The sequence below is a fragment of the Cupressus sempervirens genome, chromosome 3, assembly GCF_028749045.1.
Source record: "Cupressus sempervirens isolate cs-2001-9-10 chromosome 3, ASM2874904v1, whole genome shotgun sequence".
Taxonomy (NCBI): Eukaryota; Viridiplantae; Streptophyta; class Pinopsida; order Cupressales; family Cupressaceae; genus Cupressus; species Cupressus sempervirens.
In genome coordinates this window covers 976,115,658-976,259,836 of record NC_143120.1, presented here as the reverse complement: position 1 = coordinate 976,259,836, position 144,179 = coordinate 976,115,658, and the positions used below count along the sequence as shown (strand labels likewise).

Genomic DNA, 144,179 nt, shown 5'->3' with positions numbered 1-144,179 from the left:
CTTTGGAATTTGCTGCTAGCAATATTCTTCCTCTGTATAGTATGAGCTCCTCCACAATTTTGATTTCATCATTGGTTATGTTTCCTTCCATGATCTATTTGGTTCTTGGATCTTTAGCATATTCTGCAACAATTTCATTTTTCCAATTATCTATGATATTAGTAATAGTATTCAATTGTCCTTGCCTAGATAAAGCATCAGCTACCACGTTATGGGTTCCTTTGACATACTCAATATCAAAGTTATAAGCTTTGATTTTACTTATCCATTTCTACTGGAAATCATTAAGATCTTTTTGACTCATTAAGAATCTTAGGCTATTGTGGTCTGTTTTAATATTGAAACTTCCACACACTAGGTATTGCCTGAATTTTGCCAATGCATGCATGATAGCTAACATTTCCTTATCATAAATTGAGTAGTGTTTTTGGTCTTAGAAAGTTTCCAGCTTTCAAAAGCAATAGGGTGTTTTTTTTGCATAAGCACAGCCCCAATTCCTTCACTAGAAGCATCACATTGTAATTCAAAAGGTTGTGTAAAATCTGGGATAGCTAAGACTGGGCACGAACTCATTTGTTCTTTTAATTCTTCAAAAACTTCTTGTGCCCCTTCATTCCATCCGAAATTTCCTTTTTTTGTCAGGTCTATCAAAGGAAATGCTAATTTTGAAAAATTCTTCACAAACCGTCTATAGTAGTTGCATAGGCCCAAGAACCCTCTGAATTGAGTTAGAGTTTTGGGTTTTGGCCATTCTCTTATTGCTTTAATCTTTTCCTCATCCACGCTTGCTCCTTTGGCACTAATTTTATGACCGAGATATAGAATTTCTTCTAATCCAAATTCACAATTTGATGCTTATGCAAATAGGGATTCAGATTCCAATATACTCAGGACTTCATCAATGTGTTGGAGATGTTTTGCCCATGATTTTCTATAGATAAGAAGGTCATCAAAGAAAATAAGAAGGAATTTCCTGAGTTGTTTTCAGAATATATAATTTATACATGATTGGAAGGTGGCTGGAGCATTTTTTAGGCCAAAGGGTAGAACTAGAAACTCAAAATGCCCGTAATGACATCTAAATGTCGTCTTGGGAACATCCTCCTGCCTCATTCTAATTTGATGGTATCCTGAATGTAAATCAATTTTAGAGAAATATACTACTCCATGAAGTTCATCTATGAGTTCATCTACCCTAGGAATGAGATAGCAATTTTTTATAGTCTTCTTATTTAGGGCTCAATAATCTATACACATCCTCACTATCCCATCTTTCTTTTTCACAAGTACTACTGGTGATGCAAAGGTACTGGAGCTAGGTTGTATGTGTCCCATTGCCAAGAGTTCTTTTATGGCCTTTTCAATTTCATCCTTATACTTTTGAGGATGCCAATAAGGGTGGTGATCACCAGTTTAACATCCTTTCCTAATTCTATAATATGTTCAAATCCTCTTTTGGGGGGTAATCCTCGAGGAATCTCTTCAAACACTCTTTGATGTTTCTTAATGATAGGATCATGTCAATATAGATGACAGATTCCTATGGAGTTGATTTATTTAATATTAAACATTGTGCAATCCATTCTGCTTGATCATGTCATAGTATTCTTTCTATTCTTTTGCATGAAACCAATTTCGCAAAATCATCAGGTATTCCTTCCAATGTTATTTCTTCCCCATTGTGCTCAAAATAGATTTTTAGGTTTGGAAGGTCAAACCTAAAACATCCCAGAGAAAATATCTATGGACTGCCCAAAATTATATCTAAGTCTAGTGGAACCACATGTAGGTCTTCTTTGATCGTATGCTTTCTTCCTAAAGTGATTTCTTGTTGTGGAATCACTTTCGTGCAACGTACCAATGATCTTGTGGCTTGAACAGCAGTAAAGCCTTTGAACTTCTCAATTTTTAATTTCATTCTATTAACCAGTCTTTCATTAATGTAGTTATGGGATGCTCCACTATCCACTAGTGCAATGAATTTCTGTCCATTAAGGGTGCATCTAATTCTTAAGACCCTATTTTTGGAGGGTTGAGTAATAGTGGCTATTACTCTATATTCTTCTCCCTCTATTTCTTCTTCATTGCCTTTGTCACATTTTTCCTTTTTGCTCACCCTTTCTTCCTCATCATCCTCTTCCATTCTTTGGATGCGGCCTTTCTTCCCACATCTATGTCCGGGCACCCAGTCTATTCCACAATTTCTACAAGTGTTCCTTTTGCAACTATGGCCTAGCTCCCACGGTCCTTGGCATTTAAAGCATAAATTCTTTTTCTTTAATTCTTCTCATTCCTTAGTCGGAATAAACTTTTTGTAGGATTTATCTTTCTTGTGATTTTTAATAGTGGCCTTATTCCATGATTTGTTATTTGTGTTTGAAATTTCCAATCTTAATGCCATTTCAAAAGTGTCATCTAAGGATGAAGGTTTTAAGGCACTTACTAGACCTTTTAATGAATCTTTTAACCCTTCTATGAACAAGTAGGTAAAACGTTCATCATCTACTCATGTGACTTGGACAAAGATCCTTTGGAATTCTTTAATATAATCCTCCATTGTTCCTTGCTGCCTTAATTAAGTTAATTTCTTAAAGTTTTCTTGAGGATGTTTTCTATCAAATCTCTTAATGAGTTTTTGAGAAAATTCTTCATAGGAAGTAATATTTCGGTGTCCTTGGGTGACAAGGCCATGATGCCACCAATCATGTGATGTACCTTCTAAGTGCAGGATCGTGAATTGAAGTGTATCTTCTTCTATCATTGGACTAAGGGTAAAATAGGTATTCAATTTTTGTAGCCATGCGCGTGTCGTAAGTTTTTCTGATCCATCAAAATTTGGAAGTGTCATTTTATTTACTTTACTTCTAAAATCTTGATTCTGATGTCTTTTTTCTTTCCTATGACTTTCTTGCCTATTGGCTTCACAGAACTCCCTAAATGTTAGTAACTCCCTGATTTCCAGTTCAAGATTGGCATAAGCTCTAGCATTTTCAATAGCAGTATTGGTTGCCTGACCTTCTTCTTCCCCCGAAGGGCCTTCCCTTGATAAGAAAGGGGGTTTGGGTACTTGAGATGGTGAAGCCCTATTATTCTCTGAATGGTTTGAGCTTATGTGTCTTCCACTAGAATTATGGTTTTTGAGATTGTTTATGGAATTTCCCATATTTTGCAAGGCTTGAAGAAGTGCTTGATTTGATCTTTCTATTTGCTCTGCTAAGGTTTGGTTTCTATGTTCCATAACATTTCTAATTTCATTAGATAATTGCGCACTCATCTTTTCTCCTCTTGTCATTTACTATATTTTCAGGATGGTAGGATCAGGCTCTGATACCAATTGTAATGACCCCTTTTTTACTCTTTGACCTGGTATTCAAAATGTATTATAAGTTTAGGAAAGTCATTCAAATTAAACATGCCTTGGATCCTTATTATTATTCAAATTGGGGAATTGAGCATTACGCTTTAATTAGTTTAATTTATTGAGAAAGTTCATCCTATAGCACCAAGCAAACTTCTCTCTTCTAATCATGACTATCTGGAGATGGTAGATTGACGGTGCAAAGGGCACGTGAAACAAGCTACAAGTGATTCCCTGGAGGATACCATCAAGTGCTCAAATTTACTTCGCCTCTCCCTCCACCCACTCCCTATCTGAAGATGTCATAGTTCAGATGAGATGCAAGGTTTCCTGGACTATAGTTGAAAATACATTTTAATGTGGTAATTCTTAAAATTGTTGTAATTGTAATGATATCTCAATATTGTTGTATACATTATTACAATTTGAAATATTTAACATTGTGTGCATATACTTATACATATATATACATACATACATACATACATACATACATACATACATACATACATATATATATATATATATATATATATATATATATATATATATATATATATATATATATATATATATATATATATATATATATATATTTATATTTATATTTATATTTGCATTGAACCGATTTCATCTTATGCATTATTTCTATCACACTAAGTTGATAGATGAAAAAACTATTATCATCAATATGTTATCCACTGTCATGTATGTATAGCTTGTTAGAGCTTGTCATATAATGAAATCCATCAACGATGGTAGTAATGCTATCCGAAACTTGTAAATGCATTATTGAGATTGGTTAAGGGTATTTTAACTCACGAAAAGTGATTGCAGTGTTGATTGGTTTGAATGTGGATATTGATTATCTCTCATGTGTTTTGTGTCCCGCTGTTGGAGGAGAGATACTACAGATTGAGTGCAATAATATTCGTAATCTTCCTTCTCTGCTAGGTTTACGATGCCGATTGCAAATCACTTTTCTCTATGCTTTACTCCTTGATATTTATTTTTTTATTTTTTGTATATATCTTTTAACCTAGCCCTAATTAATGGTAGTTATATACCATGCACAGTCACGAATGTAAAGTCATGACTGTTATATATATGATTAATTTTGTTCTCATAATTTTAAAAGCATATTATGTTTTATTTAGTAACATTATTATTGATGTAGCATCATTAAGTATTAGTAATTAGTAATTTTAGGTTTTTCTTTTAAAAGAATGTTTGTAGTAATTAGATTTAGGTTTATTAAGCATTGATAATATTTAGAATAGCAAGATGAATATATTTGGAAGTTGATGGTATTAATATATTTTGAAATAATAATATAATTTAATTGTGACGTTTATTTAGGATTTAAATATTAATAATACTTATGAAAACTTACATGCTATTTGATTAAAATGATTAAAGTAATGCCATCATATAAGTTTATTGAATATATCAACTTAAATATTTGAACTTAATAAGTAATATTTCTTGATAAAAGAAAACATATTAATCCAGGTTCATTACACTTTCTCTAGAGCTAATTGTATGGTGTGAATTTTCACTTGTTGTTCCTAAAGAACATGTTCCTCATGTATCAGAGATGATTATTCAACATCTATGGAAGAATAGATAGCATCAAACTCATCCAAAAGATCATCCTCATCATTGATCTCCTCCATTATAGCTGCAATAACATGCATAGGTTAAGGGGCAACCTCATGCATGTTAGCATGTTCCTCCTCAAGGATAGAGCTATCCTTGGGACTCTCTTCCTCATCCTCCACATCATGGAGGATTGTCTGCTACAAAAAATGGTTCTCTTCTTGCTCATCTTGTAGTAGATCCTCATCTTCTTTCAAAGGCTCAAAAGCCATGAATTGTTCCTCAAAAGAAGGGACAACATTTCTTCTTCTTCATCCTTAACAAAAGAGGGAAGTTCTTCAAATAAGGGGACTAGATCTTCTTCCTTCTTCTCAACTGCTACCTCTTTGTTCTCCTTAGCAGTCTACAACTCCTCCCAGGGCAGTTTTGTGGGCTTGTTTTTACTCTCCCAAAACTCCTTATTTGGACCATCAAATGTCCATACAACCAGTCCACCATTATAGAATGAAATGGTGATAGATTTGGGAGGCTTGTGACCAAGCCAATTTTCTCATATAGGGAGTGGATAAGTTGCAGTAGTGGGCTCTTGTAATGGAGGGAGCTTCTTGAAGCTTGGAATGACATATTTTGGAGAAGGAGTTGCTTCTGCTTCTTTGGTCCGAAAATGAGCTAACTAGAACCTCATTTCCTCCTCTCTTATTGTAGTAACTTGCATAGCAATTCTCTCCTCAAAGTTTCTTTGTCTCTCCCTCTCTTGTTCTTCTTGGAGATAGGCTTGGTATGCCATCTCCTCCTACTATCTCTTGATCTCTTGCTGCCTTGCAATCTCACCAAGTTACTTATCCTAGGCTAGTAACTATTCATTCCTCTCTTGAGGCTTTAAATCCATTCACTTCTTTTGCTCCATTATTTAGACTTGGAGTTCCAACAACTTCTCACCCATCTTAGCCATCATAGCTTTAATGGTCTTCATTTCACCATTTGGAGGTGTTGGGTTTAATGGGGTAGGGGTAGGAGGGGAATAATAATTCTGAGCATACTAGATATAACCAACTTGGGGATGAGGAATAGAATTTTCATGATATGGGGGGGAATAGTAGTTGTTTCTATGAAATGGTTCCATGGTTAGAGCTTCATAAAAAGTAGCAATTTCATAAAAAACTTGAAAATCACAAAAAGATCAAAGATGATCTTTATACATACCAGCACTGTGTCTATATGAAACCAGTAGATTTGCACTTAGAGTCACTATGGTGTTTGATTAAATGCCTCCAAAGGCTGATTTAACTAAGAATGACATCCAAATTCTCAATTAATGGACTTCAAAATGGCTTCCAATAGAATTGTGTAGCTAAAAATGTTTGTCCTACCACGCGTGCTAAAAACTGTTGATACAAAAGTTTGTACCTTTTCTTGAGAAACTACTTCTCATGTGACCTTGTGTAACATGGAAATAGCCTCCAAGTGTGGGACTTACACTTTGAGGTTGAATCTCTGGAGAAGGTCGACTTCCTTACTATTAGGGTGCACCCAAACTACTGCTAGGAAGGAAAAGCGAGAAGGAAACTAAAATAAATTGCAGAAAGGGAAAGAGAGGTGATGCACCAAGATAGAAATAGTGGTTACAACTCTGCCTATGAATGCACTACACATCAATGAAACAACCAGAATACAATAATCTTAAGTCTATTCTACCTTCTAAGAAACCATATGTAGGGTTAGAACTAATATAAGTGTTGAAAGGAAAAGATACTTCACTATGTAGCAACCGCTAACAAATTGGACACAACATGTAGATTTGAGAAAATGGAAAAGACACATTACAAACAAGGCAATAAATATGCACAAATTAAAGAATGGAAAGAATAGGTATGAACAATTTTTTTCATTAATGGAAGGCAAAAAATACAAAGCATAATACTACAAAAAAAATACAAATAGAAAAGAACCCAAAAAAAGTATTTACAACTTGCCTTTACAAATTAGGCATAACTCAGATCTAAACTATGGAGCTCAAAGCCCAACCAAAGTGCAGTCAAATTGCAGAGAGAAGCAATAAATGAATATCAGAGTAAAATATGATCTTGAAATCAACTTGTTGTAGTGAAGTGATAGGAAGGGCAAAAAAAATGTAGCTATAAGAAATCAAATCCCATGAGATTTGATCATTACAATCTTTAATGAGGGACGAAGATGCAAAGGTGTCATACAAAAAAGGCCAAAGAATGACATTCAACATTAAAGATCAATCCTTGTAATGTGTCATGGCTACAACAAATAAATTCACACCATTATCAAAAATGTGATATGGGATAACACGCAATGTTAACCCACCGTGAAAATTACAAAGTTGACCTGCGTGGAATAAATATGATTTGCCCTCAATAAGATGATTCATTAGTGTAGATCTTTTTTTAAATATGGATGACCAAGATACTGCAAAAAAAATCCTCAACAGATGAATAAAACCAAACCGTAGATGCATATCTTCTTTTATAACCAAGGATGGCTGAGATACACTCAAAAATAACCACAAGATGCTTCCAAATCCAACAACCATCATATATTTGCAAGAGCAAAGGGTAGCAATGTGAAAATATGAAAACTGTCTGATTAAAAGTAGCCCAACACAAGAGGATCCACCACGTGGCATGAAACTATTGGTTGGCACAATTCTTGAATGCATGGTTGAAGAGGCAACTACAATTTTTCAGAAGCAAAAAGGCAAGCCTTCCGAAATAGAGAATTTTTCTATTTTGGAAAGAGTAGCAAAGTCATTCTTTAAAATGGTGAAAATGGTTAATGCAAAATGTTAACCCTGGTAGAAAATGAGCGTTAACCCACAACTTGACACATAAAGGAAATTGAGCCAACTCGATCAATGAACAAGTTGAACTAGCTCAACCAATGAAGGAATTGAGTCAACTTGGCTTATGAAGAGATCAAGTTAACACAAGATGTTAACCCAATGAAAAAGCATGTTAATCCACATCAAAGAATCCATCCCATTAAAGATCTCTCGAATTAGATATTGATGATGGGTTGAATGGGGGGCAAAAATGGCCAAAATTTCCCCCTTTCCCAATGCCCCCAGTGCAAGGTATGTTCCACATGGGGCAGGTGAGTATGGATGGTTTTTGATAGGTGTATTGTGGCGGATGGGATTTTCTTTGAATTGTTGCTAGGATGTAATTTATTGGTTGTTGGGTGTTGGAAATATAAGAGGAGTAAGTGAGAGGGGAGGGGTGAATTAGTTACCACTAAATTAAATCCCATATCTCTTAGATTTTGATATAGAACACAAACTTTACTAAAAATATTGATGCTCAAAAAATACACAGGCACTCAGTTTACACTAGTAAATGTTGTAACTCAGCAAGCATTGAATAGCAACTATAACTCAACAAATACTTAACATGTAAATCTTAAGATGTTTTCTGTGATTAACCTTAATTAACTTAGTTGCATACACATAGAACAAATTGCATAAACACAGGTGACACCAAGATTTAACGTAGAAACCCAATTTGGGAAAAACCACCATTTGCAACTAGTTACTGATTTTCTCTCTTCTAAAGTAAGCCCTTTTAGGAGCCAACTTTGTTAAAGGTTACAAAACACACTGTTAGGTGTGACCCTATTAGAGGATTTAATCATCTTATTAAGAGTGGCCTTGTTAGACATCTTTAGACACTTCAATCTAGAAATGTCACCTTGTTAGAGGATTTAAAAATAGTTGTTAAGTCAACTCTGTTAAGAGATTTAGATCACTGCTACAATGGTTAGAGAGTAACAATAGGACAGTCTAATTTCTGATGCAACTAGATTGTTGATTACAGATCTCAATTCTAGCTTGAATACTTGATCTTTTTTAATCGAATGTATCTTTGTAGCTCCACAAGGATATTATGTTTATCCTTCTAATTCGCTTCCTTTAAGCATCTTTTGTTCTTCCATACACTTGCACACATTCAACCCTCAACTTGACCTTATATTTATACCTTGTGCATTGTCAAGATAGCTTGAATATAACTTAGAATAATTGATATTCATCTTCTTATTTGACTAGAACCAATAAAAAAATCTATTAAAATTATTATGCCAAAACAAGAAAATTATTTGTTAGTTGACCCTACTCGATAGATACTAACTCAGAAATGATTTTCCTATGTTAACCAAGTGAACTCAGTTAACACTGCATCTTCACAAATTTCTTTTGGTAAACTATCTTTCGTAACCGAGTGAGCTCAGTTAATAATGGTTCCATCAAACTTTTCCTTTATTAACTGAGTGAGCTCAATTAACACTCAACTTTTGTGAACTTCTCTTTGTCTCTTAAGTGAACTCAGTAGACACTGTCTTCTAAACTTGGTAAACTCTGGAATGCTCGACAAACACAGGAAATTGTCTTCAATTCTCGAGTGAGCTCGGCATCCACTAACTGGTAAAGATATGACATTTTTTGTAATATCAAAGATAATACATAATTAACCAATTGTATTCAATAGTCTCCCTCTTTGGCATTGATGGCAACACACCATGTCATAATTCAATGAAATTTTTAGAGAAAAATAAAGTAAAGAAAATATTCTTAGTTTCATTCTAATTCTCATCCATGAGAAATCCCTCTATCAGTGTGAACTCCCTATGCCTTTAGTTTCTCCCTCTGTCAACAAACTATGTCTTCAACATCTCCTTCTGGTAGCAAACTTTTCCTCTATGTTATCAAACCAAGTTCTTCCTCTTTGACATCTTCAAACAAAATTTTTGTGGTAGGATACACACTCTCCCTCTTTCAAATATTATGCCAAAGAAAATATTTTGTGACTATCAATGTACCTTATTTACTTATTAATATGCCTTCTACCCTCTTCAATACTACATCAAATAACTAATTTCAAACATGTTTTGGTTGATGCATCACTAAACTTTATTTTAGTAAGCTTCGAATAGGGGAATAACCCCTAACTTACCTCTTAGATACAAAAATGCATCCCTAGGTAATGGCTTAGTGAATACGTTTGCAATTTGTTCTTTAGTATTCACATATTCTGATCTTACCTATTTATCTTGCACCAATTCTCTTAGAAAGTGATATTTTATTGCAATGTGCTTGGTCTTGGCATGTATCATAGGATTTTTTGATATATTAATTACACTGGTGTTATCACAAAATATAACCACTGGATCCTTGATCTCTATCTTCATACCTGTCAACAGTTGCTTGAACTAAACAAAATTGGAGCAATTAACTGTTGTTGCCACATACTATGCCTTTGTTGTAGACTGAGAAGTGTAATTTTGCATCTTGCTTGTCTAAGAAAGAATGCTCCATCATTGGTGCTCTTCCTAACATCAACATGTCCTGCCCAATTAGTATATGTTAGGTCATTTAAATCCAAATTGTGTCCTTTCTTGTTCCATAATCCATAGTCTTTAGTACCTTTCAAATACCTCATGATTCCCTTGATTCCCATCATGTAATTTTCTTTAAGATTTGTTGAGAATCTTGCCACCATACCAACTACTAATGCAATATAAAGCCTTACTACATATTGTAGTTTTCCAATCATTGATATGTATATGGTTTGATATACCTCTTTGGAATCATCATTATTGGAAAGCTCATGTCCAGTAGACATAGGTGTTCCAACTAGTCTTGAATCTTCCATTTCAAACTTCTTTAGTGTCTCCTTGATATATTTGGATTGAGTAATGTAGATACCATCTTTCTTCTATTGAATTTGTAATCTAACAAAGAATTTTATCTCTCCAAACATGGACATCTCAAATTCTTTACTCATTTCTTCTAAAAAAGCTTTGCACAAGTCATCATTTCTAGTTAACAATGTGTCATTTAAAAAGATTTCAACCAATACAATATTCTTGTCTGGTCCTTCTTTGATATATAGGTTGTTGTTATCATTTGTTCTTTGAAAACCAATCTTTATCAAGTTGTTATGAAGTCTTTAATACCAAGCTCTAGGAGCTTGCTTGAGTCCATAGAATGCCTTGTGCAGTTTACAAACCATATCCCTTTTTCTAGGATCTACAAAACTCCAAGTTGTTCTATGTAAACTTCCTCTTCAAGAATGTAGATTTCACATCCATTTGATAAACATTAAATCCTCCATGTAGCATAAGCACTTGTAGAGTTCTAACACCTTTTAATCTTTCCACATGAGAAAAAGTTTCACCAAAATTAATACCTTCTTCTTGAGAATAACCTTTGCATATTAATCTTTCTTTGTTTCTTGAAACTTCTCCATCTTCATTCAGCTTATTTCTAAAAACCCACTTTGTGTCGATTACATTCTTGTCCTTAGGTCTAGGAACAAGATTCTAGGTTGTATTCCTCTCTATCTATTATATTTCTTCATTCATAGCTTCAATCCAACTTTCATTATCCAAAGCATCTTTAATTAATCTAGGTTCAAACTCAATAAGCAAACATGTACCTTTTAATTTGTTTCTTGTCGTTGTACTATCTGACTTGTCTCCAATGATCTGATCAAGTTCATGGTGCCTTTTGAATAATCTTGCTAACATAGGTACTTTGGATTTCAAAAAATTTCCACTAGCCTCTTCATGATCTTCTATATCATACTCAGGTCCCACTGTCTATGACTCGAGTCCTTCAGAGTTAGTTTACTCTGGTTGCAACTTGGTAGCCTCTGATTGAGACTCAAGTTCTTTAGACTATGACTCAGGTTGCACTGGTTGCAACTCGGGTGCTTCTAGAGATTTGGGGACTCGAGAGGTGAAGTCTTTTGACTTCCAATTAGATTTGGCAATGTATCAAGTTTATAGTAAATAAACCTTATATAATCCTCAGGTTCTTTGTTGCTCTCTTCTTCACTCTTTTTTGCAAACTTGTCAATTCTCACATGTGCACTTTCTATGATCTTATGAGTGGATAAATTCAAACATTTATATGTTTTACTTCTACTAGAGTATCCTAGGAATATATCTTCATCACCTTTGACATCGAATTTGCCTTTCTTAGTCTCTTTAAAAATATAACATTTTCTACCAAATACTTTCAAGTAACTTATATTAGTTTTGTAGCCATACTAAAGTTCATAAGGAATTTGATTTGAGGCTTTCTTTAGTTGTACTCTGTTCAAGGTATGCATTAAAGTACTGATTGCTTCCTTCTATTATTTGATTGCAATATTATTTTCTATTATCAAAGTTCTTGAACAATCCATGATGAATCAATTCCTTCTTTCATCTATACCATTATGTTGTGGTGTATCAAAGGTTGATACTTGTCTTTCAATTCATCTTTCAGTGCAGAATTCGTTGAACTCATTAGAAATGAATTTTCCACCTTTATCTAACCTCAACATTTTATCTTCTTTCCATTTTCCTTCTCCACTCTTGTTAGATACCATTTAATTTTTTAAAAGTCTTCTGATTCCTCTTTTAGATACATTATAGTCATCATTATAGAATAATCATTAAAAAAAAGAATAAAATACTTATCTCCACTATAGCTCTATATTCCAGTGGGTCCACATAAGTCTGTATGAACTGGCTTCAAGACTTCTTCAAAATGATAGTTCTTTCTTTTAAAACTTGTCTTGCCCATCTTACCAATTTGACAATTTTTGTGTAGGCCCATATTAGGTTTCCTCAAACTAGGAATACCTCTCACTCATTTGTTCTTTCTTATCTTGATTAGATTATCAAAATTCACATGACATAACCTTTTATGCCATAACTAGTTTTCTTTTAATTGAGAAATGAAACATGAACTTTCACTGAGATCTACATAGAATAGATTACCTTTCGTTTGTTTACCAGACCCAACTAGATTTCCTTTACCAACTAGCATCTTGGCCTTCTCATTCATGAATTCTACCTTGATCCAATGTTATTGAATTGTGCCACACTCAATAGATTATGTTTTATCCCTTCAACCCAATAAGCATTATCACATCTAAGTTCATTGGTTAGTGAGATACAAATTTTTCCCTTTATGCAACATGATTCATTGTTTCCAAATCTCACACTTCCACCATCATAATGTTCCATATGTTCAAAATTTTTTTGTCACCAATCACATGATGTGAGCAACCACTATCAGTAATTAATGTATCATTTTTTCTAACATGAGAGATAAGTGTCATTTTATCTCCTTCATCATCATATTCATCTTTTATAGAAATATATACTATTTCATCATCTTCACTACTATTTGAATCTTTAGCCATAAAACAATATTTCTTACCTTTTTCCTTCTACTCCTTGAAGTTCTTGAATCCTTCTTGTCTTTGTACTTGTTGTGCTTCTTTTCATCTTTGTCTTCTTTCTTTGGACATCCTGTAGCAATGTGTCCAACTTCTTCACAAGGGAAATAGATTAAAGGAATTTTACATTTATACTTTCCTTTGCCATTGGGATGCCTTTTTGCAAGCAATGCTTCAATGGTTTCAAGATCATTGTCAGAATTATCTTCCTCTTTACTTTCATATTATTTTCTCTTATACTTTTTAGCTTTATTCTAAAGTGATAACTTGGCTTCAAATGCAGACTCAAGATTTTGATAACTACGAGTATAATTATCATAGTTATCTAGTTCAAATGTAGTCAATCTTCCAACTAGAGCATCCAAAGTTATCTTGTTATTTGGACCACATCTCATCCCTTGAATAGCAGACAATCTGATTCCATAGATAGGAAGAAGGGTTCTGAGTACCTTTCTTACCACTGTCACGTCTTCAATTTTCCTCTAGAGGCTTTGATAGCACTAACGCTAGCTTTGATTCTCTCAACATATTTTGCAATGTTTTCATCCTCTCTCATCATCATCTGATCAAACTAACCTCTCAAGCTTTTTGCCTTGGCACTTTTTGTGTATTATCACCTCCATAGATATCCTTTAGTTTGTTCCACATGTCATGAGCAGTAGCACATCCTTTGATCTCAATAAATTCAACATAGTTAAGGTCAAATGCAATTTCAATCATCATGATGTTATGATTTTTATTTTCAAAAATTTGTTCCATGGTCAATGTTCTATGTAATGGACACCCTTGGATGTCCCAAAAAACTAAACCAAATTGCTGAAAGGAATTATGTCAAACAGTTTGCATTCAACTTCTTAAAACCTCTTATAACTCTGGAAATCAAACGTTTATTTGTTTGTTGTGTTTCGTGCATGGAATTGGTATCATACAACATAAACAAGAAATAAACTACAATAATATGCAAAGTGGAAATGAACTGCTGCTAATAAAATGTTATTTTCAGAATTCATAAAACCAAATACATAGCAGATTTATCAACTCACTAATTACTTCAACAATATTGTCATAATACTCCAGCCCATGCTTACAAACTTGCTGCTACAATACTTTGTCCTCCAATCAGTCCACTACCTTCATAATACCATTCCCTCCAAGTGGCATAAGCGTCAGACAAGTAGTGAAGAAGATATGAGCAAAATATCAAATCTGCCTGTAGCCGGAAATGCAACTAAACTGCCTGATAATGAAGCCAATAAGAAAGAATTCCAAAGGCCAAACCCCAAGGGAATGACGTCTAGAATGTTACAAAAGAGGATAGACGTCCTCAAATGCCAAGAACAAAGCTGCAACTCACACACCAATTTCTTCTCATATTCAACCTGCCTAATGAAGCCACAAATGCTTCCTTTTATTCTATTTCCAAGGGTCCGCTCAACTCATATGGGCAATGTGGGATAAAAGATGTGTAATATATAAAACATATATTAAAACACCCCTTATGTCTCCCTTGGGTACACATCACCATAAAATAAATATTGAAGTAACACTTTAATATTTTACAATTAAATTAGACGTTACTTTAACAAAACTTCAAGCATTAAAATGTATTAGCAATCGAACTCCGAATAATGCGAGTGATAGCTCATCGGAAAGCTCTCACCAAGTATCGAATCCAATCACCAGAATTGACCTGCACTGTGTCCTGCCAACTTACTAAAAATAGTAAGTATGTCTGAAACTGAGTAAATCAACTTCATTTTGGCCCAAATTGGAAATGACTAGGCCAAAACACTCCAGGATCCCATTAAACCCTTCATTAGCCCTCGGGACCATGTAGAACAAGGCTAACGCGCACACACTTGGTCAACTACTAAAAGAACTTGAAGGCCAAAAGATCGGATCATTACATTCTAGTAGGAGCCTTGTAAGCATTTTTCAAATATTTCAAATCTAAATCACTAATGGTTTCTAGGTGCAACTTCATAAGTTCTTGCCATGCCTCGAAGTTATCTTTGTTCAGCTTGGGAGTCTCTCTTTTGTAAGACATCCTGACCTTTAGGTTAGGTCCTTGAAACCTTCTCTACAAGCACCAAGAAGCTCTTATACCAATTGTTGGAAATATAAGAGGATTAACTGAGAGGGAGGGGTGAATCAGTTTCCACTAAAATAAAGCCCAGATCCCTTAGATGTCAACACAAAACACAAACTTCACTAAAAATATTGATGCTCGAAAAACACACAATCACTCAGTTCACACTAGTAAATATTGTAGCTTGGCAAGAACTGAAATAGAAACTATAACTCAACAAATGCTTAACATGCAAATCTTAAGATGTTTTATGTGATTAACCTTAATTAACTCGGTTCATACACATAAAAGAAATAGCATATATGAACACAAGTGACATCAAGATTTAACGTAGAAACCCAATAAGGGCCTCTGAATTAAGGATTTTGAGTAGATGAGGTCTTCCTTCACCCTGCATCACTCTATCATGAGGGCCTCATAGATTAATCATCCTTCATCTACATCATCCTGCATGCATATTCATCTTGTCCTTTACTATAATAGGATCAGATTGCATGGTGTAGGGTAGGGGGTTCAATATTCTATACGTAATATGATGGGTGCCCCTTGAAGATTATTCCCCATTAATGATTATTGGGTGGGCACGTTACATATATAATCTATAGCTATAGAATAGTAAGGCTCACCCTACTGGCATATACCTTAAAGCCACTATTATTGTATGGCATATGGTCCTACTATTCATGTCAGAGCCCTATTAGGAACCAACCCTGTTAAAGTTTACAACGCACACTATAAGGTGTGACCCTATTAGAGTATTTAATCGCCCTACTAGGAGTTTCCTTGTTAGAGGTATTTAGACACTTCAATCTAGAAATGCCACCTTGTTAGAGGATTTAAAAATAGTTATTAAGCCAACTCAGTTAAGAGATTTAGATCACTTCTATAATGGTTAGAGAGTAATAATGAGATGACCTGATCTGATACAACTGAATTGTTGATTATAGATCTCAATTATGGCTTGAATACTTGATCCTTTCTAATTAAATGTATCTTTTCAGCTCCACAAGGATATTCTTCTTATCCTTCTAATTTACCTCCTCTAATCATCTTATATTCTTCATTACACTTGCACACATTCAATCCTCAACTTGACCTTATATTTATATCTTATGCATTGTCAAGTCAGCTTGAATGTAAATTAGAATAATTAATATTCATCTCCTCAGTCGGCTAGAACCAACAAACAAATCTATTAAACTTATTATGACAAAACAAGAACGTCCTTCATTAACCAACCCTTCTCGGTAGATACTAACTCAAAAATGTTTTTTCTGTGTTAACCAAGTAAACTCGGTTAACATTGCATCTTCACAAACTTTCTTTGGTAACTGAGTGAGATCAGTTAACATTGGTACCATCCAACTTTTCCTTTATTAACCAAGTGAGCTCAATTAACACTCAACTTCTATGAACTTCTCTTTGTCTCCCAAGTGAACTTAGTAAACTCTATCTTCTAAACTTGGTATACTCTAGAATGCTTGGTAGACACAGGAAATTATCTTCAATTCTTGAGAAAGATCAGCATACATTGACTTGTAAAGATATGATATTTTGTGCAACATCAAAGACAATACACAATTAACCTTTTCTATTCAATAGTTGGGGTGGTGGTTTGGCATACTATTGGACTTGTTGGGTAAATTATCATTATAGTGGTTGTTGATGGGGTAGAAAGGTGTGGGATTGTTGAGAAGATGGATGATTTGGTATGGATGTTCACACATACTAATACTGTGATGGTTTTTTATGGAGGGGTGGTGGATATTTTGGTTTTATGTTTTGGGTTTTCAAATTTTTCCCAATGTAGGTTGTTTGTGCGTCTGCTTGAGAAGGAAATTGGGTGTTCAGAGGTGCCAAATAATTGATGTAGGGAAGTGTCCCTATGGTTCATTGTTTTTGTGGTATTTCTTGGCTACTCCCTAAGGGTGGCATGGTGAAATAGTTGGTAATGGGTGCTAGTGGATTGATGGGAGGTGGTGATGGGTGTTGCACTTGGAAAGTTGGCATGAATGAGGTACTAATTGGGAGGCTTGTGGCTTGCTCTTTGATTGTCCAAAATTCTAAGGACCAAGTGGCAATGAAGTGGTGGTGTTTTGCATAGATGTAAATTGACTAGGGTTGATGAGAGGTTGGTTGGTAGGCCCTGCTGATGACATCCCTGTAGTGAATTGCAATGCAAATTGGGTGCTTTGCTGGAATATGGGGGGTGAATCAATAGTTTAAGCTTTGACCCATAAAAACATTCACTACACATCCATCTCATAAATTCACTAAGTAAACTAAAATACCATGTAAAGCATGTAAATCTAAATCATGTAAACATATAAATATTCACACACATATGAAACTAGATATGATTACCCAGAAACCCTCCAATGAGAAGGAAAAACTGGGGTGGGATGACACCCACAAATCTTCACTACTATAGTAATTAATAAAGTGTAATATATCCAATGAAGGTTACAATGTTTTGATGATGAAATATGATCTACCCTATGAAAGGTTTTCCCTATAAAGGCTTACAAAGACTATTAGGTCTCACCCTATTAAAGGATTTCAACACCCTATTAGAAGTGTTCCTTGCTAAAGGACTTCAACTCACAATTAAGTAAGCACCTTGTTAGAGGATTTCAATATAATCTATTAGGAGATCTAACTGATTCACCTATTAGAATGTTTCAGCATTAATCCTACAATTAGCACTTGGTTTCTTAATGACAAATCACCTCTAACCTGATGTATTCTCGATCCTTGTTAATCAGATGTCTCTTTGTTGTATGCTCTTCTCTTCCTATTTTCTCCTTTAACTAATTCTACAATGTAATCTCAGATCATAACTCCTTAGTCACCATGAATGCTCTATTTGCACATGCAAACGTCTCTCTTCGCTCTCTCATACACCTTAGAAAGTTTAGGGTTTTTCCTCCTTAAGAAGACATAGGTGACTTGGAGTTAGGTATGAATCAATGGTTGTGATTCATCCAATTTTCTTCTTAAACCTTCCATTTACCTGATTGGATGCATGTAATGCATTGGGAATCCAATTTAAGATTCATCCTTATCTCCAAAATATCGTAATTCAATCTTTAAGTCGGCTCAAAAATGGTTTAAATATTAGTTTGTGCCATTACAAATAACTATGACAAAATTGTCTCACTCAACACTTGAAGTCTTTGATACTCGGCATATACTGATTTCTATATTGTGACTTGACATCTATATCACTCGGCATGTTCTACTTACTCTGCTCCTGAATCACTCAGCATATAGTGTTTGCTTGGCACTTGAGTGACTCAAAACATGAGTGGCTTGGCACTTAGTGTGGATTTAGCATACCCTATCATATACATATTGTGCTCAGCATGTACTACTTGTTCAGCATGAACTAAGTAAATGCAATAAGTGTGGAGACACTCATTAGTCAAAACCAATCTGAGATCAACGTGAAGTGGATGCAAGAGTTTGGGAGGTGGAAGATCCTATGATATTAAATGGAATGGATGTCGGTTGTGAAATGGCAGCAACACCAATGATGAAAGTTATGGTGAGTGTGGGTTGTATGATGGTAGATTTATGAGGTGTTGCATGGACTAATGATTGTGGGATGGTGGATTGGTTATTTTTTGGGATGGAAGTGCTAAGTTGGGTGGAGGGTATATTTGGGTCCATGATTTCTGGTATCACTATTTGATGTCCTCTTCCAGGTATAGAAAATGGATCATTTGGATTAGAGGGACCAATGGGTGGTGGAAGTCTTCCAAATAATGAATGTGCAGGATCTAATATGTCTAAAGGTGGTGGCCTTCCAAAGCCAAAGGCACTAACATTATCTCTCTAAAAATTAGGCATGATGGTTTATTTATTTTTGTCTATGATGGCATTGACAAGGGTCGCACGCCTAGGTTTATTCATAAAGACATCTATGTATGATAGTGAGGGACCCAAATCTTTAGGATTCTTTGGTGGTGGGTCATTTCTAATCACATATATCATTGGGTTTGGTTGTGTGCTAGTTGAACGACCACTAAGACTAGGGTCCATGTCTTTCTTCTTCCTTTTGTTCTTTCCTAAACATGTGGTTGGTGGCATGAAATGATAATGCTTGTAAGGATGATATGCAAGATGGTATGACAATGGTGCAGATAATGCAAAGGGGGTTCTTTCTAAGATTCTTAAGGATGTGACAACTATGATGCAAGGATTTACTAGGATGTATGATAGGTGCAAAGGAGGAGGATGGAGGATCTTATTTCTAATGATATGATATCTAGGAGTCCTAAAGGATTAGTGATGGTGATGCTAAAGCGAAAGAGATATTTTTCCTATGTATAGACTTAAGATATGATGATAATGTCAACTTTAGGATAGATTTAAGACCCTTTGGAAGAAAAGTGATGATCAAATGTGGATCCCAAACTTTAGGTCAAGGTGATGAGGGACACAAATGAAAAAGATAAACTAGCCTATACAATGCTTAGTTAAAGGGATAATCTTGATAGTTTGATGGATGTAAGATGTAGGATAGACAACTCTAGCAAAGTGACCCCAAATGTTTAAGGATGATGAGGATGATGGAGGATTTGGATCTATGATATGATTAGGGTGGGGATGGACTTCTAAATAATGATCTAAGGATGATGGATCTAAGAATTCCTAAGGCAAAAAATGACCTATATGATAACCCTAAGGAAAAAATTTATGATATGGTAAGTGCAAAGTGTGTGTGGAAGAAGAGGGACCTAATCAAATTGAGTATAGATAGTGTAATCGATAAGGTTGTGATTGACTGCACATCTTAAGGTTATGTTTAAAAATTTATGATCTCATTCAGTTTGTAGGGCAACCTTAATACCTACTTTCTCAATTTGATCTAGTTTGGAAAGCCTTGGATTGGATGTGTATTTATTTTTTTCAACTTCAATCTCTCTATAGATTGTTGGTTAGTTAAGTTTGACCTTTTTGAACTTAGGTTTTGGTTGGTCTAACATTAGGTTTCCACTGATTTTGGCCCTAGGTTTAACTCAACTTTGGTTCGAGTAGTAACTACACTAAGTATGCCTTTCACTTGGGTTGAAAAAAGATGAATCTTTGGATAAAAATTTAATTTTAGTGAGAAACAAATAATTTACCAATAGATGATACAAGATATAAAGTGGAGTAAACTAGACTTAGGGTTGTTGTGAACGGACTTGTTAACAATCATTTTGAAACAACAAGGATATGACTCTTTTGAAAAAAGATATGGTGTATTATGAGCAAACAATCTCTCAAAGGACCAAGCAACTTTGAGAGAGACAGACAAGTGATCTCTTTAGAAAAAGGATTGGATAGTAACCAATGTGTATGTTTTACAAATGTTTTTCATGAGGTCATGTCACAAATAAGATAATTCAAACATACACTATCCTTAATAAGAAGCAGCTTAGTAATCAACTTTTTTGCCCACACTAAGTATCACACAAGAACTAACATTTTGGGGTATGAGTGAACCTCAAGTTCAAAAAAACCCCAAGCATATTTGCATTCAGTGAAGTATAGATGGTGAGAAAAAAATCTTCAGTTGATATGAGTAGTCCACTTGGATCGATCACTGCACAAGGACTATGATACTTTCAAAGGTGAATCAAGTAGGATACTAATTTGGTTCATAATTTGATCTATGGAGTCAGCCAATCAGTTGTTACATACATGATTCATTTAAGAATCTATTCCAGACATACTAAAATCGTGGGAAAGTTTTCCCATCTCAGGCTACCCCTAGAAACACACTGCTTAAATGTGCTTGACGGAGAAAATAGTTTACTTTTCTTTTCATTTATATATCGGCCATAGGGTTTTACCAGTTTGAGCTTCTATCCAAAGAGGACACGCTTCCCATAGGATGATGAACTCACTAGAAGCACTCCTAGGCTGTTGTGAATGATCTTGCTAACAACTTTCGGTACATGCATCACGTATTTAAAGGGTTTTTATTTTGTAAATAAAGAAAGATATCTCAAAGATGTGTTGAAAAACACATCTTAAAACACATAAGACATGTGATTAATTCCACTTTGGATCTTTTAGGTTTTTCTATTTATGATTTGAAGAAACATGTGATTAGCATGCAAGGTTCTTTCCAACTTGACGATGATGGTTAACAAAATAAATCGAGTCAACAAAAGTAAATCATACATGAAATATTTGAAAAGGAGAGAATAAGAGAGATTTTCCTTTAGATCACTTGAAATTGGATGAGTTCTTTTTAAGCCCCAAAGTTAAGTGTATCAATTTGCAATGTTCATTGATTTTTAGGAATTCGAGATTGGGTTAAAGTGTTTTATGCCCAAATTGAAGTATGAGTCATAGAAATGATTCTTAAATCCTTGGCATTCAAGATTCTGTTTATTGTTTAATCATGCATTCCAGTGAGAATTTTAGATTTTAGTCCATGGCATTCAAGATTGATTTTAGCAACATTTATTCAATGAAAGATTTGTTTAATTGCTTTAGGCACTCAAGATTGGATTTGATTGTTTTAGCCTTTTTAGTCATTCAAGAGTGGGTTTAATTTTATAAATATTTAAGCACATTCATTCAAATAATATGGTTAATCATTCAAATTCATTCCCAAAAGTAACCTACAAGACACATGTTTAGTTATCTCTAGAATGCTTAAATCTACAATGCTACAAAGAAGTAACTTGATTTGTATCACCAAAATAATAATAAAAAGAAATTACCACCAAGTTTTACTTACCTTTGCAATTAATTCAAATCCTAAGCATCCTCTTTTTCTTCCAAATTAATCAACACCAATATGACAAAGTGAAGAAAAAAAAGTAAAAGGAAAAGTTTTCTTAAATTGTTTTCTGACAATTTTCTATACGTACCCCATAACTTTCATAAAAATGTTATTTTGACAACTAACGGTTGTGAATGTTAGAAATTAGGATCGAACCAACATACTCTAAAATCAGCAAGATCCAACGGTTCAATAAATAGTTATACTCCATGCAACAAGAATAAATTTGATTGTCATAATCTTATTTTATTTTTTTTAAAGTTTTCGAGACCTCTAAACAGTACCCCATAACTTTCGTAAAAAATTATTTTGACAATCTGATAGTTGAGAATGTGTACAATTAGGATCTACCCAACATACTCTAAAATCAATAAGATCCAATGGTTCAATAAATAGTTATGCTTCATGCACTAAGAGTGAATTTGACTGTGATAAACTAATAAATCTGGCACAAAGATTAGTTTACACCTTGCAACACACTCAAACAATAATAAACATTAGATTGTTAGTATGTAAGGAAATTAGATTGAAAAGGATGAATGAATGACCCATTGTGAGGTCCCACCAAGTGTGCCAAAATTTAGAACCCAAATTGTTATTGCCAATGGAATACTAAGATTAGACAAAGCATTCAACAAAACAAATAAAGTTAACACCTATGAAAAAACCTTCAACAAGAAACCAGGATAATAACAAAAGGAATGCATACCTCACTCCTTCAAGAAGCTCCAATTTGAGGAGGATTTGTCCAAGTGATGGAGATGTATGCTCAAGTGTGCCTCAAGCCTTCAATGCATAGTAAAAGGGAGTGCAAGTGTGGATGGGTTTTTCCATTATATGGGTATTTTGGTAGTTTTTAGGCTCTCAAAATAGAATCATAACATTAGTACAGAAGTCGATGTAGATTGTGAGTGGAGAGGGTTTCATTTATAGGCCAAAGATGTGGGGATGGAGGGTCAAGATGCAAATATAAGGGATTTCTAGGATGCAAGGAGAGGGAAGCACATGGATTGTACTTTCTCAAATTCATGGCCTTGTGACAAGTGTCACAAGGAGAGAGGATGTGATAAGGTAGAAAAAATAGAGGGAAAGTGGAGAAATAAAGGAGTTATGAGGGGGATGATTTGTGTAAGAGGAATGTAAGATCATTTAAGGGATGTGTAAGAGGTCATTAAGTCTCTATAAGATCCTTTAATGCATGTGGGTGGGGGGGTTTGACTTTGGTTTGGCTTACGAATTCTTAATCTAGGATTAAAGTTGTGCACATGATTGTTAGAGTAATTAGATATTTCCTAATTAACTCTAGTCTACTTAAGCTAAACTTTAGGCATATAATAATTAATTTTTTATTAATTATTATGATGCAACTTAGGTTAGACCTTTTTAAGGTTTCAATCTCCTTTATAAGGAAAATCTCTCATTGTAAACATTCATTGAGATTAATTCATTTCTTGCTCATCAAGAATGTCTCATGTATGGATCTAGCAATTTTAACCTCTATAGCTTTTTTCTTCTTTCTTCTGTGATAGGTGTTTTCATGTAGGTGATTCTTGTGAGTTGTGGGGTTGATCTCTCTTCAACTGCAACATGGTATTAGAGCTCCAAATCTTCATGCCCCTATTTTGTATTTGAGAGATGTGACATTGGTTTTCAAATCTGAGTTTTTAGCATTTTTTTATTGGAGTTAGGGGTTCATAGATTTTTGAAGCACTTTGAGTGAAAAAAGACATCACCATTGAGCTCAAAGCACTTGAACACCCCCATTTCCATATAAAATATGTCCAGTTTGGACGCTGTTGAAATTTGAGGCAAATTTTTTTTGCACCTAGTCTATATTGACTTAGGCACACAAATCGATGTAGTGATTTGTATATTTTTTTATCAAAAATAATTAAGGAAAAGAAGTGATTTGTTTTTCAAAAGAGTTACATGCTTTTTTATTAAAATATTCAAACATGTGTTCCCTTTTTGGAGAAGAGCAGATTTGAATTGGGGAGGAGCTTTTAATGCTTACAAGTGATGTCAAACCTCTGTCTATAGTGAAGGATAATTCTGAAGGCACACCACTAGTCCATGTAAAATATTTTGGGCCTCATACCTATCTATTGAGCCAATTGAATGGCTTATATTGATGGCCCTCTAACATATATGGTGGCCTTTTTCTCCTCGTAGTCAACCTACACTATGCGCTCTAATATGCACTCAAATGTGATTAAGTCAGGCTCATTTTCCTACCCCTCATACCACCTATGAAAAATCCATCATGGTAGGCATGATTTTGTGTCTTTTTCTGGAGTCTACGCTCAATTCTCTAGCAACTCTCTATTTCCATGCATGTTTGGTGGGCATGAATCGAGATTGGATTGTTCATGGAGTCTTCTCCTCTCTCAACTTCCATGATGTGATTGTACAATATCATTGGCCTCCTTCAATCAACCCTTTAGTGTATCTCTTCCACACCTTGTAAAGATATCCATCAGCTCCACCACATGGCATTTCCCTAGTGATGCTTTTTTGATGGTATACTAATTTTTTGACTTGGCTTTTTAATGGGTAGGCTCCTTCATCACACCTAGTCTGGGCCAGTTTTGTGGCACATCTAGGAAGTGATTTCTAAAATTTTATGGGATACTTTTTTGCCAAATTTTTCTTTCCTTAGTGACCGAGCTTTGATCGACGACTTTCACTTTGGCTACCCATCAAGCAAGGCAATGTTTATAGCTGATTCACTATAAGGGTAATTGCTACAGGTGGAAGGACCTTTTTTTCGTTTGGGTAGATGTTATTTTATTCGGCCCAACCTCGCCTATGTCAACCACCTATTGGCACCCATATTTGGCACTAGGGACCAAGTCCTTCCTGTGGCCACATCAATGCATGTATTTTGATCTTTACTGCGATTTGGAGGTTGAGCAATTTTTTGTTGCTTTGATTTGTAGTTGGGCTCATACTCCTTGGCATGTGCCAAAGAACGCTCTAATTTACTTGTTCAAACTCAAGATCAATCATTTGACAAGGCACATTGTTCATCGTGGGATATTACATTCAGAGAATATGCGTGTGTAATTTGGTCAGGATTTTGGCTTATATATTTGGCTTCCCTACATACCTGGTATTTTGAGGGTATCTTTATTCTCTTTTTTTGTCTCAAATATGGTTTGATTGACTGCTCATATACAAATAAGGAGGGAATTGAATAAAGTTGTGATCATGGGTTTGGATCTTGGGATCAATTTGAGATGAAGGAAAATTGTTGCATGCCATGGAGACCTTTGAAGACCAGTAAATATTCTTTTTGAAGCAAGCCTTCCCTTGTGCCACATCACTATTATTGATACAGACAATGGAGTAACTTATGCCACATCATTAGACAATTTTTGGCTACTGGTTTTTACTCCAACACTGGCTCTTTTACTGACAAAACTATTTTTCACACATTGTCTTGTTTCTGATAGTCATTTGCCCATCAAATTTGGGCTTGTCACTTGTTGATGTCAATGCCATGTCAACATTGCGTCAATATATCCTGTCACTTCCTAAGGCTCTGTTTGGATCTACCTTTGTGGTTCTGCTCATATCTCAGGCATAAGGACTCTATTTCTACAAATGAGATATTGTTGGAAATTTGGTTCCGATCCCATCACAATGTATAGTTAGTTTTTATTTTTGATGTTTTTTTATAGCTTTTTTTGTTGCCAAAGTCAGGATTACAATTTTGCATTCTGGGGGACATAACTTGAGCATTCAATCTTTGATTTGGGAATTATTTATATTGTTAGAAAGTTCTTTCCCAACTCTTTCCACTAATGTTGGTTGTTTCTATAGATCTGCTCTAGGAAAATTTTATTTAGTCTTTTTTATTTTTCATTTTGGTGGATATCTTGGTTGTTTTAGGTCTGAGGATCAATTTTGTTGCTTCAAATGATTTTTCATGACTTGTATTATCTCTTGTACTAGTCTTATGTCCCTTCTAGTCTATTTAGACATTATTTGTATGGGTTCTTGCACACGCACTAAGATAAAGTGTCATATTACATCTATATTTTATTTTTAGTTATTTTTTCCTTGTTTTGCCTTCTAGTTCAAGCAATGTCATTTGACCAAACTCATGCAGATTATTGTATTCTTGGGATTCACCATATCTTGTGTCCTATTATACATGCACTACTCTAATTAAAGTGCCATGGGGGATCGATGCTTTTCTGTTGTTTGTCATCTTCCTTTATTTAGTGAGTGTCCCTTAGGTGACATTAGCCTCATGACGTGTCTAAGATTGATCACCTCAGTACACACATATGTACTCTTTTGCACATCTTGATCATGGTTTCTTGACATGTAGTTCTTTTCGCCCATTTTTCCAATTGCTTGTCACCTCACCCTCATCTGCATTAGGGGGGGTTCTTTTTTTGTTTCTCAAACTTCCTTGGTTCGATTGATCAGCTCTTTAGGCTTTGGTGTTTTATGCCATTTGTATCTTTGAGTTCAGTTGTTTACCTTTCTATGCCTCCTAATTCGACGTAGATTGCAGTCTTCTCTACCTGGTCAGGTTCTATTTCAGTGGAGGTTCTTTATATCAATTATTACTTTTGACAGAGTTTTACGGCTCCTACATGCTTCAGTGGTGTTCTTCATGATCATCTTTTGTTCCTATCTTTTGCGACATTCCCTAGTTTGGAGGCTTCTTCAATCCTTCACTGGTTTTTTTCAACATGTTTTCCATCTCTTTTTGGAGTAGGGTTTTTCCCATGTGGTTTTCTCTATTTCTCCTCTTTGTAGAGATTTGGTTGTGCTTGGGTACCTCGTCAAGCCTTGTTTGTTGGGACCCAATTCTACTTTCAGTAGTAGTTTTTAGGTTTTTAGCTACTCCCTAAGTTTATCTTAAGGGTGGTGTTAGAGTAATTAGATATTTCCTAATTAAATCTAGTCTACTTAAGCTAAACTTTAGGCATATAATAATTAATTCTTTTATTTATTATTATGATGAAACCTAGGTTAGACCTTTTTAAAATTTTGATCTCCTTTATAAGGACGATCTCTCATTGTAAACATTCATTGAGATTAATTCATTTTTTAATACAACAATATCTTTTTTTCTCATCAAGAATGTCTCATCTATGGATCCAACAATTTCAGCCTCCATAGCTTTTTGCTTCTCTCTTTTGTGGTAGGTGTTTGCATGTAGATGATTCTTGGGAGCTATGGGGTTGATCTTTCTTCAACTCCAACAATGATTAGGGTGAGGATTAGGCTTAGATTAGAGGGAAAATTAGGGTGCAAGTGGGTTAGGTACTCAAGTGGGTTTAATTAGTTAGCTAAGTGAGGTTAGCATGGGTGAATGGGTTGAATTAGCTAATGATAGGGATTTAGGAATAGTTAGAGATTAGGGATTGATTTATTAGATGAATTAATTAATAAAAGGGGATGTGGGATTAAATAAAATAGGCATATTGCAATTATTTAATTTAATAGGAGAATAGGGATTTAATTGATAATTTAGACTTTGGATTGTCATTTAAATTTATCGATTAGACTAAAGATAATTAAAACGAATTAATTAAAAAGGGGATGAAAATAAATTAATTAAATATTAAATATTTATTTAATGATGCCTTAGGAGATTACTAAATAGGATTACTTAAATGATGTAATCATATTTAGGTGCCTACACCATGTCCCCTCCTTCTTAGCATCAAAAAAATCTAGGTTTGCACATGGGCTTAAATCTTTTCTTATTAGACCCTTGCCTAGTAATTCCTACACTTATTTAGAAATTTATTCATTTTGCATAGGCGTCATCTTGTAGGCCACTTTATTAGGAAATGTGGCAGCAAGTATGAAATCTATGTTATGAATTATCTCCCTAATTGGTGTTAGTGTCTTAGGTAAATCCTCCATAACTGTCCCTTACATTACTTCCTTAGGACCTACTTCCCTCTTCTTCTTTGGCTTTGTATCTATTGTTTTCTTATCTACTTGTTTGGGAAGAATCACCAAGGCATAACATGGGGTGTTCTTCTCCTTCATGACTTCTAATATTTGTTTCCCTCCTACAAACATGACCTTAGATTTCCTTTGTACCTTTGGGTAATTAGATAGTTGTCTCATGATGCAAGTTATCTCATCCTTTATGATGGTGTAGGTATCATTTTTCACATCATGATGTTCCTTCAAGGCATATATCTATGGTCTCCCTAGAAGTATATGCCATGCATTCATGGGCACAATGTCACATGGGAATGTATCCCTATATTCCACAATCTAAAATTCCACCCAAGATTATTCTTCCACCAAAGTTTGTTTCCCTTTTGTGTTCCAAGAGACCTTATAAGGGAAAGGATGTGGTTTTTAATTTAGTTTTAATTTTTATACCATCTCAAAAGATACAATATTATTAATAGAATCTAAATCTACAATAACTTTACATACCTCCCCTCCTAATCTACAAGTAGTGTTGAAAATGGATTTCCTTTATGGTGGTTTTGGTGTAGTAGGTACCTTGAGCAAGGCTCCCCAATCTAAAATTCTACCCAAGATTATTCTTCCACCAAGGTTTGTTTCCCTTTTTTGTTCCAAGAGACCTTATCAAGGAAAGGATGTGGTTTTTAATTTAGTTTTAGTTTTTATGCGATCTCAAAAGATACAATATTATTAATGGAATCTAAATCTACAATAACTTTATATACCTCCCCTCCTAATCTACAAGTAGTGTTGAAAATGGATTTCCTTTGTGGTGGTTTTGGTGTAGTAGCTACCTTGAGCAAGGCTCTCCTCATTATAAAGGTTTCTTCTCTCTTAGAATCTACAAAAGTGTCAAGTGAATTAACACTTTAATAATCTCCTTCCCAAACCAATTATGTTCTTCATTCTCCTTCATAATTTGATCCAACTTTCTTAGGGCACCTAGAAGTCAAATTTCCCAATTAGTTATAGTCATAACACCTAAATGGTCCAAAATCCCTTCCTCCAAATGTCCTCCATTCTTTGGTCTTCTTCCTCTAAAATCACCCCTTAAACTAGCTTATCCATGATAGTATTCTTTAATTTATTCTCCTTGACGTCTTAGGATTTTCACTCTGACATTGGATCCTCCTCTACCTCTAAATTTTTTCCCTTTACCCCTGTTGTTTTGATCTTGTTTTCTCCTTAACTTCTCTTATACTCTTAGACCCAATTGAAACATTTATGAATGGTATTTATCACTTAAAAAAATTATTCATCTTGAATGTTCATATTTAACCCATTCAATTACCTAGAAACCTTCTCCTTCTCTCTGTCATATTTCTTAGATCTCAAACTAAGTTTGTGGAATTATTCTGTGAAATAACTAACATCCATATCTCTTTGCTTCAAGTTGTGTCTTTTCCTATAATGTCCAGAATGCCTCCTTGATTTTGGGAACCATTCTACTCAAAGAGATCATTCTCCTACCCTCCTTGACTCTTTCTCCTTGGAGATAATTCCTCCATGTAAGTGTTGATCCCTTCAAATTTGATTTTTCTATCTTCACGTTATAATTTTCAAGGGATTATTCACATTTGAAGTGGTTGTCAAAGGCCTCCATCCAATTTATCACTTCATCTTCATTTTATTTTCCATCAAATATGGGGATCTTTTACTTTCCATATAACAATTTTCTACCTATTGACTTAAGGGAAACTATGAGACAATTGTGTTTTGCAGTAACCTCATCATTCTACCCTAGGGCTTCTTCTTCTTCCCCTTCATCTTCTCTCTTATAAGATACCTCATCTTCTTTACCTTTATTCCTTCCTTTCAAATTTGCCTTGTTTTCTTGTTAATTTTTTCCAATTCTTCGAATCTCCTTGCCACTTTTATAGTCATCCCGAGGAAAAGCACAAACTGTGTCACCTTTTATAAAGAAAAATTACCACAAAATGCAGACTACTCAACTTAAATGACATAAAAGTGATTTTTTTGTTTGCAATTTGAACATGATGTAAAGTAATGAAATATGTAAAATTTGATGAATTTTACACCTATAGATTTTTTTCATTTTTTTTTTTTAATAATTTGTCCATTTTTAAAAATTTTGAAGTCATTTTCTTAACTACTAGAAATATAGGGTGTAGTTCTTGTCAAACAAGAATATGCAAATAATCTTTTTTTGCCCTAATTTAAAAATATGTTATAGATGACATGTATAGCTAGTAGAAAAAAAATTATATTGGTTTTTTATGTATATTTCCTTTGTTATAAGTATGTGAGGTCAACCTTATCAAAAATTAACAATTTTTTTCTCTCATTAAAACTTTTGTATCAAATCTAGACCTTTTGAAAAAAAACTACATATTCTTGAAGAGGACTCTTCTCTAGTGCTAAATATAAATTTTAATTTTTTTTTATATGATTTACTATTTTTTCCCATTTTTGGGGCAACATCTTCTTGAATGTTAAAATATCTACTTATAATATTTTAAAATTATAACATATTATAACCAATCAAAACACTATAAAATTTATATGATAATGACATTGAATCCAATATCTATAAAAGGTATTTTTAACTTTTGAGAAAACTTTATTTTTGATAAAATTTGACCAAAATAGGTTTAGAGGTCCTAAAAGGTCACACAGATCAGTGCTTTAAACCCCCATCCCCCTTGAAGGCATGTTACAACCCTCCTCATTACAATCTTCTATTGACATACACCAAGTTTGTTTCTTCCCAAAAAGACCTTGTATCCTTTGATACCAATATGATATAGAGGCACAATGGAACTAGGTTGATTTTCCTTCAATCCATAACAAAGACCCAAACATCGTACTTCTTGATAACCACTTATCCCCAAACTCGAACTACAAAATGTTCAGTTAGTAATTCTCATAGATTTCAAATAATTCACACATAATCTGTGTGACAAGATCATAAAGTAATGCCTATACATATACCCACGTAGGTTAGGGTTTCAAATCATGTTTGAGATGAATAAAAAATGTGGAGAGTAGATTTAAGCAGCTCCTATTGGGTTAACAAATTTTAATTGATCCATTCACAAGTATTTTTGAATCGTTCTGACACATTTTTGTATTCTTGTCCAAAATAGACCTTGATGACAATTACATCGAACTAATATTTATTTTCCATTATCTCTCCAAATATCCAAAGAAAAATAAAAAATAATTGGAGATCTTGATACCCTTTTCGTATACCTTCAGAACTACCAAGTTGTAGTTCCCAACTCCGTCATTTGATAGGAAAACTATCACAACGCTAATTAGGTCTATCTTCCAAAGAAACTCACCTTTGACACTATTGTTGTAAATAAGTATTTACTTATTACACTTCACTTAATTTTACTTAGGTTATTTTAATATTATGCATTATTTTATTATTTCTTGCTTGAGACACTTAGGAGTTTGTGTACTCTTATGAGTTGTCATGTTGAAAACACTGGAGTAAGCAACTCTAATTCAACACATGGTGTCTAAAACACTAGAGTTTGCATAATTAACTGAGTTTTCATGTAGAAAACATAGTTATTAGCATTCTTAATTAAGCACATGGTGTCTACAACATAATTTGGGTGCTACACCTTTGTAGGCTTATCCTCTCATCGTCGCACTTACTCATGTGCTTAATGGAGGATAACCCACTTCTAGTGGACATGTGCTTGCTTGTAAGACTTATCAATATGCTAATTTCTAGGCATTCTAGAGGCCTTTATATACATGCACTCCTAGTGTACTTTCACATTGAATTGAATATCATATTGTTATTCTGATCATACTCTTTTGGTCTACTGTTGTGCTTGTGCTTGAGTTCCTTGGTCTCGGGTAATTTTTCCCTAAGGAAAATTCTTACAGACACTTTAATCCTCTCAATCCAACCTTTTTGGAGTTGCTGGCATACTCCACATACTCCAAATCTACCATTACATGTCACATGTCCAACCTCCTAAGTTACTTATTCACCAATCTTTACTCTGACATTGGTTGGTCATAGGCATGCATGACTAGGGCTTGATTGTTTGAACTCCAATCCAAAAAATTCTTCCTAGATATATTTTGAACATTTAGTATACATCCTCCCCTTTCATTTCTCCAAAGGTTGTTAAACTCCCATGGTGAAATATTAAAGGAAGGAAGAATTAATGTTGACAACCTAGTATAGTGAGGGTTTTACACCCAATCTCAACAAAATAAATGTTTCTCCCTCAAGAATCAACCAAATAGATTCAAAAAAAATTTAGGATGTTCTTAGTTCATGTCCTATATGTTCCAGTAGTCTAATCAATAAGATAAAATACAATTAAATCAACGACACACACAAAAACATTGAATTTGCAAGAAATTTATAACACTTAATTGTTTCAAACCCTCCAATACAACTTATATGATATAATTCAATCCAAATGGCCTTAAATAGACCAAATCTAACTCCACCAACCAAATTTTGAACAACCCAAATTCAAAAATTTGTTATTGTTGTTAAAAATGTTAAGCAACATTTTGACAACTTTTGCAATTTTGTGCAGATGTTGCGTTTTGGGTTCCTAATACCTAGTGCTTAACCCAAATTGATCAAGAATTATCAAAAATACTCCAAGAATCAAAATCTATGATTCCTACCATCTTACTAACCCATTGAACAAGTTTGACCATATTGACTTATTAATGCCTAACATGTCAATGGCCTTACAAATTGGGTCTTATTATATTTAAAATTGGTCTCATGGAGGCTTTATGATCATTATAACCAATTTACATCATTCCTCGTGTAATGCCATTGGTCTTCACATGTTTCCACCTAGATCTTGGGGTGCTCCTACACCAATAATGCAGGTACTACTTGAAACTAGAGTTAATGCATTTACAAGTGCAAAGAAGATTACAAGAAAGTGCATATGATAGCCCATAAATTTCTTTTGTCTTTAAATTGTTGATTGAGGGATCAATAGCTACTTATTTGTATTTTTAATTTGAGTTCATTTGTACTTTGGAGCCACATGCATAAAGAAGTTTTTGTAAATGTATACATTTTAAAATAATAATAGAATTTACTTTATTTGTGTTAATAGAATTATATGTTAACCACATGAGGACTAGTAGTGGTTCATTTTTTTTCAATTTTATCTTTATCAATTGCATATTCATAATTGAACATGTATTAGGAGTCAAACAATTTATTTTGGAATTTATTATTTATTATGCATGCGTATTGACTTGCAAGGTTATTTAGTCTTAGGGGTAACTATAGTGAAAAGTGAATGGTTATTAGAGCTCCATTCGCTATTGGTCCCTTTATTCTACACTTATATCATTTTAACATTATAAATTAAAAATACCTCGTCATTGACATTAACAAAAACCTAAGTTGGGAAGGTTGCAGAAAGACAAGAACTTTAGGTGGTTGGAAGGCCCTTTGTGCTCTTCAAAATAAATGTAGAGAAGTAGAGGTGTGGGAATGGAAAACTACTCAAACCCTTATTGGCCGTTTAGTGTTACCGATTATTCTTTATAGGTGTGAATCTTGGGTGATTATCACATCCATATCCCAATAGAAGTAATTAGAAGGAATTCAAAACTATTTGATCACAAGTAAGTTTAAAATCAAGGGCACAGTCCCATATGATATCATATTAAGAAAAATGAGGGTTGTCACTATTGAAGCAATGGCTATGATTTGTCTCTAAAGTTACCTTCAAAGAGTTGAACAGATGGAGGACAAAAAATAGCCTAAGGTCATCTTAAATGATGTGCTGAAAAAAAGGTAGAAGTCATGGATGCATAAAAACATCAAGTGGATGGGTAAGTCGAATATCCACTTCAACGTGTGTCCCATTAATAGCAAAGAAATAAAGACTTTTATTTTGGATAAGTTTTATAAGAGAAATTGGGGTAAGGGAATAGGCAGAACAAAAAAATATTGTGTGTGGTGTGTTGGGAAAAGGGAATAAGTCATGGATGCAGAAATAGATCAAGCGGATGGGTAAGTGGAATATCCACTTCAATGTGTGTCCCATTAATAGAAAAGAAATAAAGGATTTTATTTTGGATAAGTTTTATAAGAGGAACTAGGGTAAGGGAATAGGTAGAATGATGTGTGTGTGTGTGTGTGTGTGTGTGTGTGGTGTGTTGGGAAAATGGAATAAGTCATGGATGCAGAAATAGATCAAGTGGATGGGTAAGTGGAATATCCACTTCAATGTGTGTCACATTAATAGAAAAGAAATAAAGGATTTTATTTTGGATAAGTTTTATAAGAGGAACTAGGGTAAGGGAATAGGTAGAATGATATATATATATATATATATATATATATATATATATATATATATATATATATATATATATATATATATATATATATATATATATATATATATATATATATATATATATATATATATATATATCATGTAACTAGTTGGGGTGCAAATGAAATTTAAGGCTATTACAAAGCATTTTGATAGGTGCTTATGTGGGGAAGAATTTAATCTAAGTCCCCACAATAAACAAAGGCGCTTGGAATGCCTAATAAAATATAATGTCAACTAATCATCGCACTTAATTTTTGTTAGGTTTTAGAAGAGATTCAAAATTATAATTCTATCAATTGTAGGAGAAATGACCCAATTGTAGACAAGGGGTATGATAACCATTATGCTTATGTTATAGATATCCCCCAATGACTACTTTTAAAAGAGCCCAAATTTTTGAAAATACACGTACTAATATTCGATCACACATGTACTAATAATCGATCACACATGTACTAGTAGTCGATCATTTTTTAGCTTTTTCGGCTGGTGATTGGCCCATTTGTGCACCACTATTGGGATATTTTCATTAAGACTACTAGGACATTTATCCATAAGTACTAGAATTTTTTGAGTGACCAACTATTGGTGCATGAACCTAGTAGGTATCAAGTGAGATTTTTGAAAGGACACGTTTCAATCACTTTGTGCACTGTCATCCCTGCAAAGAGATTTGTGAATACCCAAAAGCTCAAAGCTTAGCTTTATGAACTTCACTCACCTACAAATGTACACTAAAAATTTGACAAAATCAACCTTACAATTAGGATTTCTAGGTGTGTAAAGTTAGCCCAAGCAGCTACAAGGTGTTTTCCCCTAGTTGTTTTATTTTCACCGATAGACCCCATTTCTTCGTGACAATTCATCACATGAATAAGTAAAATCCAAAAATCCATGTACATGATCATGTATACAAATTCATAGATATCATAAAGAAACTTATGAGAAAATTCCAAATGATAACAAAACTCGAACAATGAGCCAATTTGACCATTAAATCTAATTTCCTTTGAAAACATAGCATCAAGGCTACAAAAAAAATTTGAGCCCAAAATTAAGGGAACATGATAGCTAGAAATTATGAACCAAGGAAAAATATCCAAATTAAAATGTGGGGTTCTTGTTAGGATAAACGAGACAGAGATAACAATTACATGCAAGTATATCCAATACCAAAAAATAATAATCACATAGAAGAGAACACAAGACACAAAGATTTAATGTGGTTCACCCAATCCCTTGGCTACATCCACCAAACAACGAGTCCAGTATTTTTATTATCTAATGGTTACAACTTGATTATAATTTGTAATCCCTTACAGCTCAATATTGTCGCAAGAAGCTATAATATCATCATACATAGTGAAATCCCTAACCCTAGGCCATTTTATATAAGATTTTTGTCACTTACAAGTTAGGGATAGAATAACCTAATCAATAGAAAAGTATAACTTCCGATGCCTTTTACAAGAGTAAATTCATTTTTGGCTTCAGGGGCATTGCCCCTCGACCTCGTCATGTATCATGATAAGGAGTGTGCTTGGGGCCACTAACTCCAAGACCCCACAAGGGGAGTTTCCCTTTGACCCCTAGAGTATGGGGGCATTATTCCCAAACCTCCGTAGTAAAATTTGAAGGGAAACCGCACCAAATGAAATGGGAAAAAATTAACCTCTAAGTTTGATTTGGCTCCATATCACAACAATCTCCCACTTGAAGACTGATCATAGCACTACTGAATTTGTAGCTCCCATTAGAATGTAAAACCACCCTGAACTCTATTGTTCTTTTTATTTTGTTCAGTCTAGAAGACCAACCAAAGCTGAAGAGGAGTTCAGCTTTTCCCTTGTCACTACCTTTGTAAACATATATTTTGGATTATCATTTGTATGTATCTACTCTAGATTCAACTTTCCATCATCCAAAACTAACCGAATGAAATGGTACCACAACTGTATGTTCTTTGTTTTGGAATGTAGAGTAGAATTCTTTGCAAGATGAATGACACTCTGGCTATCTGTAAACAAATTGTCCATTTGTGGGTGCCCCAACTCTTCCATGAAGAATTAAAGCCATATCATTTCCTTATATGCCTCTGTAGAAACATGTTCTGCATTTGTATTGGATAAAGCATTCACCTTTTGTAACTAAGAAATTCAACTCACTATTGTTCCGCCAATAGTAAACACATATCTTGTAGTACTTCATTTGGTATCTAGATTCGCTACCAAATATGAGTCAACATAGCCTTGTAAATTAGTAGTAGAGCCCCTAAACTGTAAACATTTATTGTATGTTCCTCTCAAATATATGAGAATCCATTTAACTATATTCCAATGCTCAATTCCAGGACGACTCATAAACCTGCTAACAACTCTCAATGCATTGCAATATTTGGACTAGTACATACCATGACATACATTAAGCACCCTACAATTGAAGTATATGGTAACTTGGACATCTTATCCTCCTCTTTTTGTGTCTTTTGACACATCTCCTTAGTCAATTTTAAATGACCAAGCAAAGGTGTGTTGTGAGCTTTGGCATTCTCTATAGATAAACATTGCAACACCTCCTCAATATAATCAACCTAAGATAATGTCAATTTTTTGTTCTTCCTATCTTTGCAAATTTTCATACCAAGGATTTGTTTTGCTTCCTCAAAATCCTTCATAGAAAATGAATGTGTTAATTGTTGTTTTAAGCCCTTAATGTGATCCATGTTAGACCCAACTACAAGCATATCATCAACAAATAAACATATAATAATATAAATTTCATCATCCAACCCTTTCAAATAAACACAATGATCTAAATGACACCTAGTGTGTCCATGCTCATTCATAAAACTGTCAAATTTAAGATACCATTTTCAAGGTGCTTGCTTCAAGACATATATAAAAAAATCCAATCTGCACACTAAATTCTTCTTACCTTTGACCTCAAATCCCTAAAGTTGTGCCATATATATTTTTTCATCCAAATCACCATAAAGAAAAGTTGTTTTAACATCAAGATTCTCCAAATACAAATTTTCAGTAACTATAATACTTAAAACAATGTGAGTAAAGGCATTTAACAACAAGAGAAATTATCTCATCAAAATCAATGCCCTTATTCTGTGCAAATCTATTTACAACTAACCTAGCTTTAAATCTTCTCTTACCTACATCCTCTTCTTTCAAAATGTAAACCCATTTATTACGTAAAGCCCTTTTACCTATAGGTAGCTTATATAAATTCCAAGTCTAATTTTTCAGCAAGGAGTTCATTTCTTTTGTCAGTGTAAACTCCCACGGAATCTTTGTATCTACCTACAGACTTTCTTCATAACATTCATGCTCACCAACTCTATTAATAAAATAGAATTAAAAAAATTAATCTTTATGGAGGTCTACTTAGCCTTGTTGATTGTCTAACATTCACTGGGATGTGTGGTATTTGTTGTTACGATTGTTGCAGAGCATGAGGCATTGTTGGAACATCATCCTTTTGAATATCATCTAGCACTACATAATCATTTTATTTCTTCTCATGTTGCTACAAATAGATCTTTATACAATACTCTCTCATTGAATATGACATCCCTACTTCTTACAATTTTATGATTTTCAAAATCTCAAAGCCTATAACGAAATTCATCAATGCTATATCCAACAAATACATATTTATTTGAGTTAGCATCCACCTTTGTTCTATTTTCAAAATCTATATGTGCAAATGTTTCACAACCAAAGATTCTGAGAAAATAATAACTCACCTTCTTACCAGTTCATGCTTCCTCTAGAATACCATAGCCCAAAGGAGTACAGGGACCTCTATTTATCAAATATATAGCAGCATTGACAACCTCTGCCCACATGTGCAAGGGCAGCCCAACATGCAACCTTGTGCTTCTTGTAAGCTCCATTATTGTCATGTTCATGCATTCAGCCATTCCATTTTCGTGGGAGTCCTTGGAACAATTTTCTGCCTACGGATACCATTAGTGGAACAATAATCTTCAAATTCATTATTACAATACTCATGACCATTATCAAATTTGGGACATTTATCCTTTTACCAGTCTCATTTTTAAACAAGTTTTTTCATTTATTAAAAGTTACAAATACATTAGATTTTTGTCTAAGGAAATAAACCCATACTTTTCTAGTTGCATCATCAATAAGTGTAACATAATAGTGAGCCACCAAGGGAAGATATCTGAATTGGTCCCCATACATCTGTATGCACAAGCTTTAATTTCTCAATTTTATTTTCCTTCCCACTCTTCACAAAACTAACTCTCTTATATTTTCTATACACACAACTTTCATAGAAATCCATATTGACACATTTCAGACCTGGTAAAACTTTCTTTGAATGAAATAATTTCACACCTTTCTCACCCACATGCCCAAGTCTATTGTGTCATAGTTTTATTTCAAAATCTACAACTAGTTGTTCTCCCTGCTCAACTGCAGCAGTTATTCCTAAACATCCATTTTTCTGTAAAACAATTAAAGTAGAAGGAACAGTATGACTTGTGCAAAGATTTAAGATGTCCACTTTCACACATTTTTTTACTACTAAGGAACCTTCTGAAACCTTCCAATTTTTATCATTAAAAGTAACGGTGCAACCCTCATCACCTAATTGCCTTGTTGATCTTACGCAATCTTGGAACATGTCTTACTTTTCCGTTTTCCAACAATCTAACAAGGTTCATTATCTCCCAAATAAAATAGCCCAAAATCCCCTTGGATATAATGAAGAAAATAACCTCTATGAGGAATAGAATTAAATGAAGCCCCTAAATCTAAAACCCGCAAATCCTCAACATTTTCTAAGGATAGAAGCAAAGCATCCTCTTTAGATTTATTACTTACCACATTTTCCTCCTTGTTCCCTTCTTGTTTGTCTCCTTCATTGTTCTTTCAAGTCCAACAATATTTCTTCTTATGCCCTGGTTTCCAACAGTACTAGCAATCTCTTGGTCCTCCAGATTAAGACCTCTTTCCCTTTGATTTTTCTCTTAATTTCTCACAATTTTCATAATTGTTTGCTCTCTCATTCATTACCACTCTTCTTTGTACATTCAAAACACTTTCAATGTAGATCCACCTAAGATTTTCCTACGAGTTTCCTCACTCAAAATAACACCGATCATATCATCAAATTATAGAGTAGTAGATTCAGAAACAAAATTACTCACAATCATTACCAAGCTAATCCAGCTTTTAGACAAAGAATACAAAATCAAGAGAGCCCTAATTTCTTCATCAAAATTGACATTTGCAGAAGATAATTGACTGGTGATCGTATTAAAATCATTTAAATAATCAACAACATATCCACCTTCTGTCATCTTCATATTAAATAAACACTTGATGTAGAATACCTTGTTTGAAGTGCAAGACTTTTCATACAAATTTGCTAGGGTTTGCATCAACTCTCTAGTAGTCTCTGCTTTCTTAATATTAAATGCCACTGATCATGCTTAACATAATCAAATAGTTTCAAGTGTCTTTCTATCCAAAATATCTCAGTCTACATCTATCATAGAAGCCAATTTATTGGATTTTCTTCATAATGGCTGCCATAAATCCTTCTGATAAAGATAATCTTCCATTTGCATTTTCCATAATTGAAAGTTCTACCCATTAAACTTCTCAACCTTCAATTGCCCTCATCTTCCATTTCTCCCACTCAACCGTAAGTCTCCCTCTCAACTATGAGACCTTCCTAGAGAGGATAACTAAAACAACTAAGCTCTTAAACCACTTGTTAGGATTATTAAGACAAAAATAACAAATACATGCAAATATAACCAATATCAGAAAATGATAAATCGCATAGAAGAAAACACAAGAAACAAAGATTTAATGCGGTTCACCCAATCCATGGGCTACATCCACCAAATAGCAAGTCCAATATTCTTATTATCTAGTGATTACTACCTAATTACAATCTATAATCCCTTACAGCTTACTACTACTACAAGAAGCTACAATCTTATCATACATAATAAAATCCCTAACCCTAAGCCATTTTATACAAGATTTTTTCGCTTACAAGAATAAGTCAACCGATAGAAAAAATATTACTTTTGACGCCTTCTATAATAGTAAATTCAATTTTGGCTTCAGAAGCGTTGTCCCTCGAGCCCACCCTATATCGCAACAAGGAGCATGCTTGGGGTTGTTGAACCCAAGACCGCGCAAGGGGCATTGCCCAAATATTAGATTTGTGTCACTTCAATCTAATGAGGTTCCTTCTGTTCTTCCTCCTTAAGAAGGAAAGAAGTCAATCTTGATAGACCCTAAACCTTCCCAAATATTAAGTTAAACCAAATACAACTATTATTTTTTGTGATCGCCACCATAGACATCTTGCTAGGACATGTGTGCTAGCCTCTCAAATCATTTCCTCCCCTAAGACAACTCATAATGCTTTGATTACTTTTGACCAACCTATGCGTAGCCCAAGGGAGAAAGTTTATCTAAAGAAAGTTAAATTTATCTAAACATGATGATTGTTCTTTTCGTTATACTGAGTTTCATTGTTTTGCACCTCTTGCTCTCTCATCCTGATGATGGATCACGTAGTGTGATTCGAAATGTTGATGGAAAAATCTTCACACAATCTAATCCAAAAACTCAGTATAACTATCATGGATTGTGGAAATCTGTTTGCATTAATAGATACTCTTCATGGGAGGGAAATTTGTTCTTTTTGTATCAAAGCTCCTATTGTTATTAATCTAGATAAAGACGATACTCTTCGTGATGATAACAATTTTATGATGCAAATGATGTTGATCCTAACATTTTTTATGACATGCATGAGGTTATTGAGCTAAATCATGAATCATCTACAAAAAACTTAAAAATATTATCCATGACTCTTTGTGACAAACAAAGTGATTAATCATTAGTGTGTTCCTTATTTGGAACTTGTATTAGTTTCGTCTATCATGCTCAACATTGCACATATTTCATTTTTCCCACCTTCCCTAAGCAATGATGCAAGCAATATGCTTGACTAGCTCCTCTTGTGCAATGGATTCTTGTATGTGTTTTTCAATTCCTACTATGATTCCCTTGTGATGTGCCACTTGTTTTATGTTTTATCTAGATTTCTATAGATGGACCTTGTTGCCCCATTAACACAAGATGATACAAGGATCAAATCTATTATGGTGTTCCTCTAATTGTATCTCAATTCTTATATGTGTCATATATTTTATACCATGCATGTTCTATTGCAATAATTGTGCCTTCGCGTTGTTTATTTGGCGACAATGCAATGTCATAGAAACCTTCATTCTTTTTAGTCTCCACAATGTTGACCCAAAAGACATTTTGTTCACATCTCTTATGTGTTCTTCCATTATGCTTGTAGTCTTATCACCTTTTGGGGATATCAATTCATTTCTCCATAATTCTTAATAATTATGAGTTATCATATGATCATCCTAACCCCAAAGTTGGTAGATTGCTTTTGTGCTCCTTGTTTAGGGGCAAGGCATGTTTGTCTTTCAGGTGTATCATAGCTTACAACTATTTATCTCCTTAAGAAGTACACAATTTCTTTAACATGGAGGCATATGCTCTACTCTTCGTTACACATCATGCACATCATGCACAAACCATAGTGATCAATGTTTTGCAAATTACTTAGTTAATCTTGGCTTTCACTTAGTGATCCTCCTTTGCGACTTCCTTTGAAAAGTATTATATCCTTAGGTGTAATCCTTCTTTGTGGATTCCTTTGGAGACAATGCTTTCCTCTGCCTCAATCCTCCTATGGCTCCTATGGAGGATTTCCTAGGCATGACACTACTTCTAATCTTAGGTCTCTTTATCAATATTTGGCAAAGTAGGGGTGAGTTAAATTGCCCCATATTATCCAAGTTGCCCATGACAGACAAAATTGTTTAAAACTCACGGTAGAAGTCAATGGCTTTCTCCACTTCTTATTAGATCTAACCAAGGATTTGTCATATCAGCATTTCTGTTACCTATATACACAAATTTGTCCTCCTTGCATATTATTTGCTTCATTTCCTCATCCCATATTCAATCGATCAATTCTACTCCTTAGAGAAGGGGGAAAAGCTTACACTCATTCAATGCTCGAGTCTATCTTAAGCCTAGTGTGTAACTTCACCTTCCTAATGTAATGAATGAAAAATTAAATTTGGATGTGATCTTTCATATCCTATTTAATCATCCTAGTGATCCTTTTCCCGAGGTAGAAAATATGAGATCTATAGAACCTACCTACAATTCAAAATTTAAATAGTTACTAATGTAATGAATTATTAAACTTGAGATGTCATCTTTCCTATCCTATTTGATCATCCTAGTGATCATTTTCCTTAGGGAAGGAGGTAGAAAATATGAGATCTATAGAGCCTACCTACAATTCAAATAGTTATCCGCCTTAGCCCAAATCATAACAAAACTCCAGCATTAGCTCATTGTATAAACACAGATTCACAATTCCAAAATGCAATTGGACAATTAAAAATAGGAATGAACGCTACCCTAGAAATGGGTGTCAAATTTTGGTTACAAGTATAGAATCAAATATTCTAACCAGTAATAACATAATTTATGTAATCTGGATTGGAGGTTACCAATTGTCCAGAGTTCCCAAAATTACATAAACTGGAGATTACCATGTAAAGAAAGCCTATGATTCTTGTTAAAATGGGATCGATTTTCAATAATGCCGATTTAAGTCACTGATTCAGCAGCACTGCTTGAGATATTCAAATAATGAGAGATCCGTAAATATACATGTACAACTCAAGGAACTTCTCATTTAGATACTGTCAAGTCAATTTTATAATGTCATCTGTTCCACAAGCCCAGAATGAATTGAATAATGGCTAATCCTATAAGCAACTTTCACTCGTGTAAACATAACCCTAGTATAATGTAACATTTGTGTATCTGCACTCCTGCATATTTCAAAAATTGTAAAATCGTATCATTCTTCTGCAACTGAAGTTCGTAGGATATTGGCTTTAGAATTTTCATCTCTGTCAAATAGACGGTGAAAATATCGCTGCAACTTGAAGGACTGGAAAGAATGATAAGAGAGCGGTCTGAGTGCAAGGAACCTGGGTCAACCAGCATCGTTAATTGTTCTAACTAACTGAAATGTTTCTTACTCCCCATAAAGCTGTTTCCTCGGCCACATAAAAAATATTTGATAGTCGATGTGAACCTTGATCTGTAATGAACAGGGGTAGCATTGGACCTCCAATGCAAGAAAACTCATTCAATCAATTGGGGTCTCAGAACCTGTCTGACCAAATATATCAGGAATCCCTTCCCATTTATTTTGATCTCTGGCCTCCCAGTACCCTCCAATATACTCATATGTGTCCTTTCCTTTCTCTTTTTGGAACCACCGTGGCTGCCATCCTCTTTCTTGGAGTTTCCTCGACTGTATATGTAAAAAAATTATTAGAATACATAATTGTTTTTTAACAGATTGCTTTTTTATTCCTGGAAAAAGTGAACTGAAATAGCCAACCTGACGTTGTGACTGTTCCAGTCTCAACTTTTCTGCATTCGCCAAATCATATTCACCATTTTCTAAATGTCGTTGATCTGGCCTTAGCCTTGAATCAGTTGGTGGAAGTGTTTGCTGAAAAAGAGCATGAAAATATGAAAAAATGCCTCAAAAAACACAATCATGGAACGCATAACTTGACTTTGGTATTTTACCTTAAGATCTGGTGTTAACTCGTTAACCGCTATTGCAAAGGGCGTTAAGTTGTATCTGCTGTTATTACTAGAAGACTTGTTTCGTTTCCACAGTAAGCAAGCTTCAGACATCGGGTCATATCCTTTTGGCTTTGTTGTCACATCACCAAGAACAAAATACATACTGTCGTCCCATTTTCCTATTAATGTAGCTACCTTATTGCCACTTCTATCTTGAACAAATCCTTGCACCTAACAAATAATCACAACAATTTGCCACGAAATATGTCAGAAACAAAGCAGTTATGGAATATAATAATCTCATTCACTAGAGACACGCATTTCTACTTACATGCCACTTAAGGCGTTAAAAGATAAATGTGAAGAAGACAAGTAGGGAATATAACATGACTGATAATGACCTGGTGTGGATTGCGATCAATAATAGATTGTTCCTTGAATTTTAGCTTACAAGAGTATTCACCACTTCCCTGTATGCGCATTGTTCCATAGTGATCACAATACATCTTCCCCAAAATAATATTATAGATGGATGTTGTTACCTGCAATGAGAGATAAAGATTCAATTTATATACTTGTACTCTAAACAGATTTAAAGAACACTGTTTTCTATTTGATATTTTACCTTACTCCACTGAAAAGACTCGCCATCATCGAATTTGAGGGAAAGAACTCCAACAGGATCAAGTTGGATTGAACGGCCCCAAAACTTTCCTTTTAAATTACTATCCCCCCAAAACTTCCACCCTCTACCTTCACAGTGGCATGCCACAATCATGGGATGGTGACTGACCTGCAAGTATGCAACAATTAATCTTAAAATTACAGAGACTTCATTTGACATTTCTGACAGAAGCCACTATAAAATAAACACATTTAAATTGCATATAGCTGCAGTCTTCAAGCTTAGGCTTCTGCAATTTACAATTACCCATTGAAAGAGAGAGTAAGTTCGTGGTTAACAATTTATATTACAGACTTACGAAAAATTATATGCTAACATACAGAATCAAATCCTTACCTTTTCAGAGAAAAATCGAAGCCCTTTATCCGGGTAATCAGCCTCATATGTCTCCCCTAAAAGTGGATTGAATGGCTTGCAATGTCGGCCTTCAGTAGAAGCATATCCAGAAACCGCAAATGCTGCTACATTCAGGATACGCATCAAGCTGTTTCTCTAAAGCATAAAAATAAGGAAAAGTTGGTCAATGGAAAAAATAGAATGATATTCCAGAATAAATGTACCACATTGCATTCAATGATTTCTCCCTCTGTTATAGATATTGTGGCATGTTCTCTCTCAGCATTATATGATAATCTTAAAATCAGAATCAGCTTAAACTTATCTTTCAGTTTTTTAACATCCAAGTAAATTAAAATAAGTTGATTAGCTCTCCTTACAGAAGTAAGGACAAAGCATAGGGACAACCACCAAGCACATATGCTTTTTTCTTTGCAATAATCCAAACTTAAAAAATTTTAAATCTTTAACACTGAAGTCACCTTCTATAAACAAGCAAAAAATAGAAAAAAGAAGACTATTATCTTTAGAAAACATACAATGAAAACTAAAAATTGTTTCAACAAATACTAACTAAGAACTCATAAAGCTTCATGTTATTCAAATTTGGGTTTCAAAATGCATTCTCATTTGTAAAGCATGCACAAGTGATCTGTAATATATTAGTTATAGCCTCCTAGCATTCAAGGACAACGGATGTCACCTTGTTAAGCCTACAAGCAAACTTCTATATCAACATGCAATGGTCTTTATGTTGGTTTCATCTTTCCCAGTCATGTCTCACCTTCTTGATTGACGTGATTCTCCTTGACCCTGCTGGTCCAACCTTAGTTTGACCCAGTTTTCAGATCAAGTCCAACTGTGTAATAGGAATTAAATCAAAAGGAAGATAAAAGATTATTTTAGGCTTTAATAGTGCAAGCATTAAACTATTTAGAAAATGGTTGGTCTGGCATGCTGAAGGAAAACAGATATGACATCCACGACTAATATAGAGAAAAAAATGCTGCAGATAACCTGTCAGCTAACTTTTCACATTTAAGTGATAAAACATGTGACATACTGGTTTATTATTACCTTGTAATCCTGAGTCCATAAGGGAAACCAAAGTTACATGCAAAACACTTTTTAGGGTCTGTTTAAAGGGGCTTTCTCTTTAAACACCTCATCAGCATTTACCACTTTACTGTATACAAAACAAGGGGAGCTTATCCTTTTGAAATGTCCCCTTATAGTTGCAAGAAACTTCTTTCTAATACAAATCTTTACTTAAAAACAAAATGATTACTTTGCAAGAATTAGATTGTTAACACCACTTGTGTTGTGATGATAATCTTAATCAACATGAACTAAACAATATTCAATTGTTATATCAATGCAATGGACACCTCTGATATAAATATTACATACTGATCTGCAAAACATTGTCACTCAAAGATGTGGAGTTGTCTTCTTGTTCCTGATAAAGCAATGTGTATTATGTGAATATTCTTCCACTATCTTATCGGATGGTGGTGAAATGATGATGCTCTGTATAATTGATTCTCGTGATCAACCTGATTGCTTCTCTGATCTTCTTGCGAAATGACGATGAACTCTTAGTTGGCTGATCTTACTTAAAGTCTTAATGTGTGTGATTTGGCTCTATCAATATGCAAAGATACTTTGTATTAGACTAATATGACATTCAATCTGTTTGAAAGCTTGCCTGATATACTTGATTATGTCGGTGATTCTACGAGACCTTCAGATATTGATTGCTTGCTTGATATATCTTATGATTTATAGCAATTCCAAATAGCGCTGTATCTGATTTGTATCACTTGTAAATGTGCATCCAAAGCCAAGAGGCTGCTGCTCAATATGAGCAAATCCACAAAGGATATAGAGAATAGAAATAAAAGATGTCTGATGTAATTGGTGCCCTGCAGGATAAAGATCTTGTAAGCATGATATTCATGAAATCAAATGTTCTCATTAAACAATCCAATCATCCAATACCATCTGCTGCTTAGTAACCAATATCAAGACTGTTTGCTTTAAGTCTTCGCCCCTTGAACATATGAATAGGTGGGTAGCAAATGAGCATATCAAATCACTTGGTCTCAAAACAATCTCAATGCTGCGTCTTATTCTCTGTGTCTTGATTCTAGATAGGAAAATCATGGTCTTATAAGTAAGATGATTTTCCCCAATGGGGTCACTATGTCGATCCTGATGCCACTGGCTTTATTGGAGAGAATATGCAAAATTACCTACTTGAACTTCTAATTGTCATGTACAAGTTGTCTATTTATATTTACTAATGACCATCTCTAATAATCCTTTCCATCCTAACCTTAATGCATCATGCACTCTTCAACTGGTTGCCAAAATTACCTACAATAAAGATGGTATTTGAAAACCATGGCACTTATGTAGAATGTTCCATTAGTGGACAGACTTTAACCAGCATCTCACCACCCTGCTCGGCTCTCTAGGGATCACATCCATATAACAACAAAATGCACCATGTCAAGCTTGTTCCCACCTCTCAAAATTCAACCATTAAGATCCATGTGTATCTTTTCACTCATCTCCTTCCGCAGCTAATGGTGGATACTCTTCTTAATCAAGACTTCTCCTAACTCTGGAATGCATCACATCCTCCTTTGCTTTGGGCCATAGATTACATTCTGTAGAGAGGAGAACATCCACCTGCTTTACATTCCACAATTCTTCTGCATGCAACCAAGTTCTATACCCTGCATCCAACCCACATACCCACACGTGATCATCCCATGCAGCCCATCAATATCTAAACCTTATCTTCATAAGAGGATGCTTTCACTATCAAAACAAATTCCAGTCTGCAGCAGTCCCAATCTTGGGTAATCCAAATTTTCTTATTTCTCACTCAACATTTGGATTACACCAATCTTTAGACTATTGTTTTTGGTATGCATCTGCTAGATTTCATATTTTCACGGTTCTCTTGGTAGCTACATAGTGATTATGATCTGTCCGTAAAAATTGGAGACATTTCTTCTATCAAGAGCCACTCTTGTAGCAATCTTTCTTGTAATCATCTGTATATACGCTTGGAGCAATTCACTGAAGCCTCCTTGATTGTATGCAAGTTAGACTAACTTAGGCGGATTTTGCCTCATCAAACCCACATGCATTTGTACTCTCCAAACATAAAAGACCTACATTAATGAAGGTTATGTAGAAATGTACATTCACTTATTGTATCAATGCCTAGTTCTATCATTCTTTCACGATTCATATTGGTAGCTACATAATGATTATGATCTGTCTGTAAAAATTGGAGACATTTCCTTTATCAAGAACCACTCCCATAGCAATCTTTCTTGTAATCATTTGTATATATGCTTGGAGCAACTCACTGAAGCCTCCTTGATTGTATGTAAGTTAGACTGAGGTGGATTTTGCTTCATCAAACTCGCATGCATTCGTACTCTCCAAATATAGAAGACCTATGTTAATGAAGGTTATGTAGTAGTGTACATTCATTTATTGCATCAATGCCTAGTTCTATCATAACGTTCTACAATCTGTGTACTTTCTGCTGTATTCTTTGTTGTATGCTTCATTAGGTTTATATAATATACATGGTCTATCATATTGAAATAATGTTTAAGCCATTGGAAGCTATACTCTGAGAATTCTAACAAACTATAAGACGCTCATGTGAATTACCATTTGCACCATATCCACCAAATGAAACCACACTGCCTCACCAATAAGTGGGAGTGAAACAGAGAAGGCTAACTTGCATCAAATAATAGATCAATGGGGCCGAAAAATACAAAAGTGACAATAATAAAGGACTAGGGTCTTCCTTGAACAGTCAAATACACCTTGATTTCTCAACTTTTTCATTATAATTTCATTTTATAAATTTAATTAACACTAACATGATTGTTGCCTGTGCACTTCCTTTTCCTTTCATTGAATCATATGTCTTGACCAAGCATTTATATATTGTTTCCATCAAACAGTCGACATGTATATATTCTTCCGAGTATTTTGTCGAACATTTAGGAAGCCTTCAGCATCCTCAAACTCCTTCAATATTATCCTCATTTAATAATCTTTATGTCAATCAGTATTCATGCAACAGAATGATCCCATATTTTTCAAAAAGAAAAAAAATTCACTCTGGATATTTGTTTACCGCATAGATTAATTAACAAAACAGACAATGAATACGAACATGAACAGCAAACAGCAGAACTCTTATTATTATTATTCGCATATGCCAGAACATCACATTATGCTTCGATGGTAAGATATATGATGATTACAATGCTTCCCGAAGGGGTTATAAATACTTTCCAAAGAACTTTACCGAAGGAGTCCGTCGGCCAGATACATTATGCCCACTACAAACTATTTACCCGTCGGCTACATAACAAGAACTTTTCCGAAGGGACCCGTCGACTGATACACAATTTCTTTTCCGAAGGGACCCATCGGCTGATACAGAATTTCCTTTCCGAAGGGACCCATCGGCCGATACACAATTTCTACCGACGACATCATCCCCCCCAAAAAGAAAAGTCGTCTCCTGACGACTATTACAAAATCTCTGAAACAAATCAACAACCAAAATACATTGACTGACTAACTGGTCTTCAACACTGTCACCTTAGCCAATCTGACATCTGACCCTGATAGCCACCTGTGCCGCTTTCTGCCTTCCAATTCCGAGTACACTAAACCAAGTGTCGCTGCACTGCCTCCAACTAGATGATCAGCTCCTTTCGAGCTCTCTACGCATCCACCAAGACAGCCTCACGGCCAACACCTACTCTCAGTGCCTCTGATACATAGACAATGCCTGCCGCAGCTCCAAGTCTTCTCAACTGGTCAGACTCCCACGACTGATATCCGCAACGATTGGGGGTCCAGGGGGCAACGCCCCCGGCGAGGTCGAGGGGCAGCGCCCCCTCGAGGTCCTGGGGCAGCACCTCGGGTGCGCTCCCTGTTGCAGTACAAGGCGAGGTCGAGGGGCAGCGCCCCTCGCCACCAAGACCAAATTAGCACTTCGCAACCCACACAGAAATGCACGGAACACACCATTTCTGTCATTTTCTGCCGATTCTACACTCTTTCTGGCAATCGCTGATGCTTCCCCTTCCCTATGGCATCATCTGATACTCATTCTGAGCAACTTGATTCTGTCTTCGTTTTTTTTTGTTTTTTTGTTTTTTTTTTAATAGAAAACCTCCTGTCACCCTTCTGTGATGAAATTCGTACAGCTTCAATCTTGACACTGTCTGCTGATTGCATGTAGATGCCTCCTTCCTGGAGCTGCCACGCACACAGGTTTTGATGAAACAATTCTGAAGGCGTCTTCACTATTTCAATCTTTTGGAAAAGCCGTACTGCAATATCCCACCAAGTCTTCAAAATCCGTACGATGGAAAATAACAAAATTTTGGCTCCAAATTCCGTACGTTAACCTTCTGAGGCTATCAAAATCCGTACGGTGGTTTCAATGCAACTTTTAAAAACCGTACAGTGCAAGAAAAAACCGTACCACAGCAAAACCGTACACCAACTTTGAAGATGAAAACCGTACATTGTCTTTAAAAACCGTATTGCAAGCATGAAATCCGTACGTTGTCTTTAAAAACCGTACTGCAACATGAAATCCGTATGTTGGCTTTAAAAACTGTACTGCAAACATGAAATCCGTACGTTGGCTTTAAAAACTGTACTGCAAACATGAAATCCGTACGTTGGCTTTAAAAATTGTACTACAAACATGAAATCCGTACGTTGGCTTTAAAAACCGTACTGCAAACATGAAATCCGTACGTTGGCTTTAAAAAACCGTACTGCAAGCATGAAATCCGTACGTTGGCTTTAAAAACCGTACTGCAAACATGAAATCCGTACACCCTCCTTCAGATATGAAAAATCGTACGTTACTTCCTTTTCCCTTCAGATGAAAACCCGTACGGTGTTGTCCCCTGCAATTATGAAACCGTACGGTACACATGGAAGTCGTACGGTGCTCCTTCCTTCACTATGAAATCCGTACGGTGCTCCTTCCTTCACTGTGAAATCCGTACGGCACTTCCCTTCGGCTATGAATCCTTTTAAATATGAAACCATACGATACTTTTTCCTTCTGGTTTTTTTTTTTTTTTTTTTTTTTAAAGTTATAATAAATTTTTTGAACAACTATGTACAATATTTACATATATACAGTACTTACAGTCTTCTCTCAGTTATTCGTCCACAGGGGTGCGTTACTTCTTTCATGGCAGACATTCAACTTCGACCTCTTCACTACATCGAATACTTCCTTTCCGTCTAACATCCACTATTTTATTGCTCCGTTATTGCCTACTTCCCGAATCTGGTACGGCCCGACTCATTTAATTTTGAACTTCCTTGGTTTGATTTTATTCCGATCGTCGTACTTCAACACCCACTGTCCAAGTTGAAACTTGCTACACCTGTTCTGTGTCATCTGCAAATCGCCCAGTTTGTTCCCAAAGCTCACTACCATGGACTCCGTCAACTGCCCCTTCTGTCCGTCAATAACACATTCACTCTGTACTGCTACAACTTTTATTGAACCCTTCCTCTTCCACTGTGTCTTCCTTGTTGCTGGTACCTTTCTGCAATATTTGTGGTTCGACGTAATACTTTCTTCCGGCACAGTCGTACAGTAGAATCTTTCCTTCTTTTGGGTTTGTATTGTATGTTCTGTCCTTCAACTTCAGTCATATCCGCGTTTTCTTCTTCGACTTCTCTATGTTGCTTCGAACATTCATTTCTTCCGTCGGCTTCTCCATGTTCCTTCGGACATTCATTTCCTCCGTCGGCTTCTCTGTGTTCCTTTAGACATTCGTTTCCTCCTTCGGCTTCCCTACGTTCCTTCGGACATTCATTTCCTTCTTCTGTCTTACCTTCGTCGATCCTTAGCATATTACAACTTGGGAAGAGCTCGTAATCCTCTATCTGCCAGTGGTAAAGACCATTTACTGAATCCAGATCGTCATCTCCTTCCAATCGTAGGACTCCCTCCTGATCGGGTTCCATACTCTGCCTCCTCTCATCGTCTTCTCCTTCAGAATCCGACAATAGAGCTTCTGCTCCAACCCTCTGAGTGTGTAGATCGATGACATACTTGCGGCCTTTGCTTTCAAGTCAATGTAGGCGGCCATAATGTCAGCTGTCCCAACTTTTTCCAAGTGTCTTCAGGCAACACATTGCCACCGGACCCTCCGTCCACAATTGTTTCCGTCAATACAATCCCGAGAATGCCCATTTCAACAACCGTCAAATAGCGTCCGGATGAAAGATCTAATAGCATCGAATCTTCTGCACTTGCGCCACTTTCCTTGTCTTTTTTGTCCGCTGCACTTGCTCCACTTTCCTGCTTCCTTCCATGTTCTCCTGGTAGTTGGGCAATGGGAACAATGTTTGTGAGTGCCGATCGGAGCTGAGGCATAGTGAGCAACAGATCACTTATCCTGACGGGTATCTCGGCTTGCAAAATTTTTCATACAATGTTCTGTTCTGCGCAGTTCCATACAGAAGTACTTAGAGTGTCCTTCAGGTGTGTCGTTTCTGCCTGTGTTGCTTCCTAGATCTCTACCCGTGCTTCCTCCAATCTCTTCTTTTCTTCCGCCAAGTCGGGGTACACTTTCGCTTGCTGCCGTGTGATGGCCAAAACCTCTTCTTCGTTCGTCTCGACGGTGATCAAGTTTACTCCCGACTTCGAACACCTAGCATCTTCATGATCACCAGGTCCACACCATCTGCATAACAACTTCGGTGTGTTCGCCGTTGTACACTCTCGGGTGAAGTGACCCCACAGATTGCATGCGCGGCATTGAACAATCGGTCGACCATTCGCATCATACTGAATTCGACTCTTTCCGCCTGTATTGTTGTTGCTGCTATTGTTGTTATTTTGACCGTGCCGGTTGTTTCTGTATCCGCCCGATGTGGCTCCTTCCGTACTGGTGTTCCCGTTCGCTCCTGACAGGGATGCCTCCTGTGTCAATAACACTTGTTGCGGTCTCCTTGTTTTTAAATTGAAAGGGCATTCCTTTACCGAGTGTCCGAGGATCTGGCAGATTTCACAAAATTGATCTTTCGGGCAAGATCCCTTCGTATGGCCTTCTTTCTTACATTCCGTGCACCATAGGTCATTACCCTTAGTCTCCTTGTTCATGTTTTTGAATTCCTTCATCATCTGCATCATGTCCTTCTGGAGGGCACGGACCTTCTTGTTGCTTCCCTCGTCATCATCACTGCTATCTTCTCCTGAAGGGTCATCATCATCTGAATCTGATGAGCTGGTCTTCTTCTTCTTTGTCTTCTGGTCGCTTTCGAGGTTCATTGCCCAATTGTACGCTTCAATGTATGTCGATGGTGGCACGATCTTCATCTTTTTCCGCAGCTTCGAGTGAAGGCCTTCAATGAACCATCTTTTTTGGAGCCCATCTGCCAGCTTATTCTCCATTTTACTGATTAAGTCCTTCAACCTCCTAGCGAAGACCCATACTGTTTCATTCTTCTTTTGCTTGGTATTGAATATCTCCACTACAATTTCATTATCGTCGCACAGGAGTTGAAATTCAGTGATAAACTCCTTTTTAATGTTATCCCAACTATTTAACTTTTGTGGATCGGTATCGGTAAACCAATCAATTGCAACACCCCGGAGGGTTACCGGAAATTGCCTTATCCATTCATTTGTATCCATTATGCCATTAGCTCTCCAAATCGTTTCACAGGTTTTACAATGTCGAATAGGATCAGCTGCTTCATCACCATCAAATTTAGGCAATTTTTCCTTCGGACCTGCCATTATCACTATATGTTAGAGATTTTGTTGTGTACCTACGTTGTTTTGCACTCCCGGGCTGTTTTGAGCACCCGCGCTGTTCTAAGCTCCCGCGCTGTTTTGAACACCCGCGCTGTTCTGAACACCCGCGTTGTTCTGGACACCCACGTTGTTCTGCACACCCACGCTGTTTTCTACACCCGCACTGTCTTCTGCTTCCGCACTGTTTTCAACACCCGCGCTATTTGGTGAAGAAGAGGGTTCGTCAACCGAAGCTGTTCGTCTCGGAAGTATATCTTGGACGAAGAGGTCACTCCATGCTCGTGCTCCTTCGGCACTCCGAGCCGTGCGAGTCGATCTCTTTTCGTTAGGATTCTCTTCCCGTGGCATATGCAAGTTCAGAAACTCCTCCCTCGCTTCTTCCACCAACTCAAGCCGTTGTCGAGTCTCCTTCAACAATCCTTCCACGCTCTTGTTTCCGTCGACAATTTTTTAAAATCTCCTTCGACGCTCTGTCTGCTGAGCCAGAATTAAATTTTCCTGCGCAACACGTATGTCATCTTTTTCTTTCAACTTATTCTTATCTTTGTTCAACTGATTCGGCATTTAATTCATATCCGCCTGCCTGCGTACCAGGTCCATCGGGCAACGGCGCCAAATGTTTACCGCATAAATTAATTAAGAAACAGACAATGAATACGAACATGAACAGCAAACAGCAGAACTCTTATTATTATTATTCGCATATGCCAGAACATTACATTATGCTTCGATGGTAAGATATATGATGATTACAATGCTTCCCAAAGGGGTTATAAATACTTTCCGAAGAACTTTCCCGAAGGAGTCCGTCGGCCAAATACATTATGCCCGCTACAAACTATTTACCCGTCGGCTACATAACAAAAACTTTTCCGAAGGGACCCGTCGGCTGATACACAATTTCTTTTCCGAAGGGACCCATCGGCTGATACACAATTTCCTTTCCTAGGGGACCCACGGCCGATACACAATTTCTACCGACGACAGATATTTTATAAACAATTTAGCCCTCGCTCTTGTTACCTTAGTGTAAAATTTCCAAGACACGCATAAAATGATGGGTGCTGGGTTTGCTTTGGTTTAGTTTCAAAATGTAGACATTACACAATCTTGTTCTGAGTTAGTTACCATCACTGCCTACTGCAGAGAATTGGTATGCAAGTAGCACAACCCTCTAAACCACTAAACAACAGCAGCAGGAGCATAAAACATCCGAATTCTTCACCTTCAATTTGTCTGCCAATCAACAATCATTCTGGACTATTGGTCTCAGAGTCAAACAGTACCAAAACTAAAACCAATCATCTGCTTCCTCTTAATCCAATCTATCTACTAACCATCCTGTCCTCTGATACCGTTCTCAAGGATGCTAGTGCTCATTCCTTTGTTTCACTACTTGACACTACTTTTCCCATTGAATCTTAAACCTAGACTTCATGACTCATGGGCAAATCCAACAAGGCTGCAGAGTGCTGGAAAAACAGTCACCTTATAAGATGCAATTAGAACCCCATAAACAACTTCTCAGCCCAATTCCAGGAAGAAACTGAAAGCAAAAAGGTCATCTTGCAAAATTCTGATGCCTCAACAACGTGAAATACAGAAAAATATAATATATTGAAGCAGTCTTATGTAGAGAACAGAAACAAATCCATTGCATAAAGCATTATATTGTAATCACTTGGAAATGCTGCAGTTGAAAAACTTAGACTTGGCAATAACTCAGCAGGATCAAATAATTTAAGGACTCTGGACAAGGCAAGAACTCAAAGAAAAACTTGCCAGTAACTCAGCAAATTTATCTAATATTTGAAAATACATAAATTCTTAAAATATTCTTCAAAAACACACACATACAACAAATTTGTAGAAAATATTACTGATTTCCATCATATATAAATCAAAGATTGACTTAAATACACATCATAGACTAAAAGTTTAAAACAACAAGTGCAACCTCTTGGCCAAATCCAAACTGGAAGTAAGCATAATGGCAAAGGACTGCTTGGTTTCCAAATGGAGTGTGGGCTTCAACGGCATCGTTCAAAGAACTGAGATTGGTGTTGGGCTGCATATGGGCATCCATCCTTGGCGACTGATTGGAGGTGGGTCGGATGAGTTACAACCCCTGCTGATTTGGTCTTCTGCCAATCCACCAGAAGCCCATTTGCCGGTGGTACAAACTGGTTGGTGGCGGCTTACTGCCTTTGTCCGTTCCTTGGTTCAGGTCTGTGGCCTACGCGTCAAGCCAAGCTTCAGGAAGAGGAAGAAGACCGAGGTTAAATCTGGTGCCCAGTTGGATGATACTGGGCGCCCTCTGGTGCCGCACCAAATTTCTGTCAGATTTGGCCATGGTGGCAGTTCTGTGGGGCTGTGTATTGTGCACGGCGGGATTGATGTCTCTCTGATGGAGTACCGGGAAGTGGTTCGGGCCGAATCTTCTGATCAGCGAAGCAACAGGAAGTCCAGGTTTGGGATGAAGCCATTCCCAACTTCTCCCACAAGGAAGCAGTGAAATGGTTCAAGCAATTGATCGTGTTGGGTCATGTTCGGGCTATGGAAGGCTGTTTTGGCTTTGTCATTTTGTCGAGTTACTACTTTTTGGCTTATATTCAAGTTTGTAGCTTGATCAGGTTTCTGGGTAGATATGCCTTATGGGCTTCTATTATATTCTCTGTTTCTAATCACATTTTGAGGTAACTGTGATTCCAATGTAACGTCTAGGGCAAACTGGCATCTATGTGTTTAGGTGGTGTAGGGGAACAGCTGATGCATAAGATGGCTTTCTGTGGCCATCATCATTTTGTAAACCTTTTCTGATATTAATATAACTATTTCAATTACCAATCAAAAAAAACAAGTGAAAACCTCTGAATATATATATTATTTGCTTTTAAAGTTTGCCATATATAACTGACTTCTATTTTGACTTATATATAATATAAAAAATGTTTGCTGAAATTCACTTTTAAATATTTTATATTTTCTTTTGATATGGAAAGCAAAGTTGCCGGCACAGATACAGATACAACAACCCAGTACATTGGTACAGACCAGGAAAACATTGTCCTTGCGTAAGTGGTTTTGGGTACGTTTGTACATGTGTGTACAAAAAAATTGAAAAAAATACAGAATTGTTAAACTAAATCCATTTGATAGTATGATGCTTCATCATTGATCAATGTCATATGTCAATTGAGGTCAGAAATTCAATACAATGTCCTATCAATATAATATATATCATTTACATTCAAGGTCACAATTCAAATAAAAATCATTACAATAACAAAATTGACAATAAAAAATAATAGTCATCTTCAACCTTCATCAATCATCAAAAGGATCCTAGGTCAAGATTGTCATCATTTGAACCCAATAGTGCCACTCCCACTAGCTGCATCATGTGTAAGATATCTCATCATCACCACCCATAATGACTCTAGCAAGACCATGAATAGTTGCATCCAAGTTGGTACAGTTACAGGTTACATCCCAATGTTTTGTTGACTATGCAACAACTATAATGGACACCCAGGAATGCCCAAAAGCTGAACCAAGGTGGAAATTATATTAATGCTGAGAATGTTGCAATCAATTACAAAAAGATGTATTCCAAAGGCCAAACCCTAAGGGAATGACATCTAGAATGTTACAACAGAGAATGAACGTCCTCTATTGCCCAAAAAAGAGTGTGATTCACACATCCAAGCTCTTATCAAATGCAAGTCATAATCATCCAATGATCAACAATGAGACTTTTAGCCCTATTTATCCTTTTCTTCATCCTTCTGGAAGGAAATAAAACATTAATTAATTGCAAGAGCTAGAAGCTTCCTGCTTCCAATAATTAATGCATTCTCTAGAAATTCCTCCCTGGCAATAATTAATTAAATCACGAGAGGCTTTCGTCCTTCCAATAATTAATACATACCCTAGAAGCTACTCCCTTGTAATCAATAATTTAATTAATTAAATACAAAGTCACCTTTTAATCTTTAATTGAATGACTTTATAAGAAATTAATTTAATTTCTTCTTATCCTCCACTTAGACTTTGGAGAACGTGAAGGCCAAAAGATGGGATCATTACAAATCCGCCCTCCTTGAAATTGTTTGTCCTCAAGCAATTAAGTAACATAATGAACTCCAACCTCCACCTGGATCCCAATATGTGATATCCATATGGAAGTTAAACCAACTGCAAACTCGCTTCATCAGGACCAACCCCTGTAGCCTAGCATTCAAAACTTGTGCTGATGAAATCAGAATGTCACCATAAGGCAACTCCATAGAAGATTTATGAAACGACTTCCCTGTATCCATCCACATAATATAAATTGGACTGGAATGCATATTATCACCATCATGCATTGAAAAAGATGTAGCTGTAGGTGAACCATATGTACTCATGCTAACTGTATCAACAATAGGTGTTACCGCATCAAAATATACGGACATAAGAACAACATTAACTGCTGCAACAAAAAATTGAACCGAATTTGTAGTTGATGAAAATTCATAATCATCAACATGTGTGGCTTCATTAGAAAATACATCAACCACTGCATTTATACCATTAAACTCCTCATTGGACGGTTCAACTAACACAGAAGTGGCTGCTGATATGATAGTATCCTTGCATTCTTCTAATCCCACATCGATGGACTCCATATCACTAGCATCATAGCTAGGTGGCTCTATATGTGTCTCTATCCCACCTGAGGAAACAACTTCTTTTTGCACTGGAGCAACATACAAATTGTCAATGTTGATGCCCCTCTATCTAGCCATAAGGTGCAACATCATATCCATTTGCCTATTCTTCTCCTGTTGCATACGTTGCCCCTTCTCTAATGTACCCAATAACTGTCTGAACATCACATCTTGATTTGGACTAATATACATTTTTTCAAACACTTTCCCTTTATCCGGCTATCTATATGATCTCCACAAGATGGCAGGACTTACAGCTCTGATACCACTATAATGGACACCCAGGAATGCCCAAAAGCTGAACCAAGGTGGAAATTATATTAATGCTGAGAATGTTGTAATCAATTACAAAAAGATGTATTCCAAAGGCCAAACCCTAAGAGAATGACATCTAGAATCTTACAACAAAGAATGAACGTCCTCTATTGCCCAAAAAAGAGTGTGATTCACACATCCAAGCTCTTATCAAATGCAAGTCATAATCATCCGATGATCAACAATGAGACTTTTAGCCCTATTTATCCTTTTCTTCATCCTTCTGGAAGGAACTTTTATAAGAAATTAATTTAATTTCTTCTTATCCTCCACTTAGACTTTGGAGAACGTGAAGGCCAAAAGATGGGATCATTACAACAACAGATGCAAATTGGAGTGAACATAAACCAAGTCTTTTTCGTGTTTCCAGCCAAACAATTACACTTCACTAAATGGTTCAACATCATTTGAACCCAAAACATTGTCACTCCCACTAGGTGCATCATGTGTAAGTATCTCATCATTATCAGCCATTGTGACTAGCAAGATCTTCAATAGTTGTATCCAATTGGCATACTTAGGGGTTACATCCCAATGCTTCATTGACCCATCCTTGTATTGCTATTGCTTATGTGATATAAGTCACAATTTGGGATGAACATCAACCGAGTCTTCTACTTTTGTTTTGCAACCAAATGATTACACTTCACTGACAATATAAAAGAATATGTTCTCCAATTTTATTCTGCGGAAGAGCTTGCAACCTACTGAAATTGGAGAGAAAACCATCAAAATGTAAAATAAACGAGGTCGCAAGGGGATGGGGGTACTTAGGGTACCAGTACATCAACCTTTTTTACTACAATTTAATATTTATAAATAATCTAAAAATCTGAGTCATGAGAATGGTTTTTTAATTTTAAAACAAGAACGGTGATTAAGTTTGCAGGTGTAATGTATTGTTTTCAGTTTTAGATTTGCAATATGTTTGTGATAATAATATATGATAAATGTTTAGATACATAACAGAGAAGGCGGACTTTAAACATCAACAAGAAGATCATGAATCATACAACAATGACATATTGCAACTGATAAACTTCTGCATGAACAATGATAAAGTTTACTGTTGAGCAGTATTTTTTAATTTTAAAACAAGAACAGTGATAAAGTTTGCAGGTGTAATGTATTGTTTTCAGTTTTAGATTTGCAATATGGTTGTGATAATAATATATGATAAATCTTTAGATACATAACAGAGAAGGCAGACTTTAAACATCAACAAGAAGATCATGAATCATACAACAATGACATATTGCAAATGATAAACTTCTGCATGAACAATGATAAAGTTTACTGTTAAGCAGTATTCTATCAAAGTTTCAAACTGATAACACATTGAATTAAGCTTGATAAAAAAAGCTGATACACAAACAAAAAACTGAAACAAAAAACGTAAATCTTAATCAAGGTCTTTAGCTATGATGCTCTACACTGAGTACCTAATACTTGGGGTGTGTGTACCCGGTACTTGGGTGTAATATCCCCGTTTTTGACAGGTCTACGCAGTTGATGGAGTTAGCGCATCATAGCGACCCTCGTGAGCTGACAGGGTGTTTTGGGGATCCCAGCTGTAGATTTACTATTTTAAGTAAGTCTATTTTTGGCAGTTGCTATTTTTGGCAGTGCAGTGGGTGGCTTTTGCAGTTGGCCGTCACTTGTAGTAAATAAAGTTAATAATTGCTCAACTCTTATTTATTCATTAATTATTAAGTTGTATTATTATAATAATGTTTATATTATTATAATAATGACATTAAGTGATATTTCAAAAAAGTGTGTTGGAAAGTTTCTAGTGTTTGAGTTCTTTTGGAAAACTTCCAAAAATTTTGAACTGGAGTTTTTTAGGAAACTTTGGCAAACGAAAGATTATAAATGAGCGCTTATTTCATTGGGAAAAGCACGCTTGAAATTTTATTTTATTTTGTTGCCTTTGTGGCTTTTTCCTGAGTTCTGAATTGTGAGCCCTTGCTTAAGTATAAGGGTCTCTGAGTTCTGATGTTTGCAGTCACTGCTGATTTTTAGTGGTTTCACTAGTCAAATCTCCTATCTGTCATTATCTATGTCCAGGAGATTGGTGTTATAGTTTTTGGATCCATCTCTGAGTATTGTGGCAAATTGTTGCTGTTGTATAGCAATTTGCTTGGTCTCCTACTGTATTTCTGTGACTAAGGAGAGTCAGATTATGAGCATCTGATATTGTGGTGATCTGAATTCTCTGGTAACCTGCGAAATTCTGAAAGAGGGGGACGTTATTAATTTTTTGAGGTCTGCGTTTTAACTAGCGTTTTGAGCTTGGGCATTGTGCTATATTAAGGCCAGCGTTTCATCCTAGGACTGCAGGCAACTGTCACTGTGTCCTGTGTTTATTCTTCTACATCTTGGACGCTGAATTGGCATGTGTGGCAGCATATTCAAAGAGCCGCATGTTAGTAGTGAGAACCCTCACTTGCGGTTGGCCTGTTTTTTCCAAACTTCGAGCTTCTAATTGATGACTAGAAGGAGCACGATTTCATATTGTAGAGCAACCAATATTAGCGGTTGTAGGTTGGCAAAGAAGAGCTAACGTTGATTGATAAAAAGGACAGGAGTGTGGGATGGCCAGTCAAATTCTATCACAATCCAAGCGCTAATTAATAATATGTAAATCTGGTTTATGTTTAAAGCAAATAAAGAGCAATGTGGTTACAGTTTGATTTCCATATATCAGCACTTTAAATTTCTTGAAGTTGCTGAAATTAATTAAAATTGTGAGTGGTTGTGCAACTTCTGATATGGTGACTAAGATTTATAACATTATTAATAGAGTGTTAACAGTTGTCTGCAATCTGTTTGACAAAAAGTCAAAACTTCTGATTAGTTAAGGCAATTGATGTGTCATGGTTTAAGTGTTGAACTATAACCAGCTAGGGGTTTTTACTTGGGTGCATAGGTATGTGTCCTAGGGGTGTGGCTACGCATAGCCATGCAACCTGGAAAATAAATTAAATAATGTCTAAATTCTACAATACAAATATTAAAATTTAAAAAAATACAAAATAAAAAAAAATGCATACTTGAGATTGAATAGTGATAGCAAGAGGGTGGAGAAACAAATAATCTTGATCATGGAGGTACCACCACGTATGACATCTATTTTGGATAGGTCGTTAATAGGACATGAGCTATGATATATTCCTAAGATGAACATGTTGAATTCTCTCCTATAATTTTCCACCACTTCCAGATCTGGGAAGAGATTATGGATTGCCTCCTTGTACCCAATAGCAACTTCAGAATCTTTATATTTATGGAGTTCTCTCTATGGCAATACGATAAATCCTTTATAAGTGTTGTCACATAGATATTTGATATTTCCCTATAATTTTAAAATATACATACATATATATAGTCATCTCTTTAGTTGTCCCCAAAAAATGGCCACAAAAAATTCTATCCTTGTGTCCCCGCATCCAGAAAACTTGATGGAACATAGGTCAATTATGAATGGCATACAACTGATCTCCAAATACTGATATTACATAACAGTGCACTGCTAAAACATAGAGTGGTTAGAAATAAATGTTCCATAATGAATATTCGTTATGGCTCAATACTTGCATAGGGTTTTGCTGATGAGTTAACAAGCTAAGCAGACTGACTGTGGGGGAGCTCCATTTTAATCTGTTCTTGACAAAGAGCAAAAATAGAATGGATAACCTCCAAGAGACATCTTGCCTTCACCTCAACAAGCATCACCTAGATGGAATAGCGCAACTTGGACCAATATATTTAAACTGCCATTCACTATATTAATTCTGAGAGCTGTAATTTATATATGATTGAATGCTGACTGTTCTTTCTTCAATGCCCTGACTTGGTTAACATTTGAATGATTAATATAGACTGACTGGATTGATGTAAATATTGATTGCTAATCTGGTTGCTTGATTCCCGATTGATGTTTGATGGATGACAAATGATTTCCTCTGATTTTATGGTTTTATTAATTAGCGAATGATGATTAAATAAATGGGAACTCATGGAGTGATGAGTGATGAGTGATGAGTACTAACTTAATGTATCGGTAGGTGATAATAGATAAGTCCCTTGAATGCTTGGAATGATTTCTCCTTTATACTTTATTGGTGAAACAGTCATCACCTTACATGAGAATTGAGTCACACTTTTCATTGTTGCATTTGAGTATAATATATTATTCCCAAAATTGATCTCCCTTGGATCCTCCTCAAATGGAACCTTCTCCCCCAAAATATTTTCCGATGTGAGGGAGAAGTCACACCACTTCATTATGTCTGCCCCTTGGCAAGAGCCACAACCTTTTACAATTACCACCCTTTAAAAAGAATCACAACCCTTCATTATTCCACCCTTTTAAGAGAGTTGCAACTTTTAGGGTACAACCCTTTGCAAGAGTCACACCCCTTCTTCATTGCTACCCTTTAAAAGAGTCAGCCTTTCATAATTAAAACCTTTCAAGAGAGTCACGGACTCACAACCCTACATAACTTTTTCCTTTTGAAGGAACCACTTCATTGTTTTCTTCTCTTTATTAATTCTTTCTTGATTCACATCTTCCCTTTCTCTTCCTTCCTCTCCTCCTTTAAAATGAATTTCTCTTCTCCCTTTTATATCTCATGTTTGAGGGAGTCGCAACCTTTCATCTTATGCATTTTGACCATTCATTTATATTTTATACTTACATAATAGTATATTTTTACTAATTATAATTTTATTGTTAAATCCCATTTCAAAAAGGGGACATTACACTATATTATCTCCTAAGTCAATATTGTCCACAATGAAATGGCATCCAATAACCACTATGCCATTAAATCTTTCCTCACCCTATCATACAAACCTTAGCTACATATGAAGCCGTACAGTGATCTTTCTGGGAAACAGATGATCTATTCAGCTAATAGGCATCAAAGATACTTAAATATGTACTGTCAGATTGCAGCTAATTTAAGTAAACCTCATAGCTACTCCAGATCAGCAAAAACGTCTCATGGGATTTGTTTCATATGAAATATCAGACCTGCAACACCACTGCTAGCTTTCATGTTTGCTTCTCATCAAAAGGTAAGATTTACAATTGGAAGATGATTATCATCCTTATGCACAAATTGTGTAGCGCTGTGACTTTTTAGCAACTATTTTATCACTTTTCAATTAGAATGAGACAGGTCATTATTTCAAAGGGAGAACTATACTATCAACTGACTCTGTATTCAGGAATGGGCAACGTGTGCTGAATAGTATCCTTATACGCAGTGTTTGTAGATGGTAGGGACCAGATTCCCTATGATAGTTACATGACTACTTGCAACTTTTTTGTTTAGAAATATCAGTTCTAACATGTTCTATCTGTAGAAGGTGCATAGCCACTCTTCAAATTTAGGTGCAAAAATTATTTAGCCAGAATTTCTCTGATATATATTTCTTGACTGTTATTAGTTCATCAACTCAAGACAGTTTATACTATTCAGACGACCTCTCTCAATTGGTTGTATTTATTAACTCCATTACCAATTAGCATAATGTTGTTACTGACTAAAAATCAAAGAAAAAAACACTTGACAGTAACTTTTCCTTGTTACCATGGCATAGTGTCAAGGTAAATAAGATCAACAATCAAATGAATATATTTACATTCGTTCCAAGATTCAGCACGTGTAATCTAGATTCTATACCATAAGGGACTCATTTTCGTATAGCAAGATAATCTTGCTACCTAGATTGTGCAAATCACAAATGGGAAGGAAATTCACAAAACAAAATCAAGGATTAAAAACATGGCAGCTTGCACTTATGTTTCATGTGAATCCTCATTCAAGAGACGAGGAAATTTTGACCGTTAGAATATTGTGTGCACTAAAAGAAAGCAGGCATTCAAATACTTTAGCTATGATTATTTGAAAAAATGAGTCAAAAGACCTGTCAAGCTTATTCTTTAAAAAGCCAAAAAATATTACCCGTTTTCCCCATTCAGCTGCTCGATCAATCAGGTATGAATATTCCAAATCTTCAAAGCATTTTTGCAAGGAAGAAAGTGGCTCATTAAAGTACACTGGAAGACAAACCCCAGAGAGATCCTTCCCAATATTTTCTTTTATAATTGACCACAGACCAACTGCTTTTTCCTTTTCCTTAGGTTCGGGCAATTTAGTACGTCTTTCTACATGAGGATAATCAAGACCAATCTTTTCCATGTCTGCATCTCTCCCATTTACAGAATAAGAGTGACAGAACTCCTTATCATCCAACGCATCTTCACGCGAATCTGTTGATAGTCTTCCATACCCAGGACTGGTGCTTCTTAGAGATTCTGAGGACAAATAATCCTTTGTATCAAAATATGTATCAATATCTTCATCTGTTTCACCATCTACCCCATCCTGACTTTCATTGTCTTCATCAGACTCTGTCCCTGTACCTTCTGAAACATTGATTCTAGTGTGAGTACATAAGAAAACTAATAATATATTATATAGTATACCTCTATCAAGATTCAAAATACAAATTCCAAAAAAGAAAGCAAAAGCATTTGCAAGGAGAGAGATCTGGCAGGGTTTTTCTACTTAATAAACTGATCCATAAGAGATATTATAAGCATGTTCTTCAAGTTCATTAATTATAACAATAGCATGATAATAGTGCCCGAAGTCTAGTACGAAAAAAACTTAATAAAAACAATCATTATTGCATTTGCAAGGTTTCTTAAACCAGTTACAATGAGTGAAACAATATTCCTGTGCAACCAAACTAAGTAATTAAGATTCATAATTGCTTACCAAGATCTTACAATGACAGCCTCTTATTTATTTGCAATGGCTTACAACCCCTTTCAATGTCATGTAATCTGTTTTTTCTCAACATATATTCCTAAATATCTTCTTACACAAAAATTAAAAATAAATTAAAAAATCATGGTAGTGAGGTAACTGGCAAGTATTTTTTAATGCTGGACATCACATCTTCCATTTAATCCTACCAGTCCTTCATTATTCACAAGTGAATACTCAATCATTATACACAGCAGATCATACTGTACCATGCTACAATAACAATGCAGAAATGAAATGTTACACTAGTCATTGTACACAGCCAATTGCACTGTGAACCATTTCAGAACAAGGATGCAATAAAATCTTTAATTTGCTAATTCTACACAACCAATCATGCAAAACCATACACAATAGGATGTTTGTGTGGCCCATTTTAGATCATTAATTCCTTATCCTATCTTTTTCATTTTCATACTTATTGCATGTGATTTTTTACCGAGTTTTTGGAGTGTTGCCCTCCTTGACAACTTACTGAGCTTTTTGCTAGGTTACTTTTGCCTTTTGGAGTTTCATAGTCTTAAAATGTACTGTGATATCATAAACAATCTCAGTAACTAACTTTAGCCATTCATGTCACGCCTCCCTCTATTCTGTGTCGTATAGCTATATATGCTCACATAGCTGAATCCATTTATCCAAGAACAATCTTTTGGCCTCAAAAAATGTCTAAAATTTCTAAGGTGCTTCTCTTCATACATACATTGACAATTGCATTTGATTTTCATGTAGACAGTAACTAATAATTACATGTCTTTTTGTATAACAATGCAGCCCTGTAAAATCAGTTTGGTATTGAGCTTCCACAACAAATTAGACAAGGGTAAATGGATTAGTCTGTATTACATTGTCATTAGTATTTAGCAGTTTAAGGTTTAGATCAAATTAGTCTAGGCATGTGGACCAGTCTGGATTACACTGCCATCAGTATTAGGTGGAGGTTGATTTTAATTTCTAAAATTGTTATGGTAACACAAGATTGGCTGTTAACAAGATAACCACACACAATTCTAAGCCAAGAAAAAGCTTGAGAAGTCGAATGGTTTGTCAATAAGAATTAAAAAACAGAGAGAGAGAGAGAGAGAGAGAGAGAGTTGTCGAATGGTTTGTCAATCAAGGACACATGACATAAAACATGAGTCTATCATTTTTTATGGATTGGTCTGGATTACATTGTCATTAGTATTTAGAAGTTAAGTTTTAAATCAAATTAGTTTAGGCATGTGGACCAGTCTGGATTACACTGCCATCGGTATTTATGTGGAGGTCGATATTAATTTCTAAAATTGTTATGGTAACACAAGATTGGCTGTTACCAAGATAACCGCGCACAATTCTAAGACAAGATAGAGCTTGAGAAGTTGAATGGTTTGTCAATAAGCAATAAAGAACAGAGAGAGAGAGAGAGTTGTGAATGGTTTGTCAATCAAGGAAACATGAGTGTCTATCATTTTTTTATGGATGAAAGACTGCAAAACTAGACCACTAATCAAATATGATTGCAATGTCCCCTAAAGAGGCAATGTTTTTTAAGGCAGTAGATTTGGAGCAAGTGTAAAAAGCATTTTTCATTGTCAATATCCTCGAACAATCCACTGAGGTGGTACAACCCAAAAACTTTGTCCAAATAATAACAAACAAATTTAAAACTAAAAGTTGTAGAACAGCTGATTTAACTAAGTTGCCGGTTCAGATTTTGGTACGGATGCTAGTTCGAGATTCGGATTCGAAATTCATCCAAATATTTTTTGGGTTGGGTTCAGATTTGTTTTGGGTTCATCTGTACCAAACATATCTTTTTATTAAAGATATATGTGTGTGTGTGTATTCAACAACAAATAAGTCCATACACCACTCCGCTAATAGTAAAGCAACATAGTAAAATACACCACCATATCTATGTTTCAATATAATATGATATTAATTGCATTATTTAACCATACATATAACATCATACACTTGCTTGGTAGCATGCATGGGACATATTTCCATATCAAGGGACTGTTTGAGAATGAAAGGAACCAACAAAAGATAAGTGCAGTTATCTCAATTTTTTTTTTATTGGTAGAGGATTTCTAACCAAGCTAGATCAAAAGCCGAGATTCAGATTTGAAGCCCTGGATTCAAAGAATATATCATAGCTTTTTTAAAGAAATTCCTTTATAATCATCAATTTGGACTTCACCAATTGTCAATTTGGACTTTCTCTATAAGCAAGTTTTCATTTTCACTCACAAATGCATTTTTTGGTCTTTTTAGTGGTCACTTTTAGGGTTGAGAGGATCGAATGAACCAAATTAGGCAAAAAAACACTTTAAAAAAAATTCTTCAAAATTTGCTCCAAATTCTGCCCAGATTCCTCTAACAGAATTGGCAGCAAATCTGTGGCTCTCTAGAAGGATGTGGGCAGAATTTGACAAGGACCAGACTTTGAACAGAATTGAACCAGACTTTGAGGATTGCTGGAGAGGATCTGTTAACTTAGTGATTCAATAGTGATCATGTGGGCATATTTTTTGGACACCATGTGATTTCCACTTGATATGCAAAATATCAGATCACAAATTGAGCGCGTCAAAAAAAAACTACAGAGTCCAGAAGATTCAAATGGTATTGAAAATGTCACAAGCCATTTTCAAAACCTTTTTCAACTTGGAGATGCTGAAGGTAATTTTAATTTTTTGTATATTTTAATTTTTTTTAATTTTTTATGTGCCATATACTTTTAAATATGTTAACTTATTTTATTATTATTCCATGTGTGGTTGTCAAGACTCAAAAGTGCTAGAGGCTTTCAGCACTATGGTGATCAACATGCTTCATAGTATATGGAGGCAATCAAATATGAAGACGGTACAAAATGTCAAAATGATAGATCCTAAATAATGAGTGATGGTCTCTTATGGAATATGTTTTGAGTTTCACTAAACCCATCATCAACGTGATTAAGTATGTTGAGCTTGATACAAATCACCCACGTTTGGGTCAAATTAATGATGGTGTGGACTCCATGGTTAAGAAAATAAGAACCATGATTGAAGCCAAAGGACATGACCACATAAAAGCATTTCTCAAAAAGATACAAAAGATCATTGCTCACCTAAGTCACAAGGTTCGAGTTCGAGTTCGAGTTCGACAACTATGAAATTCGGATGAAGTTCGACAAGTCAAAAAAATCAAAAAAAATTCGACATTAAATTCGCCTTATGTAATGTTCAAAAAAAATATAAGTATATTGCTATTTAATCTTTATTAATAAAATATATGATAATAAAATATAATCTTAACTAAATAAAACAATAATATTGCAGAATTAAAAAAATGATAATAAAATATAGTAATAATATATAAATTAATAATCATAAATAAACATAGAAAGCATTAAAACTAGATATATAAAATATAAATATTTTCCTACACTAAATTTGTTGATAAAAAATAATAAAAATAACATTTAATATTTATTATTATAATCTTATAAAATATTGAAACCTAATAACAATAAAAATAACATTTATTTTGATAATCTTATCAAACCTTTATAATACTGTCGACTGGCATTGGAGACGCGGAAAAAAACACAAGCTAAAAATGGAGATACAGTTGCAGGAAAACATAGGCGCAGTTGCAGGAAAACACAGGTGCAGTTGCAAATGAAAACGGAGATGAGTCAGCTGATGAAAATAGAGCAATAGACGCAAGGCATAACCTTCAGACGCTAGCATCTTCAAACGCCAAACAATGAAAATGGAGCAAACGTGACCTACAAACGATGACAATGGAGCTGACATGACCTTCAAACATTCTGCAAACGTGACCTTGAGACAATCATTTTGCCCTAGCCGAGCTTTAGATGGTTGCATTTTTAGCAGAAAAGGGCTTTAATTTATAGTCTTTTCTTTCCCAGAAAACACTAAAAAAGACTTGAATATTATATGATTTCCTGAAGAAAAAAAACGGAAAACAATTCCGTAGAAATTTTTTGTCGAACTTAAGCGATTTTTTTGCATTTCTTATGGGTTCACTGAATTCCAAACTTGAAGCCAAAAATTTGGTAAACCCTATGACACAGTTGCTGACTATTAGATCATAACCACGTCCTCACATCTCCTAGGATTTGCCTTGTCAATAAAGTTTTATAGCTCAAAGATACTTTCTTTGCCAAGGTTGTCAATAAAGTTTTATAGCTCAAAGATACTTTCTTTGCCAAGGAAGTTGGCAACATATAGAGATGAATAAATAGCTATCCTAGATGTAGATATACATAGTGTTAGCTTTTAAGTGAATTTACCCCTTTCATATCTTGAGTGATTTTCCCACATTACCAAGCCCTTGCATCTCCTTGCACTTGCTTTCTCTATGATAGATTTTAGCTCAAAGATACTTTCTTTTCCAAGACAGGGGCATCATATAGAGATGAAAAAATAGCTACCCTAGATGTAGATATACAGTGTTATCTTGAAGAAATTTCCCAACTTCATAATCTTTAAATAATCATAATGTTTGTACTCTTTGAGACAAATACAAAAAAAATGATCATGAATGTTGTCGGTAAAGTTATAAAATAACCAACGAGTAGATTAGCATATTGTCGGTAAAGATATGAAATAGCCGACGGGTAGATTAGCATCTAAAAGGACGCATGACAGTTGAGTCACCCCTTCGGAGTGGTATATGTAAAACGTCCAGAATGGACTTTGGATCATTGTGGTAATCATCATTGTAAGCAATCATATCAATATGTAGTATCTTCGGCATACATGCCAATAATAAAAGGAATACTTCGGTGTTCCATATTCTTGTCTATTGTCTGCATGCATTAATAAACCATTTACCCCGTACGGTAAACATTTGGCACCGTAGCCAAACGAACCTGGAACAAAGGAATGTTATGAAGATTAATGCCGAATTTGCTTAACAAGGATAAGAACAAGGTAAAAGACAAGGATGAAATACATACAGCACAAGAAATTTTAATTTTAGCACAACAGGTGGAGCGCAAACAAAAACTTCAGCATATACCGACAGACACCAAGGGGGTGAAGGGGCACAGACAGAGGGAGTGCATTCACCTAGCAAACAAAGGAGTGCCCAGGAATTGCTAGAAGAGATTCGACAACAATGAAATTTGGTGGAAGAAACAAGGGAGGAATTCCTTAACTTGTATATGTCGAGGGTAGAGAATCCAAACGGAAGGGAAGTAACTCGCACGGCTTCGAATGTCGAGGGAGCACGAGCATGGAGTTAACTCTTTGTTCGCAATACACCTCTCAGACGGACAACTTCACTTGAGGAAAACTCTTTTTCACCAAGTAACGCGGCTGTTGGAAATAAGACAACTATCCAAAACAGCACAAGTGTGCAGAACAGCGCAGGTATACAGAACAGTGCGGGAACACAACAAATACCTCAAATAGTAATGGTTGGACCAAAGGAAAAATTGCCAACGTTTAATGGTGATGGAACGGCCAACCCAATCAGACACTGTAAGACATGCGAAACAATTTGGACGGCGAATGGTGTAATCGACACAGATGAGTGGGTCTGACAATCCCCAGCAACCCTAAGAGGTGTAGCAATTGATTGGTTTGCCAACACCGATCTCCAAAAATTAACTACATAGGCGGGAGTTAAAAAGATGTTTATCACTAAGTTTCAATTGCTGCGAGATGACAATGAGATAGTAGCAAAAATCTACACCACAAAGTAGAGGAAAAATGAAACAGTCTGTGTCTATGCCAAAAACTAAAAGAATTAGTAAATAAAATGGAAAGTAAGCCAGCAAACAGGCTGCAAAAGAGATGGTTCATTGAAGGACTGCGCTCGGAGTTAAAGGGGAAAATGAAGATTGTGTCGCCATCATTATACACTGAAGCATACAATCGGGCAATGGACTTAGAGAGTGAACAAAAAACGAAAAAGAAGAAAAAAAGTAGCTCATCCGACTTAAATGAATCATCTTCTGAAGAAGATAGTAATGGTGACAAAAAGGATAGTAAGAAGGTCTGAGCTCTCTAGAAGGATATGATCAGAATGATGAAAGAGTTCAAGAATATGCAAAAAAAGAATAGCCAAACTAAGGAAAGCGAGCTATGGTGCACAAAATGCAAGACAGGTCACATGAAGGGATCCTGTCTGAAGATTCGGTTCTATGATATCTGGCAAATTATGGAACATTCCACAAAGGAATGCCCGTTCAATATGAAGACAAGAGGGCATCAATGGGTGCTCCTGACATAGGAAACTTTCACTTTAGGAGGGATCGGAAACACAAACAACGACGGTGCTACCTCGGGTGGGTATAGAAACAACAGAAGGGGACAAAACAACAACACCAATAACAATAATAATGGAGGCCAAAGACGAATACAATACGACGCGAGCGGACGGCCAATGATGCAGTGTCATTCATGCAACCTCTGGGGGCACTTCACCAAAGATTGTACCACAAAGGAGACGCCGCAGCTATTGTGTGGATGGTGTGGTCCGAGAGACCACAAGGATTCAAAATGCCCAAAGAAGGGGGTGAATTTGTTAAGAATTGAAGCATGCAATGAGAAAATACTAGAAATCACACGAGAGCAAGCTAATAAGGCAAGGTACCCAAATGCAGAGGAAGAGTAGAAAAGGTTGCAGCAAGCATGAATAGAATTAGATGGAAAACTGCAAGTAAAAGACACTGCCGCAACCTTGAAAAGGAACCTGGCTGAGCAAAACATAATAAGGCAGGTGATGCAAATGGAAGTCCTGATCAAATTAAGTGACCTTCTCACAATGCCCCTATTACAGACGGCCATTCTGAATATGACACCGTTTCCAAAAGAAACGGAGGAAATAAGAAGGGACAATAGTTGAACGACAGCAACAAACCTAATGCTATTGGCACTTACAATGGGACGACATCCAACAATAATCAAGATGGGCATTCTGGGAACTGTTCTGACAGACACAATTGTGGACGGAGGGTCAGGCATGAATGTGTTACCAGAAGATGTATGGAAAAAGTTAGGACAACCTACACTATGGCCACCAACCTTCCAGTTGCTCATGGTAGACCAGCACAAGATCAAACCGTTGGGAACCTTGATGGCACAACCGATAACTATTGGAACGCAACCATTTTTATTGGATTTCGTAGTCATTCCACTGAAAAGAAAAGGATATGACATTGTTCTTGGACAGAGTTGGTTAGTACAAACAAATGTAAAACATGACTGAAAACGAAATACCCTATCAATAGAGCGTAAAGGCAGAAGATTCATAATTGACCTGCACACACAAATGGTAGGTGAGGAGGCAGCGTTGTCGAATTCCGAAGGCGAAGGTGGGGGGGATGACTAGGGGAAGAAGAGAATGGAACCTGATGAAGAGGGAGTATTGAGACTGGAAGAAGGGTCGAATGAGGACAACCTAGACTCGTTGAACTGCCTTTTCCACTAGCTGATGGAGGATTACGAGCTCTTTCTGAGCTGTAATATGTTAAGGGTCGACGGAAAGGGAGAGGAAAATGAATGTCCAAAAGAATACAGAGAAGTGGAAGAAGGAAAGGCGATTACGACTGAAGCTAAAGACAACAAAAGGAAAGATTCCACCCTACGGTACACGGTGAACGAACCACGTAGAAAGAAAAGGTTACACCACACCACGAAATTAGTAGAAAGGTGCCGACAACAAGGAAAACACATCGTACGATTTGCATAGGAAACAAACAGGAAGGGCTTAATAAAAACTTCAATAGTACGGAGTGAAGGTTCTAAAATCAAAAATACAGTTATTGACGGCAAGGAGTGGTAGCCAACGGAATTCATGGTACCGAGTTTTGAGAACAAACTGGGCGATATGGAAAATCTGAGAGAGAGACCGTGTAACTTAAATAAACTTGATGAGCGACGATTGTAGGCACAATGGGCCACGAAGGTGACACAGAACAAGCGCAAAGCATGGCATGATAAACACCTAAAATTAAATAAGTTTCAACTGAGCCAATTAGTGTTGAAGTATAACAGGCAGAATGAAATCAAACCTAGAAAGTTCAAAGTTAAATGGGTAGGACCATACAAAATATGAGAAGTTGGTGATAACGGGGCGATTAAGTTATGGACACTCGACGGGAAGGAAGTACCGGACGCGGTGAATGGGTCAAAGTTAAGAATCTATCATGAAAGGAATACTCCCCTGTCGACGAACAATTGATTTTTTTTAAAAAGAGAGAAAAAAGAAATTTAAAAAGAGTTATAAAGACTCCGTATGGCCCATACAGCTCAATCAAACACCGTACAGAAAGCAAGGAAGAAAGAAATACACGCAGGCACCGTACGGAAAACAAAGAAGGGGAAACAAACCGTACGTTGTACGGATTTAGAAAAGGATTATATGGTTGGGCACTGTACGGCACAATCCACACAGGCACCATACGACCCGTACGGAATTCAAAAGGATTAAGCTTAAACCATCTCAACAAGTGACCACCGTACGAACTTCAAAAGAGTTACCGTATGGACAAAGGAAAGCTACCGTACGACTGAATTGCATAGTCCGTACAGATGTGAAGCAGGTTGAACATAGCGTACAATCGTGTTGCAAACAGGATATTTCTAAAGAAGTTTAGGACAGCAAAGTGGGAATCATTGCCGCCAAAGAACCTTTGCTGCAGAAGACAAAAAGAGAAAAGGAGAAAGATGTAGTCATACAGCACAACGAAATAGAGGAAGGAGCAAAAAAAAAAATGACAACAAATCAAAAATGTTCAGAATGAATAAGCATGATGCCCAAGGGAAGGGAAAGACATAAACAGGTAGTAAAAACATAAGCAAATGTCAGAAAGAGTGTGGGATCGGAAGAAAATCACAAAAATGGTGTATCCCATAGAATTTTGTGTGGCTTTGAGAGTGCTAAATTGGTCTTGGCGGTGGGGGCACTGCCCCTCGACCCCGCTAGGGGCGTCGCCCCCTAGACCCCCAGTTGCTCCAGTCATCAGTCGTGGGAAGTATGACTAGTTGATGAGACCTGGAGCTTTTGCAGGTGTTAGTAAACAATTTTGTCCTTCCAAAATAAAATACAAAGAATGACTCAAGACACCCAAATAGAAGAACAATTGCCACTAACAATTGGAAATACTATCATGAGATTGATAGCTTTCCTCTGAATTGAGAGGTACAACTCCCTCTTAGAAAGATATTTAGAGAATTTAAATAACTGGTTAACATAAAGGTTTTCTAGCATTTACCCATCACTATGGGATAAATACGATTATAAGATTTAAAAGCTGTACAATGAAGAAAGAAAATGAACAAATAGCCACAGGACTACCTATCTAGTTTCTCATATCACAGGGAAAGTACAAAGAAACGTTATCTTATTTTGCTGAATATGAATGATAATGCAAAACTGCACCTAAAACATGAAAGAAATGACTGCAAAATCATTTTCAATCCAAGAAAACCATATTCAGACTTAAGAATCTGATGTATGACACTCTCTTTTATTTCAGATGCATAACGAAACAATAACAATATTATTTTATCTCTGTCATTACAATCAACTTGCAGAAAAATAGAAATAACACTGCTATTCCCCTCCCTGTTACAATCACTGCACATAAAATATATTCTCCATTTCCTGTAGCTGTAGAACTCCTGATAAACATCTGAATCTTGCAATAAATAACATTTTGGGTTGTCTTTTGGTTTCCATAACCGTTTCTTGAAAAATCAATTTAATCATTCTCATGACTCCTCTTCTTCTTTACCCTTTGGAATTTTAATAGCTGGGCCACTTTAAAGTTTCATAAATTATAACAAATCTTTTTACCAAATTTAAAATGAATCCCTTGTGCATTCTTCGACAGATGGCATGTGCTGGTTACAGATTGCAATCATAATCCTGTAACTGTCATTAATATACTGCTGCACTTAAATAGTCATAACTTTTGATCCGTCAAGAATCTTGCAAAACGGCTTGGAGAGGATTTAGATAACTAGGTTTCCTCAAACATATCCGGAATTCAGCTCAATCCAACGGTCGGATTAAAAGTTGTGGGCCCCGCAACATGACTGTTTTTCTGACTGTGGCATATCTGTATTTGCTGGTGTGTTGACAAACCTGCATTCAGTCCCTCATAACTTTTGACTTTGGCCAAATTTTGAAGATCACCTTGGTGGACCTTTAGAAAACTTGATTTTGAACAACATATCCAAAATTCGATCAGATCCAACGATGGAGTTAAAAGTTATGCCACCCGCATTGTTACTGTTATTTTAATGCTGTCAGAAATTTTGAAGATCACCTTGGTGGACCTTTAGAAAACTTGATTTTGAACAACATATCCAAAATTCGATCAGATCCAACGATGGAGTTAAAAGTTATGCCACCCGCATTGTTACTGTTATTTTAATGCTGTCAGAAATTTTGACTCTGCAAACTCAAACACGAAGTTGAAGTAGAAACCTTTGGTTCAAGTTCAAGTTCAACTCCATAGATATGCTGCACCTTGGAATGTATTAACAATTCAGCCTTTTGCAAACCCAATCTTAAAATGAAGCAAAAAATTGAAGTTCTGAATTTGATGGTTCCACCTCAACATATCTTCATAACTCTATCTTCTTCACAGGTTAGAGTTCATAATCTATCATCAGCAATTAAAAACCAACCCAAATCGACTTTGCAGAGTTAGCTTGGGAGTTTAGAATGTGGGTGCTAAAAGCATGGTAACAGCAGGCATGATGTGTTTGTGTACCAGAGGTGGAGAGAACAATAGAGCAAGCCTTTTGAAAGGGGTGATACGCTTTGAGGCACTTGGAATAGGTGTTGGACATGAAGTTGTCTTGGTCGATGCATAGAGAACTCGGGAGGAGCTGATCATCCAATTGAAGGCTGTACAGCAACACTTGGCTCAGTGTACCCAGGAGTTGGAAGCAGAGAAAGCAGCACGAGTGGATATTTTGTAATTGTCGTCCAAAGATGACTTTTCTTTTTGGGGGGGACGATGTTGTCGGTAAAGTTATAAAATAGCCGACGGGTAGATTAGCATCCAAAAGGACACGTGACGGTTGAGTCACCCCTTAGGAATGGTATATGTACCCCGGTCGGAATGGATTTTGGATCATTGTGGTAATCATCATTGTAAGCAATCATATCAATAAGTAGTATCTTCGGCATACATGCGAATAATAAAAGGAATACTTCGGTGTTACATATTCTTGTCTATTGTCTGCATGCATTAATAAACCGTTTACACCACACAATAAACAATGAAAAAGTACATACACCGCCAAGGATCTCTTTACTTGCAACCTCTTGCAATAAAAATTCTCTCAAGTACGCATGTTTTTATTTTTCAAACTCCTCAAAAAATAGAATTGCTCTTATATGTTACAATCTATGTTTTGAAATTGTAATTATTGCATGCAAATTCTTCTTCCCCCAAGTGGAATTGAAGTACATGCTCATACATAAGCACAAATGAATAGGTGCAAAAAAAACTAAGAATTTGGTCTTTGTGCACTCCAACTTGCATCTCGTCATAAAACTTTAAAAGATAATGGCAGGGTGATTAGGAATTGAGATCTAACTCAAAAACAATTCTCTCATATGTTACAATCTATGTTTTGTAATATTAAAATTTGTATACATGTTCTTCCACTGAGTCGATTTGAGATACATACTAGTAGTTAAGCACAACTGATTGGGGACCAAAAAAATTGAAAAATTAGGTCTTTGAGCTCTCCAGCTTGCATATCTTATCATTCAAGAAACCTTACTATGATGAGGTGGTGTGATTAGAAAATGAGATCTAGCTTGTAAGTATGTAGAGTAAGTGTACTCACTTAGACAATACAATTGCACAAGTTGCCAAAATCTCTATCGAAGAAGTAGCTTACGCATGCGACATGACTAGTGGGAGATGCACTATAGCTGATTGTGGTTGAAAAAAAACTGAACTAAATGTTGATATTGATGCTCTCAAGGAAGCACAAGTATTGAGATTTGACAAATCACTAAATCTTTGTATTGTGAATTTATGAGTATTTAATTTTTGCAGATTATAAGGTATATAAATATTTTGTTTATTGGCAATCATGAGTATTATGGTTTTTGTAATTTTTAATTTTTTAATATATACACAAACCTGCACCCATACCGACAGAAAAATATGCCATAGGGGCACCTAACCCTTAAACTGTCTCCATATCGGGAACCTGCAACATAGCTTAGAAGTGTATTTTACAATTTTGAAACACCATACAGAATATGTCTAGAAGATCTATTTCTACCACAGCCAACAGGGATACTTTAGAATCAAACAGCATTAATCAAATTTCTATTTGAATTTTTCAACAACAATAATCTTGTCATTTACAAAATTAAAGACAATAAAAAAATCTGAAAAGTTTTTGTTCAGAAATCTTGTACACATCAGAAACTTCTAATTGATCTTGTCAAATATAACAATCTTTTAGATTTTCACTGAAGGAAAATCATGTAGAAATAGGGAGGAGTTTTAAGCAATATGTAAGCCACTTACCACTATACCTTCCATTACCGGAACCACCAGATACATCTTTTACATTACACTGGCTTTCATCCACAACAGTTGCTTCAAGCTCTACTTTTTCTGCCTGCATAATAAGAAATTGGCAAAAAACTGTTACCGTCATACACATATATGTGGTATAGCACTTGGTCAAAGCGTGTCTGTTATAGTAGCTCTTCATGAATTTTAAGAGTCAAACTACAAAAGAATCACAAGGAACTGTGACACATTCATGTGAATACTAAGTATCAACAGAAGTCCAAATACCACTCACAATGGTCATTGCATCTACCACAATTTTGATCCTTTCTGACTTGAATATTTGTTAATAAATGACCATGCTATTTACGATCTTTCTCTACTTTAAGCGTGCAAAATACCAGAATGATAGAAGAGCATGGTAATTAGACATATAAATATTATATGTCCTATACCTGAAGGGAATGTGATTGTTATGTTTACTTATTATTTTACAGCATAAGAATGCATCCCCTGGAGAGGTGTCCGCCCATTGTATGCCAAGACAAAAAAGGAAAGATAAATAACTGGAAGAAGTCCACTAACTTCAAACATAAAAAGGTGATTTTTTTAAATGCATTTTTCATTGAAAAATTCACGAAAACTCATGAACCAAATCTTGGATTCGCAAAAAAATACTTTTAAATTTTGCAAAAGGCAAACCCATGATTTTTTATTAAAAATCAATTCAAAACAATTTCTGGAAATAAATTTCAGGTAAATGCCCATGAATTTAAAAATAATCATCAAAAAACTCTAACCCACTTTGAACCATGAAATGATAATGATAGTTCTGTAAGTTTCCTACAAATTTTGATCAACCAAAACTCATATAATGCTTTTACTCTTGCTATGATGTATAGTTCTGATATGTCTTTAAATATACCAGACCGTATATTAGGTATTCTTGCTATGATGTATAGTTCTGCAAATAAAATATTTATCTCTAACATAAATCGTATAAGGCAGTAAATGCTAAAGGAGCGGACTTGTATTTGATGTGTGTCCTTTATCCACATTCACACCCATATATGTATAAAAACCAAGGGGCATGTCCTTAGAAAGGACATGTCCCTCTCTAAGTCGGCCCTAAATCAATTGTTTTCATGAAATCGGCATCTCTTGTGGATGATCATTAGTTAGTAATTAAACTAAGCAAGTTTATTCAATTAGACTTTAACAAAAGTGCCCCAAGGAGATGCCGATCACAATGAAGACAATAGACAATTACATAAGCCTGTTCAATCAAGGATTTCATGCATATATATTGGATCTGTTCAATCTGCAGAGTCGCGATCAGTATGATATCAGAGTTATATAGAATTAACACTCCCTCTTAACTTGATAATCATACTGAGTGATAACATATCTAGCTCCATCAATTAAGAAGAATAAGCATAGATTGATAGTTTATATCTCTCTGAATCTTCTAAGCATGTGATATCATTGAACACATGATACTATGTCATATTACTATACCTGTGATATGACTTATACTTGTGATAACACTATTGCATGGAATGCAATATACAGAATAAAATCCAGAGAATGATTAAATTCTTCCTTTATCCAAGTTGTCACTCATAGGTACTCATAGGCCTATATCACAATATGACCCTGAGTTAAGATCTACCATTACATAGGATAAAATCCAGATAATGATTAAATTCTTCCTTTATCCAAGTTGTGACTCCTAGGCATGAAAATGTCTACATTACAATGTTATCTTGAACTCATCCAAATCTAACAGTAGTTCTCTACTATTCAGTACATTATCTCAGATATCGGCATCTCTCATAATGTCTTTTATACAAGTGCTCATTATCTCAGAGATTGTCACCTCTTAGATAATGAATATTTAGAATTTGATGTTTGGTTATGGGTACATTATAACAATTGTGCACTAGAATTTTAGATTATTTAAATGCATAATTATTTAGTTGATTTGGCTTTGGTGATTAAGCATAGGATTTAGAAGTTTTGGTTGTTAGTGGATGGTTATGTATTAGAGTTAAATAGTGTTAGGAGAATGAAAATGAATTTGTGGTTTTAAGTTGTATAATGTTAAATTATTAATTGTTGACTTGATATTTTAATGATTTTAGTGAAGCCCATAACAATCAATAACCTGAAAATAATACTTTTAACACAAAATTATTTCACTAATAATTAAATAATACATATGTATTATAATTCAACCATACCAAGTCCTTTTCTGAAGTGATCTATCTTCACTCAAGAGAGGAATTTGGTAAGAATATCTATTGTCTGATCTGCAATGCAAATGTATTCTAACTTGACAGTTTTCCTGTCTACCATATCTCTTACATAATGGTAAGGAATTTCAATATGCTTGAACCTATCATGAAAAACTGGATTCACAAAAAGCTTGATGGAACTCTAATTATCATAGTGAATAATAGTGGGATTCATAGGTTGACCAAATAATCCCACAAGTAACTTTCTAAGCCAAACTACTTCCCAAGAGGCCATTGCTGTTGCAATGTATTCAGCTTCTATGGAACTTTGTGCTGTTGATGCCTGCTTTTTGCATATCCATGATATCATCGCTGAGCCTAAACTGAAATAGCATCCTGAAGTGCTTTTCCTATTAGTAACACTTCCAACCCAATCTGAGTCTGTGAATCCATGTAAGTCCAAGTCAACTTTCTCATACTTGAGCCCAAGGTTAAGAGTGCCTTGTAAGTATCTCATAATGTGTTTGACTGCAACTAGGTGAATCTCCTTTGGCCCGCACATAAACTGACTTATTACATTAACAGCATAGAAAATATCAGGTTTTATATTTACCAAGTACATAAGAGACCCAATCATCTGTCTATAAAGAGTAGAATCTACGGAAGGTGATTCTGTTGCTGCTTCCTTAAGTTTGTGTAGATTAGTCTCCATTGGAGAAGACATAGGTCTGCAATTCCACATTCCAAATCTCTTCAAGATGTCTAATGTATACTTTCCTCGATAAAGTATGATGTTGTCAAAGTTTTGCCATACTTCAAGTCTTAGGAAGTAATGAAGGAGTCCTAAATCTTTCACATTAAATTCTTTGATTAGATCTTTCTTGCATTGCTCTATAAGATGATCATCACCTGTTATTAGTAAATCATCAACATATAGTACCAAAATTATCATATCATCTTTATTCCTTTTATAATAGAGATTTGGATCAGCTTCATTCTTTCATACCATGCCCTGGGAGCCTGTTTAAGCCCCTAGAGAGCTTTCTTGAGTTTGCAAACAAAGATTTTAAGATTCTGAGTTTCAAATCCTTCAGGTTGTTCCAAATATACCTCTTTTTAATCTTTCCATTCAAAAATGTTATTTTCACATCCATTTGATGTACTTACCATCCCTTCGATGCTGTAATAGCTAGGACTGCTCTTGTAGAGATGTATCAAGCAACTGGAACAAAGTTTTCTTCATAATCAATTCCCTCCAAGGTTGCACAGGTACGTGGGTACGAGAATGGGAATGGGTACGAGTACGCATATTTTTCAAAATAGGGGATGGGGGTACGTGTGTATGCCTAATTTTTCTATATAATTAATATTTTATAAAAATATTAAAATCAAAATATGCCATGAGTCATGACATTGAGCATTCAAAACAAGAAATTTGAAAATATGAGCCATAAGTCGAATATATATATATATATATATATATATATATATATATATATATATATATATATATATATATGCTATTGTTGAATGCTTAATGTTTAAAGTATTTTTCATAATAGGGGATGAAGGTACTTGGGTATGTCAAACTTATTTAAAAATTATACTTTTATATTTATAAAAAATCTGAAATTATGAGTCATGATAATGGTTTTTCAAAACAATAACAATGATAAAGTTTGCAAATGTAATGTATTGTTTTCAGTTTCAGATTTGCTATATGTTTGAAATAATAATACATGATAAATGCTTAGATGCATAACAAAGAACACAGACTTTAAACATGAACAAGAAGATCCTAAATCATATGATAGTGACATATTGCAAATGATAAACTTATGACTTGAACAGTGATAAAGTTTATTGTTAATGAGTATCAAAGTTTCAAACTGATTTGGTATTGAATTAAGTTTGATAAACAAGAAGCTAATACAAAAATAAAAACCCAAAAAAAAAAACCAAAATCTTAATCAAGGTCCTTCGATATGATGCTCTCCACCGAGTACCCGGTACGTGGGATACGTGTACCTGGTACTTGGGTACGTGGGTACGAGTACTAGGGGTGTGGGTACGAGTACCCATGCAACCTTGATTCCCTCCTTTTGAGAGACCCTCTAGCTATGAAACTGGCTTTATATTTTTCAATGCTACCGTCAACGACATGCTTGATTTTAAATATCCACTTAGAAGAAACAACAGATTTTCCCTCGGGCCTTGAAACAATTTCCCAAACATCATTCTTAATAATGGATTAGTATTCTTCCGTCATAGCATACTTCCAAGTTGTATTTTTAATAGCATCTGAAACATTGGTTGGTTCTGACTTAGATTAATCACTCATGTTTGCTGCATAGCTAGAAAAAATTTTGGGTTTTTTGCTTTCTCTGAAAGTTTCAGATGGTACAGCAAAGTCTTGTGCTTCCTCTACAATCTTAACAGCCCAAAGTGGTCTTTTGTTAGGATTTTGAGTTTCTTCAAGATTAAGATTTTGAATTTCACCTTCACTTTCTTCAATGTTCTCCCTCTGAAGCTCAAATTCATGATTTTCTTCAAAACTAGATATATGTGTAGGATCTTCAGAGCTTAGGGCTCTTTTGAATGCTAAATCTTCCTCAAATATTACATTTCTACTAAATTCAATGTTTTTTCTAACCAAGTATGTAAACTCTATATGCTTTAGATGTTTCACTATACACGACAAAAATATCTTTCCTCTCGGAGGGTTCTAACTTAGTTCTCTTTTCTTTTGTATGTATAATGGGAACCCAAGTATCCTAAGAATACTTATATTTGGTTTAACCTTAGAAAAGACTTCTTCAAGAGTTTTATCTCTAAGGTGAGAATGAGGAATTCTGTTTGAATATAGACAGTAGTACATGAGGCTTCTGCCCAAAGATAATATTCTAAATTTTGATCAAATATCATAGCTCTTGTTGCTTCTATAATTGTTCTATTCTTCCTTTCTACTACCCTGTTTTGTTGTGGGTTATAAGGAACAATATACTCCCTCTTAATTCCTGCTTCTTTACAAAAATCTTTAAACAAATCTAAAGTAAATTCCCCTCCATTAGCAGTTCTAAGAGTTTTAATTTTGTGTCTTAATAGACTTTCAATTAAGGATTTGAATTGTTTAAATCTCTTAAGGATTTCTTTTGATTCTTTACATTTTAAGAAGTAAATCCATGTTTTCCTAGAGAAATCAACTATAAAAAATATGAAGTACCAGAATCCTCCAAGAGAAGGAACAGACATAGATCCACATAAATTTGAGTGGACTAATTCTAAAACATTGTTAATTTTTCTAGTGCTATCTTGAAATGGACTTTTGGCGTTCTTAGAGCGCATCCTTTGTATATGCTCGAATGATCTTTATTCAACTTAGGTAAACCAATAACCATCTTTTCCATAGTCGTTAAGGCTTTGAAATTTGGATGTCCTAACCTTCTATGCCACATTTCGTTTATATCAACAGCTTCATAAATTACGGCTTGAATAGGTTCCATATTTAATTCATACAAGTATCTCTTTCTTTGACCAATCAACTTTGATTTCTTAAATGAAGAGTTCTTAGACCAGGTCATTACTTTACTGTCCATAAATGCAACCTTATGTCCATCATCTTCAAGTGTTGTAAGAGAAATTAGATTCCTCTTGATTCCTGGTACATAGAGTGCTCTTTTGAGATGAAGAGAAATACCCGACTTCACTTTCAAGGTGCAGTTCCCAATTCCTTTGACAGAAGGAGTGGAATTATCACCTATGGTAACTTTGTCATTAACTTCTTTTGATATTGAGTCTAGTACTTCTTTGTATCCTGTAATGTATCAAAATGATCCACTATCAATCACCCATGCTTTGCTTGATACTTCATTTAATAGCGCTGAATACAATACATGTTTCTCAAGATCATAGTTTTGCCCTTTCCTAGTAATGTTTGTACAGTTTACTTGTTTCTTTGTATTCTCAGGGCAATTAGATTTATAGTATCCTAATTTATCACATTGAAGCACTTTATTTTGAATAAATCTCTCTTAGGTTTGTCATTTCTTTGATTACCCTTCTTCTTCTTGAAGTGCTTCCTCTTACCTTTATAGGAATTTGTGTTGAGGACATGAAATTCTTCATCTTCAGTTTTTAATTTCCCTCCTTACTTGAGTTGCCTGGATTCTTCTTTAAGGAAATCTCCTTTAAGTCTACTGAAGCCTAGAAGTTTGTCTCAAGCACTTACTCCTTGTGAGAATGTTTCCCATGAATCCGGTAACCCATCTATAGCCATAAGTGATAGCTCTTTGTCTCTATACTTGCAAGTTCATCTCTTACACTAGCCACCCTTAAGAAGTATGAATTCATACATTCTCTCTTCCTTATCTTTATATGATTAGTTGCCTTTTTAGTGCAAGGGTTCTAGTTGCATTGTTAACCTCATATGCATTTAATAATGCACTCATCATATTAAATATTGTCTGATGTTTCATTAGCATAGGTACTATTTCATTTTTAACTCCATCTAATATGATTTGCGTGTTTCATGTTTCCTTTAATCCAGATAGTTTTATGAGGATTAACATCAAATTGCTTGGATTCCTTATCAACAAACTATATCACATCATTGTCTTCAAGAGTCTTCATAATTTTGAATTTCCAAGCAACGAAGTGTTCTTTTCCATCAAACCTCTCTTCAGATCTAATTGTGCTAACCATTGAAAGTAGAAGGATGTTGCTAGATATTTTAAATCTGATTGTCAATTTGCAGAGCCTAGGTTCAACTACCAGAGCTCTGATACCATGTAAGTTTTCTGCAAATTCTGATCAACCAAAACTGACATAATGCTTTTACTCTTCCTAAAGATAATGTTTAAATATATCAGAACATATATTAAGTGTCCTTGCTATGATGTATAGTTCTGCAAATAAAATATTTATCTCTGATATAAATCGTATAAGGCGGTAAATGCTAAAGGAGCAGACTTGCATTTGATGTGTGTCCTTTATCCACATTCCCACCCCATATATGTATAACAACCAGGGATCATGGCCTTAGAAAGAACATGTCCCTCTCTAGGTCGGCACTAAATCAATTGTTTTCATGAAATCGGCGTCTCTTGTGGATGATCATTAGTTTGTAATTAAACTAACCAAGTTTATTCAATTAGACTTTAACAAAAGTGCCCCAAGGAGATGCTAATCACAATGAAAACAATAGACAATTACATAGGCCAGTTCGATCAGGGATTTCATGCATATATATTGGATCTGTTCGATCTGCAGACTCAGATCAGTATGATATCAGAGTTATATAGAATTAACAAGTTCAATATTAACAAGGAGAAAAAAGCTTTCCTAAAAATAGAGAATACAACACAATATTTCCATTACATAAACTTCCTTAACTAACTAAAGACGAAAGACATGAAAGGAAGTTTCTAAATACCAAGATGACCATTATAACAATAATAAAACCTTATTTTAGTATTTTCATGATAAATCTTTTCCCTTTAATTTATTTTTTACTTGTTCCTAAGCTGAGAGATGCTTTTAAGTGTTAATTTTTAGACTGAGAAATAATGAGAAACAAAAAAGGCCAATATAAATGCGAGAAAATCTCACAAGACTATACAATTATCCTGGGAAAGTCCCACCTCAGCGAGGGAAACAATCCAACCCACCAAAAAACGCTCTTTTATTGAGATCTTGAAATCATTCACAAATTCAGTCCTTGATAATGAATCTTCAATACTTGATGATCATATATGATCAGAAATTATGTTATATATGCTCACAATATATTAAGTTTCAAAAACTGATACTGAAATATATATACCGCAATAGACTTTGTACCACTATTCAAAACTATAAGACTCCCAATATATATCTGTCACAAACTATTGAGGAATATCCAATAACTCTGCCGCTAATACAAATCTACATACCATTATATATAATAAGGAGAATTATTGTCGATAGTAATTCTGAAACTCGCCAAAAACAAAGGAATGCAAACACTATTCACCGTAACATAAAAATATATGATCTGAACTCATAGATAACACACTAAAACTTAACTGAATGCTTGAATGTTGATCAAAATTTTGTTTCACGTTTCAGGCCAGTCTTTTCCCATCAGAGCATATACAGAATTCTGCAAAATGGTGACAAGTATCCCAAACAATCTAGTGTACTCCGATACATATGTGAGTGATCAGTCGCTCTCAATCAGCATCACAGTACATGGAGTTATCTGAAACGAGAGCAATATCTCAGAAATACATAAGGCTGAGATAGTTGCTCACTGTCACATCCCTATTTTTTCTTAATTATAGTATATTCCTTATAGCTGTTGAGACCTCATGCAAAGTGGAGCTAATTGGTTAAGTTAGTTAATTGTTATGGTTTCATGTGAAATGGAAGTATTGGGTATTCGTTATAATTTCATGGGAACTTGGAATAATGGTCTTGTTATGATGTTATACGAAGGGCAAGTGGTTTAGCTAATATGATTATTTGATTTTGATTAAATAACTTGGACATACGTGATTACCTTGATTAACTTCTTTTGCTTGAACGCGACTGACAAAGGAGGGGAAGCATTGCTAGGGAGGCAATTAGGTAAGAGGCACCAATCCACCTGTGAGCCAATAGGCATGACTTTTGTTAAGTATATATTTTGCAACCAACAGGTTTGAGTAAAACCCAGTCGCAAAATAGGTAGACCAGTCACAGCATATGAGACAAAGTCTCTCCTACTTTAAAGGGAAGGCTCCCCCTTCTCACTATTCCTTGGATCAACTCAAGGTAAGCAAAAACTTGAGAGATTTACAAGGGGTGCTACCAATATTATTTCCTCTTAGCTTTTAGGAGGAAGCGAGTAATGGTCAACATGAAATCTCTAACTAGACTTCTATCTAATAGCTAGAAACAGTGATACCGATAAACTCATACCAACTCAAAGGCTGATTAAAAGCGTACCAATTTGGGTCTAAGTCTTATTTTAACCTATTCTATAAGAATAACCTCTACTGTTGGGGTGCAAAGACTTCCAGAAGTAGGGAGTTCTAACTATTTTTCGTGAATTTGAGATGGTAATACAAGTTATACTCAAAGCTCCTAGTCAATGTATCACCACAATCGCTCCCAATCAAAGCTTCAGCTTCGATTGCTTCTTAACTCACTATGCTCTATTATTGAACACAATATAACATGAATCAAAGACAATAGGCACAAACTACAATCAAAGCTTCTAATTTTCTCTATCACAATTGCTTCTAGTCAAAGCTTCGAATCCAATTGCTTCTTTTATTCATTTTTCTCCCAAATTCATACTACAAAATCAAAGTTATGCTTGCACAAGTGTGGCAGAGCTTTCTTGCATACAACAAAATATGATTTTTACAATGAGGGGGGCACTCCTTATATAGGAAAAGGAGTTGAGAAAAAGATGGACGAAAAAATGGGAGCAACTCAACCAAGTTTGACCCGATCTAACTAACAAGATAAATTATTGGATTACATGTTATAAGGACATGTAAATCATATTACATGTAATTACACATATGTAATACATCCTCACCAACTACAAACATGAAAGAAGAAGAAGAAGAAGAAGAAAGTTAAAATTGTTGATTCTAAGTGAATCAACCTTGTAGATTGTCGTGTAAATCGTATTACATGTAATTACACATTTTCATGTAATACATCCTCTCCTACTACAAACATGGAAGAAGAAGAAGAAGAAAGAAGTTAAAATTGTTGATTCTAAGTGAATCAACCCTGTAGATTGTCGGCAAAGGCCTTGTACTTGATGATGCAATCCTAGATGATCACAGGATCTGGAGTTCTTGTATTTTGTGCCATTGCATTCAACTTGATAATCATGGTGTTGCATCTTTTGATAGCATCTGACTCTCTTTGATGAATTGTCCATTGTCATTTGAAAACTTAACGTGATCAAGCTTTTTCTCGTTTGAGTTGTCGTGAATTCTATTTTGTAAATTGACACATTTTGGAGTCTGCCGCTTTAAAAACCTTCTCGGGCACACATTCTAAGCCTAAGGTTGAGGTTACAAGTTATGATGGAAGATTGGACACTGATGCTTTGTTGAATTCGACCTTTCAAATAGAGAAATTCTTTAAATTTGAGAGCACCCCTAGTAATAGAAAGGTAAAGATAGCAGTCAACAAATTGAAGGTTCACGCTTCACTTTGGTGGAAACATTTGCAAATGGATAGACAAAGGAAAAGAAATGAGAAAATCAGGACAAAAGATGGTGAATAAATTGAAAAAGAAGTTCCTCCCTACTAAATATCAAGTCAATTTGTTGAGGAAGATGCAAAATGATATTAGTGTGAAAGTGTATACTAAGGAATTCTACAAATTGGACATTAGATATGGACATGTTAATGATGAGGTAGAAAAAGTGGCTAGATATTCGAACGGTTTGAGAATTGCAATTCAAGATGAAATCAGTTTTGTGAAACTGGATAGTGTGGAAGAAGCATATCAATATGCCTTGAAAGCTGAGGAGACCTTGACAAAAAAGCATGAACAAAGACAAAGAGGTAGAGGAAAGTTTCAAAGAGGCAGAGGTAGATCTTATGGAGAAAACACTAGAGAAGACAATATTGTTCAACATAAGGGCAAATCAAAATAGAAGAATGATGCAGGAGCATCTTGGGTTGCCTTGTTATCCTGCTCATTTTTGTTCATTTTGCACGTTGATGCCAAGTTACTATAGCCCCAGTGTATGCTATGTGACTCTTCATTCGCCAAGTTACCCAGTGTATGCCAAGTGACTCTTCATTTGCCGAGTTACCCAATGTATGTCAAATGACTCTTCATTTGCCGAGTTACCCAATGTATGCCAAGTGACTCTTCATTTGCCGAGTTACCCAATGTATGTCAGGTGACTCTTCATTTGCCGAGTTACCCAATGTATGCCAAGTGACTCTTCATGTGCCGAGTTACCCAGTGTATGTCAAGCGACTCTTCATGTGCCAAGTTACCCAGTGTATGCCAAGTGACTCTTCATACGCCGAGTTACCCAATGTATGCCAAGTGACTCTTCATTTGCCGAGTTACCCAGTGTATGTCGACTGTCAACATTTGGACGTGATTTTTGCGAGCCAACTTGCGGAATTTATTTTGATCACGATATTTATGTTAAGATCTTTTCTTGAGATGCATCCAGACCATTGTTGGGTCGGCCTTCCTCTTATGTAATGTTCTAGAGTAATCTGTAAGCCATTTTGGCAAGTATATATAAAGTGTTTAAGTTTGGAGTTAGGTAAGTTTTTGGAAGAAGGAAAGTTTTTGGGAAGAAGATTAGAGAGCAAAACTGAAAGTGCGAATTTGCAGCTAGATCTTTAAATGTGAATGTATTTGTAATTGGCCATAACCCAAAAGGCTTTACAGCTAGGCATGTATGGAGATATTTTGATGAATCAATAAAAGCATTTCACTCTTCTTCTTCCTTTGGCTATTGTTCTTTGTGTTTGTTTCCGTTGTGTTAACTCTTCCAGGGTGGTTTGGATAGCCGCGTGAGCTTTTGGCCCTAGTTATTCAGCCTGTGCTTGTGTCAATTGGTATCAGGGCTTCAAGTTCATCCTTGTGGAGATTGGATCGTGTAGAACCCTGATTTGGATTTGGTTGTAAGGTGGCAGATCTGCAGATTTGACCTATAACTTGCAGAGGGTTACGATCATGCAGGAACCTAATTTGTAAAGATGGTTTATGGTAGAGGAAATAATGTTGATAATGCTATATTGGATCAGTTGAGACAAAGTGCAGCTAGATTAAATGTTGTGGAGATAGCCCAGAGGAGAGGAGCACATCTTGAGGATATAAGTGATGATGAAGTAGCAACACCAAACCATAATCCAAAATCGGAAGAAGATCAAGATGAGGAAAAATTGTTGCAAATATTGTCTAGGGCAAATTCAAAGCCTGCTGTAGAAGTTGTTCCTTATGATGGAAAATTGGATACCAATGCTATGTTGGACTGGATCTCTGATATGGAGAAATTCTTTGAGTATGAATGCACTCCTGATAATAGAAAGTTGAAGATTGTCGTCACTAGGTTGAAAGGTCATGCATCACTATGGTGGGAGCACTTGCAAACTGATAGACAAAGGAGAGGAAAGAAAAAGATCAGAACTTGGCCAAAGATGGTGAACAAGGTAAAGAACAAATTCTTTCCTGCTAATTACCAAGTTAGCTGCTTGAGAAAGATGCAAAATTCGAAACAAAAGGATATGACTATGAAAGAATATATCGAGGAATTCTATAGATTGGACATCAGATTTGGACATGTGGATGATGATATTGAGAAAATTGCAAGGTACATTAATGGATTGAGATCTGGAATTCAAGATGAAATAAGTTTTGTGAAGTTGGAAAGTGTAGAAGAAGCATATCAATATGCCTTGAAAGCTAAGGAGATCTTGACAAATAAAGCATGAACAAAGACAAAGAGGTAAAGGTGGTAGATTCCAAAAAGGCAGAGGTAGATCTTATGGAGAAAGTGGCAAATCTGACAATTTTATGCAGGATAAAGGCAAATCTGAATGGAAGAATGATGACAAAGGCAAGACCGAATAGAAAAGTGGTAATTCTTACCGAGGACGCACTAATTCTTACCGAGGAAAAGGTAATTCATATTTTAGAGGTGGATTTCATGATAATTGTTTTAGATGTGGTAAAGAGGGACATAGATCTTTTAAATGTAGATCCTCTGAAAGTAAGCAAGGTATCAAAAATGTTGTGATTCAAGAAGATGATGAGGGTTCACCAAGTGGACCTGAGGCTGGAGAAAATCTGATGGTGAGAAGAACCTTATGTAATAAGGAAAGTGATGAGAAACCTGTTTTAAGAAGTCTTTTCAAGACCAAATGTAAGATGGCTGGAAAATGTTGCAAAGTGATATTGACAGTAGAAGTTCTACAAATTTGGCATCAGAAGAGTTGGTTACCAAGTTGTAGTTGCAAAGGCTGAAACATCCCAAACCTTATCATGTTTCACGAATCAAAGATGAGCATAAGATATTGGTAAGTGAACAATGCCTTGTGAAGTTCAAAATTGGACATTACTTTGATGAAGTTTTGTGTGATATTATGCCCATGGATTGTTATCATATTTTGTTGGGTAGACCTTGGCAATATGATAGATATGTTGTACATGATGGAAGATTGAATCAATATACTCTTTGGGTAAATGGAAACAAACAAACATTGTTGCCTTTGATTTGAAAGTCCAGAGAAGGTTAATTGTACTGCTGTAAAAATTTGCATGGTTAATGGGAAACAATTTGAAAAGGAAATGAAAAAAAATCAAGTTTGTTTTGCCATAGTTCCTAGAGGACCGAGTGTTGGTAGTAATGACCGAACAGCAGAAGCTAGTAATAACCGAGTGACAACATATAGTGATAGTCAAGTACTAATAGAAATTACAGAATTGCTAAATGAGTATGAAGAAATTATTGCTGATGATATTCCTGATGGTTTACCTCCAGTAAGAAGTATAAATCATTGTATAAATTTGATTCCTGGAGCTAGTTTGCCAAACAAAACACCATATAGACTGACACCTACAGAGAATGAAGAGCCTAACAAACAAGTGCATGAGTTGTTGCAGAAAGGTTTGATCAAAGAAAGCTTGAGTCCATGTGCTATACCTATTGTATTAGCACCTAAAAAGAATGGATTGTTTGAGTGGAGCAAAGTATTTTACCAAGATTGATTTGAAGAGTGGCTATTATCAGATCAGAATCAGAGAAAGTGATGAATGGAAGACTGCTTTCGAGACAAAAGATGGTTTGTATGAATGGTTGATTATGCCTTTTGGTTTGACTAATGCACCTAGTACTTTCATGAGGTTGATGAATGAAGTTCTAAAAAACAAATTGGGTAAGTTTGTGATTGTTTATTTGGATGATATTTTCATATTCAATAAGATTAAGGAAGAACATCTTGAGCATATTAGACAAGTATTGCAGAGGTTGAAAGACAAAAAGTTGTTGATTAATCTGAAAAAGTGTTCTTTTATGCAAGAAGAGATTGTGTATTTGGGATTTGTGATTTCAGCTGATGGATTGAAGATGGATCCTGAGAAGGTTAAAGCAATTTTGTAATGGCCTACACCTGAGAATGTGGGTGAGGTAAGAGCATTTCATGTTTTGGCTAGTTTTTACAGAAAGTTTATAAAGAATTTCAGTGTTGTTTGTAATGCTATGACTGAAACAATGAGGGGAGATAAAAAGGAATTCAAGTGGACACATGGAGCTGATAAGAGTTTTGAGACTTTGAAACAAAATGTTACTGAATTACCTATATTGGCTTTGCCTGATTTCAACAAAGTATTTCAAGTTGAATGTGATGCAAGTGGTAATACAATAGGAACTGTATTAAGTCAAGAAGGTAAACCTGTTGCTTTTTTTAGTGAAAATTTGAATGATGCTAAAAGGAAATATTTTGTGTATGATCAAGAGTTTAATGTTATTGTTCAAGCGTTGAAGAAGTGGAGACATTATTTGATTCCCAAAGAGTTTGAGCTGTATACTGATCATAAAGCTTTATGATACTTGGGAAGTCAACATAAATTGAATCAGAGACATATAAAATGGGTTGAGTACTTGCAGAGTTTTACATTTGTGATCAAGCATAAGAGTGGAGTTATTAACAGAGTTGCTGATGCATTGACTAGAAAACGTTCTTTGTTGACTAAAACGAAGGTTGAAGTTCTTGGTTTTGATGAAATGAAAAAGTTGTATGATGTTGAGCCTGATTTTTCTAAGGCGTGGAGAGAGTGCAAAGCACCAAATCTGACAGACCACATAAGTATGATGAATATTCCATTCAAGAAGGTATGTTGTTCAAAGGTATTCAGTTGTGTATTTCTAGAAGTCCTATGGGGTTGAATATGATTAAGGAAAAGCATAGTGGTGGATTAACTGGACATTTTGGAATTGATAAGACATTAAGTTTGCTAAAAGAGAAGCATTATTGGCCAAAAATGTATAAAGATGTTCAAAAATTTGTAAAGAGTTGTGGAGTTTGTCAAGTTGCAAAAGGGGTGAGTTAAAATACTGGTTTGTATACACCTATTACTGTTCCTAAGAAACCTTGGACTGACATCAGTATGGATTTTGTTCTTTGATTGCCTAAGACAGTGAAAGGGTATGATTCTATATTTGTTGTAGTGGACATATTTTCTAAGAGGGCTCATTTCATACCATGTAAGAAGACATCAAATGCTGAGCATGTTGCTGAACTTTTCTTTAAAGAGATTGTGAGATTGCATGGATTACCAAGATATATTATTTCAAACAGAGACAGTAAGTTTGTTGGTTATTTTTGAAAGACTTTGTGGAAGAAGATGGGTACTGAACTGAAGTTTAGCTCTACATTCCATCCACAGACGGATGGACAAACAGAGATTGTGAATATAAGCTTGGGCAATTTGCTAAGATGTTTAATTGGGAATAAACCAAGTAATTGAGAGATGGTATTGGCACAAGCTGAATTTGCATATAATAATTCTGTGAATAGGAGTACAAGGAAGACACCTTTTGAGATTGTTACTGGAATGCATCCTAGAGGTATATCAGATTTGAGAGATGTTGCTAGTGAAAAAAAAAGCGTTGCAGGAGAAGAATTTGCTGATTTTATGGAGTCTTTGCATAAGGAAGTGAAGTTGAGGTTGGCACTAAGTAATCAGAAATAATAAGGAGAATGTTGATGAGTCTAGAAGACACCATGATTCTCAAGTTGGATGGTTCATCTAAAGAAAGGAAGATTCCCAGTTGGAACATACAATAAGTTAAAGATGAAGAAATTTGGACCTTGTAAGATCTTGAAGAAGTTTGACAGTGGTAATGCTTATGAAGTTGAGTTACCTAACGACATGGATATATCTCCTATATTCAATATTGCTGATTTGTATAAGTATCATGAGTCAGATGATGAAGTTGTTGTATTAGAAGATTATCCTAAAAAGTAGATTGAGGAAGTTGAACAGATATTGAATCAAAGAGTTGGCAGGAGCATAAGAGAAAAAGATTACTATGAATATTTGGTGAAGTGGAAGAATAGGCCTATTGAAGATGCTTCATGGATTTCTCAATCTGAGTTGGATTCCACTCAAATTGTGACATCTCAATGATTCAAGAGAATCATTTCTTTCAACCCTAGTCGTCTAATGCAAGAGCATCTTGGGTTGCCTTGTTATCCTGCTCATTTTTGTTCATTCTGCATGTTGATGCCAAGTTACTGTAGACCTAGTGTATGCCAAGTGACTCTTCATTCGCCAAGTTACCCAGTGTATGACAAGTGACTCTTCATTTTCCGAGTTACCCAGTGTATGCCAAGTGACTCTTCATTTGCTGAGTTACCCAATGTATGCCAAGTGACTCTTCATTTGCTGAATTACCCAGTGTATGCCAAGCGACTCTTCATGTGCCGAGTTACCCAGTGTATGCCAAACGACTCTTCATGCGCCGAGTTACCCAGTGTATGCCAAGCGACTCTCCATGCGTCGAGTTACCCGGTGTATGTCAAGTGACTTCATTTGTCGAGTTCCCCAGTATGTGTCGAGTGTCAACATTTGGACATGATTTCTACGAGCCGACTTGCGGGATTTATTTTGATCGCAACATTTATGTTAAGATATTTTCTTAGGATGCGTCCAAACCGTTGTTGGGTCGGCCTTCCTCTTATGTAATGTTCTAGAATAATCTGTAAGCCATTTTGGCAAATATATATATAAAGTGTTTAGGCTTAGAGTTAAGTAAGTTTTAGGGAGAAGAAAAGTTTTTTGGGAAGAGGATTAGAGAGCAGAACTGAAAGTGCGAATTTGCAATTGGATCTTTGAATGTGAATGTATTTGTAATTGGCCGTAACCCAAAAGGCCTTACAGCTGGGCATGTATGGAGATATTAAAAGTACTTCTCTTCTTTCTCCTTTGGCTGTTGTTCGTTGTGTTTGCTTCCGTTGTGTTAACTCTTGCAAGTGGTTTGGATAGCTAGGTAAGCCCTTGGCCCTAGTTATTCGGCCTGTACCTACGTCAAAGATTGATGAGAAAGGCGAAACCAAGTGGAAAGGTGGTAGTTCTTACCGAGAAAGAGGTGGTTATGGAAGAGGAGGATTTCATGATACATGTTTCAAATGTGGAAGACAAAGAGCCTTTGAGTGTAACAATTCTACAAAGAAGAATGAAGGTACTGGCAGAAATGTTGTAATTCAAGGAGAATCTGCAAGTCCACCGATTGGACCTGAGGCTAGAGAAAATTTGATGATGACGAGAACTTTGTGTAATGAGAGAACTAATGAGGAACCTATCCTGAGGAGTCTTTTTAAGACCAATTGCAAGATGGCGGGAAAATATTGCAAGGTGATCATTGACAGTGGCAGTTCAGCGAATTAGGCATCTGAAGAGATGGTTATAAAGTTGCAGTTGCAAAGGTTGAGACACCCTAAACCTTATCATGTTTCATGGATCAAAAATGAGCATAAGTTATTGGTAAGTGAGCAATGTAATGTGAAATTCAAGATTGGGAACTATTTTGATGAAGTCTCATGTGATATTTGCCTATGGATTGTTGGCATATTCTATTGGGTAGACCTTGGCAGTATGATAGACATGTTGTAAATGATGGTAGATTGAAAAAATATACGCTTTGGGTGAACGGAAGGAGAAAAGTATTGTTACCTTTGATTAAGAGTCCAAATGAGGTTAATTGTAGTACAATATGGGTTTGTATGGCTAATGGCGATCAATTTGTGTAAGATCTGAAGAAAGAGAAAGTTTGTTTTGTTGTGATTCCTAGTAAACTGAGTAATGCTTGTATTGACTGAGTTCCAACTGAAGTGGAAAAGTTGCTTACCGAGTACCAAGAGATTGTTTCTGAGAATGTACCTGATGGTTTACCACCAATAAGAAGCATGAGTCATTGTATGGACCCGATCCCTCAAGCTAGTTTGCCCAATAAAGCACCCTACAAATTGACACCTACTGAGAGTGAAGAACTTATCAAGTAAGTGCAAGAATTGTTGCAGAAAGGCTTGATCAAAAAAAGTTTGATTCCATGTGTTGTACCAGTTGTATTGGCACCTAAGAAGAATGGTGAGTGGAGAATGTAATGTCCCCTTTTTAGCATTCATAGCATGATGTTGTCATTAGCCTATTTCCCCACGGTCCCGTAGGCTAACCAAGACATTAAAGGGGCTTAGAGGCCATTTGGCCTAGATAGTTTCAGTTGCAGGTCTTTCTGAGGGGCTTTGAGGCAACTTTGAGCGTACTTACTATTTATAGTAAGTCATCTTGGACATGGGCGAACATCCAATGGCAACTGTATGTCGATGGTAATTGTTTAAAATCGACAAGAAGACTTATTTATCATTGATAAGATTTGTTATGCATTGATAAAACTATTTTATAAAGTTAAATTTAAATATTTAACTTTATTAATGCATAGAGTATAGTTTGTGGAAAATATTTAAATTAAAAGAGTCCCCTCTATTTTATAACACATTGGAGACATAAGTTACATAAAGAGAGTTATGTTTTATCCCACATTGAGAAAACGAAGGATGGAGCTCTTGTGAGAACACTATAAAAGAAATGGAAGAGCTTCTTTTATGCATGCTTGGAAATATCAAAGAAATTGGAGAATTTTCTGGAGGTTGTCTCAATAGTTTGAAGGACGAAATCCCTTCAAGCTGGAAATCTTGACGCCATTGAAAGATATGGTCTTGAGATTCAACATAGTAGCAATCCGAAAAAGCAGTCCGAAAAAGCGGAACCGAAAAAGTAGGCTGAAATAGGGTACGAAAAAGCAGTCCGAAAAAGCAGAACTGAAAAAGCAGGCCGAAAAAGCAAAGCAGAAAGGAGCAGTATTGAAGGAAATTATTACAGCCATCTACAACCAGGTTCTTTTGTTAGTATTGCTTTTTAGGATGTTATAAGCTTTCAGCTGTAAAAGTGCATTATACCAGCATTATCATTTTGTAATCCATGCAAATGCCAAAGTCTTGGCCATATTTCATGAGCATTGTATTTTTCATTGCAATTAAGAAGATAATAGTTGTTGGTGTCATTTAAACAATTTAATATCATTATTTATCAGCTAGTTAGTTTGCATACCAACTGTTTGTAAAAATGTCAGTTGGCTGTAAGTGTTCATTTCTCATGCTTAGATCATATATATGCACTGAATATTGTCAAAATTAGTAGCACACTCATGTTAGGTCATTGTATAGTCCATTATAGTCTTCTAGCACAAGATTCTCATTGATGCAAATTGAAGAAAAAGTCATTTGAAGCTAGCTGAAATACTATATCAGTCATACGTCCCTTGCATGTGAATTGTTTGATGAAATTCCTTGAGCTTTCATCAGCATTTTTTGAGGGCAGATTTGAGGAGGGTTATTACAGAGAATGTGAATTGATTCTAGAGCTATTAACAAGATAACAGTGAAGTACAGATTACCTATGCCTAGAATGTATGATATAACAACTTGTTCGAGTGGAGCAAGGTATTTTACAAAGATTGATTTAAAAGATGGGTTATCATCATATCAAAATTAGTAAAGATGATGAGCGGAAAATTGCTTTCAAAACAAAAGAAGGTTTGTATGAATGGTTGGTTATGCTTTTTGGTTTGACTAATGCACTGAGTACTTTTATAAGGCTGATGAATGAAGTCTTGAAAAAATTCTTGGGTAAGTTTGTGGTTGTCTATTTGGATGATATTTTGATATTCAATAAAACTAAGGAAGAACATCTTGAACATATTAGACAAGTGTTACAGAGATTGAAGGAGGAGAAATTGTGGATTAATTTGAATAAGTGTTTATTCATGAAAGAGGAGATTGTGTATCTGGAATTTGTGATTTCAGCTATGATTTGAAGATGAATCCTAAGAAGGTTAAAGCAATTCTTGAGTGGCCTACACCTAAGAATGAGTGAGGTAACGATCATTTCATGGTTTAGCAAATTTCTACAAAAAGTTCATCAAAAATTTCAGTTTGGTTTGTAATGCTACAATTGAGACAATGAGAGGAGATAAAAAGGATTTCAACTAGACACATGGAGCTGATGAGAGTTTTAGGACTTTGAAACAAAGAGTTGTTGATTTACCTGTGTTGACTTTAACTAATTTCAGTAAAGTATTTCAAGTTGAATATGATGCAAGTGGTAGTGCAATTGGCACTGTGTTGAGTCGGGATAATATACCTGTTGCTTTCTTTAGTGAGATATTGAATGATGCTAAAAGGAAGTATTTTGTGTATGATGAAGAGTTCTATGCTATTATTCACACCATAGTTCAAAATCTCATTCTCGGCCACTTCTCGACGAGGCCAAAAAAAAAATTTTCAACAAATATCAAAGAGAAATCAGCAACTTCTCAGGAAAATATCGAGAATTTTTAAAATGACTTAAATTTAATTTAAGATGCATTTTTTTCACAAAATTCAATAAGTAGATGCATGTAATGAGTTGGTAAATGAGTAAACATACCAAACAAGCTAATCTAGATATATATAAATGCAATAAGTAACAAAAGTGCATCCTCATGTGGAATGTCGATATAGTCAGAGACTCTGAACTTTAAAGCAAACTACAAATACCGAATTCTCTTTGTAAAAATATAAGCACATACAAATGTCAAGTGCAAAATGCAACTACTCTACATCTTCCTCTTCCCCTTTCTAGTAGTTCTAGTAAAAACTATGGGAGACGGAAGGGGTCTAGCAGGTCTAGCCATAGCAATCATCTCTGGTAATGTTGGTGCTAGCTCTAGAAATGACTCCTCATCCTCACTATCACTCTGCTCACTGTCAATGTCCTCACTCTCACTGCACTCCTCCTAAATGTCATCTAGTCCTACTGCATAACCACCCTCCTCCATAGCTTGCCTCTCCAACTTATATATGTCATCCTCGGTGAACAATGAAGGCTGCTCATGTGTTCTCCAATCGCCAAAAGGATCTATGTCATTTAGATCAAGTGGCTCAATTGCTAATGCCATTAGCTTTCTTATGCGCAACTTGAGGTTATAATTGACAAAGACAAGGTCATTTAGGCGTTTCTATGCCAACTTGTTCCTCTTCTTTGTGTGAATGGATTCAAACAAGCTCCAATTATGCTCACAACTGGATGAGCTACATGGCTGACATAAGATGCAAAGAGCAAGTTTTTGCAGATTTGGGACATTTCCACCACAAAAAAATAACTTACTTGTGAATCTGGATTTTGCTTGAAAAGAGCTTTGAATCCACTCCGAATCCACCAGTAATCGCTCTAAATCACTAGCAAACACCTATTTTCTCCTCCCAAACCTTTTTCCAACACCCCAGAAACTCAATGATGCAAAAAGGCACAAAGGATGTCATTTCTGGGCTTGTCATTTAATTGGCAACTTCACGTGCTACCCGCAAGAACTTAATTTCTTGTGAGAAGTTGCCGAAATATCGCCATTTTCTCGCAGTGAGAAGTTGAACTTCTCGGCTCAGAGACTTGGCAAGAAAAGGATGACTTTTCACACCATCTACAATTTCTCACGAGAAGTATGCTTCTCACAGCTATCTTGGCGATATTTTGAACTATGGTTCAAGCTTTGAAGAAGTGGAGACATTATTTTCTTAGGCATGGAGAGAGTGCAAAGCACCAATACTTGATCATCTGAGTAAGTATGAAATTTATTTCATTCAAGAAGGTATGTTGTTCAAAGGAGTTTAGTTGTGTATACCGAGAGGATCTATGAGAGTTAATTTGATTAAGGAGAACATGGTGGATTAATTGGACATTTTGATATTGATAAGACTTTGAGTTTGCTTAAGGAGAAATATTATTGACCGTAGTTATATTCTGAAGTTTGTAAGGAGTTGAGGAGTTTGTCAAGTTGCAAAAGGAGCAAATCAAAATATTGGATTATATACACCTATTCCAGTGCCTGAGAAACCTTGGAGTGATATCACTATGGACTTTGTTCTTGTCTTACTGAGGACTGCAAGAGGATCTGATTATGTGTTTGATGTTGTTGACAGAGTTTCTAAAATGGCACATTTCATACCATGTAAGAAGACATCTAATGCAGTACATGTTGTTGAGTTTTTATTCAAAGAGATTGTTAGATTGCATGGATTACCAAAGAGTTTTATATCTGATAGAGCCAGTAAGTTTGTTGGTCAAATCTGGAAGACATTATGGAAGAAGCGAGATACCGAATTGAAGTTTAGTTCTACATTTCATCCACAGACTGATGGACAAATAGAGGTTGTGAACAAAAGCTTGGGTAATTTGTTGAGATGTTTAATTGGAGATAAACCGAGTAACTAGGATTTAGTATTGGCACAAGTAGAGTTTGCATAGAATAATTTTGTGAACAGAAATATTGGAGAGACAAAATTACTGGAGAGATGCCATTTGAGGTTGTTATTGGAATGCAGCCTAAAGGTATATCAAATTTGAGGAATGTGGCTAGTGAAATGAAGAAAAGTGTTGAAGGTAATGAATTTGCTGAATTTATGAAGTCTTTGCATGAGGAAGTAAAACTTAAGTTGGAACAGAATAAACAAAATACAAGGAGAAGGCAAATAAGTCAAGGAGACATATAAGTTTTGATGTTGGTGATGAGGTGATGGTTCATTTGAAGAAGGGCAAGTTTCCTGTTGGCACATCCAGTAAGTTGAAAATGAAGAAGTATGGTCCTTGCAGAATCTTGAGGAAGTTTGACAGTGGTCATGCTTATGAAGTTGAGTTACCTAATAACATGGATATATCTCCTATACTCAATGTTGTTGACCTCTAAACGTATCATGAATCTGATGATGAGCTGACAGTACCAAGTGATTATCCCAAGAAGTAGACTGATGAGATGGAGCAGGTTTTAGATTAGAGAGTTGGTAAGAGTACAAGAGGAAAATATTACTTTGAATATTTGGCTAAGTGGAAGGACAGAAGAGTTAAAGATGCCGCATGGATTTCTAAATCTAAGTTGGGTTCAGCACAAGTTGTGACACGCTTGTGATTCAAGAGAATCATTTCAATTCAACCCCAATTGTCTAATGCAAGAGCATCCTGGGTTGCATTGTTATCCTTCTTGATGACTTCATTGTTGATTGGCTCAGTGGGGGTGATTCTATCTTCGTTCACCGAGTGGCTCAAGTTCTTCTTTTGCCGAGTGTTTCTATTTTGTAATGATCGAGTAATTCAGTGACCTTGTTGTTGTTCGGTGTTGTCCTTCACCAAGTTGTCTGTCTAGTTCTCATAGCCAACTTGTGTATTTAATTCGTGATTATCATTTAATGTAATGGATTGATCATTGGGATGCGTACAATCCATTATTTGGTCGGCCTTCTCCATATGAGGATCTAGAATCTTTTGTAAGTTGTTTTGGCAAGCATAAGTAGAGGGTCTTAGTCTAGATCTAGGTATCAATGGAGTTAGGAGTAAGCTAGGGGTTAGAATCTGGATAAGAGATTGCAAATCTCGCATGTTGGAGGATATCTGATGTATATCTGAATCTTTGTGTTGGTCGTAACTCGAAAGGCTTCACAGTCGAGCATGTATGATGAAATTGATGAATTTATGAAATATGTATGTTTCTCTCTCCTTCCTGTCGTTGTCTCTTTGTAAATTACTTCTATTGTGTGATCTCTGCAAGGTTGGTTGATTGTTAGGGAAGCTTGTGACCCTAATTATCATCCTCCCTTGCATCCTTTATTTACTCATGTTTTGGCTGTATAAAGATATATGTTTCTCTCTCCTTCCTAGTATTGTCACTTTGTAAATTGCTTCTGTTGTGTGATCTCGGCAAGGTTGGTTGATTGTTAGGGAAGCCTGTGGCCCTAACTATCATTCTCCCTTGTGTCATTCATTAACTCATGTTTTGGTTGTGCATATAAGCTTAAGAGTTGAAGAACTTGTTATATTCATAATTAAATTTCTTATCAAAACTTTGTTTATTTCGATAAGAGATCCAATCAGTGCAGAGCTTATACTAGGGCATCCTCCATATGCCCCTGAGATAAGGGACAGAATTCTTATCTAGAGTCAAGAAATAAATTGCAAAGCATTGTGAATCTTTTGTTAAGCCTTAAGATCAGGCAAAATGTAATTGGCTGCAATTATATAATGCTTAGATGGTCACCCCACGAATTTATCAAGGAAGACCAGCAAGGTCGAGATGAAGGGTGTGTACTGATAATTACTGAACCGCTGGTTATCCCTGCATGATAAGGGAAAGAAAATCAATAACTAATAAGCAAGTAATGAAAATATTGTTTTAAATTAAGTCAACTCATGGTAGTCCAATGTATAGGTTTTGTATCTCAACTCGAGTGGTGGGTGATCTAGTACATAATGCCCACACAAATCCTTGGCCAAGGTAGGTTGGCGGTATACTTGCTGCTATGATCACTAGAGATCAAGGTCGCTAGCAGTTGGCAGATAGGTTGATGGAAGGCATCCATAGCCTAGCTGGTTGTCTAGCCGACACTCTAACACTAGGATGCTCAGTGGCAAGACAATGGTGTCCCAAGACTAATCCCAGGGTAGGGAGGGCTTTCTCAGTAGAGATTGTGTGGGGATACTTAAGGGTCTGTGATTAAGAGGTTAAGCCCTTGGCAATGCTTCTCCTCTCTTCTGGATGCCAAGGCTTGCACAACACAAGGATATGATCTGCATGCAAGATAACTACATTTCAAGTACCTTACTTTTATGTTACCGCATTCATAATTGGTGTATGTTTGGATGGTTATTATAGTTAAATTAGTTATTCTTTCAATGGATTAAGAACCAGTTAATCTGTTAAATTTGTAATTATTTTCATATGAAAATATTTTTTGAGGTTGTCATTGTATTTCATGTGAATATGAAATGTTGGTCGTTATAACTGTCCTTCATGTGATTCTGAAAGGAAATGTTATTTTGTTAATTAAATCGATTAAATAAGAGTGGAAATTTTAGCATATTACACTCACGACAATTGACTTTTAGTAGATTCTAAATATGAACAAAATAGTCCCTTAATACATTGGACGCAGCTATATGACCTGGTGACAGGGAAACACCACTAAATCCCCAAAGGAGTGTATGTGTATTACACCATCTTGCTTGTGAGAGCTAAACCAAATATCATGTGGTTGGGTATAATTTTTACTGTTTCAATCTGACCAAGAATGAATAGACAAAAGCCACTGTAAAACTCTCTTTTTTATTCACTTCCATCAATAACTTGAATTCTATTTAGGGTACCCACAATAAGGAGTGCAATTACAAATATAAACATCCCCATGGAAATGAGCGGATGCAATCACCGCGTATGTGACAACTGTACACGCTAAAGACAAGGAACAATAACTCCTGTTGCAAATGAGAAGCTCCCAAGAAAAACATTTGAATTCAACTCACCATCCAAGGATAATCCTTCACTTCAAAGCTTCTCTTGAAAACCTACCAATCTAGCAAGTCTCAAAAAAACTCTTAACTCATAGGATAACGGAGGGAGCTAGACCAAATAAGTGAAGACATGGTGGCAAGGAAGTAAAGATAAAGACGAATGATCGAAGAAGAAAAAAACAATATAACAAAGTCACCTAAAAAAGAATAGACTTGCATGGAGAGACAAAGAATGGCAGTTACCATCACCATTGATTAGCAATACCGAATATTGAATGAAAAAAATTTAATGACTGCATGCTCAGGAAAAATGAACACATGATCCAAGTCTGCTAGAATAAATCCTCACCTTACTGATTCAAATCAGAAAATGAATTGCACAAACCTGAAACAAACAATTCTTAATGCAGAGATAGAGAGACAACACTGCTACAGAAAATGAAAAGACAGTTGACTCTCCATAGTAACAAACATGGTTAGGCATATCAAAAAACAATAAGAATAAGAATCAACACATAATAAAATCCAAGGATGAAAACCGATGAAGGAAATCATATGATCAAAAAGGAAGATATCCGTCCAACTTATCATCTTTGAGGCACTACATATCTGTAACCAGAGGATTGAAACCCAAGGGTCGTGATTAAAACATTGTGCCCGAAGAATGAAGAAAACATTGCTTAAATGAAAAGACATGAAGACATAAACAGAAATCTAGATTTATCTTTGCGATCTCATGCACTGAACTGCATCAAGGGTCACACAAAATGGTGAAGACACATATGATTTCCTCTCTTTGCTAACTTGAAATATATTTTTCTCAAAGACCAGACATACACTAATAATCAAGAAACCACTCTTCTTTAATTGCCATTATCCAACCTAGCTCTGATACAATGCTGAATATTAGCTCAGAACATTAAGAATCAAGATAAACAGTAGTAATGAATAACCAAAAAAGATGCCAGAGACACATAGAAATATCCTGGGAAAACCCTTCTAGAATGAAGGGAAAAACCCAGCCACACAACAAAAGCTTACTTCGTTGACAATAAAATGTTCGAGTGTGCAATGTCTTTCACTTAATGCAATATATATATAACATAAAGATAGACTCTTCACATTCCAACCGAAGGTCTCTTAACTCATTGTTTTCATATACAACTCTTTGTATTTCCATGCCTTAACGCATGTTGATTGACAAGTCATTCTATTTAATATTAGAACTTATCATAAATGTCCTTTTCAGCTGAAGGTGACCATAACAGTATTAACGCCCAGAGATAAAGATCTCTATTGCAGCTACAAACTCCAACAAAATATGTTTACATGCATACATGTTTTATGGAGTATTGTTTAAAATCTGTTGATCTCTGTTGACCAAGGAGTGCCTACTACATAAGTCTCTTCAATCTAATTCTAAACACGGGTCCAATCAACCTCCCAAATCAAAAGTTATGGCCTCCAAAAATTTGCATAGGAAATGCAAAATGCAATTGACACATAAAAGAGAGTCGTGCTTGTTGACCAATTTATGATGCATGTTATAGCACATTATAAAGCATCTTTGATTGGAGATAATGGAACACCCAATTCGATGACTGGATTATAATGAAGTTGACAAAAGGAAGGAATATATTACTTTTAGCTTAAGGAATCATCTTGAGATTTGAGATTTGAGCACCACTTTTGGGGTGTTTTTAGCTAATATAGTAACTATTTGATGGTTTTGTGGACTGTAACTCCTATATATTAAGTGCTTGAATTCCTCCAAGTCTCTGGTTGGTAGCATTTATCTGAAGACTTGTTTCATAAATAGTACAAAAGGCTGCAACCTTGTGCAAGTTATTTTTTCCTCAAAAAATTTGCATGTATACGTGTCTTCTGAAGTATTCATTAATATATGTTTTTATGCATTTTTTTCATTGCAGTTGTCAAAAGAAATTTTCACAACACTCCTCAGAATTTTAGTGTGAAAGATGTTTCCACATAACTTGCTTTCTTTCAATTCCTTGGTAAAAATCTTTATTCAAGAAAAGAATTAACGAAATGCTAAGACTGACAATCATAATACATGTTGGCCTACAATAAAGCAATTATATCATATTTTATGGTATTAAATATATCTCGCATGGGAGTTCAAATAGTCTCCACTTGAGTGCTCAGCATGTAATAAGAGTAAAATTCATGTAAGACCCCTTTGCCTTTCTTTGAAAATCAAAGGTGGTATACAAGGAAAGGATCTTTTATACATACACACACAACATGAAAATTGGACAAAGTTTGGCTACTTTTATTTACATTGCCACGATTAGTCTCGTAAAGTCACCAATAATGTAGCCCTAATTCAAACCAGTTCGTTAGACATAAAACTAAAATTTCATCATACGCACATTCTGTTACCTCTAATTGCCTCAGCATATCAATCAGATGAAATTGTTTCTGTTGGAGAATCTTCAGCTGATTTTGCAACTCAGAAAATTCAATTATCATAATCTGCTCACACTCTTCAATTGTCTCTTTGTTCAACCCTTCCTGTGACAAGCGGTGTCTGAGCTTCTCCGTGGAAACAGAAATGTCTTCTATTGGTTGCAAGAGGGGTTTTGTAAAGCCACGAGGAAAAAAGTCTTTCGAAGCTAACAATGCCTCAATCCATGCAGCTCTGTCCTCTCTGGCTTCAGTCCGTAAATGAAGTGTCTTTGTACCAGTAAAAATTGAGAACCTTTTGTCATCTGACTTACTCTCTCTGATAGAAGACACCTGACAAAACAATGCATGCAATTAGTATCAACCATTACCATATATGAATGACAATAAAGATAGACTAAAACATAAAAATAGAAAGGCAATTAATTCAAAATCAGTTCAGAAATCAATTTGTAAGGCATTCCTAATGCTTCTTAGCGTGCAAGAATCTGTTGTTTCATGAGTTTTACTCTACAAAGAATAGATATTATTTTAAAATTAAGATTTTAGAGTCTTATGAAGATATGAACTGTACATTACTTGGTTAGACTAATCAAGTTCACAGAAAAAAACAACACTTACATAGAAAATACGACTATGTTTCCCACAATTATGTAAAAAACTCTGAATATTTTAGCAATAAGATCTAAACTGTTAATGAGAAAAGTTAGAAAAAATAGAGCATTGTTGTCCATGTCCAAAAATCAAGGTAGCCAAAAGAAGCACAATAATTAACTAGTGGGTTTATCAGAAAATTTGGTTACCAATAATCCCAAATCGCCATCAAACCTATGTGCTATATATACTAATCTAGACAACCAGAAATAGCAGGGCTGTAGCGAAGAATGAAACATGTGAATTCATCTTAAGTTACAATAAATGCCAAAGCATTGACAGAAATATTTGTCATGGGTGATTAAAAGGGCAATTGAGACTTTTCAACCTGATGTGCCAGATTTTCAAAACTAATTCAATTACTGTTGCACCTTAAAGATACTGCAAATGTATTATATCAAAATGAATCACAAGTAATTATTTGTCTTTCATGCCAGAAAACCCACTTCGTACAAATATATACTTTAGTTTTGTTTAATGTAAATGGACATTAGAAAAAATATATAATATTTAAAAATTTATTAAAAAACCCTCCAGGATATATGCTGGATTTATGGTGTTATTTATCCCAAACTGTTAGGTTTAAACTCAGCCTGAGTTTAACAGCTTGTTGGTTAGAGTCCCAACAATAACTTCACTAAAGAATTGATTGAGTGCGTTCAACAAGCATATATGTTCTAAAAGAAACCCATAATATCTTTCTTATGCAAATGTTAACAACAAATGGTGTTTTTGGTTAAGTTTCTAGTTCATTATTCCATTCATAAGAAACTCACATCCAGCAGCGTCTTTGTTGTTGATGATGTTTTGTAGAGGTTTGGGTCTTTGATTCTATTGAAAAATTGATGTACATGGTTAAATGCTGCACATGACATAAGGTTACAGAGGCTAACCATTGTGACCAGATTTTTCCCAAGTTAGATTAGTTCTGGTACAAAAAACACTAGAGTAGCAGACACTAAATTACAATGGCCATTACTTCAGAGAAGCCCAGTGTCATAACTAATATAGGTATCATTCAGACTATGACATTATATACAGCTCAAGGGAAAAAAATGCATCAAAGAAATTATTATAATCCTGCAAATACAACACCAGATGGCCTTACACAATGAAACAAGAACTGAAGCCCAAACCAAAATGATAAATCACAGGCACAAAACCTGAGGAGGTGCTTCCACCTTCAACCAAATTTAATATGTGGTGCCCAAGGATCTGGCAGATAAAATACATACAGAATATGCTCCATCTTCTTTATGTTGTCATCACCTCCATCACTTCTTGATATTGTAATGAGAATTAAAATCAGCTTGACAATTCTTTCAACCTGTCAAATTTTTTTGGAAGTTTTTGAACCTGTTATCAGCAGCCAATGTGATGGCATAAGCTGGTTCTTATTCTTGTTGACCCTAATCAGAATATTGTTGAGCATGTTTGAGAAAGAGAAAAAAGTGACTTCGTATCACAAATAGTGATATTTTAACCATTTCAAAGTACTTTGCAAAGAATGCTTCTCTCCGACTAAGATAAGAGAGTTTTACACCATTTCAAAGTACTTTGCAAGGAATGCTTCTCTTGGGGTAAAATAAATTTGTTACAGACGGCTGTTTTAACTAGGGAACACAATCAGAGCAATGTAATGCTCTAGAAGCAACCAAGTCTATCTTTTTAAATATTCTTGGGAAATTTCAACTAACTAGTAATTCACTATAATGCGCTCTGCCTTGATGGCATCAATTACAAGATTAGATGCGGCTATGATTATTGATTTTTGACTCTCAAGTCTCAAACCAAATGCCAACTTGAATCAAATGGCCAAATACTTTGATTCAATCCTGTGTTTTTAGCTTACATCTGAATGTAGTCTACCAGTCAACAATAAGACTTGAATATTGACACCTGGAATAATTTATCTCCCTAACATTAGATTGCTTTTAAAAACAGTAAACAAAGAGAGGATAATGATGTTTAGAAAAGACGATGCTTTCATTCTACCATCTTGAAGTGAAAACTGCTCGGATTCAGAAGGATTTAAATTTTAACGACAATGAGCTGAATTTTAGAAATGTCAATCATGTTGGATTGTCACTTGAAGATTCACCTTAAATGATTTTATAATATCATGGAGGATGTAAGAATGCTGTAAAATATTCCAGATGATGATGAAGATGACAACCCTTGCAAAGTGACAATAATCCCAGCCCGCTTGGATAGACTGCGAGGAGAATAAATTAAATCCAGACATTTAATATGAATTTTATACCTATAAGCTGGTGTCTCTAGAAATTGGAAACGTCAATCGTGTGTTCCATTGCAACCTGAAGATTAGCCTAAAGAGAATTTATAATATTATGGACTCTTGAGGACATAGAAATGCTGTTTAGTGTTTACTATTCCAGAAGATGACAACTGTTGCACAAGGGCATTATTCCCACCCCACCAGATACATCAAAAGGAGATCAGTTAAGTTTGGACCTTGTAAGATGTTGTTCTCTCTCCCTTACCTGTAAAGAATGCTCTTCCGCCAGATTAGAAGAAGCTTATGCAGGACCATTGGGACCATGAAAATCTGTTTACACAGTTACATAAGTAGAGTTTTATACAAGACAAGATGATTTCAAAAGATACTAAAACGTGTGCATTGTCTGCAAGCATTCTTAAAACTTCCAATTGTGGACCAAAGAGATTTTTGGAGGCAAATAAAAAACTACGTCTTGGAATAAGTGGTAGGAGTTTACTTGTAAGACAAATCTTGGGTTCCCAACATAGATGCAAAGTTCCAGAATCCAAATTGAAAGGCAATTATGAGATTTGGCCTATACCTATCTTGCCCTGCCTGGAATTCTCTGCTGTGGAATGCCATACACAATGCCCTGTAGATAGTGCAGATTCTCCAGAAGCATGAACTGGAAATCCTATCCATCTATAGGTCCCCGACCCTTCATTCTGATTGGATATGCCCTGTAGATAGTGCAGATTCTCCAGAAGCATGAACTGGAAATCCTAACCATCTATAGGTCCCACGACCCTCCATTCTGATTGGAGCCTCCCCAAAATATATTTGGAAATACCCAATTTTTATGATGATCAAGTGGTTCATTAATCCTAATAATGATAATGAATCTTCAGATATAACCCCTTGATTTGTAAACCAACTACGTTTAAAAGAGATTGATATTTCATGATGTGAACTGTAAGTTCTTTGAGTCATCCTACCACTATACCTGCATACAAGACTAATACAAGGCAAGACCAACAACAAGTCTAGGACAGGGAGAGAAACATCACCAAACACGACCTAAGATACCAATTCCTTGACATTCACCAAAAAATAAGGTATTATCAATTCAGATCTACAACTGATTCATCTTTATCATGTGCAAAATCACATACCAAATCAATAAGATATATTAAATATAATTATTAATCAACAAATCAGTTACAAGAAAATTTAACAACACCTCAACAACATGACAGTTTACAGAAACTATCCATCTCATATCCATATGGCAATTTGCAAACACACAATAAAAGGATTATTTACTTTATTTACTTCAATTTCTCATATCGACATATATCTACAAAACAGTTTACAGAATCCCAATAAAATGAGAATCCACATGCCCTCAAGAATCTCACTCCATCAACACTGGCAAATTAGATAGCCCCAATATGAAGACAGCTTACTGGTACTCTTCCAACAATAAATTTATCCTACAAGACAATGATAAGACCCACAATTTCAGGAAGTTATTACAAATGCCACATCAACAATATGCACTACGCAAGCCAGCATACATACCCCCAAGCTCAAAAACAGAAACATTTGCAGTTAAAATACCTGAAAGCCTCTTTGAGTTGAGGACAACACCAATCAGAGCCAGATTTTGTCATTTAATCCAGTAAAGAAAAAGTAACTATCAGAGAGAATTATCATTATTACAATGAACTAACTGTCAGTATCAAAACTATATCTGATCTTTTGGGCACCCAATTTCTCCATGACCCATTGCTACAAAATGGACAAATGGAATATTAGTTATGTAATGGATTATGCTTCCTCAGTATAAAACCAATTTTATCTGCCGTCATTTCTTATCAGACACATAATCCTGGTGGAAAAGCTGAACATTTCTATATATTTGAACTTAAGACATTAACAAAAACATAAAGAAATCCCATTATCGTGATTTCATCACCTTGGCTTGTTCCCAAGGCAAATTTGAAAAAAATTATTTGCAACTTTTATTCCTTAAGTAAAAGTGAATCCAACATACAAGGAAAAAATTCAACATTATAAATATAGAACTAACTTGTGTAAATATAAAGGCACCAAGTGAAAAAAAAAAGGTAGATGCAACAATTGAATATTTCTGGAGAACAGTGCCACATGCCAAAAGTCAAACACCATGACCGTAGAGAAAACTAGTTTAGAAGATAAACATCCAAAGTTTTACCTTTAACTATTGGGCAACATATTATTTGAAACAGATATACACCTTGTGACTCGTGGGTGTCATTTAGCATCCTAAGATTTATATTGACCACATATTTCCCAAAGAGGAATTTCATGTTAAAAACAAGGATGGTGAAATCCCTAAATTTAAGGGATATCATATAAAACTGCTGGGATTCTAAGGAGGGCTAGACTCCCGACAACATTTCTTGCCCACAAAAATCTCAAGGCACTACTAAAATCAACTAAGGGTCCAATTGGTCCTACGCAAAGTAGCAGGTCCTCTGATTCATTGCTCATGTGGACGACCATATATAAGAGAGACAGGGAGATCAGTCCAAATCGGTTTATGGTGTTTAGATTGAGGTGTGTCAACATTTTAGAGTTCTAAGCAGTTATATTGTGGATAATATTGATGGAAATATTTCATTATATCCTAAGCTCTAACTTAATAGATTGCCATATCACTTTGTGGGACATGTATGGGAGGATATTCCAACATGCCATGTGGGGAGAGCTCAATAGAGTGCCACTTGTGACTTGGGCAATGGCTTGGAGAGAAGAGTTTGTAAAAAAGTCTTAAAGGTGTTCTTGGTGACATGTGTCCACCATTGTTGAGTTACCTATGACAGTGTCCTATCATTTATAAGGTTGGCACCCACCATGAAGAGTCAAGCTTAGAAGCTGCTATTTATGTAGGAGTTATACAAGAATGAAGTTACTATTTCATGTTAGTTTACCTGAAATGCAAGAAGGGCCTTTGAAGTTGCAATTACTTATTTGGCAGGTGCACTTTCTTATGCAAGTCCAATAAGAATTGGCAGTTGCCTTTTCAGCATGAGTTGTCAATTGGAAAGTTACCATTTGCATGTTTGATGGATTTGGCATATTCCATCAAGCATCTTCATGCTCAGGCATGGGTGTTGCAAACCTTTGAGATTTATTGCATTCTAAACTCTATAAATACAAGTTTTTGCTACGAGAGCTTAAAGGAGATGTTAGATTCCTTCCAGAAATGGAGCAAGATGTGAATCTCCATGTAAAGGCTTAGAGCCTACAAATGTATTGTAACCTTGTTGCTGAATAATACATTGGCTCTGTGTTTCAGAGTGTTATGTTTTTATCTGAAAAGGTTATCCCCACATATATCTGTGTTTTGTCTCATGTCTTATTCTTCATGTTTATGAGTCTATTGTGTTGAATCTGTATGTCATAATACTACTAAAACTTTCTCGGATCTATCAAGACCTATAAATTACACCTACTTTCCTTTAGGGCCCGTTTGGCTGCGGGAATAGGAATAGGGAAAAAGGAATAGCTATTCTAGAATAGAAAATGGGGGTACATATTCCTATTCTCTGTTTGGTTCAGCCAGAATTTAATGGGGAATTCACGGACCCAAAAATTTATGTTTTTTAAAATAAATAAAATTGGAATAGGAATACGTATTCCAATTCCACCTATTTAGGTGGAATTGCAAAAGCTCATTTTTAGGCCAAAATTGGAATACGTATTTCTATTTTATTTCGTATTCCAATTCCAATTTGGTGCATCCAAACAAAGAATACAAAATTTTAAGAATTTACATATGCCTATTCCGCTTGTATTCCCACTGCCAAACGGGCCCTTAAGGATTTAATCCCAAGAAATCACCCATATCTATTTCCGCTTTTATGGCATAGTAGTATGTGCTTGTATCAACTTGTTGGATTGGAATATTTTTTAACAAATTAAAAGAGTTATTGAATGTGCCTACATTAGTATAGATTGTGGAAGCTTAAAAATTGTCAACCAAGACAATGTTTGTTTGATTTTTATTCAAGACCACACATGCCAACTAAGTGTTGAACATAATTTCGAAATGAAAATCGGAAATTTAATGCTAATAATCTACACAAAAGCCCATTGCACGAGTCATTCCATAATAAGGAAAACTATATAGTATTTATTGTTATGAAATGCTTCCGGAAAAGCCTATGCTACAAAGAAACCAATTTTTTTTGTACGTTAGACCTATACACATTCTAGAGTGACAAAAAGAAATATAAAACTAAACTCTTTATGAACATAGCCCAACAAACAAACCATTGAAAACCCTAACTCTATTTACATAAGCATTGCTCCTATTAGAAAATAACTAAGTTACCGATTCGGATGCGGATTCCGAAGCGGATACGAGATGCAGGGATTTTTTTTTTTTTGGATGCGGATGCGTGAGGAAATATGTATATATATATATATGCAAAGAAATGCAAGAAATGCAAGAAATATACAAAAACAAATCATTTGATAATATGACTATGAATCTATGATACTTAACCCTTTATCAAAATTCAAGATATTTCAAAATGCATATGATATATCAATATCAATATGTGCTTGTCCAACATTAGCGTTTAGTCTTAATTTTTAAACAATAAGTTCAAATAGGTCATGTTCAAGATTCCAACAAAATAAAAACATAGTTAATGATTGAAGTCTAAAGATTCAATCAATCAGAGTTTGCCTTTGAATCATATGGATTCGCAAGAAAATCCACATTCTCATCATCATCTCCAACTGCTGAAATATTATTTGAACCAAGCATGGTTCCACTTATGCTAGATGCACCATGTGCCACGCTATCATCATCACCGTCTCCAATTGTAATAAGATCATGAAGTGTTGCATCCAAATTTGCACACTTAGGGGCTACGTCCCAAAGCTTTGTTGCCCCTTCCTTGTAATGATCATTCTTACGTGACAAAAGACGCAAGTTGGTGTGGACAAAGACCAAGTCCTCAGCTTTCTTGGAGCCCAACCGGTTGCGCTTCACTGAATGGATAAAGGCGTATGTACTTCAATTCCTTTCAGCAGCAGAAGAACTAGCAACCTATATAGTTGTCACAAAACATACAAATGAAAAGCAAATTAATTTTAAAGAATGTGTGAAACACTAAATTCTAAAATGCAAGTGTAAGCATAAAAGTTTAAAACAAATTTACAAAACAAAATAAAAAACTTACTTGTGATAGGACCTTGATTGCAAGAGGTTGAAGATGCTTGAAACGTTGACCATACATGTACCACCATGTGATATGCAAGTGTAAGCATAAAAGTTTAAAACAAATTTACAAAACAAAATAAAAAACTTACTTGTGATAGGACCTTGATTGCAAGAGGTTGAAGATGCTTGAAACGTTGACCATACATGTACCACCATGTGATAGCTCCCATTCTATTTTGGTCCTTTAGTGCAAATGGAGAATGCCTTAACCCCGAAGCAAACAACCCAAATTCTTCCCTCACTTTTTCATGCATTTCTTCCAATGGGAAGAGTCTTGTAAAAGCTTTGTAGCACCCCTCAACAACCTCCTCATCTGCAAATGGTGCAACTCTACCCGGCATACCAACTACCTCCTCACTGTAGTACCTAGGAGATAAGGCATATGCAAGAAGGTGCAATGGGGTAGTCATCTTATTCCAACAATGGTGGATAATTGCTTGCACTTGGGTGCATAAGGCTTCACATTGTGTGGGGTCACTCTCATGTGCTTGTATAGAATGTTTTACCTTCTCAACCATGGTGTCCATGCCATCATACACATCCCCCAAGCAAGGTGTATCTGTATCAGCAAAACGGAGCATAGTCATGATGGGCTCAGTGAAATCCAATACATATGCCACACGAGCCCACCAACTCTCACTCAAGATCAAATCCCTGATCCTTTGTGCGCTTTCTGAATTTGAGATCTTCCATACACCCCATTGATTACCAATGACCATTTGGCCCAATGCATCTTTTACCTTGAGGAGTCGTCTCATAACAATTGTATGAGATGCAAAACGGGTCTCAGCAACCTAAGCAAGTTAACAATATGTCAATTGATAATATAATTATAAAGTTTAATTTTTAACTAAATTACAAAAACATGAAACTTAGTAATTAAAAAAAATTAATTTACCTTCAGCAACTCCAATTTGGAGTATGTTCTAAAAATGGATTGTGACATGTGGTGGTTGGTCACAAACATCTATATGTCCTCCCCCTCTTCATATATTTTCTTCACCCAATCTACTTCAGTGCCAATCCTCTGCATGATCAAGTTAAGGGAGTGAAAAGTGCATGGTCCAAAAAATATGCTCATACCGACTCTCAACCAAAGCATCCGCACCCCTGCAATTTTTGGCATTGTCTGTAACCACCTATACCACATTCTCACTACCCACCATCTCAATGGCCTCGATGAGAATTCTAGAAATGAATTCGGAATCCTTCACTTGCCCCTCACAATCAATAGCCCTCAAAAACATTGCCCCTTTGGGGGAAACTGCAATCACATTAGTCAGTGGCTGGTTTCTTGTATCCTTCCAACCATCTGACATGGTTTCTTGTATCCTTGCAATCACATTAGTTAGACCCGAAGTTTTCCAAGATTTTTTGATTGGTTGAAAGTCTTTCTCTATATGTGCCTTCTCTTGTTGCAATAGAGTTGTACGCACCTTTTCATACCCCGGGCTTGTGTAGTCAACAGGTGATTCTTTGATTGCTGCCACCATTTCCTTCTAATATGGCGATCTCACCAAGTTGAAAGGAAGCCCATTCGCATAGAGGCAACGTGCAATAGCTTCATCAGCGCAGTCTCTTGCCTCCATTTTAAATGCGGTGTGCACTGGGCCCCTTTTGCGGGTTGAAATTTCCACTTCTTCCTCAGCCTCTCCTAGCACAAGTACTTGCAAGAATGGGTGTTGGGAGGATGCAATTGGTTCAGTGGGTGTCTGTAGCTTGCTCTTTGAGGAAGGACCTTGATAGTAGCTTTTTTTTATCTATTGATCAATGCATCAGCAGCTTCTTGTTCTGTAATGTCCCCTCTTTAATATGACATGGCATTGTTCGTGGATTTGCCTATTACAAACTCTCGTAGGCAGATGGGATTGATGAGAGAGTCATTTTGGCATTTATTTGGTGATTGGATGGCTTATAATGCTCTTGGAGATATTATTTTATTTATATGGGGCCTACATGTTATAATTCTAAGTTAAGCTGCACTTTTTATTTTATAAAGTTAATTAATTATAAAAGTGCATTATAATGAGATTTTATAATGGATGCTTCTAGAAGTTCTTAGTAACTTCTTAGAATAGTGAATAAATAGAGGGCTTGGCCTCTCATTTGCATATGTGGGATTTGATAACTCAACAACATCTTCTATGAGCATTTGTGGAGCTTGATAGCCTGCAAATATTCGGCATAATCCTTGAGAATGATACCTCTCAAGAGATTGCATAACTGAGGAAGTGAAAGACCTTTTGAAGGGTTGCACATTGGAAGTGGTACTCAGCCATTTCATGTTGATCTTCATTGGTATATTCAGTTTGGACAGAGATTTGATTGAGGGTTTGAAGGTTTTTGTTGCAAGAAGCCTAGTGCTTATTAATACATCAAGAGGATCAGTTCTTGGATATAAATCAGGGCATTTCTGAGGCGTTTTTGACAGGTCCTGTTATGCAACAACGGCAAACATTTTTGCTCATAACTTCCAACCGGCTAGGAGTCTGATTTTACAATTTTGGGAGGTCATTCTACCACCCTAGGCACCCCTTTTCTTGGCATTTTCGGCAGCTAACACTCCAGCAATTATTTTTGCCAAGGGCCGCACAGTCTGCACAGGTACGACTGTACCTGCTGGCCATACAGGGTCTGATCTGGAGCAGTTTCCTGGGCACAGCACTGTTGTTCCAGCTTCAGTATTCGACCACAGCATTTTTGGCAGTAATCAGGTTCCATTTTGATTGCATTTGGTTCAAAAAAATTGCAAATGTTATATTCAGATATAAGGGTTTAAAAGTTCAGTCACTGTGTAATGGTTTTGCAATAATTCAGTCATTTGTATTCAGTCAAAGCCTACTGTGAAATCATAATCAGTCCATTCAATAAGGACTCTTAGTGTTGCATATTTGTAATAGTTTCAAGTGTCAATTAATTGCAAATTCTCTGAGGTAAGTGGCATCTATATTGAATGCATATCCATTGGGACTGTTCAACATCATTGTTTTGTGTAGTTTCGGCATTAACAATTTTCAATCAGTTATTTACTATCAGCAGTTTAGTTGATTACATGCCAAGTGTTTGACGGAATATTTCCATAGAACATATTCAGTTTCATTCTACAGCAGTACAGTACAGATTGCATGCTAAGTGTTTGACAAAAATTCCTTACTTCAGCCTTGGTAAGTTTAGCGGTATTTTAACAAAGATCTTTACATGTTCTCTTATAAATGAAAGTATTTCCGCACTAGTCATCCTAGTACCATTTTTGCCTTTGCACATTCCAAATCCTTTGCCAGCAGGGCCCATAAAATGAAGCTTCACTTGGGAATATGAGCTATTAAAAGGTTTTCCTTTGTTACTTTGACAATAATTGCACTTCCAATAGTATGAGCCACCTCCTGAAACCTGTGATATCCGTGTTGTATGTCTCCACAAAGGAGAACCTACATCAATTTTAAAATTATCAGTCCCTTCCCCTCCTTGGCCCCCCACTGAACTTTGACTAGCACTACCACTGGTATCCATTCTTGCCTAGTTTTTTGCAACCTATTTTATAAGAAAATAAATAAATTTTAATTAGTTCCTAATAACTATGAATATCAATGATCATGCATACAAGTGGAAAGAAGTGAGAAAACCTACTTAAATAGATACCCCAAGTTGCTTCTACATATCTTTCAAAAAAAAAAATTTGAAAAAAAACTTTAAAAAAATCTTCAAGAACTTGAAAAAAATCATCAAAAACTCAAAAAAATTCATCTAAATACTCAAGAAAATGATTGATCACTTACCTTGAATGGTTTAAACTTCTTTGAGAAAGCTATCTCTCCCTCTTCAATCTATCCTCTTCGAAAATGCTGAACTTAGCTTCACAATGAAAGAGTGGCTGTAGGTGCAAACAAAGTTCTAAAATGACTGTTGTGAATGCTTCTATATTGACTTCTAGGGTCGTTTTAGGGTGTCATAGTGAAAAAACACTTTAAAAATGCTTTCCATCACATGTCTTAATGCAAATTTAAGTTTAAAAATATTGTTTTTTATTTGTTTTTTGGGCTTAGCCGACGCTGGGCCCGCGGATGCCCTGCAGGTGCTGGCCAAAAACTAGCCACAGGCAGCCGGATGTGCGGGGAAGTTTCCACGCACATCCGGCTGGCCGGAATTCCACGCGCATCCGGCTGCCTACGGCTGGCTTCCGGCCAGCACCCGTAGCGCATCCGGGCGCATCACACATCCGTTCGCCTCGAATGCGGAAGCCACCCCTGACGCCCACGAATCAGTATCTGAGGAAAATAACAATAAAATGAACTAATGGGGAAGTGCACCAATAAAACCAAGTCCCCACACATCTAATTGTAAACACTTCAAATCAATTAATTAAGATAAGCAATTAGGTAATGAGCTAGTCACTGAAAGTGAAAATTGATTGTCTACACTGCATATTAACTCACTAAAGAAACAACCTGGAGAGCTTGTTAATCAAGCAATATAAAGTTGACTTAAAAGTAGTCCCTAATTAGAATCGAAAGTTGACTTAAAAGTAGTACCTAATTAGAATCTAAAGTTGACTTAAAAGTAGTCCCTAATTAGAATCCAAAGTTTCAATTAAACTAGTCCCTACTCTGAGTGATTCATGAATCTACCGCCTCATATAGTTATTCCCTTTGGAAAGAGCCTTGAGTTTTGAAATTCTACAAAAACATGTTGTGCCAAGTTATGTCCACATATTCCACCAAACCTGACTAAGTGGCGCAGTTTAACCGTATCTTCAAATTTTATTCCTCAACCATAGCTCTGACCATTCTTCCAATTTTCCCTATGTACCCCAAGTCACAATCCATACACTTAATGCAATAAACCCTACTCCCACATATCCTCTCCATTACACTCTTTGACGATCCAAGCTTCTAGTTGCTTGTCTCATACTTTCTTTGAAATTTTGCCAGCTTGTGAGAAAACCCCCTTCCAAAGATCCTGTTAAAGGCATTCAATGAACCTCCATCATCCCCCAAAAAAAAAACTTACCACGTATTTCTCTTTCATTTATGACTGCGTTATTGGTCTACTCACTCTAATGATTTTTTTTTTAAAAGTACTTTCTTTAAGTACTCCAATATCCACATCTACTGTCCTCGTGAATGTTGGGATAAGGCTAGTGAATTATATCTCCTCTCATGAAGGTGATGTTAGCCTACATGAATGTGCTCCAATATCCACATTTACTGTCCTCGTGACTGTTGGGATAAGGCTAGTGAATTATATCTCCTCTCAATGAAGGTGATGTTAGCCTACATGAATGTGCTGTCAAGCTCTTGTCATCAGACTCTTAAGCCAATAAAAAAAATTACAAGAACAACTCAAAGGTAAAAACTTCTAGGAAAGTAGCAACAGCTGTCAAAGTTAAAAAGCAATTTAGACAAAGCATACTTGTAGAAATGAAAAACAAATTACAGTTTGGAAAGATCCAAGTTCCATTGAGAAAGTGTGGTAGTTATCATACAAAATATGTATTGTATATAAATATAAATACTACAATTTTGGAGTAGAAGACGGTGACTACCTACTTCAATGCATAACAAGATATGCATATAGAATCATAGATAACACCTACAACTTCACATTGCAATGTTGTGATTTGACTTCACTGCATGTTGCCGTCTGGATAACTTTTTTGTCAAAGGCTTCTTTTCTTCACTACTCTATTGAAACTTACAATATAATATTTTACAGAGTTAACTACTAAGAATATAGGCATACATAATTGTTTAAGGCACATGCAATTGAGAGAATAACAACATTTAGTATTTACTAGATGAAATTGTAGATGATGTCAACAATTTTATCTATCTGATGCTACAGTTGTCCATTGAAATACATTACAAGCTGATAACACTAGCATATGCTGACAGAGATGCTTGTATTTCTTATGTGAATCAAAAGTCTATACATGTTTAAATAAGCCATGTGGCTTCTCTTAAACTGTTCTCATAATCAATGTCATCAACTTGGTAACATGCACAACCAACTATCAAATTCTAGGAAGATTCACCAAGGTCAGGACTATTAAATTTTGTCTTTCTAACATGCAATGAGGATGTCAAGAATATTTAGCTTAAATGAATATACTTAACTGCCCTTAAATAGTTGAAAAAGTTATTCTGTTTCTCGAGAAATCGGAGCATTATATTCCAGACACCGGTGAATTTGTACAATCTGCAACCATGGACCTGAATCAGAGAAGCACTCTGTAATGCTATTACGGATTTTATTGTCTCTTCAGAAAAACCTCAAGCTTCTTTCAAGCTCTTATTCGTTAATCAAATTATGCTGTGTGGGTCTTTCATGAGAGAAGTGACCCAGCATATAAACACTGTCAGCTTGACTATCATAGGAGCAATTTTTTCTATCTCCACCTATACCTGCAGACTCGTTATTACAACCTTCACCTTCAGACTTTGTTATTTGAGCCTCAATTTCAGATGAACAAATTGGCTCATTGGTTCTCCCAGCAGTCGTGGTTTCCCAGGCATAGGATCTCAACGACATAACATGTTGAATTGATTTTATTTTATTTTATTTGATGTTATTTTATTCTCTTATTTTCATTTATTTTTTGAAATTCGAATATGAATAATCTATTTCAAATTATACCTTGTCGATCACCATTTATTATATCTTGGAATTACTAAAAACATCACTCTGTGCAAACCATTGGAAAGTTAAACACGACAATGTGATGAACCTGATCAATAAACACTGAGTGGCTGCCGATCAAGTTGTAAGGAAAAAGAGCAATCCATAGATAACATGTATCCCATTGCATCATCATTTCTAAAAATGAAGAATTCTATAGTAGTCCAAACCCTGAGCAGGGGAAAAACATGTGCGAAAATTTGAGCCTTGGAATTCCTGGTGCAGTAGAAAATGTCTAAATTGACTTCGACAACACCTAGTTTAGAGAAACAAAATGGTAACAAAAGGAAGGAAGCAAGCAGTCTACTGACAGCAGTTCACTGTTTAGAATCCTAACTCTGCTTGACATAAGAGTGTGTGACAGAAACGTAGAAGAACTTAATAATTTCAGCCAAATTTGCGGATTTTATTTTTCGCGATAGTTAAAAGCAAATTGAATCTAAAATTACAATAAAAAAGAATACCCAAAAAGGATAGTGTACAAGTAGATCCGCGCCCCATATTTGTAATGAATGTCTTGGACTAACCCATATTTGAAGGCATTGGCGGACTGTTTAACGACTCTGTCTATGCATTTTACATATTAAAAATCTTTCATTCATTCATTCTTTGGCGCGAACTAGCATTTTTCCCATTTGCACCGTCCTTCAGAGAATAGAGTAACAGCCTCATCATCGATCCCTAAGGCTAATCTAACCAAATTATTTGGGGTGTACTATTAATAGAAAAGACAACTGCTGCGAGTTAGGAATGAAATTAAATTATTTGGGGTCCACTCACAAAGCGATGTATATCTGGCATTCACAAATTACTGAGTTCAAGTCGCTTTGAAACTTACAATTTATTGTGTTCAACTCAGTTTTCCACCGTTCTTGTGAGTTTATAAAAAGCGGTTCATATTCTATTCAAAAGATTCTCTCACATCCCTAATTTCACTCTGCCTTATCCAATATTGCAAGTTCCGAAGCAAAAAACGAAAAATGCAAAATTTAACAGCAACTATTCCGTTCACAAATTTCAAAGCCGAAAGTATACGTCTTGAAATTACCTTGAGATGAACCTCTCCAAAAGGCTTTCTTTGCTTCGAACGAGCTGCCTTATCCAATATTGCAAGTTCCGAAGCAAAAAACGAAAAATGCAAAATTTAACAGCAACTATTCCGTTCACAAATTTCAAAGCCGAAAGTATACGTCTTGAAATTACCTTGAGATGAACCTCTCCAAAAGGCTTTCTTTGCTTCGAACGAGCACGAGCGTGCTTGGGCTTCCTCACGATCCTTAAAGACTCTTCTCCAATAAGGCGAACACCTTTCTCTGTTTCGTTACTGACAGCAATCTTATCCCGGCCATGTATTTTGTAATAGGAAAGAACGCCATCCTTAAGAACAAGCCAACGGGACTTCCATCCTTTGCCATAATTCACCCATTTATACACGATCCCCGCTATGTCAGTAGTCACATTGTTAGGCTCGTCACATGCTTTGCAAGCACCTTCTGCCGCCTTCGGCCGCACAGAAGGCGACCTTCCTCCATTCTGTTCAGTAACAGAGATCCCCTCAGCCCGACTCGCATTATTGACAGGGGCTGTGTCAGTGAGAAGTGATGTATTTCTGGCAACTGACGTGCTGGAAGAGCATTTCTGTGGCTTGTTGTATCCAGGAGCCTCCACTGGCGTGGGGATCTTGGAAAATTTTGTTCCGTTAACTGACTGAGTGGCTTTGTCCCGTTCAAGGGACACAGGAGCGATGCAACACAAAGGATTCATTTCAAAATGCATCACTTTTGGATCCGGCCGAGGGATTTTAACCACAGGAACCTTAAACACACCGCATTGCGGTAAATTACTGGACTCTTTTTACGTCAGCAACCGAGAAATGACTCACTGCATAGAAACAACGCCACGTGACCGTAGAATTTGGAGGCATTGACGGGAAATTCGTTGATCACAAGCTTCCGGGTTTCAATCCAGATTTTGAAAGCCGTTAAAGAAGAATTCATAACTACTGCCGACAAATTTCCAATAAAGTATACATTAAACGCACTCCGAGCCGTGCGGGAGCAGAATCATTACGAATGAAAACAGCACTCGACGAATTTGCCGCAAATAAACGGTAGGTTCCCAGCAAAAGAGGCAAAACCGCTTGAGAAGAATGATTCCAAACTCAGACCCGTCACACACAAAGACTTTCACAACACAATCTATTGACTTTCAAAAATCCGAGCGACTTTTCAGCACAACTTGCAGAGATCGCCAGAATTCTGTGAATTGCCGAAAACAAGAAGACGAAGACCAGGATCCAGCCACGCCATTGACACCTTCTAAACAAACAAACCAACCCCAAACGTAACCAAACCCTAAGCTTCACAGATCCAGCGATCCACGTCCCTGATCTCAACGACATCAAGCATTTCAGAAACCGTTCGAACGAGCGGAGACAGCCGAATCCATTTCATCCACAATTGAATTGCCGCAACCATTAACATTAACTCCCATTTGCAACGTTCCAACGACGAACAATTACTCTGCAGGCTCCTTGAATACACTCCATCTGCCCGCTGCAGACGCAACCATGATGACACTACATCCTCCAGGCACTAATCTACCCTCCAGTTGGACACATCGGACGGCTCTGCTGGTTGGTACGGATCACATGGGCCGTCAGATTCTGCGACAACGGCTGCATTTAAAGCAAAGCCCGGTCGGGTTAAAAGCGAGGGAAACGAGAAAATGCTTTAATATAATATTGGGAGCTGACTGAAAAAGTTTGAAAAATAAATTAATGTAATAATATCGTTATTCTGTCAATTATGACGTGCCGAGGTAAAGCCGGCGGTGGCGACGCTGTAAAATCAATGAAGGTGGTGGTGGGGCCCAGCGTCATTTGACGAGATCGACGCGGCAGATAATTTTGCCGTCACGCGGGCGATTATGTCGAAGGCATAAGCGGCCTCCTCACCATCATGTGACCTCGTGACGGTAAGACCAACTTTGGCAAGTCAGTTGTATACCGAGTGCAAGCCCCCCACCCTTTGTCCTTCATAACGTGTTTTTGCTGTCACATACCCATGCAATTTGCCGGCAGATTTTTCCAACATTCTTGGAAAAGGATGGAAGGAGGAAAAACCTTTGGTTTTACAAATGTGATGTGTTTCAAGGAATATTTCTTAGTATGTTTGATAATATTTAATAATTAGTAATGGCTTCTTGCAACTTTGGCAAGTCAGTCATATACCTAGTACAAGCCCCCCATCCTTTGTTCTTCATAACGTATTTTTGCTGTCATATATCCATGCAATTTGTCCGCAGATTTTTCTAACATTCTTGGGAATATATGGTAGGAGAAAAAATTTTGGTTTTACAAATGTAACGTCTTTCAAGGAATATTTCTTGGTATGTTTGATACTATTTAATAACTAGTAATCGCATCTTGGTGTGCAATAGATATGTTAGAAGATGTTTTGATGATAAATAAAACTAAGTTTGATCTATTTATGTATATATTTGTATAGTATGTGATATCTTGAAATCAACTACACATCCACTTAAAAGGATACAACATGTCTTAAACCAAACTTCTACAGATAGAAGATAATTAAGATCCTAACTCTATTAGAAATAGGTTCGTGTTTGATCTCTCTCTCTCTCTACCCCACTCGTCTCTACCCACTCTCTGTATCTATCCCTCTCTCTTTCTATGAATAAATAATGAATTTATCAAGTTAATTAATAATTCAATAAATAGTGCAACTAGATTTTTACTTGAAATATTATACAAGGGAAAACATATTAATTTTCATTTGCACTCATAAAACATTTAAAGATAACCTTAACAAGAATAATGAAAAATGATGATTCATAAAAACAATAAATCTTTGAAGATGAGGAATGTTGGCCAAATAGATTTGACACTCAATTTGTGAAAAAAAAGATTGTGTGTATGAATGTCTACTAAATTTTCAGCCGTATCCATTCATTCAAATCACAATTTAGGATGTCTAATGTTCAAACCACTGTGGATGTTTTAAAATATTTGCATCACTATTGGTGCATGCATATATAGACCTCGACATCATTTCTATCATGAATCGTCATATGACTTCTCTGTTTGCGCCTACATGGTGATTAGGTGGCAACCTTGTTATTTTGACTTGGTCAACTATTTAAACTTGCTAGATTAATTCATGGATTAGATTAATCATGTCACTTGCTATGTTAACTATTTGGGAAATTAATGTTATTAAAGGATTTTTAAGTTATGTTAAACGAATGGTTAAGTCATTTTTACAATCATGGTTATGATATTTCGTAGACGTGATTTATGTTCATATTTTGATGTATGTGTATGCATTGTAGTTATGATGTTCACATATGATGTTTTATTTTCGATTGATGGGTACTCACTCCTTTATGTTTGCGAGTGTTTGAGTGTCTGCAGGTGTCGAAGGCGAGGGTGTGGCTGAGGTAGAGAGAGTTGGCTTCTTGGAAGGGGATAGATGGATAATCTCTGCAGCATATCACACATCACTTAGTCTAGTGTGAATTAATGTTGATGCATTTGATCTTTTCCTAGTACATAAATGGTAACAAGTTAGTGAAATGTAGTTAAATGACATGAGTATGGTTCTAATTTTTGAAAAGAAAACAATTGCACCTTATAGTTCTATGTTTTAAAAGATTTTTTTTTTTTTTTTTAAATGGAATTGATAATTTTCTTTATGACAATCCTATCTAAATTCCTTAAAAAGTTGTGTTTTTAAATTAGATTGATTTTTGATATTATTGGGGAGAAGGTCATCTTTATTTCTGCTATATTCGAGAGTAGTGGAAATGCCCATTTTCCACCAAGAATGGGGCAGTTTCTTCCACAACTGAGGTAATGGAGGGGGAAATGATAAATGGAAGGGAGGAGGAATCGATGGAGGGCAGTAGTGATGACTAGGTGTTGGAGAGGGTAGCGCTCGCATTGGAGAAATTGAAGGGGCAGAGTGTTTTTCAGGTTTCTCTATTGTTGTCGTTGTTTTAAAAACTATATTCTTCATGTTTTCTTAGCCTAAATTTGGAAAATGATGAAAATATTTTGTAACTAGGTTGTTTGTGGTTTAAATTTTGTTATTGGTTAAAGGGCATAGAGATTGGTATTTAAGTTTTAAATGAGGAAACACAAAAGTTTACTTGTGGTTGTACAGTAGGGTTGCATTGCAATTTCAAGGAGATCATGTTTTGAGAACCCTGGAAATTTTCATGAGACCTATACATTTCTTGATGTTGTGAATACTATTTTAACTTAAATTATGTGTGTTGGCTTGCAACACCCACTCAACCCAAGCGCTAAGTGTTGCTTCATGCAACGAAAACACTCCAGCCATGCAAAATACAAACAGCCTCATAATGAAACACCCTTTGTCTCAAAATTTCTTTCACACAAATGCAAAAACATGATTTCTTGATTTCATTTTGATTAAAGATTAATCTTTTGTGCTCAGTAAGCATAATCTTGATGAAATTGGTGTATTTTTAGGGGTATAATAAGATCAAATTAGAAACGTGAAAATCTTTTCTTAATTGTTTTAGTTTAGCTGGAAATTACATTTGTATGCCCTTTTAGAGTTAAAATGCACAGTCTTGTTTCTCCCAACAAAATGCACCTCCAGAAGTGGCATCGTGACATGTATATTAATGATATCTCATTTCGACTCGAGTGTTTGTTTTCTTGTCACTTTTGACCTCACTTCTCCAACATCTAATGCTCGAAATTCTATTACATAGAGGAATCTCAGACCATGCTAACAAATAGGCAACAAAATTTGGGTTGAACTTAAGATTATTCCTATGTGACAATAATGATGGATTGTATAAACTTAATGCAGTAGAAACCAAATTTTTGAACATATAACAATGAAATTGTAGCATTAGTTTGTATTGGGTCATCTTAAATCTCTGGAAATGTAATGAATCCATAGAATTACTGATTCAAAGACTTGGTTGGAAATAACCCACCTTTCTTTGTTTTAAAGGTAATGTCATCATAAGATGTTTGAGATTAAAACATACTTGCCAGTTGAAGATGTAAGAAAACGTAGTTATATAACATAGTGCTCTTTTATTTCAACTTTTCCTGTGGCAGTATTTGTATATTGTGATCACATATGTATATAAAATTAGATATTATTCACCTTATAGCAGATTACTTTCTAATGAGAATCAATGAAATCCTCTTTGTGATAAATTACAGCCTGTTGATAAGCTTTAGGATCTAATAATAATTGGTACTTTCTTGGGCTACTACCTATATTCAAGTGTCAATTGGAGAGTTTGTTAAATTATTGAATGTTGTAGTTTTTTTTTTACTTGAGCTTATGAACAAATGTGTTGTTGAGTAGGAGGAGAGTCTTTAATTCAATAAATTTAGTTAACTTCTAAGTTTAGATTTCAATCTTGTGAAGAAATGTTGTGGAGGAAATGGTGGTAAGGCTGTTGTATTTTACAAATACTGAGTGATGTTGGATACCTGTAGATTACTAAGAACATTTTTGTGAATTTTGTTAAGTCTTAAGTATGGTTGATTTATCTCCTTATGGGATGGGTGTATATGGCATTGGGAGGGTAGGGATGGATGCATATTGTTTTGCTTCTCTCAACCTGTCGAGTGTTGCATGGCAGGATTCATGACGGTTTGACTCTCCATGTATCATGTTGGCAAATTTAGTGCTTGGCCAAGCCATCTTCATTATTTCAGTTGAAATATTGTTATCTCTGACATTGTGTATGGGTAGATATGCATACTTTCATTGAAGCATAGAGTAGATATGTTGATTTGTATATATGGGTAGATATGTTCTCTTTACTTTTTGCATATGTGTTGATGTGTAGAATGTTATTTTATTACCTGCCATATGTCTGTGATTAGGCTACTTAGCACATGGATGTCTATAGTGTGCTTCATAGCTACATCGGATCCATCTTGTTCTAGGAAGCTAACCTTCTTGTGCCAAGGTCGAGGTGTTCTTCATGTCAAGAAGAACCTCAAGGGAGTAATTACTTTGTGGTTGGCGTGGTAAAAGTTCCTGGGCCACACCCTATTTCAGATAGCAGATGGACGTCGTTCATTGGCTAAGGAAACAGAACACTCAGAAGTAGGACAACGAACACTTTGAAGTTGCAAACCCCTATTGGTTGATCACTCATTCTCTCCTTATGATATATATGCATTTTTGGAATGTACCTATGTACCATATTCAGTTATGTCGACATTTCATTAAATGGATGTAATGAAGACTTATGAGACTTATTTTTTAGCATTATATTTTTCTAAACAACATTGTAATTGGAGTTGTATCAAACTATGTAATATTTTTCAATTGTCTAAATGAAATTTCTTGTCTTGTCAACTCCATTGGTTATGTGTATCTTTGACTTTCCACTTTTTTCGTAGTTTTGGATGATTTAGCATAATGATGTAAAAGTCAGTCCTTACAATTTCCCATCGAAACAAGTTCCAACCCCAGATCCATTCCCTTTTCTCACAACCATTAAGTATCAAAAGCTTGTTCACTTTTTTCTTAAATGTTAAATTATTGTTAAAGGAAACTCTAATTTTTTTAAACAATTCAAAAATAAATAAATAGAAGTGTTGTTAATTATTTTAAGAAAGTATAGAACATATGCTTTACTTATTTCTTGAGGGGGAAACTTCACTTTTTTCTTGGAGGATGACATTCAATTTTTTTGAAAGTTTGAAATACCAACCAAGAAATTATAAGGAGTTTTAAGATATTTCACTTATAATAAATCTAGAATGGCTACTCTTAAGTTTTTCATATTCTTAAACATGTTATTGGTTGTACATATAAGCTTCCCTGAGATCAATTGCAGTTTCAGACAAATTCCATTTTTGATTACCCATTGATCAATGTCCAATAGGATATGCACACAATTGTTTTGTTAAAAAAGCCATAGAAATGAGAGTCATGAACCATGACAACGATCCATGGTTGACTTGAGCAAATCCACAGTGATATGCACCATATCCATCTTTAGATTACTAAGAATGATTTTGTTTAATGTGGGTCTTGGCATGGCCATGTTTAGTCTAGGTAAACGTGCTCATGCAATTATGCTTTGCCATACATTATTTATATGTGAATTCTTTGTTTGTGTAATATTTCGTCATCTATATATATCGTTCTATATTTTCCTCTTTATATCTCCCTCTATATTCATCTTTATCTTTATCTTCTTCTTACCACTCTATCTCTAGACACATCCCCCCCCCCCCCCTCTCTCTCTCCCCCTCCCTCTCCCTCCTTATCTCTCCTGTACATATATATTTTTATCTACCATTTCTATCTATCCCTTGTTTTCTCTACTTATCCCTCTCCTCCATCTCAATCTATGTCTCCATCTTGGTTTTCATCTTCGTCTTCCTCTGTATTGTTGTCTTCTTAACTCTTTCTCTCTCACTCTTCCCCCTTCTATATATGTCTTTTTCTATTGATCTATCTCCTCATAGATATCTCTCTTAGTCCAGATTTGAAACATAACATGACCTTGTTCATAAATAATGTGGAATACAAATCATAAAATTACATAAATAAAAAAGTTATTTATGTAAAATTGAATCACTCATTCTTTGTAAATAATAAGATTTTTTTAAAATATATAAAAAATTAATACAATAATTAAATAAATATTAGTTTCATCTTATCTAAACAAATCAAAACCTAGACTATTTTGTTTGATTCAAATTTGATCTTAAGCATAACAAATAGAAACCCAACCCCCCCCCCCGCCAATTAAAATAATACCAAAACCATTAAAGATAATCTAAATTTATCTCTTAGAAAAATCTTATCTAAATATTAAATTTTAGTTTTGGAATGACTAACTTTTGAAAAAAAACTAATAAGACAAGAATCTGGAGCACTCAAGAAATTAGTTCCTTATTCCAAGAACTATTAAGAATTAAATAATGCGTAGGATTAAACTCTTGCGTATGAGGAGTAGTTTGAAAGTTAAGTCAAAGTAATAAGGAAGTAAAAGAAACAAATCTCTTAAGTTGATTTTACCAATTTACATGTCTAACGATAACAAGTTTTAATTATACCAATTTACACATATAAGAGATGGTTCAAAATATAGTGTGAGAAGAGTGTCCAAGATGCTTTTGATGGCCATCTAAACCTTTTTAGACCTTTTGAACCATTGACCTCAATAATCAACTTGCCCACTTCATATAGGGGAATGCATTCAGCACACACACACACACACACACACACACACACACACACACACACACACACACACACACACACACACACACACACACACACACACACACACACACACACACACACACACACACACACACACACACACACACACACACATATATAGTGGGAGATTCTCTTCCTAGCTTTAGAATTAGTTAAGATTTTTTGCATACTAGTTTCTCCTCTCTCGAGGATGAGGATGATATGCAAAAGTTTTTATCACGAATTTGGTTGTACTAGAATGCTTGAGGTTTAATTGATCTCCACATAAAGTATTTTGCAAGTGATGCTCGCCATAGGATTGGTAACCTTGAATTTGGTTACTTATTGGCTAATGCCATCTCTTCCAGCCCTGTAAGATTTTCCCTAGCTAAGTGTTGCCCAAGTTTCAATTCATATCTCTTTTCTTTAGGGTTTGAGTCAAATCAAGTATTAATGTCTTGAGTCTGAGTTTAGATTGCCCATAGGATGGCCTTTCTTCTCATCATTCCTTTGAGCTAACTTGATGCAGGAAATTATATGAGCAATGCACTAGTCCATGGCTAGGTGATTAGGTTTTGGAGGGTTTTTTATGCATCATCCCAATGAGAAGAAGGTTTGGATCTTCTATTGATTTGTTCCTGACCATGTTGAAGACAAAGATTCAATAATATGTTGCAGTTTCCATGGAAGACATTGTAGATGATCAAGGATCAGTGAGCAAAGAAAGCAATTCATGCTGGAGAGAACAATCAAAACCCTCCTGAAATCAAAATATGAAGATGAGTAAATGAGCATCGTCGATTCAATGTATGAACGGTTTATATGCGATCATGATAAGTTACGTGGTTGGGGAAAAGTAAAATTGATGAAAGAATGCATGTCATTGGTTAGTTGAAAGTCAAATGCTTATTTGTCAGCTAGGTCCCATTCATTTTATTTCAAGTGATGCTTTGAAGTATCGTAAGATCATAAAAGGTCAAGAGTTAAGATGATATGCCTGATTGTAAGATCACAAGATCATAAGATCGTAAATAGTCAAGTACATTGTATCATCAGAGGGTAGCGATCAAAGGGTTAAGAAGTCATCATGATATTGTAAGATCTTGTCATCGTTAGATCAAAGATTGGAAAGCTTCAGAATCAAAGTTGAGATACTACAATGAGATTGTGTCATTGGCAAATCATAAGTGTTGTTTTTTTATCTTAACATCATGACTGTATTTTCAAGTCTATGATCTCATGATATATCAGCCAGCGTATGATCGTAGGGGTTGGAATGAAGACTTTTGACTATACGATAGACAAATTATCGCATCATTGCAAGATCGTAAGATTGTGAGATCACAGGCTTAATAATAACAAAGAACTTTCAATTTTCTTGGCGACCGTTAGATTTTAGTTGATCTACGGTTGGCATTTTCACACTTTCCAAAGATGCCTAAGGTTTAACTAATGTAGGGAAATGACCATCGAACATGTGGAATAGGCAGGCCCAAATTGCAAAGTAAATGAAAAAGAAAAGGTTTCACGAATCTCATTTGTCTAATCTTGAAGATCAATGATAGTTGTATAGTTACACATGATGGAAGGCAGTCAAGTATAATGTTACGAAGTTGCAAGGAACAATGACAGTTAACCTAGATAGTCATTGCATCGTCACTGGTAATCATGTAGTCAAGAATATTTAAGTTATGAAGTGGCAAGATAAATGAGAATTGCATCATTGCGTTGAATGAGGATATCAAAATTATGATAGTTGTGATGCAATGAAAGGTCTTTGGTGGCACCATCACATCAGAAGAAGATATCATATGAACAATAGTTGTGAAGATGTGACATAAAGGAAGAGATAGCATCCAACCATTGGATCTTGGCAGATTAACGACTATTGTATTTCCACTTTTCAAAGATGTATAAAAGATAACCAATGCAGGAATATGAGAAGTTGACACGTGGAACAGGTGGACCCGTACTACAAAACAAACTAGTAAATGAAGGTCTTCTTAATCTCAGTTGTTAGATCTTTGAAATCAATGATTATCAAATCATCGCAGGCAAGTCAAGGTAACTCATGGTCAAAGTTGTGACGGAGCAAAAATATAGAAATCACATAGTTGCAAGGTTAGATGTAGGGTTAAAGATTAAAGTCATGATAGGGTGAAAATAATGAAATTGCACAATCGCATGGTTAAAATCATAACCTATAGTTAAGGATGTGAAGCCGTGAGAACCAATCATCACATGAGCACAGGGTAGAAGACATTCAAGAAGTGTTAAGTTGTGACCTGGCGACTGTAGTAATAGTTAACATCAAATGGTCATCACATAGCACAAGTAAGAAGTGGTAGTTAAATTTAATGTTGTGAAATCACGATCACAATTAAATTGTAGTTATCGATAAGTCATTGTGGTTAATAGAATGGAAACATGTAAAGTTGCAATCCAGAAAAAGCAATAAAGGCTAATCGTGTCATTGTATGGAGTAAAGGTATCAAAGGAAGTAGCATTTCTTTTGATGAAGAGTTAACCATAGTTGTTAAAGATCTGGGTGTTTGCATGGTCACAAAGGATTAAATGAAACCTTGAGTTAAGTATACGATAGAGCAAAAATCAGTCTGTCGCATCAAAGAAAAGTATTAGATGAATTGAAGTTGTGAACATGCAACATAAAAGGAAAGTTGAATCTCAATGGTCAGATTTCAAGAAATCAACGATGCATGTTTTCCCACCTTTCATAGATGACTAAAGTTTGATGAATGTGGGAAAATGCAACATTGACACGTGTCTACAAAGAGACCCATGGAGGAGATGGTAAGGAATAAAACAAAGAAGGCTTATCATGATTTAATTGGGACCATTGATCTCATATCAACAATGATAATAAAAAATACAATAACTGTTGGAATATGAATTATACTGAATTGGCACCAAACAACATAATATGAAGAGAATGTTGATTTCTATAGGATTTTCAAGATTGCATGAAGCTAAATAGTCATGATGTGTTTTCAGGAATATCATAGATGCAGAATCTTCGATAAAAAAGATGCCACATATTCATATAATTGGATGATTTTGTATTTTATTCTCATTTTCTTTTCTATTTTGTGATTGTTTCTCTATTGAACTAAAGAATAACAAAAAACTATAAATATAGCCTCATTTGACAATACAAAGGTTGACAAACTTGATGGTGAATTGGTCTATAATTCCACTTACCCTGTTTTCTTGTCATGTTTTGTGAACCATGCATAGAGTAGTTTTGCATAAAGAGTTGAAAGACAATCATGTAAGATTATGTGAATAACCATATGAATTCCATTTCACTTTAATGCTTGCAGTATAGTGATTCCATTATGTTTCTTCTCTTGTTAGTTTCATAACATGTTAGATAGTTTTATTGGGAAATGAAAGATAAATGTGTATGAATCTATTAGTTATTGGTTGGATTCCATTTCATTCAAAGCTAATAGTGAAAGTAATTGTGTTTTTCCTCATGTGCATATCTCTTAATTCCTCTTATGCATTTAGATGATTAATCTATGTTTAGAATAGAAGTAAGAGTCATAAATCTCAAGATAATCTACTACAGTTATTCCATTGGGTGTGATAAGTTATTCAAATATATTTTTCCTAAATTGTTTATGTCTACAAACAATTTGGTTATCCTTTATTGCTCTCGGGTTAAGAGCTTATAATGTCAAAACTTTTGATCTCATAAAAACACATTCATTACATATCATTGCAGATCATAAGGGAGTTGTACCCAGTAATTCAGAGGGTAGTGATAGAATACATACATTAACCCATTTCTTGGTAAACATTATTTTGTCTCTCCAAAACATTGGGTATCAAAGAGTCGGGTTATAAAATCTAATAGGAGGACAAATTGTTAACCAACCCTAAGTCACCTACTAAGCTTGTTAATGAGAATTTTGTCAATTATTCCTCTCTCACTCTAATTGAGGATGAGGAGAATTTATACAATGCTCTTTAGTGCCTTGACATTTTTTGTCTTGCATCCAAATCATCTCTTCAATGGCACAAAATACTCTATTACATACAATCACTCGTTCTAGTGTTATCATGACTCTTGCAATATAGTTGGAAATGGATATTTCAACATGGAGAGATATTCGACTTTTCAAGCAATCATTCTGCCTTCCAAGTTTCTTTGATGGATCTCTGGAATGTGGTATTGACCAAAATTGAAAAGGAATTTATAATATTGGATTAATGAGCCTCTTTATCTTATTGGTAAATTCCACATTTGTTCCAAGGTGTTGAAATCCACCCACATTTACTATTCTTCCTATTGGGCTCCCACCAAAGCCTCTTACATAAAGTTGGAGAAGCTCCATAGGGACTTTCTCTAAGACTTTAGAGCTAATCATCATGGGTTTCACAGAGTTGTTTAGGAATTTTGTTGTCTTCACAAGGTGTCCAGAGGCCTTGGCCTTCTTTCTACCTTGAATAGAGATGAGTCTTGGAGAATTATTATCAGGCATTATATGTCTCCAGGTTTTAATGTTAAAAAACTAGTTTGAAAGGAGACTAGTTTTCAAACCCTTCTCATTATGCAAAATCCTTTTCAAATCCAAGGCACATTTGTACTCAAGAGCATTTGGAAATCCTAGGAGGCTATCAAGCCTTGGGTTTGTTGGGTTTGTGATGGGTTTCATGATGGGCTTTCTATGAATCAAAATAAGCTTTGGTGGTCTCCCCTCTTTTATGTTCAAGGGGTCTTGCTTGTTAGAGCTCATGATCTCAATGATTTGCGCTTTCATAAACATGGCATCAAAACACCCAAAGATTTATTTTCCATAGATACTATGAATCTTAGGAATTGGGAGGATTTGCAAGTTGAGTTTAGTTTGTCTCACCTAGATTGACAGACTTATGACTTACTAGTTCATGCTATACATCCTCACGTGCTTCACAAGTTGGGTGTTCAACTTGTTAAGCCTTGCTGGAAAGATTGGAAATGATATCTTTGTAATCCTCTTTCAAGTTACAAACCCAAGACGGGGTTACTTTTGGTTGGTTCCGCATTTGTTTATGGTCACCATTCTTAATCAATACTAGCACTTGCAATCTTCTCATAAATCCTAAAGACTCCTCCTTACTATCTAGTCTATCATTATTGAGCCAAAGATTGCACACTTTTCTTGGTGTGTATTATTTAAAGGTTTTCCCTTGGGATCTTATCTTAAATATTTAGGAGTTCCTAATCTTGAATGTCTTTTATGAGGACACCCATAAACCTTTCTCCACATTTTTTGGTTATTTTAGAGATCTCAATAAAATTGGAGTTAGATTACAACTTTTTTAGGCCTAAAACATTTTCTTGTCATATGGCTCTATTGGGTGATGAAAGGAAACTTGCAACAAATAATATAATTGTTTCCACATAACCCATAATAGATCTGAAATAAATATGCAATTGAAATCCACATGCAAGAGAATAGATAACATACCCACAAAAATTATGACACGAGATATAGCCTGGGAAACCCTTGTTGAGGGAAAAACCCAACCTCTAAAAGCATCCATCACCATGTATTATTCAACAAAAATACCATTGCAATACAACCATGCTAGCCTTCGAAGCCATAGCCACAACCAAGCAATCCATGTGAACAAGCATGAATCCACACATCCCATGCCATGCTTCCAACCTTCATAAATGCTCCCTTGGCTAACTTGTCAAGCCTTGTCCCGCTCAACTCTTTCTCTTTTTGCCTTCTATCTTTTACCATATAACAACTACACTTGTGGCTACTTATATAGTAGCAAGTCACACAAAACCACCAAGTGGTATTACATAAACCATGTGCTACCTAACCCATTGATCCCACATTTAATATTGAAAATTTAATTCTTTTTCCCAATATTAAATAGTTACATAAAATATTATCACAATGTTACAATAAAACTCATCAAGTATATCCCATGGGAATTTTTACATGTTGCACGTCTATCAAGGTGCAACAATACATAATAAAATAATATAAAAATATTATACAATGTGTGTAACACCCATTATTTCAACAATCTCCCACTTGTTGTATACATTTCATAGGGTCAATTTGTAGCCACATAAATGAATAAGGGAATAATCCCTCCTAGCACATCCACCATCATCGATCAAAGTACACCACATGCTCCATCCTAGTACCCACAAAAAAATCAAAGTATCCAGCATCTCAAACATGAATGATCTCACCTCCTATTATGTCATTGCCACCGAACATACATAGAAGCCATCCAAAGAGAAAGCCACCAAACTTGTCATATTAGAAGATCATAAAATCCTATACCAACTGAAATGACAAGCACAAAAATCTGATCGAAAGGTAATCACATGTATCCATAGTTTTCAAAATATCCATGCCTGAAATATCACCCACAACAAGTGCCAAACCCATCCAACTATCCATACCTCCAAAGATATACCAAGTGAATCTCACATCATCAACATATCCAATCTGTAACCTACAATCGCAAGCCTCAAGAGCAATACCTGCCACATATATACCAAGAAGCTCCCACGATAAAAGATAATGTCAAATCTATAAGCAATCCACTCACAATATATCAAAGAAGTGAATCCATGTAGTCTCAAGGACATCCAAAACACATAAACCAAGAACCTTCAAGAATAACTCTCATAACAAGTCTCCAATGCTCTCCCAAGCTTTCCATAACCAACTGAGGAAAGAGATAAAGTCACAACCATGTCATCTCCCACATAACATACATGAGCACAAACTAGTGATCATAATCTCTAACCAATCTCAAATCTAATGTAAGAAAAATCAAACATCCAGGAAAATAACCAAGACCAAAGAGAAACCATGCAAATCATAACATGTATCATGCCCTTCCACACACACACACACCCAAATGTAAACTGTGCAAGTATGATCTCCTCCATAAAACCCCAACCAAGAAGCCTCAATAAAACCCAAACCATACCATATAACCGATCATGGATGTAAGCCTCTTACAAGAAGATCAAACTCATAAACCATTCCTAATCCAAGGAATATGCCCAATATAAAACCATCTCCCAAACTCAACCAACATAATAACATATGCAAATGAAGATAACCAATGCTAAACCATCTCTCAAATGAACTCTCTAGAAATAACTCATGTACAGTAGCTCAAGATCCATATCCATGAAAGGTAAGCATAAACATCATATACCTGAGAGAAACAATGGGCTACCTCTCAAGTAGGAAACCACCAAGTAGACCAAGAGTGGGGAATGAGAATGTTCATCAAGATATCCAAGTCTTCAACCAAGACTCATCTAAGAACAATATCCTCTCAAGTCCATATCAAGTGAATCCCCTTCAGACTTCCTGCTGAAACCATCAACTATCCCAATAAACACATCTCTAATCCAAGAGAAATCAACATCATCACTATCTCTAAGTATCCATGAGCACTTGTAAGCAATCAATCCATGCCAACTCCAAACATAATATAGCAATATCATGAAGTATCCAACTAATAATCAGTGTACTCAAGACCAAGAAACTAAACCAAGATCTTTATCAAAGTTCTAACCATAACCTGAGGAACACAAACATGACAACATGATTTAACCATCTCAACCAAAGAGATAACATGCTCCATATGAACATGTGTAACATGTAAAATATTTAAACGTGTTTCAAGAGTATACCATGACATAAAAATTAAACCATCCTAACATGCAACCAAACCTAAGAAGATACAAACCAAACTAGGAACTAATCCTGCATTATCACCTCATCACTATCATAAGCTCCCACTAAAATATGTATCCGAGCTATTCATGGCATCATGATGAAACAACCATCCTCTAACTATGAGAATCAACCAACACATCAAACCATCAAAGAACTCAAAGTGCACGTCATGAACTCCTCAAAAGAACCCAAATAACAATGATCCTCAACCAAGAAGATATACCACCATAACCAAATCAGGAATCCAAACCAATAAACATCAAGGATGTACTTGTATATCCAATCATGTCATGTCAAATCCATGGCACCACATGATCACATACATGAACTGAGCATCTAGCTCTCAATATGTCCAACCTGTCAAAATAAAATAGTCAACCACAATCCTCCACCATGACTATACCTAGTAACAACATCTCATCCACTCTACATAAAGAAAAATAAAAAAATCATGTGACTTAGGGCATAGACAACCCAAATTCAAGCCACCAATCTAAATATGCATCAATAATGAAAGATCAATGGGCAAAGACAACCCATAGCCAAGTTGGAAATGTAACTTGTAAGTATAGACCGCTTACAACACTACACAACTTGTAGAACCAACATGTCATCATACATATCCAAACCAAACATTGATAATCATATCATCATGAGACCAATCTGAAATATGAACTGAGTATACAATGACATCAAATCTTAAATCTCCAAACATACAATGTCATAAACTCACAATGCTACCATAGTTAATATATATCATAAACTATTCAGATTAATATATCATCAAATAAACCATGTCAAACCTGCACCAAATTTGAACAAATGTGTGGAGCTCTCAAATAGCTTTCTATTGACTACTCGAAGTCCAAAATTTGACTCTGTACGCCCAAGTTATGCCCTAATTTGTGCTTAAATTAAATAACATTTAATTTTTAGGCTCTCAAAACTTGACAAAATGTCAAAATCACATTACCAAATCTACACCAAGTTGTACTGCTCTAAATTAGCTTTCCAACGCCTATAAGAAGTTTGAAATTCAATATTTTGAGAGAAAATTATGGTTGTTTTACCAAGACAGTCTTTTTACCAATTTCAGTACAATTTTTTTTTTTTTGTGACAAAAATTCAACAAGATTAAATTTGACGGCCATTATGGGCTGAAATAAAAAAACTCTTTCATTTCCTCTAAACATGGCCAAACTAGGGCATATTATATACCAAAATTTATGGAAACATCAACCCAGATCCAATGGTGAGGTTTGTTTTTACTTAGGAGGTCATTTTTGCAAGCTCTCCCCCCGCCCCCCCCCCCCCCCCCCCCAAAAAAAAAAGAAAAAAGAAAAACCCATTTAAATGAAACATCCAAAAAAACCCTTTTGTCCAACAATTTCACATGCCCAAAACCAATATCCAATCATAACAGCAATCCCAAAACCCTCAGATCTGCAATAAACAATTCATATATCTTGCCCTTTCTTTTATCCTCTCATGCATTCCCCTGGATTTAATCTGATGTTTTAATAATAGAATCATAACTCTGATACCACTTGTGAGAAAACTTGCAACAAAGAATATAACCATTTCCACATAACCCATAATAGATCTAAAATAAACGTGCAATTGAAATCCACATGCAAGAGAATAGAAAACATACCCACAAAAATTGTGACACAAGATATACCCTAAGAAACCCCCATCGAAGGAAAAATCTAGCCTCCAAAAGCATCCGTCACCATGTATTATTCAACAAAAATACCATTGCAATACAACCATGGAAGCCTTCAAATCCATAGCCACAACCAAGCAATCCATGTGAACAAGCATGAATCCACACATCCCATGCCATGCTTCCAACCTTCACAAATGCTCCCTTGGCTAACCTATCAAGCCTTGTCCCACTCAACTTTTTCTCTTTTTGCTTTCTATCTCTTACCATACAACAACTACCCTTGTGGTTGCTTATATAGTAGTAAGTCACACAAAACCACCAAGTGGTATTACATAAATCATGTGCTACCTAACCCATTGGCCCCACATTTAATATTATAAATTTAATTCTTTTCCCCAATATTAAATAATTACATGAAATATTATCACAATGTTACAATACAACTCATCAAGTATATCCCATGGGAATCTTTACATGTTGTACATTCACCTAGATGAAACAATACATAATAAAATAAAATAATGCAATATAATAATATTATGCAATGTGTGTAACACCCATTATCTCAACATGTGGCTCACCTAGAATCCCCTTTAAGAACTCCTAGATATAGTGTGCTTTCGTGATGGAGATTTTGTTCTCTCTTTGGAAGGATAGAAATGTTGTTCTTTTCACACATAAGTTTTTGGATATAAAAGTTGTAATGTATACTAAACCTCAGATATGCAATAGTGTGATAATGCAAAATCAAGCTCAAGAAAACATGGTGGGATTGGAGATGACCCATCTTTAGGATCTTCTACAATATTGGGGTAATGCCCCATGTATAGCTACTAGAGTGTCCTTGAACCCCACTTCTATCAACCACACTCTGCCCTGTGGATGTCATTATGGCCACAATTCCTCTATATGTTGCTCATATCTTGAGATCATAAGCACCTCATCGCTCCTCTGGTGATGATGGTGATGGTTGGCGTCATTGCTAAGCTTCTTTGTTCCTTTGTAGCTCTAGCTAGTTCCATATTGTCCTTGTTGTTCCTATTGCTTCCACTACCCCTTAGCATACTCTTGGTGGTGACATTATGTCCTAGTGCCACCTCTTCCAAATGGTTCCTTATCTTGGCCTTGGTCATTTTGCCTCTAAGAACTGAGGAAAAAGACAAAGATGATGATGGGTGGTGTATTCCTAACCCACCTATTGACCCCAATATTGGATGGGGAAAGGATGATAACAATGACCCACCTTCGGCCCACTTCTCTCAGTTGGTACTACTTTGGTCGCCTGAGGTGGTTATATGTTTTTTTTATGAATAGTTGATTTTTCCTTCTGACTACAAGTTGTGTAACTATCGTGGGGTGATCTTGTATCCCCTGACTTTCTTTTGAATATGTATTTTAATATTATTAATTAATAGAGAAGGTCTTATTCATAAAAAATATAAGCTAGTATCCACAACATGAAAGACATTGTTACTCTGAATTATAATAATCTCTTCGTGCATTTTATTATTTTAATTATAATATATTGTTGATATACTAGTATGACTATGTTTGAACTGAAGAACCCTTTTAACCGAGATTAATAATACTTTATTAACACTCATTTTCAAAAAATCAAATTTTGAAGAGCTAGGTGACTTTAGACCAACTATTGTATGTAATACCATCTACAAAATTCTTTCTAAAGCTCTAGCTAATAGGCTAAAGATATTATTAACCAAAATCATCTCTAGGAACAAATAAATTTTGTACTTGACAGATCGTTCTTTGATGCGATTGTAATAGCACAAGATATTATCTATCAAAATCCTAAGAGAATACGTGCATGTGTAAGCATGTTTGTTGTCAGTGATGGTAGAAAGTAAGTGAATACAAAATTAGGTCACAAGGGATCATAACGAAGTTTGTGGGGTCATAGCTAAGATTGATAAAGGATTATTTGGATTTCCCAATGCATGATCATATGATGGGCATGAATAGGCCTAGGTCTAGTTATTATTTATCGTCATAGTCAAGGAATTACATGTTTAGTGACTGGTCATTCAGGATTGTTTATATTCTTACCCACCTTGGAAAAATCCTAACTAGTTCTCATCAAATCCCACCCAGTTTTATAAATCAAGACCCCACAAACTATATTTAAAAGGAAACCATAATTAGGGTCAACAAATATACTAAATGAATATATGAATGCCATGGGAATGGAAATGTTGTATAGTTGGGCAGGGGATTACATTTGTGTTGCAACTTAATGTTGATATGAAGTCATCCCAAAAAGAATTTTGTCACAAATTGTGTTGCTCAAATGCGACAAGGGTTACAATGTTCTCAGGGTGTAATTGATGGTGTTTTTATACAGGTTTTTAGCATATTCAAGCAATTTCATTTTCAAATTAGAGAGCACATTTTTCAGAGGCAAGTTAAATGTATGATTGATTGCAAGAAAGGTTGTACACATGTGTCACCCCGTCGATAATGAGACAAATAATTCTCTGCTACTTTAAAATTTATAATTGCTACATCTTAAATCACTTCTATAATTGCAACTTTGGGCTTTGTAGGCATTCAACGAGTGATTTTTTTCTCAGACTTGGCTTTTGGAGTGAGGGTTTAACCAATATTTTTAATTTGGAGTTGTTGGAGGATTCTAGAAAGGGGTCTGAGATGGGTAGAGACATGGTGAGGATTGAAGCATCCAAATTGAGGACTATGTGAGAAGACCCTGTACTTGGATGGCATTGAAGGAAGGGGATCTAGTTCCATTCATGGAGGCTATGGTGGGACATGACGATAATTATTCCTCTTAGTTTTTTAACTCTTTGGATTGATAAGAGAGCCGCCATTAGTGGGATCTCTTTCTAGGTGAACAAGGAAAATATTGCTATGGCTATGGGATTATCCATGGAGGGAAGAAAATGGTAGAAAGTTACTAAAGTATCTGATGAGATGAGCCTCAAAAGGTTTTTCAAGGAGGATGAAGAAATAGTAAAACACAGAGGTGGGTTTAGCCATAAGGACCTTCTAGAACCTTAGGATGAGGTATATCTTGTGATAATGAAATATCTTACTCTGGAGGGTAGATTCAATGTGTCCTATTTTTATCATTTTCCTTTACTTAACCATTTCAAACACCATGATGAGATTTCTATTCCTTTTTTCCTTCTTCATGATTTGGAAACCACAACAATGGAGGTAAGGGACAAAAAGAAGAAGGGTAAAAATTATACCAGCCTCCACCAAGAGCTTATCCTCCATCTCCACAATTTCCATCTTGCCCTCTATCCTCCCTAGTGTATTGCTTTAGTGGACACCCTGGGCTTGCAAACTCCACCCATAATTGTGGGAGGGGGTTGTTCTGCGACTCATGCTCCTTAACCATTCCCATCCTCAACACCCTTTGGAAACTCCAAAAACATAAGAATAATTCAGATGGAACCCATGTCACTACCAAAAAGCCTACAGTGAAATACTTTATTGAGATTAACCTAGATGAGTATGAGGAGGAGAATGATGGGGCTCGTAGAAGGTTAGGAAGATTAGCTAAGAGTTAAACAAGGAGGAAATAGATGGCTAATAGAAAGATGGATATTGGTGAGGAATAGTTAGGGTCAAGAGCTAGCTTGAAGGAGAAGCCAAGAGTAAATCAGATGTTGGTTAGAAAAAAATATGTTGGTAAGGAGGAAGAGGAAGACAAGGAAGAGACTAAAGAGGAAACCTCAAACTTGGAGGCATGGAAATATAAAAAGAAAAAGGAGGCCAGTCTTGACTTTACCCACATGTCTTCTAGTTTCACTAAGAACAACTTTGATTTCACTTCCAATGCTTATCTTGTTACCAAAACCACCAATGGCATCTCCTCGATGATTGCTACCTCTTCGACGAGGATTGTGAAAAAAGACAAAACATATGGTTTCTTCTAGCCCCAATGTGCTACAAGCTCATGATATAGTGACACTTAAAGGCAAATGTGTTGATTTTCGAGAGTTGAATTGTACTTTGGAGGAAACCAATCGAGAGATCGAAGCTCTCAAAGCCCAAGTTACTGCTTTGAACGAGTGCTTCAAGACTTTGTCCAAATTCACGATGAAGGTGACTCGTGTGGTGGCTACCACACTTTAACTAATCCAACAAGAGAAGGAGGATGAGGGTCTTGGCACAAAGGACTCTAAGAAACTGTATGGCTTCTTGGCAGATGATTGGGCTAAAGTCTTTCTAGCAAGAAAGGGAAAGGAAAAGGTTGGAAATCAAGCCTTTGTTGTCTTATGT

At 35.6% G+C, this 144,179-nt stretch overlaps 2 protein-coding genes across 2 annotated transcripts; both read right to left on the bottom strand.

Annotated features, from left to right (window-relative positions):
• Window positions 1-42,848: 42,848 nt before the first annotated feature.
• LOC149570014 (oxysterol-binding protein-related protein 1A-like) lies at window positions 42,849-123,936 on the bottom strand. Its single transcript, XM_089822675.1, has 10 exons — window positions 122,455-123,936; window positions 106,397-106,753; window positions 78,377-78,470; window positions 64,984-65,447; window positions 45,116-45,271; window positions 44,720-44,887; window positions 44,496-44,636; window positions 44,095-44,325; window positions 43,901-44,014; window positions 42,849-43,810 (listed from the first exon to the last, which is right to left on the bottom strand). Exons 1-10 carry the CDS (start codon window positions 123,025-123,027, stop codon window positions 43,643-43,645), a joined length of 2,466 nt encoding a protein of 821 aa, XP_089678801.1. The 5' UTR covers window positions 123,028-123,936; the 3' UTR covers window positions 42,849-43,642.
• On the bottom strand, window positions 113,872-122,333 carry LOC149570015 (uncharacterized). Its single transcript, XM_089822676.1, has 3 exons — window positions 122,300-122,333; window positions 114,536-115,370; window positions 113,872-114,402 (listed from the first exon to the last, which is right to left on the bottom strand). Exon 2 carries the CDS (start codon window positions 115,332-115,334, stop codon window positions 114,630-114,632), a length of 705 nt encoding a protein of 234 aa, XP_089678802.1. The 5' UTR covers window positions 115,335-115,370; window positions 122,300-122,333; the 3' UTR covers window positions 113,872-114,402; window positions 114,536-114,629.
• Window positions 123,937-144,179: the final 20,243 nt, after the last annotated feature.

Coding starts and splice junctions, on each gene's coding strand:
- LOC149570015 (XM_089822676.1), bottom strand. CDS start 115,334: ATGAGACGACTCCTCAAGGTAAAAGATGCATTGGGCCAAATGGTCATT.
- LOC149570014 (XM_089822675.1), bottom strand. CDS start 123,027: ATGCATTTTGAAATGAATCCTTTGTGTTGCATCGCTCCTGTGTCCCTT. Junction 44,888..45,115: donor TTCGATTTTTCTCTGAAAAG/GTAAGGATTTGA, acceptor GCATACTTGCAG/GTCAGTCACCATCCCATGAT. Junction 43,811..43,900: donor TGGAACAGTCACAACGTCAG/GTTGGCTATTTC, acceptor TTACATATACAG/TCGAGGAAACTCCAAGAAAG.